The sequence below is a fragment of the Coregonus lavaretus genome (genome assembly GCF_964263955.1).
Source record: "Coregonus lavaretus genome assembly, chromosome: 8".
In the NCBI taxonomy this organism is placed as follows: domain Eukaryota; kingdom Metazoa; phylum Chordata; class Actinopteri; order Salmoniformes; family Salmonidae; genus Coregonus; species Coregonus lavaretus.
The window spans coordinates 37,852,554-37,995,870 of NC_139995.1; the positions used below are offsets into that span (position 1 = coordinate 37,852,554).

The 143,317-nt window shown below is 43.6% G+C and overlaps 7 protein-coding genes across 8 annotated transcripts; 2 read left to right on the plus strand and 5 right to left on the minus strand.

Annotated features, from left to right (window-relative positions):
- Positions 1 to 2,104: 2,104 nt before the first annotated feature.
- Positions 2,105 to 50,525, plus strand: LOC311134385 (lysyl oxidase homolog 2A-like; the record flags this gene model as incomplete). The annotated part of the gene is made up of 13 exons (XM_084168050.1): positions 2,105 to 2,399; positions 4,698 to 4,873; positions 25,847 to 26,055; positions 28,136 to 28,352; positions 34,660 to 34,843; positions 37,750 to 37,901; positions 39,982 to 40,149; positions 43,267 to 43,432; positions 45,337 to 45,577; positions 45,903 to 46,018; positions 46,266 to 46,402; positions 48,876 to 48,987; positions 50,452 to 50,525. 13 exons carry the CDS (start codon positions 2,105 to 2,107, stop codon positions 50,523 to 50,525), a joined length of 2,247 nt encoding a protein of 748 aa, XP_084024176.1.
- Positions 49,156 to 55,637, minus strand: r3hcc1 (R3H domain and coiled-coil containing 1). The gene is made up of 9 exons (XM_084168051.1): positions 55,586 to 55,637; positions 54,867 to 55,010; positions 54,383 to 54,520; positions 53,446 to 54,115; positions 52,860 to 53,032; positions 52,555 to 52,625; positions 52,271 to 52,366; positions 51,956 to 52,080; positions 49,156 to 50,286 (listed from the first exon to the last, which is right to left on the minus strand). The coding sequence occupies exons 4-8, from the start codon at positions 54,043 to 54,045 to the stop codon at positions 51,968 to 51,970; spliced, it is 1,053 nt and encodes a 350-aa protein (XP_084024177.1). The 5' UTR covers positions 54,046 to 54,115; positions 54,383 to 54,520; positions 54,867 to 55,010; positions 55,586 to 55,637; the 3' UTR covers positions 49,156 to 50,286; positions 51,956 to 51,967.
- Positions 55,638 to 56,032: 395 nt separating this feature from the next.
- On the minus strand, positions 56,033 to 59,784 carry golga7 (golgin A7). Its single transcript, XM_084166530.1, has 6 exons — positions 59,670 to 59,784; positions 59,243 to 59,368; positions 58,907 to 59,059; positions 58,575 to 58,676; positions 58,309 to 58,368; positions 56,033 to 58,007 (listed from the first exon to the last, which is right to left on the minus strand). The coding sequence occupies exons 1-5, from the start codon at positions 59,676 to 59,678 to the stop codon at positions 58,321 to 58,323; spliced, it is 438 nt and encodes a 145-aa protein (XP_084022656.1). The 5' UTR covers positions 59,679 to 59,784; the 3' UTR covers positions 56,033 to 58,007; positions 58,309 to 58,320.
- Positions 59,785 to 66,018: 6,234 nt separating this feature from the next.
- On the minus strand, positions 66,019 to 70,013 carry LOC311133614 (large ribosomal subunit protein uL10-like). Of its 2 annotated transcripts, none has more exons than XM_084167134.1 (8): positions 69,990 to 70,013; positions 69,375 to 69,483; positions 68,864 to 69,039; positions 68,484 to 68,571; positions 67,838 to 67,984; positions 67,230 to 67,415; positions 66,601 to 66,741; positions 66,019 to 66,257 (listed from the first exon to the last, which is right to left on the minus strand). In XM_084167134.1, the coding sequence occupies exons 2-8, from the start codon at positions 69,426 to 69,428 to the stop codon at positions 66,102 to 66,104; spliced, it is 948 nt and encodes a 315-aa protein (XP_084023260.1). In that variant the 5' UTR covers positions 69,429 to 69,483; positions 69,990 to 70,013; the 3' UTR covers positions 66,019 to 66,101. The 2 variants fall into 2 exon arrangements, with proteins under 2 accessions (XP_084023260.1, XP_084023259.1); XM_084167133.1 differs by having other exon boundaries at positions 69,985 to 70,010.
- A 7,778-nt stretch (positions 70,014 to 77,791) lies between these two features.
- On the minus strand, positions 77,792 to 128,960 carry LOC311133119 (paxillin-like; the record flags this gene model as incomplete). Its single annotated transcript, XM_084166554.1, has 11 exons — positions 128,804 to 128,960; positions 92,581 to 92,771; positions 92,236 to 92,321; positions 91,998 to 92,128; positions 91,607 to 91,802; positions 91,278 to 91,401; positions 80,679 to 80,837; positions 79,747 to 79,920; positions 78,886 to 78,967; positions 78,317 to 78,465; positions 77,792 to 78,058 (listed from the first exon to the last, which is right to left on the minus strand). Exons 1-11 carry the CDS (start codon positions 128,814 to 128,816, stop codon positions 77,792 to 77,794), a joined length of 1,572 nt encoding a protein of 523 aa, XP_084022680.1. The 5' UTR covers positions 128,817 to 128,960.
- A 1,074-nt stretch (positions 128,961 to 130,034) lies between these two features.
- Positions 130,035 to 134,145, plus strand: LOC311133149 (coiled-coil domain-containing protein 63-like; the record flags this gene model as incomplete). Its single annotated transcript, XM_084166590.1, has 9 exons — positions 130,035 to 130,163; positions 130,425 to 130,547; positions 131,035 to 131,216; positions 131,315 to 131,499; positions 131,647 to 131,864; positions 132,341 to 132,415; positions 132,601 to 132,793; positions 133,131 to 133,326; positions 134,004 to 134,145. 9 exons carry the CDS (start codon positions 130,035 to 130,037, stop codon positions 134,143 to 134,145), a joined length of 1,443 nt encoding a protein of 480 aa, XP_084022716.1.
- Positions 134,146 to 138,073: 3,928 nt separating this feature from the next.
- On the minus strand, positions 138,074 to 139,196 carry LOC311133555 (myosin regulatory light chain 2, ventricular/cardiac muscle isoform; the record flags this gene model as incomplete). The annotated part of the gene is made up of 5 exons (XM_084167060.1): positions 138,074 to 138,178; positions 138,460 to 138,508; positions 138,603 to 138,681; positions 138,903 to 139,007; positions 139,133 to 139,196. The coding sequence occupies 5 exons, from the start codon at positions 139,194 to 139,196 to the stop codon at positions 138,074 to 138,076; spliced, it is 402 nt and encodes a 133-aa protein (XP_084023186.1).
- Between the last annotated feature and the right edge of the window lie 4,121 nt (positions 139,197 to 143,317).

The window sequence follows — 143,317 nt, forward strand, 5'->3', positions numbered from 1 at the left end:
TGTTCTGAATAGCAGTAAATTCGACTAAAGGTATGTTAATTGAAGGAAATGATGTTCCATTTAATCCCGTAGCCACTGTATTTAATATGTATAGTTAACTTGTTTTTCAATTTGCTCCACATTTTTCTTTAAAAGCCACCGTCAATTACTTGTTGTATTAAAGTTTACTGCCCACTTAATAATTAAACGATTAGACACATCAAAAGGGAAGGTAAAGTGACATGGATACTAAATAGCTTACTTGATTAATAAATGGTGCAATTCAAATCAGCAAAAAAAGGACTTAAATAGCCTACTTCACACGCCAATAATTAAAAAAAGTTTGTCCTCTTATGTTGTAATAAGGGCTTTGAGTCTGTTAAACTGTCTCAACGTGATTGATCTTGATTCTGGATTGTGAACGATCAAACCAAGTTATCATATTAAGCCTGTAGGCCTAGCACATTCTACAGTCATTTGCTCCCCAAAATACTTAAAGTTGGAAAAAATATAGCGTTTAATCATACCCATGGCATGTAATAGCTATCCAAATCAACATTAGAACTACTAACCCTGGCCTTAACTTGCTTTGTGTACAGGAGCACATAAATTATGGATGTGGTATTTTGGACTTGTAAATCTACTTGAATATCGACTTTGGCTGCCTGTTTCTGGGAAACTGTTGCTGGGACTTTGATATGTGTTCTTTACTGTTTGAGGTATTTATATTACTTCAATATTTAATGAAATCAAGCTCCTTGTTTTACTGCTGCTGAAGTGATTGCAGCTTTTGAATCTGAATTCAGAGCCACATTGTGGTTGCAGACAGTTAGATTCACCATGGAGTGGAGTTTAGTTTGCTAGGTCAGGGAAAGATTGAAAGCCAGTCAGAAATGTTGAAAAAGTGGGGACAAATCACTTTTAATATGTTTCGATATAAGAAACGTCCGGGTTATATATAATATGAAGGGAAAACAATGATATTCATGAGTACTTGATTAAGGGTGATTATTTTGAACTTTGCCCCCACGCCAAAGTTTGTCATCACCATGACGTCTACAGGGAAAGTGGCCCCTGGCTGGGGCTTACAAGTTGCAGGGCTGTCCCGTCACCCCCCTCAAAGACCACTCTCCATTGACACTTTCATGGCCGGGCTGAAAAGAGAGGTAAAGCAAAAATTCCCTTTATTTGGTTCCACAGCCCTGAGGGGTAGCATGAGCTCTGGCCCAGCGAGAGATGAAAAGATAGGAACATGCGGAACATAGCATGAGCCCACATGTGAAACGCATTAGGCCCACAAAGTTGAGTCCCTGTCTGGGGCATGCCATTCCTTCAGCCCAGCAACAGCAGAAACCTCAATCTGCGCTGCTGACGACCCTAACACAAACCTCTCTCAGTAAATGGTGAAGCAACACAGTTTCATTAGCATAATAATTAGGGCGCAATCATTTTTTGGGGTCTAAAATGTGTTAGGGGAAATTTTCACTTCAACTTTGAACTGGATGGGGACATCTTCCCATCCATCTATCCATCATTCCAATCATCTCTCTCTCTCGCTCTCTCGCTCTCGCTCTCTGAAACTAAAATCTCTCCTTGTTCACCGCAAGATAAATCTGTTTTGCGACCACCATCCCCAATCCTCAGTCCACCCTGGAATTGTGGTGAGGTCTAGGTTGTTGGAGAAGGCTGTGAGGCTGAATGTCTGCCAGATAGCCAGTCTCTAATGACTGCTTGATGACTGACAACTGAGGATGATGTCAAAATACAAGAAGACTCTTATTTCTGGCCGATGAAATGCAACACATGCTGAGCGTGTGACTCAAACCACTCACCACACAAACTGTAGCTGGTCCATTGAATAAGCTTCCGTTTTCTGTTGGTATTAGATATTCAATCATTTCAGAAGTCCCTCAATTGTTAAAAGGTGTAAAAATAAAACTTTTTATACACTCAAGTTTGAATTGAAATATGACCACATTCATTTCAGCAACCCATAGCACAATACAGTCTTCAAGTTGCCTAAATGTAGTTGAATACATTACCTTGCTTATTTCAGTCATTCATTGGTCATTCTCCCTCCTCCAGTTTACGTACAGTGCGGTGAGTTCCCTGCCCTTTCCGAACCATGCCGTCTCGGTGCCCTCTCCTGTGTTGCCTAGCCACGATACTCTGTGTGTGGGCACTATGCCAGGCCCAGTCGGACACTGAGCTTCCCCCTGGCACCCCCATCATCCAGCTGCGTCTGGCAGGGGACAAACGCAAGCACTACGAGGGCCGGGTGGAGGTCTACTACAATGGCGAGTGGGGCACGGTGTGCGATGACGACTTTTCTATCCATGCGGCCAACATAGTGTGCAGAGAGCTGGGCTACGTGGAGGCCGTGTCCTGGTCCCCGTCCTCCAAGTACGGCAAGGGAGAAGGTAATGAACACAGAGGAGTAGGGGCTTAAAGGGATTGTTCAGTAACATGTTGTAATTGGAAATCCACTTTGACCATTAAGACTTAATTAAAGGGATAGTTCAGCGAAATATATAACAAAATATATTTGTTTCCTTTGAGAATCAATGACAGACTGCAACAATAATTGGGTCCAGCATATTTTAGCACGGAGTGGTCCAATATTTGGAATTAGAATGATCATCATTCTTGTAACGTATTCCAGAGAGACTTTTTCTATTACCCTGGAAAGTTAGAAAGATGAGATGCAGTATGTCCCTCTTTGCAGGAACTATGATTAGGATTAAGGAGGAGATGTCTCAATGGGAACACATGAGTCTTTGACGATGGGAGGTTGGGTTAATAACATCTTTCATCTGGCTTTTATAGAGAGCAGCCAGAGCTCCATATATCTCAATACTGTTCCATTTACAACCTTCAATCAGATTTATGGAGTTGGGAAAGTCATTAGACAATACTAGAGATATTCTTACAAGACAAGGGGGATGATGAGATTATGTCTATGTGTCTGGCTTAGTGTGTTTCCATTTTCCAGTCTTTTTCCCCTCGCAGAGTTTGATTGGTGTGTATCAGCTAGCTAGACTTTAATGGGGAAAACAGTGTTTTTTGAGGGATTACGGTCCCAGACAGGGGAAACGTGCTGCATTAGTTACGGGATTTCCATGGAACATATGACTCTGTTCTGAGCTGCTGAGATAGAAGTCATATAATGTCAGTGGTGTCTAGTTCACTGCATGTGCAGCCCAAAGGGTTTCTTGATCTTGAACTATGTAGACTGGAGAGTTGGGAAAGCTGGGAAAGTTAGGCTTTTGTCGCAGCCAGTATACTGTATAGGTATCATAGGAATAAAGTGTGAATATCCACCAGCATAGGCCCAACATTCCCAGAGCAATTCTGAAACTTTTACAATCACAAAACGTTATCAAAATGTTATCTGCTGGGTGTTTCCTGCCAGGCAGCTGTATGTACTGTATAAGGAAGTATAGATAGAACTGAAGTCAGTTGTAAGTATTAGCTAAGAAGTAACATTTATTGTTGTGGCTCATATTCATCTTCTCCAGTGTCTGGGTTATAGACTACAGAAAGAGCCTGAGGCATATTCTGTCTTTACATGATCAATGTGCTGCCTCGGGTTTCCCTCATCCCACACCACTGATTCAGACTATTCTGGAACACATAGCTGGAGAGCAGACTGACTGATGATCCCCACCATGTAGTTGGATTGGATTCCAACAATGTAATGTGGTTGTAGTGGTCTGTTGTGATTGATTAGACCATTTAGATTAGTCTAAAGAGCCATACACATTTTTTTGACAGGTGATGGCAACAGAAATTCTATAACACTTATATCTTGCATGAAATTGTCAAATTTGGTCAGTCTAACCTAAGCGAAAAGGTGAGTTGTCATGAACTGTCATGATAGAAGTTAAAGGTCCAATGCAGCCGTTTTTATCTCAATATCAAATCATTTTTGGGTAACAATTAAGTACCTTACTGTGATTGTTTTCAATTGAAATGGTCAAAATAAACAAAAATAGCTTTTTAGCAAAGAGCAATTTCTCAAGCAATAATTTTGCTAGGATTGTCTGGGAGTGGTCTAAGTAGGGAGGGGAAAACTGAAAACTAGCTATTATTGGCAGGAAGGTTTGGATATCTCTTTCTTATTAGTCAATTAACAAAATTTCAGGCTGCCTTTTCAAACAGCTCTTACATTAAAAGGGCATTATCATCATTTTAACAATATTATTTCAACCTCATAGTGTGGAAATATATATACAACACAGGAACATCACATTGTTTTTGTTTTTTTGTCATTTAGCAGACAATCTTATCCAGAGCGACTTACAGGAGCAATTAGGGTTAAGTGCCTTGCTCAAGGGCACATCGAAAGATTTTTCACCTAGTCGGCTCAGGGATTAGAACCAGCGACCTTTCGGTTACTGGCACAACGCTCTTAACCACTAAGCTACCTGCCGCCCCGACTTTGACTGCACTGGGCCTTTAAAAATCCTTAAAAAATTGATTTGAGAAATCTCATGGCCACTTTATGAAGGTCCTGGACCCAGATTTTGCCTAGTCCTGGACTTAAAATGAATTTCAATGGAGAATATACAGTACATTGAAAGTATGTTTTAGTCCACAATGAGACTGGCCCAAAGGTGTTGTCTGTTGACGCTTCAAATTGATATAGGGCGTTGGTGAGGGTTCCCTTACATTCATGTGTGGTCATCAGAGGTGTCTCCGTCCCCCATTGTTCATAGGTCGGATCTGGCTGGACAACGTCCACTGTTCGGGGCGGGAGAGAACACTGGCCCAGTGTAAGTCCAATGGCTTTGGAGTGTCCGACTGCAAACACTCTGAGGACGTGGGAGTGGTGTGTAACCAGAGACGCATCCCCGGCTTCAAGTTCATAAGTACCTTCACCAACAATGTGGAGGTAAGCCTAAAAACATAAAGACACGTGAGCGTATAGAAATACAGACATGCGCACACACACACACGCGGAAAAGCACGCAGGCACCTTCATACACACACTTTGTAGGTGGAAGGGTAGGGAGGGAGGGAGGTGGAAGGGTAGGGAGGGAGGGAGGTGAAAGGGTAGGGAGGGAGGGAGGTGAAAGGGTAGGGAGGGAGGGAGGTGGAAGGGTAGGAAGGGAGGGAGGTGAAAGGGTAGGGAGGGAGGGAGGTGAAAGGGTAGGGAGGGAGGGAGGTGGAAGGGTACACTCTTAGAAAAAAAGGTGCTATCTAGAACCAATAAGGGTTCTTCGGCTGTCCCCATAAGATAACCCTTTTGGGTTCCATGTAGAACACTTTCCACAGAGGGTTCTACATGGAACCCAAAAGAGTTCTACCTGGAACCAAAAAGGGTTCTACCTGGAACCAAAAATGTTATCCTATGGGGACAGCATAAGAACTGTTTTGTAACCGTTTTTTCAAGAGTATCGGGAGGAAGGGAGGTAGAAGGGTAGAAAACAGGATGATGTCTGTGTAATCTTTTATGAGATATTCATGAGAAATGAATTCACATTCCATCCAGACAAAGGGTTCCCTTTAAAGGTCTGGACTGTGATTGTAACTAAGGATGAATCAACCAAGAGTTCCTGTAGAGAAAGTTCACTTAGCACCAACAGAGACACATATCGTTGGTAATGTTTGTTCATTGAGAGGGGGTCTGTGTACACAACACTAATCCTTGAGTTTAGTTTAATTCAAGATTAACTGTAGCTGTATTGATTTTGACAGTTCGCTGGGAGTTGAAAAACAGCCTTAGCTAAGTTTAGGGATCACACTAAGTTTTGACTTTGACTTTTGACTTCACAGAAAGAAGCAGATTTTGCAATTCTGCAAATACTGTTTATTTCGGTTTCACTTATTTAGAATGACTTTAAACGTCTAGAAAAGGTTAAAAACAAACCAGGGCTTGAACATGTTAAATTAAACCTATCAGGGCAACAGTGACATTGAGAAAGTATTTTAGGTTGAGACTTGCTCAGGAGAGAAAATGTGAATGGAACCAGACGACGAAAGGGGAACCTACCCAGTAGGCCAGGAAACGTGACATCATACAACGCCAACAGACATGACAGAGGTGGGCCACATTTTATAACTTCCACTAGTGCTCTCACATTCGCCTACAACAGGAAACGAGATACATTCTAGCCCACTGCACTATGGTCCGTCTGTGGCCTGAGGACTTTACCACAGTAGGCCCTTCTTTCTTGCATAACCATGGTGACGGCCCAGTTGAGAACCCATCTCTGCCCCTCTCTGGTGTCTGGGAAGCTTACCAGGTGACTCACAGGGACCCAGACCCTGCTGACTGGTGCGGAGGAGATGACGACAGTGTGGATGAAACACACACACACAGGGGGAATACCATCCCATGATGTTGATGAGAGCACCTCTGTGCTGGGATGGAAATTCTGTGTGGGTTTATAAACCTAAAGGAGGGGGGGGGGGGGGGGGGGGGGCATTCCTGCTTTAGCATGGAATACTTCAACACTAATCTAAAACTCCTGCCGTCCACCATACAGACAGCAAGGAATAACATGACTATGGCCATTTATGTGAGCCTAGCTCAACCAGTAGTGTTTGTGTTTCCTTTGAATGTGTTTGAAATTAAATCTGAGTTTAAAGCCATCTAAAACTGAGAGGCCAGTCTGTGGTTAATCATTTTAACAGTTAGCAGTTGAGAGCAGCAGGATAGTGAAATGCCACTGACTGCGCTAGACTAGAGAATTGGCGGTGTTCAAATTCCAGTGGATTCTTCTCCAGTGTCTGTTTTCACTCGACTTCATAAGATAACAAGACCCTGGAGAACGTCTCAGATCCCTGTGTATCTTTCTCATGAAATGAATGATCAGCTCTATGAGAAGGTATGAGGAAAAGGGAGAGTGGAGGAAGAGAGGCATTGGAATAGGACATGTGGTCATGAAATGAACTATGACTTTCAAGGCTTAATGAAGCCTTCATACACCCTTTATAAAACGACATGCTTCATAAATGATTCATAAGCTTCTAGCTTGGAATCTAAATGGGAAAACTTAGTTCAATAGATGAATCCCTATTCTCAAACTTCACACTGTTCTTTTTATACCTAGATGTCTGCTATACATGAACAAACGGCGCCCTCCCACTGTTTATTTGTGCCCTGTTTATATTTAAGTCTCTTTGGGTATTATTACAGCTAACTGTCCCCACTATGTAAATATTTCCCTGGATTGACCAGCATCTTTCAACTAGCAGGGGACTGGACTGGGAAAATGTATCGTTTCGCCCCTTCACCAAGCCTGACCTTGGGTCAGAAACAGGAACAAGCAGCTCCTGTCTTCCATTCATTCCTGGAATGAAGTGGTATTCTATTCAGGGTTTCCAACCAGGTCATGCCCTGAGCCAACTGTGTCAATATGCCTTTATGTAACTAGACCCAACCAGACACAACTGTGCTACATGCTAATGCTAATTCAGTTATTAATATTTCCCAAGAGATATACTCCTACAGTATCTTGTGTGTGTGTGTGTGTGTGTGTACTCTACACTAGTTAGGTGTCAAAAAGGAACACAAGACCACACAGATTGGGCAATTACATTAACCTTTTACCACAAATGATAGGTTGTCCATAATGAAGACATCAGTACTGCAGCTGACTAAAAGTTGTCTTTCCAAAATTTCAGCTAAATCGATGCTCCTTTGGTGGAAAAAGTAGACACTGAATTCTCTCCATCTCTTGATAATCGTTTCACAGACTCGCATACATATTTTTTGTTATTTAAGCAAAACTTAAACGTCATGATATACTTGCCTATGACCATTTCTTCCATCTCACGTTACACTGGGACTTTCAAGTGTCTCCTAGCATTTATCCCTTATAAATCATCTCAGTTGTTCAGCTCTGCTCCAGGCAGATTCTCCTTGTATGTGTTAACCCCCTGCTTTCATCTATCCAAGCAGAGCATCCCAGACCCCCACAGAGCTGTGTATTTACCTTTGACCCCTGTCATCTAGCTACAGTATTTCCTGTAAGTGATGTCAACATTTATTTAGTGCCGCCTCATGGTGACCTTCTTTGGTCAATATTAGCCATGTTTTAACAATGGAACTAGATCAGCTCTGTGTGTCACACCCTGATCGGTTTCACCTGTCTTGTGCTTGTCTCGTCAAGCTTACCCGTGTTTTTCCCGTACTTCAGACCAAAACATTAGGAGGTGGGCAGGAAGCATTGTTTATCATTAGCTAACTAACACCATGATTCAACAAGGTTGGCGGCTCACGTAATGCTGCACATGCAGCTAGGGATAATGGCATGCCACACGTGGAACCAATCGCCAAGGTGCCTGGGGAGTTGGCTCTCAGATGGACAGCTGGGAGGAGCATGCTGCGGTGCCTCGATGAGGGATATTCCATGGGGCCGGGTTACAAGCCGTATCGTATGATGTATAGTTTTATTATGTAATTAGGATGTATGTAATGAGGATGCACATGAGTTATCTCCTGATTTTTCCTTGCAGTTTTTTAAAATGATCCTACCTACAGTATCTATAACATCTTTGATTATGCTTCATGATCGTGAACGTTGAATTTTCAGCATCGATCTAGGCAGAGACACACCAGCACCCGTGCAATATGAACTCTCTGGTGTGTTCAAGCCTTTAGGGCCAGTTTTCTGGACTCAGATTAAGCCTGGTACTGGATTAAAAAGCAAGATCAATGGAGAATCTCAATTGAAAGTGCCTTTTAGTCCAGGTCTAGACTTAATCTGTGAAATCAGCCCAAAGAGTGTAAAGTCATTGCAGGTTTTAATGAGTTATTCTTGCCCCAAGTACTTATGAGTTATGACAAGACATGATGTGAAGTCCTTCCATAAGAAGAGCAAAGCAGCAGCTGCTAACACTTGACAGACACCGAAAACGATTGTGTCTGTTGCTCCCTGTCCAAACATATTTTCAACATACCGCCTAGCGACCAGTTATAATAACCCAACATGATGGAAGTGGGCCTTTGAGGTCCATATACAGCTACAGGGGGAGCAAAGGTTGCATTCCACAGAGCAAACTAAGGTGTCCGTTTCCGATTCTTCACATTCTCCCTGCAGTACAACAAAGGGAAACTCGAGCTTCAGATTTGTATTTGTATGTGTATTTATTACGGATCCCCATTAGCGGCTGCCAAGGCAGCAGCTACTCTTCCTGGGGTCCAACCACAATTTACATACAATAAAACAATACATAACACAACACCTTATTACACACTACTCTACCATAACATATTTACAATACAAAATCAATAATACAGCAAAATAACAATATTAAAATGTGTGTGTTAGCATGTGTTTTTTTTATTTTTTTGTTGGGGGTAGATCAGCTTAATATTGCAGATAGATTGTAACTTCTATCAATGTAATTGTCTGCATCACTTCCAATCCCCCATGTTTTTTTATATATATACTCCCCTTTATTACTTTTCAACCCCGCCATCCTTTCCCTACTTGGGGTAAATTAGTGAACAACAATGCCCAGGTCTCTACTTCCAGCCTATACTTACTATCTACACCTTATGGACACAGTCAATTTTACAATAATTATATTTTATTTGTTTTTGCTCCTGAACTTCTTCTACTCTCAACCTCTCCGATCATTTTCATGATGTCCATCCGGTTTGCTTCTATAAGCCATATCTTTCTAACTGTGCTCTTTCCCAAAAGCTCCCAACATACAACCTATATACTTATTATGGACACAGTAGGCTTACATTATTAGTTATCTTGTTATTATTTGTTGTTATTTGTTATTAGTCCCATCCTTCAACTCCCTTCAATACCTCCCATCTATCTCTTAACACCATCCATATAGGATTTCTATTTGCCGTTCCAAATCAAATTGAATATTTTTTTCTCATATAAATTAAAAAACTGTTCGCTAGACGTAGGCAAGACCATAAGCAAATAGGTAAACTGGGATAATACTAAAGAGTTAATCAGGGTGATTTTTCCACAAATTGACAGGTATTTACCTTTCCATGGTAGTAAGATCTTATCTATTTTTGCTAACTTTCTATTAAAATGTATTGAAGTGATATGTATTCCGAGTATATCCACATCACCATCAGACCATGTTATTGGTAAACTACATGGTAATGTAAAAATTGTATTTTTTTGTGATCCAATACGGAATATAGTACATTTGTCATAATTTGGTTGTAATCCAGATAGGTTAGAAAATGTATCTAGATCCTCTATCAGGCTGTGGAGAGATTCTAGTTGTGGATTTAAAAGAAAACATGAATCATTAGCGTACAATGACACCTTTGTTTTTAAGCCCTGGATTTCTAATCCTCTGATATTATTATTGGATCTGATTTTAATAGCTAACATCTCGATGGCCACAATAAATAGATATGCCAATAGTGGACAACCTTGTTTCACTCCTCTTGACAGTTTAATACTTTCTGAGAAATAGCCATTATTTACTATTTTACTCCTAGGGTTACTATATATGATTACTATACATGATATTTGCATTGCTACTGAGTAACCCTCCAATTGTTCTCCACTAATTCCCCCGCTAAAGCCCCTCCCCATCCCAAGTTGAGCCGTCATCCCAGTGATCGGCATCCCACCCATGTTCCTCCGGATCCCTAAGGCCCCGAGAGGCCAGGACCCATCCATCAAAAACAGCACACAGTGCCACCCACAAAACAGAAGCAGATTAACCGCCAAAAGCATTTCCAATGCTGTCACCTCTCTCTCTCTCTCTATATATATATATATATATATATATAACTATTTAAAAAAAAATATGCATATCCTATTTTCCATCATTATCAATTAATATGCGTAATAATGTCGGCAGTTCATGCGTAGGATTTTAACATATAACCCGGATTGCCATTGTATTACATTTAATTTATTGACAAGCAATTATTATCCTAGCAAATAATTCCCGTGGTCCATCCCATACCCCCCCCCAACATCCCCACCCCCTCACAACAGATGCCGGACAAACACACACGCACATACTCACATACTCCAACACACTCAACCCCCCTCCTCCACAATTCACCATAAAATCAGATACTCAACGGCTGTTATATCCCAGAGTCCAACTCAAGAAAGAACCTGATTTACGAGTGCACATACAGTTAAAGCTGATTGAGAAAGCATGCAGATTGAGCAGAAATTGACAACAATGTGAGATTTGATTAATCTACTTAATCTATGTCAAGTCCTAGTTGATGGAGATCAGATTCACCCTCTTCACCTGAGACACAAACACTCTGATCCCCTGTTGTAACCATTTCCCCAAGCATCTCCGTGCGGTCAGACCTTTGATTATTTTGTGCCACCTGGGCCACAATGATAAACCTCCTCTCTGAATGTCCGAGTGTGACCCCCTCCCCATGGGTTACTGCAGCCAGTGTTGCCAGCACTGCCACTACCTGGGTGGGGGTACCCCACCGGAATCCCCACCGGCTAGGTAAAAGGTCGTCAAGGTTCTCATTAGCAGCTTTGAGAATTTCCTTGTATATAATGCTCTCCCATCAGGGGGCTCTGGCTTTGTAGGACCAACCCTGCCAGGTAGGCTCAGAATCATGAGGGGGCGGTGCTACTCAAGTAGGTCTCTGACCGCATTTATTTCTCTGTTTAGGCTGCATACTCACAGCAGGTCCATAAAAGAGATGGGAACTTCTCTTTGGTGTATGGGTCGCTCAGGTGGGTGTCCAGGTTATAGGGTTAGGGATCTTTCCGTCATGATAGGACAATAAAAAATTAGATTAGATGTATACTATATTTAAAAATGTATATCCCTCATCTACACAAAATTGAAAGCTCTCTCTCACTACCCCTGCTCATAGACCCCCGTCGGCTCTGGGATATGCAACCATTTCCCCTCTCACTCACTTAACGCCGCACCTTTTCAAACACAAAAATGCACACCACATGGTTGACTGCGGAAGAAATGGGCAGAGCGTGCAAACACACCCGCATCCACACCTGCCGCAAGGGGGAAAGGACACCAGAGAGAACACAGGACCAACCACAACAACCATCCGCCAAAACAACAACCACCTGCCAAAAAAGCCATGTTCTAATTATTTGTATTTAAAGATGTATTATTCTGCTTGTTATCTTTTCTTGTTATATCGTTTTATCCTTTTATAAAATACTATACTTACTATAAATGTTCTTTAATATTACAATCCCTATCATTGCTAGTATTGGGTGCTCCATTATTCGACTCCTCTATTACAACTTTTAGAATAGCCATGGAGTAGTCTTTGTGTCTCTGAACATTTGGTTGTCGATATACAGTTTATCCACCACGAGTGCAACACGTTGCCCTTTTAATCTGTTTTCCTTGAGGATTGGATATAGAACTTTGCGCCTTTCTGCAATCTCCCTCGGGAACTGATCATTCATGCCTATTTTCGTGCCAGCAAGTCTTTTCCCTAGGCTTTTAACCATTGCTTTATCTTTAAAAAAAAGCAAATTTGGCAACGATTGGGCGCTCATATTTCTGTCCTCTTTTTCAGAAACGGTGTACACGTTCGAGTTGGATTTTATCGACAGCCTCGAGTGGGATTTGTAGCGCTTTATGCAGGAAGTCCTTCATAATATTCTCTGTTATTTCTCCTTCCTTTTCCTGAATACCCGTAAGTACTAGATTTTCTCTCATCGATCTAGTCTAGTAAGGCTTCTCTCAGAAGGTTGTTCTCCTTTTTAAGTTCCCTAACGTCCGTTTCCATCTTAGAGACTGTCACTTTTAATTTTTTGGTTTCTTTCTCCATTACCAAAGCTTTTTCGTCACTCATTTGAAGACTCGCTTTCAACTCTTTTACGTCCTTACTGACCAATTCTAGTATGCCCAATTTGTCATTTATGGACTGATACAGGTCGCTTTCCACACTTACCAGACCCAGTGGTGAAAAGCATATATCATCTGTATCAGTCGATGAGTCCCGTTTCCTCTTGGGGATCGGCTCTCCACGCTTATCTTCCGCCATGTTTGGGTGTTGCGTGTTGTTGTAATATTTGTCTATATATTTCTCTAGCCTTATGATCTGTTTTGTGTTATTATCCAGATTGAATTATATTAACTGCGAATATATGAAATGCTAATATTTAGTCTAACTTACTGATTTTGAATATTATGTTTTTATCTTGAGGTGGTTTGTACCGCTTTCTATTCAATACGCCATCTTGTCTACGCGCACCCTGCGAATGCTGTGTTTGTGTGCCTGTGTGTGTGTGTGTCTCTTCACAGTCCGCGCTGTTCTATAAAGTGTAGTTTTATCTGTTTTTGAAATCTGATTTTACTACTTGACTGAGTTACATGATGTGGAATAGAGTTCCTTGTAGTCATGGCTCTATGTAGTACTGTGCGTTTCCCGTAGTCTGTTCTGGACTTGGGGACTGTGAAGAGACCTCTGGTGGCATGTCTCGTGGGGTATGCATGGGTGTCCGAGCTGTGTGCCAGCATTCCAAACAGACAGCTCGGTACATTCAGCTTGTCTACACCTCTTAAAAAAACAAGCAGTGATGAAGTCAATCTCTCTTCCACTTCCAGGAGAGACTAACATGCATGCCATTAATGTTAGCTCTCCGTGTACTTTTAAGGGCCAGCTGTGCTGCCCTGTTCTGAGCCAGCTGTAATTTTCCCAAGTCCCACCTTGTGGCACCTGACCACACTACTGAACAGTAGTCTAGGTGCGACAAAACTAGGGCCTGTAGGACCTGCCTTGTTGATAGTGTTGTTAAGGCAGAGCAGCGCTTAATTATGGACATACTTCTCCCCATCTTAGCTACTGTTGTAACTCAAGTTCTGTGGGACAAGATGGTTGGAGGGTTTAAGAGTTTAAGGGTTGAGGGCGGCAGGTAGCCTAGCGTTTAAAGCATTGGGCCAGTAACGAAAGGTTGCTGGTTTGAATCCCCGAGCCGACTAGGTGAAAGGTCTGTCGATGTGCCCTTGAGCAAGACACTTAACCCTAATTGCTCCTTTAAGTTGCTCTGGATAAGAGCGTCTGCTAAATGACTCAAATGTCAATGTAAAAATGAGCGAGGGGAGGAAGGGTTGATGCATGTTTGGCTGGAGAACAAGGAACATGTATTAGGCGGTGATGGGGCCGTCGGACCAGAATGTCCTTCTTTATCGCCTTCCCTAACGCCTCACATGTTCGACAGCTGTACCAAATCGCTCAAGGTTTAGGACTTTTTCAGAATTATGATGCGTAGCTAGCAAGCAATGGTGTTGCTTCTCATGTTTTCATCCATGCTTGGCATGTTGAATTCATAAAAAACCCTGGCCTTATGTGCTGTTGTTATCATAGGAAAAAGTGTAAATGAGATGAAGCAACAACAAGATGTGGAAGTCAATGTAAAGGCTTTCAGACTTTTTTTTATCAGGACTGCCTAGGCCTAGGGGGTAGCGGCTAGGGGACCAATTGGGATTCTTGGAAAGGCTCTGTTGCTAACAAGACTCCCCTTGTTAGTTAGATTCCTCCTGTTTTTAAATAAAAGTGTGTGTCTACTACATACAAATAATGATGATAAGCCTAATATTAGATTTTATAACAGATTTCATATATTTGGCACTACTTTTTTCACTACTACTTCTCAATTCACCATTGACTCATCGAGGCTGTAAGAGCAGTGCCAGACTGGAATGTAGTGACGTGCTGTGTGTGTGGTGCTTTCCACTGACTGGACACATAAGGGTTTAGTCTGCTGGTAGGACTGATGGAACTTGGCCCTGCTTGGCTTGTGTGAGTGGGGGTTATGAGGGTGTTGAGCAGTGGGCCTAGTCTAGGCATGTGTCAAGGGTTTCTACTGTTTTCCTTGTACTTTCTGTCACGCGGGATAGTTACACAAGAGTAGATATTCCAGATGCCAAACACACAAATCCGCACGCACACAGACACACACACTTGTTCCAGTCAGTTAGAGTGAAAGCCTATGAAACGGCAAGGCTAGGGGCAGATGTGAAAGCAATTTCAAATAATTTCTTTTTTTCTGGCTAGGGCTCTTTCGCTACTAAACTGCGGCAGCATGATTAACATACATTTTCCTATGTTTAGTACGAGTTAACCTAACGTAGCAGGCATAAAAATACACCTGAGTGGTGTCCCCACATTTTTCCTGAGAAACGGAAGTTAGGTTGAAAATACTGTATCCCTGAAAACCGGAAACATCTTCTTTCTGCCGACCCCGTGGAGAGTGAGTACGAGTAGACAGGCACGTGTTAGCCCAACGTGAAGCATGGTGAAGCAGGGGGGTGAATAAGAGGAAAGAAATGCACAGTAGTTTCAGGCTGTTTCAATTACTGGAATGACCGTGGCCTGCTTCACATTCACACAGACACCTACAGACGGACGGGGAACCCAGTCAGAAAAACATTCTGCCCTATTCCAGATGGCTGCTGTGGAAATGGTTGAGTAATCACTAGGGTATTGTATTAAAAACTCTAACTTACATGAGGACATTCCACTAGTCCAGTCCACTAGTACTACCATTATCACTTTGAGAAGTCCATTGAACTGGCAATGACAATTTTTTGACATATTTACAGTGCCTTCAGAAACTATTCACACCCCTTGACGTTTTCCACATTTTGTTATCTGTAAGGTCCCTCAGTCGAGCAGTGAATTTCAACCACAGATTCAACCACAAAGAACAGGGAGGTTTTCCAATGCCTCACAAAGAAGGGCACCTATTGGTAGATGGGTCAACAACAAAAAAAGCAATTAGATACTATATTTCTGTATTTTCTTTTCAATAAATTTGCAAAAATGTCTAAAAATATGTTTTCACTTTGTCATTGTGGGGTATTGTGTGTATATGGGTGACAAAAAAATCATATTTAAACCATTTTGAATTCAGGCTGTAACACAACAAGATGTGGAATAAGTCAACGGGTATGAATACTTTCTGAAGGCACTGTAATTGTTGTGAACAGTCTTAGGATAAATCATACAAGCAGTCTTGTTAGGCCCTAGCGGTGAAAGTTCAGGAACTCCCACCCACACACAAACACATACATATGTTTTTAGTTATGGCGAATTACTCTCTTATTTTAAGTATTTAACTACATGATTACTACGTCTCGAATTTGGCTCTGCCAGGGCTCTCACCTCCTCCCTGTAGGCTGTCTCATCATTGTTGGTAATCAGGTCTACGACTGTTGTGTCGTCAGCAAACTTGATGTACATGGCCATACAGTCATGGGTAGGGCTGTGGCGGTCATAAAATTATGTTAGCCGGTTATTGTCATGCAAAAGACTGTCGGTCTCACGGTAATTGACTGTTAATTGACATAAACACATTTAGAATCTCAGGCCTCCACCCATACAAGCCATATACAAGCTACTGATGCGCACCTTTGGAACATCTATATTTAAAAAAAAGTTTAATAAATCAATTTAATATACACCATCACAATAAATCCATTATTCATTTTAGGCAGGTCTAAAGAAACATTATGATATGAAGAAAGTGTATTTCAGAAGAACAGAAGATGAGTTGGCCTGCTGTATGTTCTCTGGCTATGCACCATGCCATAGGCTGTAGGCTTGTTCGTTTAGCTGACAAGATATGCTTATACAGTGAGGGAAAAAAGTATTTGATCCCCTGCTGATATTGTACATTTGCCCACTGACAAAGACATGATCAGTCTATAATTTTAATGGTAGGTTTATTTGAACAGTGAGAGACAGAATAACAACAACAAAATCCAGAAAAACGCATGTCAAAAATGTTATAAATTGATTTGCATTTTAATGAGGGAAATAAGTATTTGACCCCTCTGCAAAACATGACTTAGTACTTGGTGGCAAAACCCTTGTTGGCAATCACAGAGGTCAGACGTTTCTTGTAGTTGGCCACCAGGTTTGCAAACATCTCAGGTGGGATTTTGTTCCACTCCTCTTTGCAGATCTTCTCCAAGTCATTAAGGTTTCAAGGCTGACGTTTGGCAACTCGAACCTTCAGCTCCCTCCACAGATTTTCAATGGGATTAAGGTCTGGAGACTGGCTAGGCCACTCCAGGACCTTAATGTGCTTCTTCTTGAGCCACTCCTTTGTTGCCTTGGCCGTGTGTTTTGGGTCATTGTCATGCTGGAATACCCATCCACGACCCATTTTCAATGCCCTGGCTGAGGGAAGGAGGTTCTCACCCAAGATTTGACGGTACATGGCCCCGTCCATCGTCCCTTTGATGCGGTGAAGTTGTCCTGTCCCCTTAGCAGAAAAACACCCCCGAAGCATAATGTTTCCACCTCCATGTTTGACGGTGGGGAGGGTGTTCTTGGGGTCATAGGCAGCATTCCTCCGCCTCCAAACACGGCGAGTTGAGTTGATGCCAAAGAGCTCCATTTTGGTCTCATCTGACTGATTCGTCAGTGGATCTGTTGGGGCAATATGCAAATTGTAGTGGGTCTAGGGTGTCAGGTAAGGTGGAGGTGATATGGTTCTTAACTAGCCTCTTAAAGCACTTCATGATGACAGAAGTGAGTGCTACCGGGCGATAGTCATTTAGTTCCGTTAACTTCGCTTTCTTGGGTACAGGAACAATGGTGGACATTTTGAAGCAGGTGGGGACAGCAGACTGGGATATGGAGAGATTGAATATGTCCGTAAACACTCCAGCCAGCTGGTCTGCACATCCTCGTGAGCGTCGGGTGTCCGCGTCGGCGGCTCAATGTTGTTTTCCTCTATGTGGGCGAAGAAAGTGTTTAGCTCGTCCGGGAACAAGGAATCGGTGTCCGCGACGTGCCTTGCTTTCCCTTTATAATCCGGGATTGTCTGGAGTCCCTGCCACATACGTCTCGTGTCTGAGCCGTTGAATTGCGACTCCACTTTGTCCCTGTACTGTCGCTTTGCCTCTTTGATTGCCTTATGGATGTCGTAGCTGGTCTGTTTTACACGTTCATGTTCCCAGTCACCATACCATAGTTAAATGCGGTGGTTCACACTTTCAGTTTTGCGCGAATGCTGCCATCTATCCACAGTTTTTGGTTTTGATCAATTCTAATCGCCACAGTGGGAACAACATCCTCTATGCACTTCCTAATGAACCCAGTTACCGAGTCAGTGTATACGTCGATTCTATTCTCAGGGGCGACCCTGAACATTTCCCCGTCCACAAGATCAAAACAATCGATTGGTGAGACCAACGTTGAACAGTCCTTACCACAGGAACGTGCTGTTTAAGTTTCTGCCTATAGGTGGGGAGGAGCAGAATGGAGGTGTGATCTGATTTGCTGAAGGGAGGGCGGGGGAAGGCCTTGTAGCCGCCCCAGAAGGGAGAGTACCAATGATCCAGGGTCTGTGTTGCGCTTGTAGCACAGGAGATGTGTTAATAGAATTTTGGTAGCGTTTTCCTCCTTTATTAAAGTCCTTTATTAACGTCCCCAGCTATAGTAAATATGGCATCAGGATATGCAGTTTCTAGTTTGCACATATTCCAGTGTAGTTCCTTAAGAGCCATCACAGTAATCATGAAACAAACCCCTCCACCTTTCTTTTTCCCGGAGAGTTCTTTCTTCCTGTCCGCGCGATGGACAGAGAACCCCGCTGGGTGAATGAATAGGGATAATATATCCGGAGAGAGCCATGATTCCGTAAAACAGAGTATGTTACTCTGGAAGGAGATCCTCACCCTGAGCTCGTCTACTTTATTGTCCAGGGACTGAACATTAGCAAGTAATATACTCAGAAGCGGTGGCTGGTATGCATGCCGCCTGAGTCTGACTAGGGCCCCACTCCTTCTACCGCTTCTCTGGTGTCTGTGTTTTGGTGCAGCCCCCGTGATAAATAGAGCTGCCTCTGGAAGTTTAAACAAAGGTTCCAGGTCAGGGAAGTTTAATTTCTGCTTGAATTTCTGGTGAATGACCACCAATCTTTCCAGCTGTAGGTAATAATACAAGAAACGTTCTGAGGAAATAACTTAAGAAATAACATAAATAAATAAATAAAAATACTAGAAACAGAGTGACCATGTCTGTCGGCGAAATCATGTAAATCTTGTGATTTATAAAGGTCAATAGTTCTGAGACACTGGTGTCAGAAACTTCCCAAAATAAAGTTACCATGTTTGATAAGCACGATTTCGACATTCGTACCCCTTTCATGCAGTCAAATGATCAAATTGCCCTCTAGTTGTAATGAATACTCGGACAGAGTGGTAAGATCCAATCGCAGAATAGCGATGCTTTATTAAAGTACAGACAAGGGAAAGGCTTAATCGTGGTCGGGCGGGCTGTGGTCAAAACCGGGCCAGGCATAGACAGGCAGGGGTACCAAAGGAGCTGGCTTAGTCGTAGTCGAGGTCACAGGCACAGGATTCGAGAACGGTAATCACTGGGGTAGACAAGTAGAGGATTAAGCAATACGGGGAGTCAAATAACAAGGCACTGGTCGGATACACGGGTAATCAAAACAACAAACTCTCTCTCTCTCACTCGGAACAAAACGCTTAGCAAGTCACAATGGAACAATACCTCGCGCCGACTGAGCTTCTGAGCACACCTTAAATCCTATACTAATTACTGACAGGTGTGCTCAGAACTCAGGTGACCCAGATCGAGTCTGATGACTCCCCCTCTCAGTAGATCGGGGAAGTGTCAGACTCTGTCTAGATCCTGCCAAACCCCGATCCCTTACAGTATCCCCCTCCCCAGGGCCGGCTCCTGACGGCCTTCTACCTCTACCGGGTGGTCTTCCTCTGGGTCGGGGTCCTGGCTGATCTGGGTGCTCAGCGTGGAAAGTGGCCTTGAGAGCGGGATCCAGTATATCCTTAGCCGGAACCCAGGACCGTTCCTCAGGTCCATATCCCTCCCAGTCCACGAGATATTCGATTCCCCCTCGTCTCCGTCTTGACTCCAGTATCTCATGGACTGTATAGATGGTGTCCTGTTCATCCTCCAAAGGTGGTGTAGTAGGTTGTTGAGCGATTGGTGGATACATCGGGCTATAATGGACAGGTTTCAGCAGGGAGACGTGGAACGTAGGGTTTATCCTGTAGTGTCGAGGGAGGAACAGACGGTAGGTGACAGGGTTAATACGCCTCTGTACTTTGAAGGGACCAATGTACCTGGGTTGGAGCTTCTTGCAGCTCCGTCGGAACCGCAGGTCTCGGGTAGACAGCCACACTCGCTGCCCGGGTTGATAAATGGGAGTAGGTCTCCGGCGTCGGTCGGCGTAGGTCTTTTGTTGTTGTGAGGCTTGGCTGAGATGTTGATGGGCCGTCTCCCAGACCTGCGCACTCCGACGGAACCACTCGTCCACCGCCGGTACCATCCCTGATGCGGTATCCCACGGAAACAGGGGAGGTTGATACCCTAGAACACACTGGAAGGGCGTTAAACGTAGGGAGGTGTGAATGAGTGAGTTCTGAGCATACTCTACCCAAGGAAGGAATCGACTCCACTCTTGCGGTTGCCGCGAACATTGTTGCCGTAGATATTTCCCAATTTCCTGGTTGAGCCGTTCTGTCTGCCCATTGGCCTGGGGATGATATCCGGAGGTTAGGCTAACCGAAATGCCCAAGCGTTCGCAGAACGCCTTCCATACCCGGGATACAAACTGGGGTCCCCGGTCGGAAACAATATCCTCCGGGACACCAAACTGCCGGAACACCTGGGTAAACATAGTCTCAGCCATCTGAGTGGCGTTAGGCAAACGGGTCATAGGTACTAACCGACACATCTTGGAGAAACGATCGATGACCACGAGAATTACAGTATGGCCCTCTGATTCAGGTAGGTCGGTAATAAAGTCCATAGCAATGTGCGACCATGGTCGTTGAGGAGTTGGCAATGGCATCAGCTTACCCTCCGGTAGTGCACGAGGTACCTTGGACTGGGCACATACTGGACAGGATAAGACATAGTCTCTGACGTCATCTGCGAGGGAATCCCACCAGTATTTTCGGCTGATGAGTCGTGTAGTTCGAGTGATTCCAGGATGACCAGATCCCAGCGACGTGTGGCACCATTCCATCAGTTGAGGGCGAAGAGAAGCTGGCACAAACACCTTAGACTCCGGGGTTTCTGGAGGGGCTGGTTCCGCTTGTAAACTCTCCTGAATCGTGTCATCAATAGCCCACCTCACCGGTCCAGCACGGTAACTCATGGGGAGAATAGTTTCTGGCTCCACGGGTCTTTCCGTGCGCTCGAACCGTCGGGAAAGCGCATCCGCCTTACCATTCTTGGACCCGGGGATATAAGACACAGTGAATCGGAACCGGTTTAAGAATAAAGACCACCTGGCCTGTCGGGAGTTCAGTCGTTTGGCGCTGTGAAGATACTCCAGGTTGCGGTGGTCCGTGAGCACCTGGAACGGATGCTCTGCTCCCTCCAACCAATGTCTCCACTCCTCCAGGGCTAACTTCACCGCCAGTAATTCCCGATTACCCACGTCATAGTTCTGCTCGGCAGCATTAAATTTCCGGGAAAAGAAAGCACAGGGTCGTGATTTAGGCGGCTCACCTTGGCGTTGGGATAACACGGCTCCAACTCCAACCTCCGAAGCGTCCACTTCCACGATAAACGGTAAGGTAGGGTCCGGCTGACATAGAATAGGAGCGGTGGTAAAACGTTGCTTCAGCGTCTCAAACGCACGCACTGCCCCCTTCGTCCAGTTCAGACCGCGACCCTTGTAGCTGGTCATCGCCGACAGAGGCGCTGCGGTTGTGCTGAAATTACGCACGAACCGTCTATAGTAATTGGCAAACCCTAAGAACCTCTGGAGCTCCTTCACCGTCTTGGGTTGAGGCCAGTCTTGTACCGCTTGCACCTTAGATTCATCCAGTTTAACACCGTCGGGAGTGAGTATGGCCCCAAGGAAGGAAATCGTAGTGACGTGGAATTCGCTTTTTTCTGCCTTCACAAACAGAGAATGTTGTAGGAGCCGATCCAGAACCTGTCGTACATGGGACACATGTTCACTCAGCGAGTTAGAATATATGAGAATGTCATCAATGTATACTATGACAAATCGATCAATCATGTCTCTGAAAATGTCATTCATGAACGCCTGAAATACTGAGGGCGCGTTGGTAAGTCCATAGGGCATGACACAATATTCGTAGTGTCCTCGATGTGTGATGAAGGCGGTCTTCCATTCATCCCCCTCTCTAATACGCACCAGATTGTACGCACTCCTGAGGTCCAGTTTACTGTACATGGAGGCCTGTCCCACCTGTTCAAGGGCGGCTGGAATCAAAGGAAGGGGATAACGATTTTTTATGGTTATATCGTTCAACCCTCGATAGTCGATACAAGGACGCAGTCCGCCATCCTTTTTCTTCACAAAGAAAAAACTGGATGCGGCGGGAGACGTCGATGGGCGAATAGCCCCTTGCTGTAGCGCCTCATCAACATACTGACTCATCGCTTCTCGTTCAGGCTGTGACAACGGGTAGATTCTTCCACGAGGAGGTGTAGCTCCGGATAGTAGATCAATCCCGCAGTCCCAGGCCCGATGAGGTGGTAACACGGTAGCCCTCTCCTTGGAGAACACCTGCGTGTAATCCTGGTATTCTGTAGGGACCACAGTAGACACCGCACCCTGCGCATCCTCCACAGTAGACGTTTTGCACGGTAAATTGAGGCACTCTGCCCTACATACCTCACTCCAAGCTGTGATATCGCCAGATTTCCAGGAGATGACCGGATCATGGAGGACGAGCCAGGGGTGGCCGAGAACTAGTGGCTCCCGTGGAGCGGAGATGACGAAAAAAAAGATGTTCTCCTGGTGTATGGCGCCCACTTGTAACTTGATCTCCCCGGTACGGTGCGTAATGAAACCAGTGCCCATGGGCTCACCGTCTAGCGCGTTGACTCGCAGGGGAGGTTGAATAGGAATAAGTGGAACTCCCAACTCCTCAGCAAGACCCATATCCAGAAAGCTGGCCGCCGCTCCGGAATCAATAAGTCCTTCCAACCTGCGCACTTTCTCTCCGACAGATAAGGTAACAGGTACATACATTTGTTTAGCTGTAATGTTCAAAACGGGAGTCTCACTCACCGGTGTGGCAGTTCCGAGGCGATATCCTGAGGTACGGTTAGGTCGTACCGGACATTGACGCACGAAATGACCCGACTGACCACAATACAGGCATAGTCCGTCTTGCCGACGTTGTTGTCTCACCGACCCTTGGAGAGGTGACCGTCCCAGTTGCATAGGTTCCTCCTCAGATTCTCTCCTCCGCTCTGTCGCTTGCATAGGACCAGTGATCGAGGGCTCCCGAACTGTGGATGCCTTGTGTTGCACTATAAGATTATCAATAGAGATGGCAATTTTGATAAACTCATGTAGCGTAGTGATATCTCCTCGACAAGCCAACTCAGTCTGTACGTCTTTGCGCAGCCCTCTACGGAAAACTGTGAGCAAAGCAGTCTCGCTCCATCCGCTACCGGCTGCTATAGTACGGAACTCTAAAGCGTAGTCGGCTACTGTGCGACGGCCCTGCTGAAGTTCGCATAGCTGATCTCCCACACTACGCCCAGATACTGGGTGGTCGAACACCTCTTGAAACAGTCTCTTGAACTGAACTTCCTCATTCAGCTCGGGGACCTCAGCTGCCCAAAGCGCAGTAGCCCAATCCAGTGCTCTTCCCGTTAGCAGAGAAATCATGAAATCCACCCTGCTACGGTCATCGGAAAACATGGAATGATTATACGACATATACAGGGACATCTGGAGTAGAAACCCCTGACATTTGCCAGGTTCCCCGTCGTACCTTGTCGGTATAGAAATCGGAGGTGCATGACGAGGACTGACCGTACTCGGGGTGGTGCCTTCCGCTGCACCAGCGTTGAGTAGCTGTAGGAGTTCATCCATGCATTTCTCCTGTATCTCCCATCGCCTCTGTAATTCCGCTGGATCCATGGTATTGGCGAGGTATTCTGTAATGAATACTCGGACAGAGTGGTAAGATCCAATCGCAGAATAGCGATGCTTTATTAAAGTACAGACAAGGGAAAGGCTTAATCGTGGTCGGGCGGGCTGTGGTCAAAACCGGGCCAGGCATAGACAGGCAGGGGTACCAAAGGAGCGGGCTTAGTCGTAGTCGAGGTCACAGGCACAGGATTCGAGAACGGTAATCACTGGGGTAGACAAGTAGAGGATTAAGCAATACGGGGAGTCAAATAACAAGGCACTGGTCGGATACACGGGTAATCAAAACAACAAACTCTCTCTCTCTCACTCGGAACAAAACGCTTAGCAAGTCACAATGGAACAATACCTCGCGCCGACTGAGCTTCTGAGCACACCTTAAATCCTATACTAATTACTGACAGATGTGCTCAGAACTCAGGTGACCCAGATCGAGTCTGATGACTCCCCCTCTCAGTAGATCGGGGAAGTGTCAGACTCTGTCTAGATCCTGCCAAACCCCGATCCCTTACACTAGTGGCCTCATGGGTGGAATATTATTAATATTTTTCATAATTTCATTGATGAGACGGTTTTAAGAGCCACCACTTCAAACTGGCCTCCCCTCCTCCTGTCATGTATTTACATTAGAGAGAAACCTTGCCCGTTTTGCGTCTAGAACCTCAGAGTCCTTTCAAGGCCCTCTGCCCATGACCACATGACCACGCTCACCCTGCCTTGCTCTGCTGTTCTGATGGAAACTCGTGATTACATTTATGAAAGACGGTCTTCTCTCTCGCCACTGTGGTCAGTATTCGGGTGACTGGGGTCTCTGCAAAAACAGTCTGATTCAGTCACGTCTTTCCCTCCACTGCTTCATTTTTGGTGTTGAGGGGATCCAAACATTCCCAGAGGCTGACACCATTTCTGGAAATACCCCCATTTTTATTAAAAGCTAATGTTTCTGGATTCTGGATTCACACAGAAATGTTGGACTGGCTTTCTCCAGGGGCGAGATGACTGGGTTGTTGAAGAAAAGGCTGAGCTCAGCATTCATAGCTTAGCAAAGCAGTTTTTAAAGGGTTGGCACTCAGCACTCCGTGTCCCCACAATACACATTACAGCCCAGCCAGGAGTTAGACTGTGGGTCTATGGCTGTATGGGCTTTAATAGGGGGCTGAACAGTCAGAGGTCTATAACATGGATGCGTGAGGGAGCATAGAGCAGTCTTCACACGCAACCTAGAGGTCAAAGGTGAAGACGCCACTCTCCTTTAAGGGTCCTTAGGACAGACAGAGGAGGGTAATTGAGGACCATGACCCCCCTACTGACCAGTTGGGTTTACAGACCCATAGTATAGGGTTAGGATTAAGGTTGACCGGAGGTAGGAGAGGACCACACAGCCTGCCTCAGCCCTCAGGCAACAGCTTTTGTTTTCACTGTTATTGTAGCTTGGTGAAAAGGGCAAGCAATTCTTAATTTTTGTTATGTTTGATCAAGATAGCATAAAAGCGTGACTTTTTACACGTGTTTTTGCAGCACCACCTCTTGGTATTTTACTGATTGATTATGATTGAGAGAAGATCAATGAATTGAATTATTGATTATGCAAATGTCGTTCCCCTAGTCCCAATCACTCATATTCTCAACGTCTTATTTACTTTCTCAAAAGTTGCGTAACATAGGCCTACAGGAACAGAAACATCACCAACATTTTTATAAAATAGATTGATGATGTGTGTGGTTAAAGGTTATCTCCATGTTGAGAAGTTAATCTGTTGATGTATGTTCCTTCACCCTGAACTCACCTCTCTGGTCACGTTGCTGACAGAGCACAACAAATTCCAGACATTCATATAGGGTTAACTAAAGCAGTGCAGTTTTAAGGCAAAAATGCACTCAAAAATGAAAAAGAAGGGGTCCATACCATGTCCTGAAGCAAATCAAATTAGTTTCATTGATAATCTTCATGTGAAATAATAACTGATTGAATTTGACTGTGGCTGATCACGGGTCTCTGTATATCTCTTTATCTGCAGAGTCTGAATGTCCAGGTAGAAGAGGTGCGTATTCGGGCTATCTCCTCCCAGCGTAAGAGGGTCCCCATCACAGAGGGCTACCTGGAGGTGAAGGACGGAGGGAAGTGGAGACAGATCTGTGACGAAGAGTGGACAGAGATGAACAACAGGGTCATCTGTGGGATGTACGGCTTTCCTGGAGAGAAAGGATACAACACTAAAGTCTACAAGTAAGCCTTACTATTACTAGTTCATTACTGTGGACTAACTCCTTCAGCCTTACTATTACCAGTCCATTACTGTGGACTAACTCCTTCAGCCTTACTAGTCCATTAATTGAATATTAATAATTGAATATGCCATTTAGCAGACGCTTTTATCCAAAGCGACTTACAGTCATGTGTGCATACATTTTTTTAAACGTATGGGTGGTCCCGGGGATCGAACCCACTACCCTGGCGTTACAAGCGCCATGCTCTACCAATTGAGCTACAGAGGACCACGGACTATCTCCTTCAGCCTTACTATTACTAGTCCATTACTGTGGACTAACTCCTTCAACCTTAATATTACTAGTCCATTACTGTGGACTAACTCCTTCAGCCTTACTATTACTAGTCCATTACTGTGGACTAACTCCATCAACCTTAATATTACTAGTCCATTACCAGTGGTGTAAAGTACTACTTAAGTAGTGTTTTTTGGTATCTGTACTTTACTATTTATATTTTTGACTACTTTTACTTTTACTTCACTACATTCCTTAAGAAAATAATGTACTTTTTACTCCATACATTTTCCGTGACACTCAAAAGTAGGCCTACTCGTTACATTTTGAATGCTTAGCAGGACAGGACAAGGGTCCAATTCACACACTTATCAAGAGAACATCCCTGGTCATCCCTACTGTCTCTGATCTGGCGGACTCACTAAACACAAATGCTTCATTTGTAAATGATGTCTGAGTGTTGGAGTGTGCCCCTGGCTATCCGTAAATTTAAAAAACAAGAAAATGGTGCCGTCTGGTTTGCTTAATATAAGGAATTTTAAATTATTTATACTTTCACTTTTGATATTTAAGTATATATTAGCAATTACATTTACTTTTGATACTTAAGTGTATTTAAAACCCAATACCTTTAGACTTTTACTCAAGTAGTATTTTACTGGGTGACTTTCAATTTTACTTGAGTCATTTTCTGTTAAGGTATTTTTACTTTTACTCAAGTATGAGGATTGGGTACTTTTTCTACCACTGTTCATTACTGTGGACTAGTTCCTTCAGCCTTACTATTACTAGTCCATTACTGTGGACTAACTCCTTCAGCCTTAATATTACTAGTCCAGTACTGTGGACTAGCTCCTTCAGCCTTAATATTACTAGTCCATTACTGTGGACTAGCTCCTTCAGCCTTAATATTACTAGTCCATTACTGTGGACTATCTCCTTCAGCCTTAATATTACCAGTCCATTACTGTGGACTAACTCCTTCAGCCTTAATATTACTAGTCCATTACTGTGGACTAACTCCTTCAGCCTTACTATTACTAGTCCATTACTGTGGACTAGCTCCTTCAGCCTTAATATTACTAGTCCATTACTGTGGACTAACTCCTTCAGCCTTAATATTACTAGTCCATTACTGTGGACTAACTCCTTCAGCCTTAATATTACTAGTCCATTACTGTGGACTAACTCCTTCAGCCTTAATATTACCAGTCCATTACTGTGGACTAACTCCTTCAGCCTTACTATTACTAGTCCATTACTGTGGACTAACTCCTTCAGCCTTAATATTACTAGTCCATTACTATGGACTCACTCCTTCAGCTGTGGACTCCTGAGTTCCTTAATATTTTACAGGCTATGAGATCAGGAGTCAGGAGGGTCAGCTAGTACATTTTAATATTAGCACTCCTCACCTCCATCAACCCTCCAGACAAGATGATTATACTCATTATCAACACGGTTGAGCTAACCTAAAATGTGCTGTGCAGTGGGGTTAGCCAATTCCAGAAGTCATTGTACTTTTAGCACCAGATGCAGATGGGCACAACCTTGCTCTTAAAACCGTCAATAAATAAAAGTCTAAAACTCCCAAGTTGAACTGGAAAATGTCTTCATTCAGGAAGGGTAGGGTAATATTTCTGTAAGTGTTTTATGTATTAAAAAACAAGGTTGTTTGTATAATGTTTCCTCATCTGGTACTGTAGAGAAGATCATGTTTTCACAGCAGGCTAAAATAAAAAATAACCATTTTAATTCAGTGCAGTTCAACTCAATTCAATCTCTTTGTTCTCCTGTCTCAGGCTGCTGGCCAAGCGGAGGAAGAAGAACTACTGGGACTTCGGGGTGAACTGCACGGGGAACGAGGCCAGCCTGCACGGCTGTAAGCTGGGCCGCAAGGTGGATCTGAAGGAGAACGCCACCTGTGAGAAGGGCATGCCCGTGGTGGTGAGCTGTGTCCCAGGACGGGCTTTTGCTCCCAGCCATGCCCAGGGCTTCAGCAAGGCCTACAGAGTGGAGGTAGGTTGAATCATCTGGAACGAGAGAGAGCTTAGAATTCCATATAGAAGTGATTTATAGGACCTCTGTGTGGGAGGAGGCTTATGATGGAGATGTGATTACTACAGTTTGAGCTGTCTCTGGCCTTGTATCTTGTATTTACATTTAAGTCATTTAGCAGACCCTCTTATCCAGAGCGACTTACAGTTAGTGAGTGCATACATTTTTCATACTGGCCCCCTGTGGGAATCAAACCCACAACCCTGGCGTTGCAAGCGCCATGCTCAACCAACTGAGCTACACGGGGTATTGAAATTGAAATCATTCAGAAGAGGAGAAAATTATGAAAGACAAACCTTAGGAAAGTCCTGAGTTGTTAAAGACATGCTTCGGAACTTTGACGACTACTTTGGGCTGGATGTGTCAATGTGTTGTTCATACGTGCATAATCTATGAGTATAATTACTGTTTTACCTCAATTAGCCACAAAATCCCTAGTTTGAAATAAACTGTTTTTCTGGAAGCTGTGCTGCGCCATTTTCCCTAAATTTTTCCCCACGTGGGCCAGCCCCCTAGCAATTCGAGTTCTAGCCAATGAGCTAGAGGTCTTCATGGATCCACCTGTACCCGAATACCCGAGACCCGAGTGGTTCCGGATCCAGAATTCTAAATAATGTCACAGGTCTTGGTCAGACCTGATATGATTGTCACGGGTCTCGGGTATGTGTAATTTTAACTGACTTGTCCGGAAAGGCCTATACAGATCCAAACACGACTGCTGCAAAAGAGAGTGAAATGTTATCATTTATGCTGCTGCTCTCGCTTTTTACGAGCATGGCGCGTGTAGCTTGTTGTTGTTGTTGGCCAATTATAAGTCATCAAAGCAGCCTCCATGTGTGACAAAAGTTAGGAGATATCTAATCAATGGAAGATGGAATTCAAATGACGGAATTAAAAGTTAAAGGAGAAGGACAGGCTACAACGACCAAGAGCCAACAGGTAGGCTGCTACTTAATATTCTGAATGGAGTTGTTGTTATTTGTAACTGTAGGATGAGAAAGCGCATGCACTGCAGCCTCAATTAGCCTAGCTAGCTAAGGTACTATGTATTCATATTTGATGATAAATAACCTAGCTATGTCAGCTATTAGTCTACTATAGTGCGAGTCGTCTTATTGGTTGGTTGGTGTCTGTCATCTCTCCCTGCCTGCTCCCCGTGCCACTCGCTCACAGTACGGACCCTCCCCCACCTGCTATAGTGGTTCCTCTCTATCCCTCCTTTCTCGCTTTATCAGCTCCGGTTAATAAAGTAGCTTAAAAAATGAATTGTCTGCTGCTTCCATCACTCGGCACGGGGTCTGTATCCAACTAGGTCTATACGGAACGGGTCTAGTTGTCCTCGGGTCCGTTCGGAACGGGTCTCTATATTACATTTGATTTATTTATGCATATCGTGTCCGGGTGGGAAAGCCCCAGGTCCATTTTGTAACGGGTCCAACTTTTTGGACCCGTGGAGACCTCTACAATGAGCTTCAGCCCATTGCCATTTGTGTGATAGCTAGCAAGATGCACACACAGCAGAGAGAGAGAGAGCAATGACGTGGTGCACATATCTGCACATTTTTGGGGACCACTTTTGGCTCGTGAGCGCTACTTTCAGAACTACTGGCTAAAAAGTATACAAAAGTACCGGATAATCTCTTTAATGTTATGTAAAATCGACTCTTCTTAGATTTCTCCAAGCACAGCTACATTGTGAACATTCTGTTTTCATGTGATTAAACTCAGGAGACCCCATCTGTAGAACACTGTGTTGGAACACTTTACTAATGAGTCATGAACTCTGGACTAAAGAGAGAATAGATACACTAAATAGACATACTTTTTTTAATTATTTTTTTATTTAACCTTTATTTAATGAGGTAAGCCAGTTGAGAACAAGTTCTCATTTACAACTGCGACCTGGCCAAGATAGAGCAAAGCAGTGCGATAAAAACAACAACACAGAGTTACATATGGGGTAAAACAAAACATAAAGTCAAAAATACAACAGAAAATATATATACAGTGTGTGCAAATGTAGCAAGTTATGGAGGTAAGGCAATAAATAGGCTATAGTGCAAAATAATTACAATTAGTATTAACACTGGAATGATAGATGTGCAAGAGATGATGTGCAAATAGAGATACTGGGGTGCAAATGAGCAAAATAAATAACAATATGGGGATGAGGTAGTTGGTGGGCTAATTTCAGATGGGCTGTGTACAGGTGCAGTGATCGGTAAGGTGCTCTGACAACTGATGCTTAAAGTTAGTGAGGGAGATAAGAGTCTCCAGCTTCAGAGATTTTTGCAATTCGTTCCAGTCATTGGCAGCAGAGAACTGGAAGGAATGGCGGCCAAAGGAGGTGTTGGCTTTGGGGATGACCAGTGAGATATACCTGCTGGAGCGCATACTACGGGTGGGTGTTGCTATGGTGACCAATGAGCTAAGATAAGGCAGGGATTTTCCTAGCAGTGATTTATAGATGGCCTGGAGCCAGTGGGTTTGGCGACGAATATGTAGTAAGGACCAGCCAACAAGAGCGTACAGGTCACAGTGGTGGGTAGTATATGGGGCTTTGGTGACAAAACGGATGGCACTGTGATAGACTACATCCAATTTGCTGAGTAGAGTGTTGGAGGCTATTTTGTAAATGACATCGCCGAAGTAAAGGATCGGTAGGATAGTCAGTTTTACGAGGGCATGTTTGGCAGCATGAGTGAAGGAGGCTTTGTTGCATAATAGGAAGCCGATTCTAGATTTAACTTTTGATTGGAGATTCTTAATGTGAGTCTGGAAGGAGAGTTTACAGTCTAACCAGACACCTAGGTATTTGTAGTTGTCCACATACTCTAGGTCAGACCCGTCGAGAGTAGGGATTCTAGTCGGGTGGGCGGGTGCCAGCAGCGTTCGATTGAAGAGCATGCATTTAGTTTTACTAGTGTTTAAGAGCAGTTGGAGGCTACTGAAGGAGTGTTGTATGGCATTGAAGCTCGTTTGGAGGTTTGTTAACACAGTGTCCAATGAAGGGCCAGATGTATACAAAATGGTGTCGTCTGCGTAGAGGTGGATCTGAGAGTCACCAGCAGCAAGAGCGACATCATTGATATACACGGAGAAAAGAGTCGGCCCAAGAATTGAACCCTGTGGCACCCCCATAGAGACTGCCATAGGTCCAGACAACAGGCCCTCCGATTTGACACATTGAACTCTATCTGAGAAGTAGTTGGTGAACCAGGCGAGGCAGTCATTTGAGAAACCAAGGCTATTTAGTCTGCCAATAAGAATGCGGTGGTTGACAGAGTCGAAAGCCTTGGCCAGGTCGATGAAGACGGCTGCACAGTACTGCCTATTATCGATCGCGGTTATAATATCGTTTAGGACCTTGAGCGTGGCTGAGGTGCACCCATGACCAGCTCGGAAACCGGATTGCATAGCGGAGAAGGTACGGTGGGATTCGAAATGGTCGGTGATCTGTTTGTTAACTTGGCTTTCAAAAACTTTCGAAAGGCAGGGCAGGATGGATATAGGTCTGTAACAGTTTGGATCTAGAGTGTTACCCCCTTTGAAGAGGGGGATGACCGCGGCAGCTTTCCAATCTCTGGGGATCTCAGACGTTACGAAAGAGAGGTTGAACAGGCTAGTAATAGGGGTTGCGACAATTTCGGCGGCTAGTTTTAGAAAGAAAGGGTCCAGATTGTCTAGCCCAGCTGATTTTGTAGGGGTCCAGATTTTGCAGCTCTTTCAGAACATCAGCTGTCTGAATTTGTGTGAAGGAGAAGTGGGGGGGGGGGGGGGGGCATGGGCAAGTTGCAGCGGAGGGTGCAGAGCTGGTGGCCGGGGTAGTGGTATCCAGGTGGAAAGAATGGCCAGCCGTAGCAAGATGCTTGTTGAAATTCTCGATTATTGTAGATTTATCGGTGGTGATAGTGTTTCCTAGCCTCAGTGCAGTGGGCAGCTGGGAGGAGGTGCTCTTATTCTCCATGGACTTTACAGTGTCCCAAAACTTTTTGGAGTTAGTGCTACAGGATGCAAATTTCTGTTTGAAAAAGTTAGCCTTTGCTTTCCTAACTGCTTGTGTATATTGGTTCCTAACTTCCCTGAAAAGTTGCATATCGCGGGGGCTATTTGATGCTAATGCAGTACGCCACAGGATGTTTTTGTGCTGGTCAAGGGCAGTCAAGTCTGAGGAGAACCAGGGGCTATATCTGTTCTTAGTTCTGTATTTTTTTAATGGGGCATGTTTATTTAAGATTGAGAGGAAATTACTTTTAAAGAACAACCAGGCATCCTCTACTGACGGAATGAGATCTATATCCATCCAGGATACCTGGGCCAGGTCAATTAGGAAGGCCTGCTCGCTAAAGTATTTTAGGGAGCGTTTGACAGTGATTAGGGGTGGTCGTTTGACCGTGGACCCGTTACGGACGCAGGCAATAAGGCAGTGATCGCTGAGATCCTGGTTGAAGACAGCGAAGGTGTATTTAGAGGGTAAGTTAGTCAGGATGATATCTATGAGGGTACCCATGTTTACGGATTTAGGGTTGTACCTGGTAGGTTCGTTGATAATTTGTGTGAGATTGAGGGCATCTAGTTTGGATTGTAGGATGGCCGGGGTGTTAAGCATATCCCAATTTAGGTCACCAAGTAGTACGAACTCTGAGGATAAATGGGGGGCAATCAATTCACATATGGTGTCCAGGGCACAGCTGGGGGCTGAGGGGGGTCTGTAGCAAGCGGCAATAGTGAGAGACTTATTTCTGGAAAGGTGGATTTTTAGAAGTAGAAGCTCAAACTGTTTGGGCACAGACCTGGATAGTATGATAGAGCTCTGCAGGCTATCTCTACAGTAGATTGCAACTCCACCCCCTTTGGCAGTTCTATCTAGACGGGAAATGTTGTAGTTGGGGATGGACATTTCAGAATTTTTGGTGGCCTTCCTAAGCCAGGATTCAGACACTGCTAGAACATCAGGGTTGGTGGAGTGTGCTAACGCAGTGAATAACTCAAACTTAGGAAGTAGACTTCTGATGTTAACGTGCAGAAAACCAAGGCTTTGACGGTTACAGAAGTCAACAAATGATAGCTCCTGGGGAGTAGGAGTGATACTGGGGGCTGCAGGGCCTGGGTTAGCCTCTATATCACCAGAGGAACAGAGGAGGACTAGAATAAGGATATGGCTAAAGGCTTTAAGAACTGGTCTTCTAGTGCGTTGGGTACAGAGAATAAAGGGGGCAGATTTCCGGGCGTTGTAGAAAAGATTCAAGGCATTATGTACAGACAAGGATATGGAAGGATATGAGTACAGTGGAGGTAAACCTAAGCGTTGGGTAACAATGAAAGAGATATCACTAGAGGCACCGATTGAGCCGGTCTCGGCGTGTATGGGGGGTGGAACAAAGGAACTATTTAAGGCAGTTTGAGAGGGACTTGGGGTTCTACAGTGAAATTGTATAATAAGAACTAACTGGAACAGCAATAGGCAAGGCATATTGACATGGGAGAGAGGCATAAAGCAATCACAGGTGTTATTAGAGAGAGCTAAGACAACAACTGGTAATGGCGATAAAGTTTGGGCTGAGGCTAAACAGAATAAACAGGACAGGGTACCGTGTAAAGGAACAGTCCAGCAGGCATCAGCTGTGCAGCTGAGTGATCATAAGGTCCAGTGAACAGCAATATGTGAATCCGAGAGCATTTCAAATTGGTGCTTCAGCACAGCGAGCAGGAAGCACGGTTGTAGTTTGCGTGTGCTAGCGGGCCGGGGCTAGCAGATGGATCTTCGTGGTCGTCGCAACGGGAAGCCTGTTGAAACCACAGACGATTATGTCGGCATACCAGTCGTGATGGATCGGCAGGGCTCCGTGTCGACTCTAGGAGGTCCCGTCCGGTTGACAGAGAGGTAGATAGCCGGGAAATGTGCTTGACTCAAGGCTAGCTCAAGGCTGATTAGCCGTTGCAGCTAGCTAGTTGCGATTATCCAGAGTTAAAGGTCCAGTGAATACTGAATAGATACACTGAATAGATACAGTACACTGATCTCAAACCCCCTCTCTCTCTCATAATAAGTCATAATTAGGCCAAAATGTATGAAAAAATACAATATTGTTTGTCTGTGTGTATGTACTAACAAAATCGATATGGACTGCTACAGTAAAGAATACATACAGATGTCTCAAAGTAAATGTCTCATTGGACCTATTCAAAACAGTATGTCAACTGGATGTGAACTATTGTTTCTCAGTAACAGAAGGCCTAACTGTTGTACCATGAATCGTCTCCGCAGCAACCCCTGGTGCGTCTGAGAGGCGGGGCCAACATAGGAGACGGGCGAGTGGAGGTGCTGAAGAACGGCGAATGGGGCACCGTCTGTGATGACAGCTGGAACCTAAAGGCAGCGTCCGTGGTGTGTCGAGAACTGGGCTTCGGGAGTGCCAAGGAGGCCCTCGCTGGAGGCAGGCTGGGACAAGGTATGTCTTCTCTCTCTCTCTCTCTCTCTCTCTCTCTCTCTCCTCTCCTCTCTCTCTCTCTCTCTCTCTCTCTCTCTCTCTCTCTCTCTCTCTCTCTCTCTCTCTCTCTCTCTCTCTCTCTCTCTCTCTCTCTCTCTCTCTCTCCTCTCTCTCTCTCTCTCTCTCTCCTCTCTCTCTCTCTCCTCTCTCTCTCTCTCTCTCTCTCTCTCTCTCTCTCCTCTCTCTCTCTCTCTCTCTCTCTCTCTCTCTCTGATAAGTCTCAGACCAACCACCTTCTACCAGAGCCTTTTGAATCGCTGCCATCATCCACTATTAAGATACAGTATAACCACACAGTGACTCTGTAACATACTGTCTTTTCTACTGTGTTTCTCTATCTGCTGTCAGACCATCTTGGCTCTACTTTCAGAGAAGACACTGCCAGAGAAATGTTCCTGTCCAGTCACATGCTGGAGACAGACACAGCAGGAAGGGAGTGATCATATGTATTGTTGTGGAAAATCCAATATTTTCACATGGATTATTTAGACTTGCTAAATGTTTTAAAAGGGAGAGAGAGAACCAGAGGTGGGACCAAGACACTATTATTAGAGTCACAAGAAAGTCTTAAGTTACAAGGTCCGAGTCTCAAGTCCAGTCCCAAGTAGAACGGGTCGAGTCTCAAGTCTAGTCCCAAGTAGAACGGGTCGAGTCTCGAGTTAAGTCCCAAGTAGAACGGGTCGAGTCTCGAGTCAAGTCCCAAGTAGAACAGGTCGAGTCTCGAGTCCAGTCCCAAGTAGAACGGGTCGAGTCTCGAGTCAAGTCCCAAGTAGAACGGGCCGAGTCTCGAGTCCAGTCCCAAGTAGAACGGGTCGAGTCTCGAGTCAAGTCCCAAGTAGAACGGGTCGAGTCTCGAGTCCAGTCCCAAGTAGAACGGATCGAGTCTCGAGTCAAGTCCCAAGTAGAACGGGTCGAGTCTCGAGTCAAGTCCCAAGTAGAACGGGTCGAGTCTCGAGTCAAGTCCCAAGTAGAACGGGTCGAGTCTCAAGTCATCTCCCAAGTAGAACGGGTCGAGTCTCGAGTCAAGTCCCAAGTAGAACGGGTCGAGTCTCGAGTCAAGTCCAAGTCGTGCATTCTAAGAGCAAGTCAAGTCAAGTAAAAAAAATATATACATGCAACTACAAATCTTTGTCTATTTATTGAGGGCTACCAGACAGCCCTTTTCATCAATTTGTCTACAACATATTTTGATTATGTAACAATTCATTTTAACAACAAATTCCAAATGCAAGCTTCATAAGTAATTGATGAATTTCAAGCAATTTTGACATACCAAAAGACCAGTAGGCCTATGCTAGAAATTGTTGCTTGATGCCCCAATGCTGGTGAGTTTGCAAAGTAAACCGTTCATATTCTTGATCACCAAACATTCTTTGGAGCTGCATATTTATGGAAATCATATCTCCCTATAATTTGACGTTTGCGCTGCACCCGATCCTATAGCAGTACAGCAAATCACCAATCTGTTCGCTAGCTCAGTAGTTCTCTAACTTTTTGACCCGTGGCCCCCCAAAAGCAGTGGTACAAAACTTGCGACCCCTGCGCACGCACATACACGCACAATGGCTGCGCAAATGTAGCCTGTCATTACAGCCATAAACGGCAATTCATTTTCAAAAGTTAATATACAGAAATAAACTATGTTTTACACCTGCATTTTTAGCTGAAAGTAATTCATGTTAGCAGACAATATCAAGTCACTTCTCTGGAGTCCAGAGCAAGCAGCATCATAAGGCCAACTGGGTAGCCCTTTGCTTCCTCACAAATACTGTCATTAATTTGCTAGAATATGTTACATCTTCATTCCATAATATTGAAGGCAGTGCGATGTTACAGCTACAGTATCTTTAGACATATAGCCAGTAGCCACCCAAACTAGGCCTGTCTGAAATATGAAAATTATTTAATGAAATCGCCAGGTAGCCTATTATCGTTCTGGCAAAGATGCCTCCATAGTCGTTTTCTAAATTGTATTTTATATTTTATAAATGCAAATTAATTACTTAAAAATCATACAATGTGATTTTCTGGATTTTTGTTTTAGATTCCGTCTCTCACAGTTGAAGTGTACCTATGATAAAAATTACAGACCTCTACATGCTTTGTAAGTAGGAAAACCTGCAAAATCGGCAGTGTATCAAATACTTGTTCTCCTCACTGTAAATGTAGGCCTAATCTGTTTTTGTCAGGCAAAACCGGAGAAAATGAAGCAAGTGCTTTCTGGTCTTGGTATGCGCACCCCCATTTGCACACCAATGCTGATGACCGGTCATTGGTCAACAAGCAAGACAAGCAACACATTTCGGAAGACACATTTAGCTTTAAATCATTCAGTTGTGCAACTGACTAGGCATCCCCTTTCCCATGCTGCGGCTACTGTCTCTGGCTGCGTGGAGAGTAATCCATGGAGACTCTGTGCCACAAAATGAGTGACAAAACGTTACAAAACCTAACCACATAATGTCAAAGTCGAGTCCCAAGTCTTGAGGCTCCAAGTCTCAAGTTATTTTATTTTATATCAAGTCATCAAATTTGTCAAGTGATGTGACTCGGTCCACACCTCTGGAGAGAACAGTTCAATGTTCCCAAGTGCCCTACTCGAATGGGTCAGAGTTGTCCTAAAATTGGCAGGAAAGTTAATTTCAACTCTCAGAGTGTGATTCTACTCCTGTTAGACATCATTGCCATGCATTTAAACATAGTGGGCCGGTTTCCCAGACACAGATTAAGCCTAGTCCTGAACTCAAAAGCTCTTTCAATGGAGAATCTCCATTCTGTCTGTCTCCTGGAGTATTGAAAGCATAGTTCTGTGATTGAGAGAGTGGGATGGAGCTGACTCCAGGTGTGTCTTCTTCTCTCCCCTGTAGGAATGGGCCCAGTCCATATGAATGAGGTGGAGTGCTCTGGCTTTGAGAAGTCCCTCACAGAGTGCTATTTCAACAGAGATGCCCTGGGCTGCAGTCACGAGGAGGATGCTGCGGTTAGATGTAATGTTCCTGCCATGGGCTTCCAGAACAGAGTGAGTAGGCCTAGTACATGCCCACCGCTTATGGGTATTACTCATATAGTACTTGTGTATTACTCATACATAACTTGTATTAGTGGGTAAGAGCATTGTGCCATTAACCGAAAGGTCGCTGGTTCTAATCCCCGAGCCGACTAGGTGAAAAATCTGTCGATGTGCTCTTAAGCAAGGCACTTAACCCTAATTGCTCCTGTAAGTCGCTCTGGATAAGAGCGTCTGCTAAATGACTAAAATGTTGTATAGTACTTGTATATAACTTGTATATAAGTCTATTGCCAACTGTTGCCAAATGCAAATGAACAAATCCACTGAATATTTGTTTGATGTCATCTGTGGATGTGCAAACTTTAGAGTTGTTGTGATTCCATCATTAATGCCAACCACACATTTTTGCCAAACTATTTTCATAATAGAAGAAATGCTTTCATGTTTTCTAGCTTCTCAAAATACTTTAGGTAAAGCATTTCACAGCCAAAGATTTGTTTTCTCAGAAGAACAGAATACTCAACACAGATTAGGGAATATACCTCATATTTGAATCAAGTGTCTTTTTTGGCTCATAATAAACATCTAATATGTGGCCTAGTGGGTGGTCTAGCGCAGTTTGTTTTTTTACTGGGGTCCGCGGAGGTACTGCAGGGGGTCCGCAAATGTATTATTATAATTTTTATAAAAATATATTGGGATTTTTTTATGTGAAAAAAGACAATTTTATGAATATTGCTAGCTGCAAGAGATTTTTTTACCTTTATTTAACTAGGCAAGTCAGTTAACAACAAATTCTTATTTACAATGACAGCCTACACCGGCCAAACCCGGACAACTTGTGCACTCCCAATCACATCCGGTTGTGATACAGCCTGGAATTTGAACCAGGGGGTCTGTAGTGATGCTTCAAGCACTGAGATGCAGTGCCTTAGACCGCTGCGCCACTCGGGAGCCCAGAATACCACCGTAAATAGCATTGTTATGTCTCTGCGTCCAGTATAAAGGAAGTTAGAGGTAGTTTCACAAGCCAATGACTGAAAGTCTAAAGGAAGAGTTAGCATGGTAGCGGTTCTTGTTCATCCGACACTGCGGAAGTAGATAAATGGCTTCATTGACAAAATCTCAAACTATCCCTTTAATATGGAGGAAGTTACAGTCATTGGAGCTAATTACAGAGTTTCTTCTGTATAGAAAATTCTTAGGTAGGCCGTCTAAGTGGTACATTTCGGGATGGAAAAACAGTTTCAGTGTCAACTTAAACAACTAAAACCAGATATAAAACGTGCAGAAAAGATATTGAAATATATCTTTTTAGATAATACAATTTTTGAAAACTAATAATCAAATTAAAGCTAGACAGTCAGGGAGAATCAAAAATAAAAATAAAACAGCCATTCAGGGCACATGCCCATTGATTTTATTATATTTGAGCAGAGGAACACAGCATTAGCCATGGAAAAATGCACAGAATTGCAGGAATTTAGCTTTAAAACTTCAAAATTATCTCTCAGCTCCATGCCAAACTGTGTAGAATTGCTAGAAATTAGCTTCAAAACTGCAACATGTTATCTCAGCTCAATGGGAAAATGTGTAGAATTGCAGAAAATGTGCTTTACAACAGCAACATTTTCTCTACGCTGCCAAGATATCTTTCTAGCTAATAGACTATGTTAGAGTTTACACTTCCTCTTCCAATGAACTGTGGGGAGGTCACAATAATGAAACTATCTACCAAATCTATTCATTTTAAAATGTTGATTACTTCTACTTGACATTATCATTCACCTGATGATAAGGCAAGATGTGATTTTAAATTGTTTTGCTAACATATGATAAAGGCCCCTTTGTCACCGGTTTGCCTGGGCGGGGGTCCCTGGGCTAGACCCTTGGTATAATGGTCTAAGCCGCTGCCCCTAGAACACATATACTTCTGCATCATGGGTTCCAAGCCGACCCACTGCTATCTCAGCACACGTTCTCCTCCTGTCTTTCCTCTCTATCTCTGGCGTGTCCAATAAACCCAAAACATATGAGCAGAATGGGACTGCCTTTATAAACATCTAATCTCTCCTTTACTGTGTTGCAGCTGCGTCTGAGTGGAGGGCGGAACCCGTTTGAGGGGCGTGTGGAGGTGCTGGCGGAGAAGAACGGCTCGCTGGTGTGGGGCACGGTGTGCAGTGATAGCTGGGGCACCATGGAGGCCACGGTCGTGTGCAGACAGCTGGGCCTTGGGTTCGCCAGCAACGCCTTCCAGGTGCGTTTACACACATCAAACTCTCATCCCATTGGCTGGTCAGCCAGACGATCAAAAGCCTAACATTCTTTGACAAATGGTCAATTTCATCTCAGAATGTTTTGGGGATTATTTCGATATCCTGTATAGTAAAACTATTACTATTGCATTTCCTGTTTCTGTGTAAGTATCGACAACATGTAATAATATCAAGGGTCAATTATACCTTTTGTGTGATTTTGTGATTGGAACTCACAGATAAGCACAGGTTTTTACCCCAGTGTTATTTGTGTGGATGTTGGGGAAATAGTCACGTCTAACACTGGTGCTATTACTTCATATAAGTACATTATTTGGTCCTCCTGTGTTTCAAGTTGGCCTCATTATATACGTCAGAGCCATATAATCACCACCAGCAAACCTCATATATCCCTATGGGTCTGATATACACCCTTTAGCTGTAAACAGCTGGAGATGCTCACTAAAGGAAACGGGCTCTGACCTTAGAGTTTATAGTCTCCACACTGACTAAGGGGATGGAGTGAGGAGAGGCTACAGGCTAGCCTGGGTACCATAAACATGTACAGGCATGTGGCGTATGTGAACTGTATACACTTGGTGGTGGGGAGTCCGTTCCTGCTCTTTGAAGTTTAATTGGCCCACCACCATCAGCAACCCTATATACAATTAAGTCATTTAGCAGACGCTCTTATCCAGAGCAACTTACAGTTAGTGAGTGCATACATTATTTTGGCCACCTGTGGGAATCGAACCCACAACCCTGGCATTGCAGACACCATGCTCACCAACTGAGCTACATCACTGCCGGCCATTCCCTCCCCTACCCTGGACGACACTGGGCCAATTGTGCACCGCCCCATGGGTCTCCTGGACGCGGCCGGCTACGAACCAGGATCTCTAACGGCACTGCTAGCACTGCAATGCCTTAGACCACTGCGCCACTCAGGAGTATAGGCTAGATACGCTTTTCTGCTGACGTACCAGACCTATTAGTGTTGCTATTTTGATTATTTGCTGTGTTTAAAGGGTTATACAAGAGCTATCTTTAGTCCCACGGTGTGTATATACACCAGCTTTATGTGCATTCTTTATCAATTTCTTTTTTCTTGGGGTTCGGACGAGTCTACTGTTTGAGAGACTGTCATTAACTATTTGCAGTGTACTAACAAGTGCTGAATGCCACTGGCAGTGGTGATATAAGTCTGGAAAGTATTTATGAATCATGGAAGAACTGGGTTGATGGGAGGGAGAGTTTAATGAGTGGAAATTGGACTGGGCTGATAGAGCTCAGAGTAATTGTGTGATTAAGTGTGACTTCGATTATTGTGTACTAATCCACCTCTTAATGGCAGTCTACATCAAATTGTCATGATGTGTTTGGGGATCCTTTAAATGTACTAGAACGCACGCACACACGTGCACAGACAGACAAACAGACAGACACACAGAAAGACACACATTTCTTATTTGTATTTCTCGTGTGTTTTTGTTCTACCTTATGTTATGTTTAGTGTTACATTGATATTGATTATTGCATTGTTGGGTTTGGAACTTGCTAGAAAAGCATTGCACTGTACTTGTGCACGTGACATTAAAACTCGAAACTTTCCTGCAGAGATACAGTCATGTTATGTTAACAGAGAGGTTAGTCTGTTACAAAAGCCTGGTGGTGTGGAGAGCAGAGCAGAGTCCGTCCCGTGGAGAGTAGAGCAGAGACAGAAGAGTCCGTCCCAGATGGTGGAGCAGCAGCAGATTACATTTACGTCATTTAGCAGACGCTCTTATCCAGAGCGACTTACAGTTAGTGAATACATTTATTTTTTTATTTTTATACTGGCCCCCCGTGGGAATCGAACCCCAAACGCCATGCTCTATCAACTGAGCTACATCCCTGCCGGCCATTCCCTCCCCTACCCTGGACAACGCTGGGCCAATTGTGCGCCGCCCATGAGTCTCCCGGTCACAGCCGGCTGCGACAGAGCCTGGATTCGAACCAGGATCTCTAGTGGCACAGTTAGCACTGCGATGCGGCGCCTTAGACCACTGCGCCACTCAGGAGACTGATTAGAGACTGATTAGAGAACAGTCCATCATCAAACACACACAGCCTCCTGGCAGCCTGCTCTGGTGCCTCTTTCCTGACTTACTGCTCTGCGCTCTAAGGATGTGTCCCAAATGGCAACCTATTCCCTATATAGTGCACTACATTTGACCAGAGCCCTATGGGTCCTCCCAAACCACCATCCGCCCTCCCCATCCCACCCACCCGTACTCCTTTTCTGTGGGAGATCTCGGAAATAATGAGTTTTACAGGATTATTCTCTTGGCTTTGGGCTTCGATATAGATGCATACAGATGATACAGTATAAAGAGGCTGAGTCAGATCCATGAGGACAGTTGTAATACATTACTCACTCACTCTCTCTCTTCTCTCTCTCTCTCTCTCTCTCTCTCTCTCTCTCTCTCTCTCTCTCTCTCTCTCTCTCTCTCTCTCTCTCTCTCTCTCTCTCTCTCTCTCTCTCTCTCTCTCTCTCTCTCTCACTCTCTCTTTAAATATGGTTGAGTTTTACAGCAAAAGACATGACATAGCAACATTTAACTTCAGATGGAGTGACTTTGTTTCCTTAAGGATCTTGCTACTTGCTTTAGAAAGCCTCATCACCAGAAACATAAAATCTAGAAAACATCCACCAGGGAAAAAGAGGCCTAACCAATATCCTGCTCTTCACTTCCTCAATTAAATCTTGTCTATCTTCTCAAGGAGTTTTGGACAACAACTATCAGAATGGGTTCTACTAGGTAGATGTTGCCGTATCCGAACAATAGCAAAATTAGGGTTAAGTGCCTTGCTCAAGGGCACATTAACAGATTTTTGCACCTTGTCGGCTTGGGTATTCAAACCAGCGACCATTCGGATACTGGCCCAGTGCTCTAACCGCTAGGCTACCTGCCGCCCTATAGCTATGCAGGTTCATGACCTGCAGGGATGGAAATGTAGATAGGGAAACCTCTTGCTTTAAGATTATGAAATTACAGTTTCCCCTCTTAAGTTTAGAGAATTAAAGCTGGGCCTATGTTTGATCAGTTTGCCTGTGTGGTGTTATTTCTCCCTACCAGGAGACGTGGTACTGGCCGGGAGATGTGAGGGCTGATGACGTGGTGATGAGCGGGGTCAGGTGTTCAGGGACGGAGATGACCTTGGCCCAGTGCCTCCATCACGGGAAACACCTCAACTGCCCTCGAGGGGGAGGGCGCTTCGCTGCTGGAGTCTCCTGCTCCAAGTGTAAGTCACTGATGATAACTACTGTCTGTAATTAAGGTCTAGATTCAATCAGATCAAGAGTTAACCGGCAATAGCAGACACCCGTATTGCGGAAGTTTTGGCGGTTTCGGCGGTTTCGGAGGTGGAACCGCTTTGGAGACGTCAAATCGGTGAGCAGTTGCTCTTGCGATCATTGTCACGAAGCCACACCCATCCCACTCACGTTAGATGTTCAGAACAAGAAAGTGTAGGCTATATAGAAATAATTACACTCAAATTGAAAAATCATTCAACAAAATAAGGATTTCTATCATCCTAATCAAGGTGTAGATTACATCTCACATTCCAGTGTTCAAACTTTTAAATAAGGCTGCATGGGATTTCTGTTAATGCAACTCCATGCAGCCAATGGCAATGTCTGCTTTACAGTGGTGGAAAAAGTACCCAATTGTATAACTTGAGTAAAAGTGAAGATACCTTAATAGAAAGTTACTCAAGTAAAAGTGAAAGTCAGATGGTAAAATACTACTTGAGTAAAAGTCTAAAAGTATTTGGTTTTAAATATACTTAAGTATCAAAAGTAAATGTAATTGCTAAAAGATACTTAAGTATCAAAAGTAAAAGTAAAAGTATAAATAATTTTAAATTCCTTATATTAAGCAAAGCAGATGGCACCATTTTCTTGTTCTTAAAATGTATGGATAACCAGGGGCACACTTCAACACTCAGACACTATTTACAAAAGATGCATGTGTGTTTAGTGAGTCCACCAGGCCAGAGGCAGTAGGGATGACCACGTGTTCTCTTGATAAGTGTGTGAATTTGACCATTTTCCTGTCCTGCTAAGCATTCAAAATGTAAGGAGTACTTTTGGTTGTCAGGGAAAATGTATGGAGTAAAAAGTACAATATTTTCTTTAGGAATGTAGTGAAGTAAAAGTAAAAGTTGTCAAAAAATATAAATAGTAAAGTAAAGTACAGATACCCCAAAAAACTACTTAAGTAGTACTTTAAAGTATTTTTACTTAAGTACTTTACACCACTGCTGCTTTAGGTACAGTATAATGCCAGCAGCCACTTGTGGATTTGGCAGTTCCACCTCCGACACGTCAAAACAACCGCTATGCGGATGTCGACTAAAGCAGATCGGGATTGAATAGAGCCCTAAGACCCTGAAAAACTCTTGACCAACCCTCAACCCTAATACTCAAGGCGCCACTGCAGGCACACAACACATGCAACAACCTCTGCAATCGTTAGATGATTAGTAATAATGAACAATAAAATCACCATTCCATTCCAAATCACTCCGCGTGTCGTGCCTAAGAACAGCCCTTAGCCGTGGTATTGCTTCAATATATTCCACTCATCTGAATTTCATTGATACACTGTAAGCTGATGAATTTCAAGCAGAGACAGGCGATAGTGTATCAGTTGACTAGTCATGTAGAAAATGTGATCTTGTACAATATTGCATGGGCCAGAATGGCATACAACACTGCGCTACGTTTTTACAGTAGCCAACTGCTTGACAATAGCCCTATTTCTGATTATTTATCCTACTTATGTACTGTATAAGGATAATGAAACTTTAAGACTGACATATTTCTCAACATGCTCACAACTTGCCATTGGATACAAATGTGTATTTTTTGCTATTGGATTAAATGGTAGTTAAAATGACTAAATGGTGTATTAGTGACTAAACTAAATGTTCTCATTGTATTTCATGAAAAACTTAGATTTTGCATGAATTTCTCAGGGATGAAAGATGTGTGAAACCCCAATGAATGAACAATTAAATGTTCTAAACATAAGATAAGTGTTATCAGTTTAGAGTTTTGAAAATATACCACTTATATCTGAACAATGTGCCAAAGTGATTGAAAGAAAAACTGTAACAACCTCTCCTGCCCTGGCACGCAGCGGCCCCAGACTTGGTTCTCAACGCTCAGGTGGTGGAACACACCACATACCTGGAGGACCGTCCAATGTACATACTGCAGTGTGCCAACGAGGAGCACTGTCTGTCCAGCAGTGCCGCCACTGCCACACCCTCCTCCTACCGTCGCCTGCTGCGCTTCTCCTCCCAGATCCACAACAACGGACAGTCCGACTTCCGCCCCAGGGCTGCACACAACTCCTGGGTCTGGCACGACTGCCACAGGTAAAGTGGAGGATGAATTCTTTGGTCCTTCAGTTTAGTAATTTAGTTATGTAGTGGAAGCTATGATAAAGGGGGCTGGACAAAGGCATGCAAACAAGCATCATGAGCAGGAACTCTTTGTGAGTATTACATGAGTTGAGAACAATCACAGTGCTGGAATAAAAGTCCTCTGGAGGTTGTTATTGTCGCAGCCTTGTGAGATCATACATTTGTGGTCATCTTGAGGCAGTGCCTGCTGTGGTTGTACAAAGGCTGGTTATGATGATGATGAAGATGAGGAGGGTGGTGATGATGAACATGATTGACTGTCTATCTCCCGGTCCAGGCACTACCACAGCATGGAGGTGTTCACCCACTATGACCTGCTGAGCCTCAATGGCACCAAGGTAGCAGAGGGACACAAGGCCAGCTTCTGTCTGGAGGACACCCAATGTGAAGAGGGTAAAGAGTGTTAATGTGAAAAGGGTAAAAAGGCTTTAATGTGAAAAGCAAATGATTAATATTATCACGACAAACCTCTTGACTACATTCCTGATTCTCTGCTCTAACACTCTTCACTGTTGTCTCTCTGATCTAACACTCTTCACTGTTGTCTCCGACCTAACACTCTTCACTGTTGTCTCCGACCTAACACTCTTCACTGTTGTCTCCGACCTAACACACTTCACTGTTGTCTCTGGCCGGGCAGGTATTGAGAAGAGGTACGAGTGTGCTAACTTCGGGCAGCAGGGCATCACTGTTGGCTGCTGGGATACGTACAGACACGACATCGACTGTCAGTGGATAGACGTGACAGACGTCGTGCCAGGAGACTACATCTTCCAAGTGAGAATCTTATTGAATTTTTATTCTTTCAAAATGTTTGTTTTTCCCCCCAGTTAGAATTTAAAATAACTATTATATTAGAATAGACATGTGATTCTATACATCCAAATATGAAATAGGAGCAAGGTGCTTGTCTTACATGAGAATCTTATAATAAACTGGGAGTAGTGACAGTTCTTCCAATCACTTTTGGTTCCATGGGGATAACAGGAGTCAATTCATTTCAATGGAATCCACATTTAGTCATTCAGCTTGTCACTTTCCCAGCATTTTATAATTGTTACAATTTCACTTAAAGCCATCTGTGTTGGCAGCATCTACAGTGAGGGAAAAAAGTATTTGATCCCCTGCTGATTTTGTACATTTGCCCACTGACAAAGACATGATCAGTCTATACTTTTAATGGTAGGTTTATTTGAACAGTGAGAGACAGAATAACAACAACAAAATCCAGAAAAACGCTTGTCAAAAATGTTATAAATTGATTTGCATTTTAATGAGGGAAATAAGTATTTGACCCCTCTGCAAAACATGACTTAGTACTTGGTGGCAAAACCCTTGTTGGCGATCACAGAGGTCAGACGTTTCTTGTAGTTGGCCACCAGGTTTGCACACATCTCAGGAGGGATTTTGTCCCACTCCTCTTTGCAGATCTTCTCCAAGTCATTAAGGTTTCGAGGCTGACGTTTGGCAACTCGAAACTTCAGCTCCCTCCACAAATGTTCTATGGGATTAAGGCTAGGCCACTCCAGGACCTTAATGTGCTTCTTCTTGAGACACTCCTTTGTTGCCTTGGCCGTGTGTTTTGGGTCATTGTCATGCTGGAATACCCATCCACTACCCATTTTCAATGCCCTGGCTGAGGGAAGGAGGTTCTCACCCAAGATTTGACGGTACATGGCCCCGTCCATCGTCCCTTTGATGCGGTGAAGTTGTCCTGTCCCCTTAGCAGAAAAACACCCCCAAAGCATAATGTTTCCACCTCCATGTTTGACGGTGGGGATGGTGTTCTTGGGGTCATAGGCAGCATTCCTCCTCCTCCAAACACGGCGAGTTGAGTTGATGCCAAAGAGCTCGATTTTGGTCTCATCTGACCACAACACTTTCACCCAGTTCTCCTCTGAATCATTCAGATGTTCATTGGCAAACTTCAGACGGGCCTGTATATGTGCTTTCTTGAGCAGGGGGACCTTGCTGGCGCTGCAGGATTTCAGTCCTTCACGGCATAGTGTGTTACCAATTGTTTTCTTGGTGACTATGGTCCCAGCTGCCTTGAGATCATTGACAAGATCCTCCCGTGTAGTTCTGGGCAGATTCCTCACCGTTCTCATGATCATTGCAACTCCACGAGGTGAGATCTTGCATGGGGCCCCAGGCCGAGGGAGATTGACAGTTCTTTTGTGTTTCTTCCATTTGCGAATAATCGCACCAACTGTTGTCACCTTCTCACCAAGCTGCTTGGCGATGGTCTTGTAGCCCATTCCAGCCTTGTGTAGGTCTACAATCTTGTCCCTGACATCCTTGAAGAGCTCTTTGGTCTTGGCCATGGTGGAGAGTTTGGAATCTGATAGATTGATTGCCTCTGTGGACAGGTGTCTTTTATACAGGTAACAAACTGAGATTAGGAGCACTCCCTTTAATAGTGTGCTCCTAATCTCAGCTCGTTACCTGTATAAAAGACACCTGGGAGCCAGAAATCTTTCTGATTGAGAGGGGGTCAAATACTTATTTCCCTCATTAAAATGCAAATCAATTTATAACATTTTTGACATGCGTTTTTCTGTTGTTATTCTGTCTCTCACTGTTCAAATAAACCTACCATTAAAATTATAGACTGATCATTTATTTGTCAGTGGGCAAACGTACAAAATCAGCAGGGGATCAAATACTTTTTTCCCTCACTGTATATGGGTGTATATATGGATGTATTGAAGAATGCATAGATGGATGTATAGATGGATGTATAGATGCATCCTTTCCATTGTCTTCTTTACGTATAGGGATACAGAAACCTTAACTGAAACTGTAGTCTTCTTTGTATATGGCATCATGCCTGTACCTATAATCTCTCGTGGACAGAGCTACGTAAACATAACTGGTACCATAGAATCTGTTGGGAAGGAATGGGATGTGTGGGATAACGAGCAGCAGTAGTTCCGGAGTTTGGGTTTTTTGTCACAGGTTATTTGAACAAATCACAATTTTGCAGGTGTTAGCATCTTTCGAATTTCGGAAGGGGAGGGGAAAACTCCACATTTGACATGTGTTTTTCTGGATTTTTTTGTTGTTATTCTGTCTCTCACTGTTCAAATAAACCTACCATTAAAATTATAGACTGATCATGTCTTTGTCAGTGGGCAAACGTACAAAATCAGCAGGGGATCAAATACTTTTTTCCCTCACTGTATTTTGGTAATAGCAAGAGTATCTGGGTTCTCTGATGACATCATCAATACGTTGTTTCTCTCCCCAGGTTGTAATCAACCCCAACTATGAGGTGGCAGAGTCCGACTACACCAACAACATTATGAAGTGCAGGTGTCGATACGATGGCCACCGGATATGGACGTACAACTGTCATATAGGTGAGAGACTGGATGACAACAGTGGCGATTACTGGCTACAACAGTATTGAATGTGATGGACACAATGAACTTTTCATGTTCAAATACATTTTTTCTATGGATAACAAATGACCACATTCCAAAGAGGCTTACATTCATTTAGTAAATAAATGGGTGAAAAGGCAATCGCAAAATTCAAAAACATTTTAATGAGATAATGTACTGACATAATACTAACATATTCACAAGGGATTGTCCCCAAACACGTGTGCTTTAAGGTTTGTCTTACAAACTGGAGAGCCAGACATCAACCAATTTCCTCTGCTGGATCATAATGTTGGCCATTACAATATATATATATATCATAAAACACCAAAAGACAATGGCATATAACAGAACCCTATATAATAATTGCATTCTATTTTTTTAAATCCCCCTGGAAATGCTCGTAAACATAAATATCAACTTGAAATAAACTTTTAAAAAAGTTATCAAGTTTATCGTTCAGCTTGAATGTTTCAGAAAATGTTTGAGTGAGTTTTTAGCATTAGAAATCAACCATTTTATTAATTGCGTAAAATGGCAATCCTGAATAGTTGCATCGAGTTGTAATTGCATCTGCGGACGTTTTTTTATTTCAAAAACAAAATCAAACTTTATTTACATAGATGACTTAAAAGATAATTAATCACATGTTTATCTGAAACCTACAACATGAACGATCCAGATTTGCTTTCCTAACAGAGTTGTCCATATCCTGTATTTTTATTCCATCTCCTGACAGAACATCTGTCTTCATTTTTATTCTTTCCATTTTATTTTTGCTACGCAAGTACACAATGTAGAAATTAGGCTTAATAGGAATTATACAACCGGTGTATCACCAACTTTATCCATCTACGTATGGACGCAACCAGCGTAAGTTAAATTATCTGTTAAATGTTTGGCAAATTACGAAGTTAAAATACAGTAAGAACTGTGGACACCCCCCCACCCCACAGTGTAACACAATGCCCCATTCCCTTCATAACTGATGCCTGATTCACACTATAGGACCAAAAGGAGCCAAGCCAAGCTGTACTGGGCCAGCCTGGTTACACATCCACAATAGTTGTTGGAACCGTGATAGGAAAGACAATGTGAAAAGAAAATATCCAAGTCAGCATTGTATGGTTTGGGTCGGCCCTATAGTGTGAATGGCATCAACAATGAACAATGGGAACTTGAGAAAAGGAACAATACATTGGACAGCAATGGTCTGCCAGTTATTTATTAGCAAGGACATCTGTAGTTGTGTAGTCCAGTTGTAGCCTGACATTCCTGCAAAAGATCATGAAAACAATCAGTTCAAAGAGAGAGAAGGCTTGTGAAGACATTTTTTTACCATTGTAATTATATGGACTAATTTCTATTGACAACCAGTGTAGCCGGTGCTATCAAACTGTGGCCACTATTGAATGAGTGCAGTTCTTCTCTCCTCTTCAGGTGGCTCGATGAGTTCTGAGTCAGAGGAATCCTCTTTCCCTGGCCTCATGAATAACCAGCTGGGACACAGGTAGTGTGGATGGACTCAATAGAAAGACCGGGAATGACCAGCAAGACTGTTGTGACATTACCAACCACTAGAGGGAGCGCTGTACTGTGTGTTCCCTCCCTATTGGTGCTGGATGAAAATTGAAAAGCCTATCACACCTCAATGCCAACGTTTGATATAAGGATGTTGCAGACGAAGAAGCACCGCTGTCTTTACTGATTTCACTCATTTCTGTAACATGTACTGCGGAGTGCTGGTGCTATCAAATCCGTCATATTTATATGTATCTAACTCTTCTGGTCCACCATAAGGACAAAAAATAAAATAAAATAAAAACATTTGACATGACACCTGCTGCACCTTGAGACAGTTTCTTACTGTTTTTTTTTTTTTTAAGTATATTGTGTTGAGCAGGAAATTATGCAACTATGAAGTGGGTGGGAAAGTAGCAGAAGAGTCTTACTTCCATTGAGAATATACTTTAACTGATTAAATAAATTATTTGTCAATTTAGTGCAGTTTCATGCCAGTCTATGATGTGACAATTTGGTAGGAAGCCATTGTAAATATAAATAGGAAGAACCCATTTTTGTCTTGCTGTACGGTATTCACTAAGGATAAGGCAATATTATTACAACCATACAGCTACCACTTAACAGCAACTTTGTTTTTCATGAATGCATGATTTAGGTAAAGGTGTGAGTTATTCATGCAATTTGTGTTCTGATTCTGCCCAAGTTAACATATCTTGCATCACTTAATATATAACCTCTGGGAACATATTTAAAACCTTTCATCTTAGGATCCTAAGATAAATATACATTTTAGTCTTATCAGCATATTTCGCTCAGTTTAGTACATTTTTCAAAGATCCATTTTATTACATTATTACCATCATGGACTCTAAAATCGGTTTGTTTTCTCGATTGTATACGTCACGAATGATCTGTGAAAATGAATGTTTGCATCATTTTGTCCTATGTTTGTGATACAGCAACTACAGGGCCCTTCATTTGACAAGGGTGCTCTTTACATTTACATTTTAGTCATTTAGCAGACGCTCTTATCCAGAGCGACTTACAGTTAGTGAGTGCATACATTTTCATACTGGCCCCCCGTGGGAATCGAACCCACAACCCTGGCGTTAAAAAACACCATGCTCTACCAACTGAGCTACACGGGACTTTACTAGATGGGTGATTGTCCTGTACTGTATACAGTTGAATGTGGAAAATAATTTTGTGCTTGCATGTTTTCTGTAATAAAAAAGAATAAAACAAGCAAACCATGACATGTTCTTGTATTGATTTCTTAAACTGAGACTCAGCACTATGCAGTGATCACAAGCAGCAACATGAACCAAAGACATTTCAGAGTGAGGCCCGGTAGTTTCGTCATCCCAATACTGTGGTTTACTTTGTGTATTTCTGAGTCTACGTTAAACGGCCATCTCACCTGCTGTAGCGGTCAGAAACGTTGTGAGGGCGCTCCACCTCTCTGCAGTCCCAGGGCTCTGGATACCATTCTGCGGGCCACCGCAGAGTCTGTCCGTGGCCTCTCCTTCACCGGCTGGATAAACTCTGGGAAATACAGAAGCATTTTATATTAGAGTATGGAATAAAGAGATAAGAACACGCTAATAGTATGGTACCAACAAGTTATAGTTACTTACAATGAAAACATTATTTACCCAGATAGCAGATACCACTTCATTTAAATTCTTGTTTCTTAGTGCTACTGTATAGAGAGGTAACAAGACAAGGACAATACCGGCACGTCTTATGGCTTTCCCTTTTGCCTGCTTGCTCCCGTCAGACAGAGTGCGTGTCTTCAGGAGAGGGTGCTGAATGGAAAGCGCATGGAGGGCTAAACACAAACACAGGGTTGATTCAAAGACTCATCTCTGATGTCATTAGAAAGAACACCAACTTCCCCTCACCTAAGGCCAGTAGGCCACACAACCAACTCCAATGTGCCAAAAGAAACTCGTGACTCATCTTGGGACTTAAATATCCCTCAAAATATGAAAAAATAGATATACTCAAAAACCATACCTGCAGATTGACTGGAGAACACGCCCAGGGCGTGAGTGTTGTCCACCCACTTAATCTTCATGCCTTCGTCGCTGGAAGACAGACAGAGACAAGACTGGGCGAGTTAGACAGCCCTTATGAGTGTGCTGTGGGCTTTAATGAGAGGCATTGGGAGGCTTTCACCTGTGCTGCAAGGCAAAGTTTTCCCTATGTACAGATCTAGGATCAGCTTCCCCTCCCCCAATCCTAACCATCAGTGGGAAAAAAGTTAAACTGATCCAAGATCAGCGTCTAGGGGAAACATCACCCTACTCGGAGGCGTTTACCTGTGGTCTGCAAAGGCATCCAGCAGGTCGCCTGTTTTGAACATGGCCGGGAAGTCGTAGATCTCGATGACGTGGGCAAATTCGTCCTGGTTGATCCACACGTTCTCAAAACAAGCGTAGTCGTTGTGGGCGTGTTCGATGGCCACGTCAGTCTCTGTCAAGTGGGCCTTGATCTGACGAGAAATTAAACCAGTTATTGACAGATATAACAACCTATCCCAATTAAGTGTTTCTCAGTAATCCCTTTACATATACAAATGTGAAATATAGCCTATACAGTAAGAACTGTGGACACCCCCCACACCACAGAGTAACACAATGCCCCATTCCCTTTAAAACTGATGCCTGATTCACACTATAGGACCGAAAGGCTAGCTTATACCTGAAAATATATAGTCTATTTAACTTGAGGACAATCCAAAATGTCATGGTCATTTGTTCCATTTTCAAATGGATTTACAAAAACAAAAATATTAGTCTCATAATTGAAGTAATTTGAAGAAATGAACAGAAATTATATAATCCCCATAGATCAACCCCCCCACTCCATTGTTATGGAATTAGTCTGAACTTCACCACACTGTACCTCTTGGCTAAAATCAGCAGCATTGCTAGCAGCATCCTTGGCTGGTGTTGTATGAGAGGCATGGTGTTGGTGGGATGTCACATTGCTACTGCCCACAGACTCCTCCATCAGCACCTCCTCTGCTACATGTTCCTCCTCCTCCTGGTCTTCCTTAGTCTGGTCCTCCAGGGTCATGGCCATGAAGTAGGACACAGTCTGGTCCCAGGCGGGGGGCCAGGGGCAGGGCTCCTCTACAGAGAAGCGAATGAAGTCGTCCTCCTGCCCAGCGCTAGAGGTGGTGGTGCTAGAAGGCAAACTGTCCTGGTTGGTGTTGGCCTGTGTTTCTGACGGCGTTCCCTCCGGGGTGTCTGAGGAGCAGCAGGAGCAGGACTCTGAGGTGGAGGTGCAGCCCGAAGTGGTGAAGCTGAGAGTGGGCAGGGGCAGGTCGAGGTCCACCCCTGCTGGTGGTCCGTGGAGGGAACTGCCGCTGTCCCGTTGCCTGTCCCTAGCCGCCCTGGGGACGTAAATGGCCTTGTCAGGACGTTTGGTGTTACCCCCGCTCCGCCGGGTCAGGGGGTTGGGTCTGGGCTGGGGGTCCGTTCTGCTGCTCTGCATCCCCATAACTCTCCTGGGAGCCTCATCGTAGAAACTGGTGTTACTGTCTGTGTCGCTTTCTTCCCCCAGATCCAGCCTGGCACAGACAACACACCATACTAAAGTCACCATGTAACGCTGTGAAATAATGGGCAATAATTCACATTAAGATGCCCCTATACCATGTAGTTACTTTAGAACTACTTTGGCAGCCAGACTTGATCAATTTAATGTACACTGTGACCTTATAATATGGCATATGAATTTGTATTTACCAGTTGTTTATCCAGGAAGTCCCATTGAGGTCAGAATACTTATTGTACAAGGCAGACCTGAATGTAAGACCTTGTTGTGTGTGCTCTACCTGAGGTGAGAGTAGCAGACAACTACCCTACGTCTCCAGCCCTCCCCCACGGAGAAGGTGGCGAGGTTACGGTGGTTCTCAGTGGTTTTGTGAATCAGGTAGCGAAGTCTGCTTGATAGAGGGGGGAAGAGTAGGGCACTGGGGAGGGAGGGGACAACACTCAAGCCAAAGCTTATTACATTTACATTTTAGTCATTTAGCAGACGCTCTTATCCAGAGCGACTTACAGTTATTGAGTGCCTCCATTTTTTTTCATTTTTTTTTTAGGGGGACATCCAATAAGTGTCTTTGATGACATCAACTCACAGATAGACTTTGATCACCTGTAGGTACATTATGATCTGTAGGTACATTATGTCTGTGACACATTGCTAAATGCCATTGGCAATTAACGTGAAATGGCATGGACAGGGAATGTGTCCCACAAAAAAAGTACAAGCCCTCAATTTATGATTGTGTCAGAATGCAGGAAATGGCAGCTTACCTTTTCTGTTTTCCTCTCTGTTGGTAAGCATCCAGTTCGTGCAGGACTGTGTGAACAAATTCATTTTCTTGCTTGGGAAGATAACAGCCATCAAAACAAGGAAACGCCAGGGTGGCCAAAGGGGGTGATGTTGGCACTTTGTAGCTGTAAAAATAATAGTATATTTCATGATCAACGGTGGGGATGCAGTTGACTCAGTGTGACAACCGTTCATATATACATCAGTGTGGTGACAACAACCCAATGCTACGGCTAGCAAGCACTTTGTTCAGAAATAAAACATTTCCAGGCTTGCGTTAAGTTCCCCATCAGCTAAATCCCACATTTACAAGGGGCGGTAGCTTTGTCCAATATTATGTATCCACTGCACTGCCCATACCAGGGTTCTCCAACCCTGTTGCTGGAGAGCTACCCTCCTGTAGGTTTTCCAGTTGTTACTAACCTGCTTAATTTGATCAACCAGCAAATTCTTAGAATCACGTGCGCTAGATTAAGGTTGGAGCGAAACCTTACAGGACAGCTCTCCAGGAATAGGGTTGGAGATCCCTCCGTTGCTAAGTTTAGCTAGCTAGCTAGCTAGCTAGCTAGCTAACTCTGTTGCTATAGCTAGCTAGCAAATGCTGAACAGAAGCTATTCAATCAAATTATGCAATTATAATAAGAGATTTTGTTTTAACCTTTAGTTAATCAGTTGAAAAGATGCCCAAGTAATAAATTACCAAGCAAAAAAAGTAGAGAAATAATTCCAAACGCACACACACAACGCTTGAAGAAAAGAAAAAGCAGCCAGCCCCCAACCAAATAATTGTAATTGTGCCCCTTGCGAACTGGCGCAGAATGCATTCATAAACTGTTTAGTTATTGCTAACGATGACTAACTCCATTTTTTAGTTGTCATTTTTAGCAGACGCTCTTATCCAGAGCGACTTACATTTTTTTTTCTTCATACTGGCCCCCCGTGGGAAACGAACCCTCAACCCTGGCGTTGCAAGCGCCATGCTCTACCAACTGAGCTACACGCAGAATATTGTTGACTGCCATTAAAAATGGTATTCACTCATTTGCAGTTGTCTAGCTATGATCACTGGTTATCTTGTAAAAATAAAAAAAATAAAATGCAATGTGATGTGTGCTATATTTAACTGAGTATGTCTTTACAGATTATTCAAGAAAATAGTTTATTTACAGATACACATTACACTACATATAATAACAAGAACAATACAATAGATAGGAAATAAAAGCCAGGCTTGGGATTCAAAGCATGCTTAAGGTTTCTGTGGTGGTTTTGTGGTCAATAATTATTTACACATATTGGACAATATCAAGGATAGGGGTAGTCTAGAAACTCCATAATTATGTTGAACCACAGTCAGGGTTGGAGTCACAATTCCTGTCAATTCACATTCAGTCAAGCTAAGCAGTGAGAACATTGATGTCATATCCCAGTATGTGATTAACAATTTCATCAAGATTCATAAATTAAACTAGCAAATGTGAAAACCTGATTCATATTAGCAATAACAGGCAACCTGTGTGCTTAAACACTGTGGTGAACGGTCACTATAAAACAGACACCATAATACAGACCCCAACAACATGTTGCATACAAAACAATTTCATATTGAATAGCCTGTGTCTACAAGGTGACCAAAAGTACACACACACCAAATCAATAAGTTATCTTCTGACAATTATACTGAACAAAAATATAAACGCAACATGTAAAGTGTTGGTGCCATGTTTCATGAGCTGAAATAAAAGATCCCAGAAATGTTCCATACACACAAAAAGCTTATTTCTCTCAAATTTTGTGCACAAATTTGTTCACATCCCTGTTAGTGAGCATTTCTCCTTTGCCAAGATAATCCAGCCACCTGACACGTGTGGCATATCAAGAAGCTGATTAAACTGCATGATCATTACACAGGTGCACCTTGTGCTGGAGACAATAAAAGGCCAATCTAAAATGTGCAGTTGTCACAACACAATGCCAGACAACTCAATTGGCATGCTGACTGCAGGAATGTTGACCAGAGCTGTCGCCAGAGAATTTCATGTTCATTTCTCTACCATAAGCCGCCTCCAACGTCATTTGAGTGAATTTGGCAGTACGTCCAATCTGCCTCACAACCGCAGACCATGTGTAACCACGCCAGCCCAGGACCTCCACATCTGGCTTGGGATCGTCTGAGACCAGCCACCCGGACAGCTGATGAAACTGAGGAGTATTTTTGTCTGTAATAAAGCCCCTTTGTGGGGAAAAACTCATTCTGATTGGCTGGGCCTGGCTCCCCAATGGGTGGCCTATGCCCTCCCAAGCCCAACCATTGCTGCGCCCCTGCCCAGTGATGTTAAATCCATAGATTAGGGCCTAATTAATTTATTTCAGTAACATATACATACAAAAGGTGCAGTAACATTTTAGCAAAAGTTCTAGTTGGTTTTTGAGAAGTACAACTTAGAAGTATCTGAAGTAACACATTATAACCCAGAAACTTTGCAATGTTACTGTACATCGTTTACGTTTGTAACTTCCAGGAACAAGAATCCATGAGTCCGGAACATGCTAGCACCGCCCCAGTACCACTCATTGTTTTTGTTTAAGTAAACAAATCTGAATTGTGGTGGTTTAAAGTTTCTCCTGGCCCATAGACTACTGTCAAGGTAAGGAACCATCTTACTAATGATGTACTTTTAGTGAAGCAGAGGATATATTAAAATACAGGTTTAAAAACTGTGGCTGAACTATACCTTTAAAGGCTATTTGCATGGAGCTATTACACAATGCACCTTTAATTACGAGTAAGGGTTTAGAAATGGCAATATAAAACAAAATGGCACCATTCATACTAAAGGTGTGGTCTTGCTTCACTAGAATAAGACTTTTCACATGTTCAAATTAATCATCTCAATAAACATGTAAAAATAGGGAGTGTTGGTCTCTGTGGGAGTATGAAAAATGTATGTACGCACTACTGTAAGTCGCTCTGGATAAGAGCGTCTGCTAAATAACTAAAATGTAAAAATGTAGATATAGGCTACTAGCACACATAGCCCATACCTTACGTGAAATAAATAAAAACAATCATTGATGGGTGTGGTGAGACAATTGGGAAGCACCAGGTGAAATAGGCCATCCTGCATAAGAGCAAAAACAAAAACACCTCAAATTAACAATCCTGTGAAAGTAGTCCTGACAGCTGGAGGCTGGGAGCAGTGGATTTGTGAAATAACATTGTTTATCTGATCATTGCTGCTCATTAACCAGAGGGAATGTAAGTCAAGACATGTCATTTGACAGTATCTACAAGTCAATATTATTCTATTATTTCTAGTTATTTAGACACTAAGCTCTTGTGAGGTCGCTGTGAAACTTATTTCCATTGGTATCCCCTGTTAGGGTTAACAGGATGAGAGAAACTAATCTGACAACACTCACCTTTGGTGTGGTTTATCTTCCGGAGCCAATGCTTCGATCCTCAAAGATGGTGATTTCAACCTGGGGAGGGGTTAGTTAAAGAAGCTGGGATCCAGCAAATGCAAGACAGTTACACAAGAAAGGTCTAGTTGTGCGTCCCAAATAGCATCCTATTCCCTTTATAGTGCACTACTTTTAACCAGAGCCCAAGGAAAATATATGGGGATTATGGTGGCATTTGGGATGCAGCCTCTGTTAGTGTGAGCCTCTGGGACAGTAAAGGATACAACCCTGAGACCTCTCTCTATTGGGTCCGTCAGCAGCAGTCCCAGAGGAGCGTAGATCTTCTCATTCTGCTCCTTGATGAACCTAGCGATCTTCTTCAATACCTAGAGACAAAGAAAGTAAGCCCTTTCACCCATTCATTGCTTGGCCTCATAAAATGACTACACCTAATACGGCCACTGGTCCACGACATAAAACATTGTTTCAACATATTCCCAATATAGTAAGTGCACTACTTTAGACCAGGGCCCACAGGGACACGGATTGTTTTTATTTGGAATGTTCTAACAACCCTTGGCCTACATACTTCTATGGAGAAGACTGAAGGACCTACTTTCTCATAATGGGTCTCCATACAGAGGAAGATAGTGTAAGCTGTCATGCAGGCCAAGCAGCCCTCCAGGTAAGACTTGCCACCTATTTTCTCAGCCTCAGCATAGAGGTTGTTCAGCGTCTGTATTGTCTCCTCGAACTGCTGCCTGTCAACCTGAAAAAAATTATGCCCATCGACCCCTCAGTAAGAGGTATGCACGACCAAAGTCACTGAGAAATAATTATCCTTTCTTGGGGGTCTGGAGAAGTACACTGACTACACGAACTGAAAGAATGTATGACAATTGTATTTGAACCATGGTCTGCTTAGTAGCTGTGTGTGTGTGTGGTCTCATACCCTAGACTCCAGCTCAGAGGGGAACTTGGTCTGGAACCTGCAGATTGTACCCGAGTTGTAGTCCCGCTGGACATACACTTTGGAGGCGACAGCTGCTTGATGTTGCAGGTCCTGCAAGTTGTGCGTCTGAAAGCATGAATTGAATAAACATCATGGGATCATTTGCCTCCATCATTAGTCTAGTTATTAAGCTAACCCAAAAAGCTATCTAGCTAACTACACGGACAGACTGACAGAAGGCTCAGTCTGGACAGAGGGCTAGCTAACGTTAGCCATACTTGTTGACAGCATCTTGATTGGCTAGTGAACCAAGCACCACAGTACAGGCAGCCACCAAATGGTGGAATGTATATCCACAAGTTCAGTTGGTTAGACACGGCTTAGTTGTCAATGCCTAAATACAGTTAAAACAATCAATGTAATTTACCTCAGCCATAGTGGATGTTTAACTTTCAGCTAGCTTCTTCGGGTAGTACTTCCGGACAGGCTGAAAGCTTCAATGAGTATGCTGCCGCTTTTCTTTTCTTTTCTTCTTCTGCTTCTTCTTCGATGAGGTTTAACGGCGGTTGGCATCCAATAAATATAGCATTACTGCCACCTACTAGACTGGAGTCCAACTCCCTTATAGTTTGCTTGAAAAAATAAAAAGATAAATAAACAAATACCCTACCATCTAACACAGGGGTGTCAAACTCATTTTAGCTCAGGGGCCACATGGAGGAAAATCTATTCCCAAGTGGGCCGGACCGGAGAAATCATGGTATATATAACTTAAAAACAACAACTTCAGATTGTTTTCTTTGTTTTAATACGATCAACATACAACATAAAGCTGGAGCCTGAGGACAGTGTGTCCAAAATAGTACAAGCACAACATCACTATTAATCATAAAACACGTCAAGTTTATTTGAAAATTCTAAAGAAAAAGAACACACAAACACACAATGCCTCAGTGATTAACAGAACTGTTTCACAGATCACAGAACTATATCAGGGTGTCATTTCTCAGGCAGAAATGTAGATAAAAATAATGAAATCCTGTTCCCCAAACAAGTGCAAGAACCACAGAGTCAAGAATAGGTTAAATATACAAATAAAATAAAAACAATTAAAAACAATAGCACATCAACATAAAAACATATAAACATAAAGCTGGAGCCTGAGGACAGTGTCCAAAAGCACAACATCACTATTAATCATAAAACACCTCAAGTTATTTGAAAGTTCTGAGGACAAAGAACACACAAACACACAATGCCTCAGTGATTCACAGAAGTATATCACAGATCACATAACTATATCAGGGTGTCATTTCTCAGGCAGAAATGTAGATAAAAAATAATGAAATCCTGTTCCCCAAACAAGTGCAAGAACCACAGAGTCAAGAATAGGTTAAATATACAAATAAAATAAAATCAATTAAAAACAATAGCACATCAACATAAAAACATATAAACATAAATCTGAAAGCGTTGCTCAAACTCCCGTAACAGTCCCGTTATTTTATCTTTGAACCGCTTCATGTCTGCCACATGTTGTGTCGCGCACACATTTTTCAGATAGGGGAAGTGAGCTGCATCACCACCGGCAAGTTGCGTCTCCCACAATGACAGCTTCAACTTGAAAGAACGTATGCCGTCATAATACTGCGTGACAACTTTGTTGCGCCCTTGCAGCTGTTTGTTCAAGTTATTCAGGTGCTCTGTAACATCCACCATAAATGCAAGGTCCTGCATCCATTCTGCGGAATGAAATTCTAACACTGGTTTGCCCTTTTCTTCCATGAACTGTTCAATTTCTTCTCGTAAATCAAAGAAACGCCTCAGCACAGCACCTCGGCTTAACCATCTTACCTCAGTGTGGTATGGCAGGCCATAGATGTGGTCTTTCTCTCTGAGAAGGCTGTCAAACTGACGGTGATTCAGGCTTCTGGATCGGATGAAATTAACAGTTTGGATGACCACCTTCATGACGTTATCCATCTTTAATGACTTGCAACACAAAGCCTCCTGGTGCAAAATACAGTGAAAAGTCAAAAAATCACGTCCTCCATTTGCAGATTGCACTTTCTCTCTGAACTTTGTCACAGCGCCTGCTTTTTTTCCCGATCATTGAGGGCGCATCATCTGTAGCCAGGCTGACAGCGCGGGACCAGTCCACTCCGACCCTGTCCAGCGTGCCGACGAGTGCGATAAAAATATCAGCTGCTGTCGTTGTATCTGTCATCGGCACCAACTCCACAAACTCCTCGGTGACGGTCAATGTGTCATCAACTCCCCGGATGAAAATGGCCAGTTGTGCAACATCTGTAATGTCCGTGCTTTCATCAATTGCAACCGAAAACGCAATAAATGACTTTACTTTTTGCTTCAACTGGCTGTCCATATCCACTGAAAGATCGGAAATCCTGTCTGCAACTGTGTTTCTTGTCAGGCTGATATTTGCAAAAGCCTGCCGCTTTTCAGGGCACACAATCTCCGCTGCCTTCATCATGCATGTTTTTTCAAATTCACCCTCACTAAATGGTTTTGAAGCCACTGCGATTTCATTAGCAATGAGGTAGCTAGCTTTCACTGCAGCGTCACTGATGTCTCGGCTGTGAGTAAACACAGACTGCTGTTTCTTCAGATCCCCCAACAGTTCATTCACCTTCTCTCATCTCCGCTGTCCTTGAAAGTTGTCATATTTGTCGGCATGAAGACTCACATAGTGGCGACGAAGGTTATATTCTTTCAGCACTGCAACATGCTCTGAACACACCAAACATACAGCTTTCCCATTCAATTCCGTGAATAAATAGGATGACCATTTTTCTTGGAACACTCTGCACTCTGCGTCCACTTTTCTCTTTTTTGACAGAGACATATTGGGGCAATGAGGGTGCCAAAGCACATAATGTTAAAAGTCGTAATAAATATCGCGGGCAAAACAAAGTAGCTCATTGGCTGCACGTGCTTGACCTACTTGCTCTGCCCCGGTATAAACAGTTTGCTTGCTTAACACAATTGCTATTGCGCCATCCAGTGGACGCAATTGGAACAGCAGTTTATTTTATTGAAAAATTGCAGCGCATTTTACTTTACAACAAAAAAAAAACACACCCAAATACCTCTCTGCAGCTGCCACCACAACCTCAATTTTCTGCGACTTAGGTTCCATCCCTGCAGTACAGTTGATAACCATTGCTATGAATGCTAAAAATCCAATCTTACTGAAACATATATCACTTGTTGGCCTGTCCCTCTGTACTGGTACAGATCTACTACTCACACCACTCCTCTCAGGATCCCTCCCCCTTGACCCATCTTCCTCTACTTTCTTCCCTGCCTCAGCATATGACAACTTCTGCACTACTCTAATCCTGGAAACCTCAACCTGCCTCTCTCGCACGGGACATTTCTGATCCCCAGCCCCATGGGCACCCCTACAATTAACACATACCACTACTTTCCCCAATGCTACACATGCTTTTGTCTAATGCCCTTCTGCATACTTCTCACACCTAGGAACCTACCTCCTACACACTGCTGCCACATGCCCATAAGCTTGACACCTGTAACAATGTAATGTATTCGGCACAAAAGCTCGTACAGGATAACTTATATATCCTAACATCACTTTGTCGGGCAAAGACTCAACATCAAAACTCAAAAGAACAGACAATGACTGTTTCACCACTCACGCCATCCTGTCTGCGTCGCACCAAATGATGAGTCAACTTTTACATTTACTGCCAGTAATCACTCCTTTCAATGGCACCCTTTTTGTGAGAGCAAAACAATTCACATCTCTTGCCCCCATTAGTTTAACACGGAGTGCCTGCTCCCTCTGACCAGCAGAAACACAAACAATTATCACAAGACCACTTCTGGTTACCCTTACCGATTCCACAGCACCCAACTCTGTTTTCACCCACCCTGAAACCACAAATGGATCAGCCAAAAGGCAAGGGTCCACTTTTTCCAAAAACTTCACTCCTACTGTCACAGACTCATCTTTATCCTCCTGATAATGATCACACCTCCCAGTTGGATGTTTCCCAACCAATTTCAATGTACTATTGAACCTTGTGTGCCCCAGTCTCAGCCTTGTGACTACACTGTCCTCCCTTCTCTCTCGGTCTGAGGACGTCCCTCCCTCCCTTTTCCTGGATCTTATACAGGTGTCTTCCCTTACTCTCGCTGTTCCACAACTCTTGCTATTTGTTTTTAACCACTGTTCTTATTAAACCCTTGGCTTCTGTTTTACAATTCCAGAGCCTGCTTGGCAATAACATCCACCTCCTCTTCCACTCTACTCCCACATGAGCTGGTACCCAGAGGAACATCACAAATATCCCCATCTGTTTCACCCTCCACAAGCACTGCAAAACCGCATACTATATGATACATCCTGTCTGCTCTGAGACGCAAATTAATTTAAGCTCATCAGTGCTGCACAGGTGTCAAAGCAGATTACTACCCCGTCTGGCCACACCTCCTCCACCCACTCTGCAGCCAATAGTATGGCCAACAACTCCATTGTGTAAACAGATCAATGATCTGTTGCTCTTTGTCACTGCCACCTTAAACTCAGGAACACTAAAAGCTGCACCTGTCCTCCCTGTTTTAGGGTCCTTATATACATCTGTGAATATATTAAAGAAAGCATATTATTGTGTTCTCTTACAACTGAATCTACTCCTTCCTCAACATCTCTAACCCTCTCTAGCAACCCTAGATCTATCACTGGCTGAGGGAGAAACCAAGGGGCTAGGAGAACAACCGAGGGGTTCAAATAAGTGCATTATACACACCTCCACACGTGCAGGACAGAGGTAATCTAGTCTAGTTTCTGAACTTGATTAATCCTCTGCCACAAATGTATAATCTATGCAATCGCAAGTCTACCAAAGGGCATTTGTTTATTTCTTTACTCATTGACATCTACAGTGCCTTCGGAAAGTATTCAGACCCCTTCACTTTTTCCACATTTTGTTAAGTTACAGCCTTATACTAAAATTGATTAAATGAAACAATTTCCTTAGCAATCTACACACAATACCCCATAATGACAAAGCGAAAACAGGTTTTTAGAAATGTTTGCTAATTTATTGAAAACAAAAAACTGAAATACCATATTTACAAAAAGTATTCAGACCCTTTGCTATGAGACTCGAAATTGAGCTCAGGTGCATCCTGTTTCCATTGATCATCCTTGAGATGTTTCTACAACTTGATTGGAGTCCACCTGTGGTAAATTGAATTGATTGGACATGATTTGGAAAGGCACACGCCTGTCTATATAAGGTCCCACAGTTGACAGTGCATGTTAGAGCAAAAACCAAGACATGAGGTTGAAGGAATTGTCCGTAGAGCTCCGAGACCGGATTGTGTCAAGGCACAGATCTGGGGAAGGGTACCAAAACATTTCTGCAGCATTGAAGGTCCCCAAGAACATAGTGGCCTCCATCAATCTTAAATGGAAGAACTTTGGAACCACCAAGACTCTTCCTAGAGCTGTCCGCCCAGCCAAACTGAGAAATCGGGGGAGAAGGGCCTTGATCAGAGAGGTGCCCAAGAACCCGATGGTCACTGACAGAGCTCTAGAGTTCCTCTGTGGAGATGGGAGAACCTTCCAGGACAACCATCTCTGCACCACTCCACCAATTAGGCATTTATGGTAGAGTGGACAAACGGAAGCCACTCCTCAGTAAAAGGCACGACAGCCCGCTTGGAGTTTGCCAAAAGGAACCTAAAGGACTCTCAGACCATGAGAAACAAGATTCTCTGGTCTGATGAAACCAAGATGGAACTCTTTCACCTGAATACCAAGCGTCACGTCTGGAGAAAACCTGGCACCATCCCTACGGTGAACCATGGTGGTGACAGCATCATGCTGTTGGAATGTTTTTCAGTGGCAGGGACTGGGAGACTAGTCAGGATCGAGGCAAAGAACAGAGATCCTTAATGAAAACCTTCTCCAGAGCGCTCAGGACCGCAGACTGGGGCAACGGTTTACCTTCCAATAGGACAACGACCCTAAGCACACAGCCAAGACAACGCAGAAGTGGCTTCGGGACAAGTCTCTGAATGTCCTTGAGTGGCCCAGCCAGAGGCCAGACTTGAACCCGAGCGAACATCTCTGGAGACCTGAAAATAGCTGTGCAGCAACGCTCCCCATCCAACCTAACAGTTTGAGAGGATCTGCAGAGAATGGGAGAAACTCCCCAAATACAGTTGCGCCACGCTCGTAGTGTCATACCCAAGAAGACAAGGCTATAATCGCTGCTTCAACAAAGCAAAGGGTCTGAATACTTTATGTAAATGTGAGTTTGTTAATAAATTAGCAAAAATGTCAAACCAGTTTTTGCTTTGTCATTATGGGGTAGTGTGTAAATTGATGAAAAACGCAATTTTCTCCATTTTAGAATAAGGCTGAAACGTAACAAAATGTGGAAAAAGTCAAGGGGTCTGAATACTTTCCAAAAGCACTGTATATTCTTGGTAGTTTCCATATTGTCAAGCATTTTGTCCTCCATGGCCAAAGGAAAATTTAAGTAGCGAACAGTCGCAAACTCATCTTTGCTTTGTCACAGGTTGCAAACTTGCCTGCCTTTCGTGTCAGGATACTCAGAAGAGGTATGGTCTCCACAAAAAGTTTTTATTTTACTGCATATTGAATAGTCTGACCTGACAAGAACCTCATTCACATGTTCCATACCAATTAGGTTGTGGCCCAAAACCTGACTTTAAATACACTCAGCCAACTGGCTAAAATATGAACACAAAGGTGGTTTGATTTTTCTGGAGGTTTTTATTACATTCAATGATATTCTTGAATTTGGTCAGCAACCATAAGAGCAGAGTTGGTTGCCTTCTAGTCGAATAGGCCGAAGCCCATGTCGTCGTCAGAGCCCTCCTCAGACTCCTCCTTGGCCTCCACCTTAGCGGCGGCCGGGGCAGCAGCAGTCTCGGCCACAGCCACAGGAGCAGCAACAGCGAAGGCAGTGGGGTCAGCCAGGTAAGCTTTCACCTGGGAAAAGAGGGGGTAGAGAAGCAATGTTAACTAAAATGTAGAACTCTATGGATATAACGTGCCAATGGATGACCTGGTGTCAGACATTGTGGCCCATTCCAGAATCAAACTGTGGCCCCTTTTCCCTATGTAGATGTTACAACCAAGGATTTGACAGGCATAAGTGATGTGGTGAACATTCCTCAACTAGAGGGCAAGGTGGCGCTACAACCATATTACTTATACAATTCTTTGACTTACAGCAACATCCTGGGGGCTAGGTTGTGTGTGGACTGGGCCAGCACTTGGTCAGTCATCCATTTCAATACTATGTGGTCCAAATGGGGGTGGGACGACATACCTTTTCTGCCAAGGGGAAGGAGTAGTCAGTCTCCACGGCAACAGCCAGGACTCTCTTGTATCCGTTGATGATGGTGTGGGGGATGGAGGCCAGAGTGGGGTATCCGATCTCAAGACACACACTGGCGATGTTCCTCACACCCTGAAAGACAACAAGTTGTGGTCAGGACAGGCATGACAGCAACTTTCAGCTTTTCACTCAAGTGTGAATGTTCCAATACATATTTAATAAATTTGTGTCTGAAACCAAGCGTCCCTGTCAGCTGTGGGATGCAGACAGACAGGGATAGTAGGAAACTAGTTGATGTGTGCAGGGGGAACGACAGAGCAGCACCGAACAAGCTGCACTGTAACTTATCCTGCTTCCTCAAAAGCTAAAAGAGAATAAGTTCCTGAACTTGACAGCTAGACTGTTGTAGTCCTCTTCAATGGATCATTTTCACTTGTTTTTAGAACATTACATATGGAGACAAGACTAAGGAAGAAGGGGAAACGAATTAAGACTTAATAGGACAGTACTACATTTTAGTCCGTTTCATTTACTATTCAAGGCTTCAATAATAATAATAATAAACTGGTTTTGAGTCATGGACTCAAAGTATCTTTACAAGGCAGTGTGCGCTTCCTCACCTCCAGGAACCTGGCGTGCAGAGCATCCTCGGTAATGTCGAGCACCTCAGGGCTATAGACACTACCGTTATCATACACCTGCTGGATGAGCAGACCGAAGGAGAAGGGCGAGATGTTCAACATGTTGAGCAGCGTGGCCTCACTGGCTCCCACCTTGTCTCCAGGCTTGATGAGCATCACATCGCTCTGTAGGGAGAAATTAAGGGTTCAGACCATTAGTCTACAGTTTTTCATTTTCAGAAAAGCCCCATTGTTTTCTAGAGAAGAAAACATTACAATACTAATCCTACACAAATCAGAACTTGTGTATTATACGCAACATAGCCTAGCAACATCAATCGGGAAACCCTTCTCAGACAAATGCCTCGATGTCTTCAACTGTAAAGACACACTGCTCCGGGGAGCTGAACCCAGAGACACAGAACGTGACACTGACCCAGCTACCCCAGAGACAGACTATGTCCCGTTCCGACTCGTCATCGTCTCATCACTGAAGAACCTCTTATTTAGAGGGTGACTGAATGTAATTCCACCATCTCATTAGTCTAAAGTAGAGCTCACTAAGCATAGACTGGCTGAGGACTTAAAACTGCAGTCACCACACTCACCAGGATTTCAATGGTTCCTCTGGAGATCTTGGTGGTGATGCCCAGGGCCTGGAAGAAGGAGGTCTTCTCAGGACCAAGCCCAGTGTTCTGGGCTGGCACAGTCACGTCACAGGGGGCAATAGCGCCGGCACGGGCAGCAGCTGGCACCTGAGAGTTAGAGGTTTGAGGTTAGGGGGCAATCCAGCTATGGCTCCCATTCAAACAAAAGAGCAGAGTCCATGGATACATCCCAAATGATGCAGCCCATGAGACTGAGCAAAATCAACAGGAAATTGTGTCTGAGACCAAGCGTCCCTGTCAGCCGTGGGATGCAGACAGACAGGAATAGTAGGAAACTAGTTTATGTGTGCAGGGGGAACGACAGAGCAGTACTGAACAAGCCGCACTGTAACTTATCCTGCATCGTTATTTCATATTTTTAAGCAAACTCCAAAAACAGGATTCTACATCAAGGGCTATACCGTCTATTACAAAATAATAACATTGTATGTGTTCCAAATGGCACCCTATCCCCTATATAGTGCCCTGGTCAAAAGTAGTGCTCTATAAAGCAAATAGGGTGATATTTGGGACCCCACCCCAAGTTGACAATTCAACCATAAGACCAGAGGTTCCAACAAAGGGCCTGGTTAGAAAGAACATCCACCTTGTTGGCCAGCAGCATATCCCGGATCTCAGCCAGGTCCTCCTTGGTGAAGACGAAGCCCACATTTCCTTTGATGTGGGGCAGCAACCTGTGAAGACAGTAACAATGTCAACATTGCACATAAAACCGCAAATGATACACAAATAGCAAAACTGAGAAAAAGAGTGTCTGAGACCAAGTGTCCTTGTAAGCCATGGGATGCAGACAGACAGGAATAGTAGGAAACAAGTTGGTGTGCAGGGGGAACGACAGAACAGAACTGAACAAGCTACACTGTAAATTATTCTGCTTTGCAAATAGCCAAATCAGTGGTCATTAGATGTAGATTTTTACATTTTCACCAAGAAATTCAGGCCAAAATGTGTTTGTTCGAAACGTACTTCTCCAGGGCAGGATTGTTCTCCAGGTGGCCACGGATGGCTTTGCGCATCATGGTGTTTTTACCCATGAGCACCACAGCCTTCCCACGCAGAGAGAGACGAATGGCCTGCATCTGCTTTGAGCCCACATTGTCTGCGCCCACAATGAAGCATTTGGGGTAATCATCCAGCAGTTGCTGCAAAGAAAAGCAAAAGTTAGTCAAACAACCAGCTCTAAATTCACTGTTTGAGGAAATGTAAACCCTCTACCATCGGATAAGCAAGACTATGCAACATATTTTCAGTTAGTTACTGTGCAAAAGTGTCTGAGACCAAGCGTCCCTGTCAGCTGTGGGATGCAGACAGGCAGGGATAGTAGGAAACTAGTTGATGTGTGCAGGGGGAACGACAGAGCAGTACTGCACAAGCTGCACTGTAACTTATCCTGCTTTGTAAGTAGCCAATCATAAGATGGGGTTCTATACTTCCAAGCATCATTGTTTTCAAATTCAAAAGTGGTATGTCAACCTACGATGATCTTCATGAAATAGTTGGACTTCCACGTGGTCCTGTCTTCCCTCGGCATCTTTGCAGTGCTTCGAAGGATCGCTTAAACAGCTGGTTTAAAGACAGTATATTATCTAAGGAAAATTAAATGTGATTTTAGACATGCAGCAGGTTCAAATCAATAACACCGATCAGTAACTAGCAACATAGTAACTATAGCCATCTAACTGGCACAGTCACTGACCCGGCACTAGCTTCCAAGCAATAGCGGTTACACGGCAAAAAAATATCTTTAGCAACTAGCTGACATTATAGCAAAGTGTATACCGTTTCTCTATAGCTAGTTCCGACTTATATACGTAAGTGGCTTTATGATTAACCGGTATATTGGTAACAAGTTAGATAAAATGTTATAGAAATAATGGTCGCACGTGGCGGTAATCACAGGCAGTGCCGAATAGGCCGCACAGACAAAATACAATACAAACTAAGAATAAGTAATCATAATTATATTTTTATATTAGCATAGTACTGTAGTTTATTGTAATATACAAATAATTTTTCAACCAATCCAGCAAAACACATTTTAACGCGTAATCCTACAAGGAAAACTCAAGCCCATGAAAATCCCTTACCTCACCGTCAGGACGTGTGAAAGAAAGAGAACGACACAGGAAGCGAAGAAGTCATATACAGCGCAAACATTTCTTCTTCTTCTGCTGTGGATTTTATATGGTGGTTGGCATCCAACTTTAAGGTGCATTACCGCCACCAACTGGACTGGAGTGTGGACCAGAGACAGTGAAGGTCTAAATCCTACCCAATAATCTCGTCTCCCTAAGGAAACGAAATACATAATGAAATACTACATCCCCTGAAGATTTCTGCAGCAGTTAACTTAATCCTGGCTCTTCAACCCCATTACTCCTCAAATCTAATAACAATCGCTCCCTTTCTCTCACATATTTCTGGCACTGAAATAGAACATGGTCCACTGTCTCCATCTCCTCCTGACAATGATCACACCTCCCAGTCGGTTGTTTCCCCACCACTTTCAATGCCTTGTGTGTCCCAGTCTCAGCCTTTCCAGACTACACTTTCCTCCCTTCTCTCTCAGCCTGAGGACTACCTGCCCACACCTTTTCCTGGATCTTATGCAGGTGTCTTCCCTTACTCTCCCTGTTTTTCTTTACTGATTGACAATTCCATCTCAACATTAGGATGTTTAAGAGTCTGCTTGGCAGTAATATCCACTTCCTCATTCCCCTCTACTCCCACATGAGCTGGTACCCAGAGGAACATCACAAATACCCCCATCTGTTTCACCCTATACAAACACTGCAAAACCTCATACAATACATCCTGTCTGCTCTGAGACACACATTAATTTAAACTCATCAGTGCTGCACAGGACTCAGAGCAGATTACCTCGACTAACCGGTGCCCCCACACATTGACTCGGTACAGGTACCCTCTGTATATAGCCCCGCTATTGTTATTTTTACTGCTGTTCTTTAATTATTTGTAACTTTTATTTTGTATTATTTTATATTGTATATTTTTTTGATTTTTTTTTTGTATTCGTTCTTAAAACTGCATTGTTGGTTAAGGGCTTGTAAGTAAGCATTTCACTGTAAGGTCTACACCTGTTGTATTCGGTGCATGTGACAAATAACATTTGATTTGAGATGACTACCCTGTCTGGCCACACCTCCTCCACCCACTCTGCAGCCAATAGTATGGCCAACAACTCCATTGTGTAAACAGATCAATGATCGGTTTCTCTTTTGGTCACTGCCACCTTAAACTCAGGAACACTAAAAGCTGCTCCTGTCCTCCCTGTTTTAGGGTCCTTAGATCCATCTGTGAATATATTCAAGAAAGCATAGTATTGTGTTCTTAAATGTTCACTTACAACTGAATCTACTCCTTCCTCAACACCTTCCTTCCTTATCCTCTCAAGCAACCCTAGATCTATCATTGGTTGAGGGAGAACACAAGGTGGGATAGCAGGAAGGGGCTAAACTCCCTCCCAAACAACCCCATCTCTCTTGCCATGCAATTGCCTATCCACCCAAAGCTTGTATTCAGAGTTTGTTCATGTTCCCAGCACTCTAGGATCACCTTTTTTGTAGGATGTGTAACCTTATGTCCTTGTAGGTTGACCCAATATGTCATGGCTAGCTGTTGTCTTAACTTTAACGGCATCTCTCTCAACCACCGGGGAGGTCCTGAGTGCTCCACAACATATTCTTAGGGCTTGGGCCTGGATAACATCTAGCTTTTTTAAAGATGTCAGAGCTGCTGATCCATATGCTATACTTCCATAATCCATTGATGACCTTAACAGCGCTATACATCTCATTTTCAACGCCATTCTATCTGCCCCCCACTCCATTCCTGACAAGCAACGCATCACATTCAATATTTTCTTTCCTTTGACAACTACTCTGTTGCCATTCGAGTGTCAAACCAGACCCCCAGAAACCTAAACCCTCCCAACCTATCCAGAGTCCTTCCATACAACTTCAAGTAGATTTCCTCCCCAACCTTCCCTCTAGAAAAAACACTGTCTGTTTTCTCAACTGAAAACTTGAAGCCCCACCCGAGGGACCACTGCTCTACTTCACTAATCTCTTCTTTAACCCTTCTGGCTGTTGGGTAATATTTCTCCCCCTCTTCCACAGCGCTCCATCATCCGCAAACAACGACCTCCCAATATCAGGTTACAGCACAAACAGCCAATCACAATCTATTACGACTACTCTTGTCCACAGACATTATTGGCCACCATCTGAGTCAATCATTTGTCGGTTGCAGTCTCTGGGTGCGTTCGTTTTATGCCCCTGTCCACACCAGCAGTGCACTACCGGAGCGGAGCCAGCAGGGAATGCAGATTAATGGTGACGGGAGTTTGTCAAGATCAAAAGAAAAATAGATGGCGCAAATTATAAAATAAAACTAAAAGACCCATCCATACCCATCTGCTTATAGTCTAAGCTCTGAGCATTCATTGTGTGTGTCTTGTGTAGTTGAGGCAAAAACAATGACAGTGTCAGAAATAAAATATGTATTTATTGGCATCAATCACATTTAATTAAAACGTATCAGCAATCAGGTAACATGTAGCCAGCCCAGAAAACATGACAACAAAGGTACATGGGGAAATAAAAAATTTGAGAGGAAAAGGAAAATAGTTCCCGTCAGATAAATTAAGGAGATCAAATGATTAAAACAAAAAAAGGCTAACTTTCCAAAAAAAGGCAGAGAGTAGACTCCCTAACCAGACAGGTTGCCTCCCACATAGGTCTGGGATTTCCGAGACTACAGAGAGCAGAGAACTAAAGCAAATACATGTATGCAATAGCATAAATTAAATGTAGATAAAAAAACAATTACAATCCCTGATAACTTACATAGGGTGTAAATAGTTTTTGAAGGGCCTAGAGATACGCCAAAGCAAACATGCCCTCAAGCCTCTCTTTAAAGGGGCCCAGTTCCATTCCAACATTTAGGCTGGTGCCTAAACCTGAGGCCATAGCCACCATCAAGGAATCTACTCTTTCCAGTAATTTGAGGAACTCGTTCAATGTTGAAGTGTAACTGTCCAGGACTAGATTCAGGCACTCTGGCAGCACATACACCGGTTTTCATGGTCTATGCTTCCGGTCTCCAAAGCACGGCTATAAAGGCTACCAGAGTGATATTTCACTGAGCTTATTTCACAGAGCTTGATACATTATTTGGCACACTAACTTGATCATTCACTGAAAAATTTAGGATTTACTGTCTTAGAAAGAGAGCCCGTCAATAAGAAGTACTATTCACCCTACTTCTGTTACACCTCAATCTATACATTGCAAAATCCAAAATTAATTTAGAATATTACATTAGCAGCATTTCCTCAACCAGGCTAGGTGAAATGCCTCTGTGGATTCATCACGTTCATGTCAACACAGTTGCACTACTAGAGAAGCTCAAGGAATCTATGGCACAGCAAGGCTGAAAGTGCTTAAAACCCTACGTCTCAGGGGGTTGAAGAAACCAAACCTTTCCAAACACATCAGAAATGGCATCCCAGCCTGAGGGCAGACCCAAAATGTCAGTCACCCAATAGCAACATGTAGTAATTTTACAGCAACGAGTACACACTTTAAATCTGCCGACTATACTGTGCTGCGAGGCCATCCTCATTGTTTGCCCCTCTAAGTTATTTGCACCTCTTTTGCTGACCCCCAAAACTCAGAGGTGCATCTCAAGTCTAAAATGGCTTCTTCATTTACACTTCACTGTAAGCTATTGGCTGGGTGACAGCAATATTAAGGTTGTATTCCAGGTGTTTGCTTTCGCCTGTCCAGTACTTTCACATCAGTGCATATGGAGGAAAATAGATGAGGAGAGGAAGCCACTTTAATTGTTTGAGATGCAACCCAGGACACTGGCTGGTGCAGCCATTGTTGTTCAGCGACATAATGGCTTCACCAATCCGATCGCAGCAAGGACTTGGAAGTCCACCATATACAGAGAGCTCCAAAAATATTGGGACAGTGAAACATTTTTGGTTGTTTTGGCTCTGTACTCCAGCACTCTATTTGAATTGATATGATGACTGAGGCTAAAGTGAAGACTGTCAGCTTTAATTTTAGGATATTCCTAGCATGCAATGATTACATCAAGCATGTGACTCCACAAACTTGTTGGATGCATTTGCTGTTTGTTTAGGTTGTGTTATTTACCATCAATTTCAATTGGGCACAAAATAATGTATTGTGTCATTTTGGAGGTACTTTTATTGTAAATAAGGATTGAATGATTCTAAACACTACTACATTAATGTGGATGCTAACATGATTACGTTTAATCCTGAATGAATCGTGAATAATGAGTGAGAAAGTTAGACGCACAAATATCATACCTCCAATACATGCTAACCCCTCTGTTATTATATATATATATATATATATATATATATATATATATATATATATATTTTTTTTGTTGTCATTTAGCAGACGCTCTTATCCAGAGCGACTTACAGGAGCAATTAGGGTTAAGTGCCTTGCTCAAGGGCACATCGACAGATTTTTCACCCAGTCGGCTTGGGGATTAGAACAGGCGACCTTTCGGTTACTGGCACAACGCTCTTAACCACTAAGCTACCTTCCGCCCCTAATAATGGTGAGAAGTTATCATTTTTTGGGGGTATGATATTTATGGTTCTAACTTTCTCACTCATCATTATTAACAATTCATTCAGGATTATCCATAATCATGTTAGCATCCACATTAATGTAGATGTGTTTAGAAACATATTCTATTTACAATAAAAGTGACTCCAAAATGACACTGTAATTGATGACATTTTTGCATGCTAGGAAAATGGGACCAAATATTAAACTTTTGACTGCTTTAATACACAAGTGAATTTGTCCCAATACTTTCGGACTATGAACAAAAAAAAGTGCTGTAATTTCTAAACGGTTCACCCGATATGGATTAAAATGCCCTCAATTTAAAGTCTGTACTTTAACATCATAGTGATTGTAGCATTTCAAATCCAAAGAGCTGGAGTACAGAGCTAAAACAACAAATGTGTCACTGTCCCAATACTTTTGGAGCTCACTGTAACTCAGTGTTAAATACATTGCATTGAAAATTTGGCATTAGCACAAATATCTTAATTCTTTCAAAGTGTTTAGAAATGAAAATGAAATATATATATATATACACATACACACCACACCCAATGTGCCAAGGGATGACAACTGGTGTGGAAACCATTTAAAATGAATTAGCAAAAAAATTTGTAAAGTTAAAATCCCTTCTTCACAATGACTCAAATATGAAACATTACAAGGTCACTTGAATTTTTCTTTACAGTGGATGATTAAATAAGTAAATCAATTACAAACATAAAAAACAAAACGCTCAAACCTGCCCCATTGCAGTGATTTGAGATCAGTTAACAAAGAGATCTAGGTGCCATTATTGACTGGGGGTCAGGGTTGGGTAGGTTACTTTCTAAATGTAATCCATTACATGTCCAAAATTGTAATCAGTAATGTAATTTTTGGATTACCCAAACTGCGTAACGTAATCTGATTAGGCCTCCTTTCACCTATTTTTGGATTACATTCCCCTTAAAAAAGGTCCAATGCAGCAGCTGTTATCTCAATATCAAATAATTTTAGGGTAACGATTAAATACCTTATTGTGATTGTTTTCAATTCAAATGATCAAAAAGAAACCAAAATAGCTTCTTAGCAAAGAGCAATTTCTCAAGCAAGAATTTTCCTAGGACTGTTAGGGAGTGGTCTGAGTAGGGAGGGGAAAACTGAAAACTAGCTGGTATTGGCAGAGATGTTTTGTACCCTAAAAAGGTATCACAGTATTATTCCAACCTCAGTGTGGAAAAATATATAAAACAGAAGAAAATCACGTTTTTGACTGCACTAGGCCTTTAAGAGGCATTAGAAGTAGACAAAAAGGATCCATCAGATGCATTTGGTGTATCATCATAGTAGTCTCAGACCTGTGCTCAGACTCGCTCAGGTGAAACAAGCTTAAACTTGTGGCTTTTTACAATAGTTTTACTGGTAATGCAACTGATCAGTTACTCTCCTACCCTGATAGGTGTGCGTCCCAAATGGTCCCCATATACCTATATAGTGCACTTATTTTGACCAGAGCCCTATGGGCCCTGGTCAAAAGCAGTACACTTTATAGGGAATAGGGTGCCATTTGGTAATCAGTTCAGGTACTGATTCCAGATCAGTGTGTGTCCAGATTACCATGTGACTGAGGACATCACAGGAACCCAGGGTTGTTCACAAAAGGTTTTGGGGATGACATGGCTCTCAAGTCCATTAGAAATGGCCCTGTTGCCTGAAACCCAACTACGCGTGCGCGCGTGTATATATATATATATATATATATATATATTTATTAGGGTCCATATCTATGCCCATAGAGCCAGCTCTTTGCATATCAGTGTGAGCTAAAGAGTGACAACACTACGCCATGTCACTAAACCAAATTTTGCTCAAATTTTGTGATTGTATTAGCAATTGGCAGCAAATACATTAAAAGGACCAAGCCTATCTGTATTACTTTGTCTTTAAGTAACTGTGGGAAAACACACACATTGTCAGTAGCTAAATTTACAGCAAAACATTGCCCCAAGAAATGCACTCCCCATTCACTCTGAATTAATTCATTTTAAGACTTGGATAAATGTGTGTGCTGTTTCAAATCAACATGCTCCAGTATTTTCCTCATAGAAAGAGAGAAGCCTTGCCTGGTTACACCAGACTGAAGAACACTGTGCTCTGTTTGGTTGCCAGGCTAAGTAAGAGATGCCTCCCTACCCAAAGCTAATGGAAAGAGAGGGATGAGCAGAGTTCCTACGAGATCAAAAGAGGTGCGGTACCCACAACTCACCCAAACACCCCCACCCTCTGTCCACATAAAGGGCAAGACAATATTCAAATGTACGTTCTTTTGAAATCAGATTCACATGAATGAGAATTCATATGAGAATCGGTGAAGCAAAGACTGATGTACTAAAAATAGAAATGGAGAGTCCATAGCACAAAAAGAGCAGTAGTCTGGAGTGTGTGTGTGCCTCTAAAACAATGTGTGTATTATTTTGGACAAACTAATTTGAGAGTTAAACAAATTAGGAAAAGGAATATGGATCTACTAAATCTGTGTTGCTGAGCCGTCCTCGTAAGTATATGAAAGTTTCCATAGGAAAAGTGTACAAAAATAGGACCCTGATATCTTGGCCATACCAGGCTGTAAAATGCCCCCATGAGGGTCGTAGAGAGGGATCTATGATTGAGTTGAGAGTGAGCACCAAGTGTTTGAATTGGTCTTAGAGAAGAGAAAGGAAGGAGGGAGAGGCGAAAGCTTTTCCTCTTCTCCGAGTTTAAAATCTGTCGGTGCGTTTTAGATCGAGAGACAGTTTATAGGTATGTATTTGCAATTGCACCGACAGTGTTTTACAACTACAAAAATAAATGTTGGACTGATTACTCCAACTCCTCCAAATAGGCACCTGTAGGGAGAGCTGTGGTTTTTCTAATGGCCAGGCTCATCTCAGCTACATGCACAGTAAGGAACAACTCTGCTTCCTCTTCATCATCATAGCCACTGACAGCCTTCTATTCCAGCCTACACCTTTTGAGAAACACACTCACCTGTTGTCCTGATTCTCTTCTTTGTCTTTGAAGTGTGCACCTGTGTACTCCTTCCCACACATTTAAAAAGCATTGGATAGGATTGGCCTGGAGTTTCCACCATATTTCTTACAACTGTTATTTCCTTTTAAATTCATTAAGGGAAGTGAGCAAGTGCACACTTAGGGCAGAACGGTAGAGAATTGGAACACAGCACGCACACACGGATACGCACACACACAGGCTGGGGGAGGCTAGCTCCCTAGCTGAAGAGCTTGATGAAGCAGCCCTGGCAGTAGGGCTTGTCATTCTGCTCCTTGAAGGTGCCCTTATTGAGCTGCTTGAGGCAGAAGGCACAGACAAAGTGCTCGGGGTGGAACTTCTTGGCCATGGCCGTGATGCAGCGGCCTGTGATGGGCTTCTGGCAGCCCGAGCAGAGGGATCCGCGGCGCTCATGGTAGTGGCCCTCACAGTAGGGCTGACCCTCGTGCTCAAAGAAGCTCCCGTTCACAAAGGGGGTGAAGCACTCCTGTAATGCACAGAGAGGTGGGAAGAGAAGAGAAGGAGGTTTTCACAAAATGGCTGAGGCAATCAAGGCTTTCTATACTGTTTTTGGAAATACCTAAAGAACTGATTAGAATAGGTAGAATCTATTGCACCCAAAACCGATTTGGTGAAGGTGCTGGAGGCAACAACAAAAATAATCTGTTTCAAGAACTGTATGTCTCACCATATGTAAATGAGGGATAATAAGCTTAGAATAGCACCACAGCACACACCCACTTACCCTGCAGACAAAGCACTCGGGGTGCCAGAGGGAGTTGAGGGCTGATATGTAGTTCTCCAGGATGGCGCGGGTACAGCCTCCACACTTGGGCGCAAACATGTCAAAGTAGTCCTTCCGACAATATGCCTTCCCATCCTTCTCATGGAAGCCTGTAGGGAGGAGCAGAGGACACTGCCTTTAGCTCTCTCTCTCGTCTTGAGGAGAGGACAGAGACAGAAGAGGAGAGGACAGAGAGAGAAGAGGACAGAGAGAGAGAGAGAGAAGAGGACAGAGAAGAGGACAGAGAGAGAAGGGAAAGAGAGAGAGAGAGAGAGAGAGAGATAGAGAGAGAGAGAGAAGAGGACAGAGAGAGAAGGGAAAGAAAGAGAGAGAGAGAGAGAGAGAGAGAGAGAGAGAGAGAGAGAGAGAGAGAGAGAGAGAGAGAGAGAGAGAGAGAGAGAGAGAAGAGGACAGATAGAGAGAGAAGAGGACAGATAGAGAGAGAAGAGGACAGAGAGAGAAGGGATAGACAAGAATAGAGAAGAGATAAAGGGAGAGAGAAAGGAGAGCGATAAAGGGGGGTAGCTTACCCTCTGGGCCAAAGAAAGCTCCACACTGAGCACAGAAGAAGTGTTCTGGATGCCAGTTCCTGTCCAGCGCCGTCACCACTTTCTGTAGGGGACAAATGCAGTTAGCATATGGAATTCATAATATCATATTTTTAGGTATTTTGCCCATTTTGTCTATAGCCAGCAGATGGCAGCACTGCAGAGGACAGAGTAGCATAGAGCCGTGTGTCTAGTGAGGACAGAGTAGCATAGAGCCGTGTGTCTAGTGAGGACAGAGTAGCATAGAGCCGTGTGTCTAGTGAGGACAGAGTAGCATAGAGCCGTGTGTCTAGTGAGGACAGAGTAGCATAGAGCCGTGTGTCTAGTGAGGACAGAGTAGCATAGAGCCGTGTGTCTAGTGAGGACAGTAGCATAGAGCCGTGTGTCTAGTGAGGACAGAGTAGCATAGAGCCGTGTGTCTAGTGAGGACAGAGTAGCATGTCAGAAGAGAGAGAGTAATAGAAAGAAAGGGAGTGATATGAATACACCACACAGGACCAATGAGGAAGCTTGTTGCCACTGAGACTCATCTGGCCTATCCTGAGGCTAAAGTTCAGTCGCTCTCCTCTTCCCTCCTTTCTGCTGTGGTGCCTCAGCCTAGGCAGTGTGTGTGTGAGCACGCTCGTTCGCTCGCATGCGTGTTCATGTGTGCAGCGTGTCAGTGCAAGGATATGAGTGAGTGTTGACGTGTGGAGTGAGACAGGACACACTAATGAAAAACAGAGATGGTGTGTGGAGAAGATGGCTCAAAGCTTGGTCTGTGGCATAGTGTGTGTGTGTGTGTGTGTGTGTGTGTGTGTGTGTGTGTGTGTGTGTGTGTGTGTGTGTGTGTGTAATACTAACGTCCAGGATAGGTCCGTTACAGTAGTGGCAGCGTGGGGAGAAGAGGTCGTGGTAGTCCTTCTCACAGTAGGGCGCTCCGTCCCGCTCAAAGAAGTTTCTGGAGCCGATCTCCTCTTGACAGTGGGTACACACAAAGTGCTCTGGGTGCCATGTGCGCCCCATGGCGGTCACCACCTGGGCACAGGGAGGAGAGGGCACAAGACAGACACTTACAATCTAATCTAGCGGCCCAACCTGAACTGAAATACAGGATTTTGTGAATCTGGGCTTGTATTAATAAACCGTCTCGGAGTAGGAGTGTTGATCTAGGATCAGGTCCCCCTGTCCATGTAATCTTAATCATTATGTTCTAAAAGGAAACACTGATCCTAGATCAGCACTCCTACTATGAGAGTTTTTACGAGTATGGGCCCAGGGGTGAATCCTAACCCGAGATGTACGTATGACCTGAACTCAGTTTCCCATGCCAATGTCCCATTGACATCAATGCATGATTGATTTACACCGGCTAACAGTGCATTTCTCCAGTTCAGATTCAGCCCTCAGTGTGGACATTGACCTTTCTATGGTGGTTGTACTTCACTTCATTTCCATTAGGAGCTCAAATGGATTATATGGGAGAATGCAAACCATGCAAGCAGCTCAGGACAACAGGGTGAGTTAACCAATCTAACCATGACCACATTATTCACACCTACATGGACTTAGGATATCCAAAAGGAAAGAAACAACCCCAGATACATGGAATTCATTAAATAGGGACCAGAAAATGTATTTAATAAGCTCAGTAAAGTTGAATGTGAGTGTGTGTGTCTGTGTGCGTGTGAGTGTGAGTGAGTGTGTGCATGCAGCCTGTATGTGTTCTGCATGAATGTGGCCTCTCTGTATTTGTGTGTGTGTTTATGTGCGTCTTCCTGTGTGTATAAAGTTACCTGTCCAACGATGGGCTTGTTGCAGGCCCCACACACTCCCTTGGCCACAGTCTGCACACCCAGTTTATGGAGGTCTGACTGGAGGCTGCCCAGCATGTTGTCCAGCTTGTTGGCCTGTTTGGGGGGAGCCGTGGGTGTGCTCTTCCCCTGGGCCAGGATCTGTGGATGGGTCACACACAGAAAGACATGTCAAATAAAGAAACAGATGCACAGAAACTCACATAGACAATAACCACACACGCATACAGAATCACACACGCACACAATACAGTTCCCCAAATAGAGCTCCCTTCCAATTCATGTTATGCTCAATTTATCACATAAAACCTAATTAATACGTAGAAGAGTCTCTCTTCAACAACTACCCTGATTACATCTGAACGTAATTGCCCCTATGAAGTAATTTCCCCTCAGGGTTATTATTATTTTATATTGAATTGAATGTGTGTCTCCATAGACATGGCAGTAATTATTCTTGGCGAAACAGATCACCCCCCCCCCACCGGGTTTACGTGACATCCCACAGAAATCAGTGTTTTTAATGACTGAAATGGAAAATGCCACTGGCATTGCATTCCAGACTAGAATGAACATGTAAGATTCATCACATAAAGCCTTCATAACATAGAGCACGGCAGTCCAACTCTGAGACACTTCAATCTGACTACTGTCTCCAAGAGTAACTCTGCTTATCGGCTACCTATAGAGCCCATTGATAGTATGTGTGTGACAATGTGTGCTGTTGATGGGCAGAAGCAAGGTGGGAGGGAACTACACTTCTCGAATGGTGTGGTCATTGGAGATTTCTTACCCAGTCTCATTCCACAGAGGGAAAAAATAGCCTGTCCGTTACAAACGCAAACACCAGGGAAAATGGTCACACATAGGCAGACTTCACTCTAACAAAAGGCAACCCTCAGTAATCAACAGACCTTTGTTAAATCAAATACCAACTTTGCTTCTGGCCTTGCTGTGTTTGTTAAAGGGGAACGGGGATGGAACGAATTGGGACCGACTAGAAAATATATCAAGAGTCGTAGTGGCATATCATAGCAGTATCTTAACAGAAGACTATGCAGTCACCTAATTCAACAGATCTGTTTGGCCTTGATTAAAAAGGCTTGTTAAGTTAAATAGTCAAAAGTCAGGTTTGCAATGCTTATGGTGGAGCACCATTGAGGGAAGTCCTCTTGGAGGTGGGAACTGTGCTGTCATGCTCCAGATTAGGTTTTGGTGGCATTGCAAGCCAACCATTCCAGCGCCATGACTGGAGCCAAGACAGTGTGTCAAACACCGATGAGAGGGCCATGAAGTCCCCGATGCTGCTCTCAAAGCATGGCATGGACCAAGTTGGCGCCACCAGAAGTCATTCTCCAAAAACCGAGACGGTTCAGTCGCCAGCCTGGTGTCATGCTCGTAATCTCTACAGAATGGATTTCACACATCCTTAAAGAGTTCCTACATCATCACAACCCCACTCCTAGACTCTTGGTGCAGCAGTGGCTAGAGATAGGGCCCAAAATACATCTGTTTTCTAGACACACACACACACACACACACACACACACACACACGAGAGATTTGGTTTTTACAACACATGTCCACTGACACAAACGACTGAAATATAAACCAGGAGATAGAGAAAAGAAAAATGAGAGGCAGAATAGGACAAAGAGAAAGGGAGAAATAGAAAAGAGAAAACAGAGAAGGAAAGACGAACAATGTGGATTGAGTGTCCCATGCCTCCATTGGTAGGAAGATGGGATCATATTCGGTGTGGCAGCCAACAGACACAAAGACCTTGGGGGGAGGGAGCGGGGTGACAAGCTTGAGCGGGGGGCTGGGGGTTTTGGGTGGGGCAGGGGTACGTTTCCTAGGTGGAGGGGTGGGCTCTCTGTGGATTGACGTCTAGGGAGGGGTGGGCTGACACTCCACAGGTGGGGGGATAGGGGTGCGTGGTGGGGGAGGGGTGGGCTCCCTGGGAGGAGGCGGGGGAGGAGGCAGGGTCGGAGGGGTCTGCTTGACAGGGGGTGTCTTTTTGTGCACCGGAGAGGACTGCGGAGGGGGGATGACTGCGGAGGGAGTCAGGCGGAATGATGATCTGGGTGTGGGAAGAGACAGAGAGCAGGAAGAGAGAGACGTCAAAGATGAGTCAAATGAAACCACAGGAAATAGAAAGCCTCAGGTGGTGCAAAGAAAACATGATTTCTCAACAGGTGGTTATAGAAGAATACGGTTGAGAAACTGTTTGCTAGTCATTGTCCATATGTGTGGAATAGAAAATGGCCTTGGTAACGTTAGTCTAGAATAACAGCACTAATCAAGAAACAAACTACTGGAAGGTGCTGTATTTCTCTAGCAGGTCCAAATGTAGCCCATGAGATGACTTATCACTGGCTCCGGCCACCTCTCTGTACCTTGTCCACCACCGGTGAGGCCCCGGGTGCTGGGTGTTGCTTCCCCATACCCCCATGATGACAGACATGTCCGGGGTGCTGTGGAGCCAGAAACGAAAAACACCAGGAAGCACAGTCCTTCAAGCAAGGTCCCTTTGCATCAATAGGCAGATCGTGAAAGTCAAAGGGCACTCCACTCGACTCCATTCCACTCTTTTCCGAGGCAGTCCATTTCACACCTGCTAGGCTGCAGTATGTGAGCATGCTGGCTGATTGAACATGTAGCAAATGGCCATTCTTCTGAACGCAAAAACCTACACAATGTGCAAAACATAAACTAGAAAATCTAATGCAATACACAGGCGGACGTAAAATGCAAGCAGCAAAACCGACAGTCTTTGACTCTTGCAGTAATGTCACTGTAGAGAAGCAGCTCAAGTCCTGCTAATGTCCATAAAAGTAGCTCCTGAAACATGGTTCCACAGGCCTAGATAAACCCTCTCTACTCTCTCTACTCCACTTGCATGTTTTAGGTTTTCCCCCCTTCCACCCAAACATGTGCACAGAGAATGTGTGTTTGTGTGTGTACAAGGGAACCAAGAGAGGACCAACTACCTAGCCCTGGGGGACACCAGTAGTGAGACCACATCGTGCAGATACAGACCTTCTCCACATCACCTGGAAGAAGCGGTACTAGGTCCTCTCTTATTCTCCATTTACACCAAGTGTGTTTGTGTACATGTATGGTGATTCATTACCCCAAATAAGATTGATTTCTAGATTGAGTCTTCAGAAAATCACCTACTTGAGGAGGTCCTCTGTAGCAGGACCTTCTCTGCTAAATGGCATATATTATATACTAGGAGAGATACACTACATCACCAAAAGTATGTGGACACCTGCTTGGTGAACATCTAATTTCAAAATCATGGGCATTAATATGGAGTTGGTCCCCCCTTTGCTGCTATAACAGCCTCCACTCTTCTGGGTTTTCCACTAGATGTTGGAACATTGCTGCAGGGACTTGCTTCCATTCAGCCACAATAGCATTAGTGAGGTCGGGCACTGACGTGGGCGATTAGGCCTGGCTCGCAGTCGGCGTTCCAATTCAACCCAAAGGTGTTCGATGGGGTTGGGGCGGCAGGTAGCTTAGTGGTTAAGAGCGTTGTGCCAGTAACCGAAAGGTTGCTGGTTCTAATCCCCGAGCCTACTAGGTGAAAAATCTGTCGATGTGCCCTTGAGCAAGGCACTTAACCCTAATTGCTCCTGTAATTGCTCTGCTAAATGACTAAAATGTAAAATGTAAATGTCAGGGCTCTGTTCAGGCCAGTCAAGTTCTTCCACACCGAACTCGACAAACCATTTCTGTATGGACCTTGCTTTGTGCACAGGGAAATTGTCATGCTGAAACAGGAAAGGGCCTTCCACAAACTGATGCCACAAAGTTGGAAGCACAGAATAGTATGCTGTAGCATTAAGATTTCCCTTCACTGGAACTAAGGGGCCTAGCCCAAACCACGACAAACAGCCCCAGACCATTATTCCTCCTCCACCAAACTTTACAGTTGGCACTATGTAATCGGGCAGGTGGGGTTCTCCTGGCATCTGCCAAACCCAGATTCGTCCGTCGGACTGCCAGATGGTGAAGCGTGATTCATCACTCCAGAGAACGCGTTTCCACTACTCCAGAGTCCAATAGCGGCAAGATTTACACCACTCTAGCTGACGTTTGGCATTGCGCATGGTGATCTTAGGCTTGTGTGCGGCTGTTCGGCCATGGAAACCCATTTCATGAAGTTCCCGACGAACAGTTCTTGTGTTGACGTTGCTTCCAGAGCAGTTTGGAACTCGGTAGTGAGTGTTGCAACCGAGGACAGACCATTTTTACTCATACACGCTTCTGTGGTTCCGTTCAGTGAGCTTGTGTGGTTCCGTTCAGTGAGCTTGTGTGGCCTACCACTTCGTGGCTGAGCCGTTGTTGCGCCTAGACGTTTCCACTTCACAATAACAGCACTTACAGTTGACCGGGGCAGCTCTAGCAGGGCAGAAAGCTGACGAACTGACGTGTTGGAAAGGTGGCATCCTATGACTATGCCATGTTGAAAGTCACTAAGCTCTTCAGTAACGTCATTCTACTGCCAATGTTTGTCTATGTAGATACCTCCGTACCTTCAGGCTCTCATCAGTCCCTACACCCAAACGAGGGCATTGCGTTCATCCACCTCTGGCCTGCTGGCCCCCCTACCTCTGCGGAAGCACAGTTCCCGCTCAGCCCAGTCAAAACTGTTCGCTGCTCTGGCACCCCAATGGTGGAACAAGCTCCCACACGACACCAGGACAGCGGAGTCACTCACCACCTTCCGGATACACTTGAAACCCCACCTCTTTAAGGAATACCTGGCATAGGATAAAGTAATCCTTCTACCCCCCCTTACCCCACCACAAAGAAAAAAAAAATATATATATTGTAAAGTGGTTATCCCACTGGCTATAAGGTGAATGCACCAATTTGTAAGTCGCTCTGGATAAGAGCGTCTGCTAAATGACGTAAATGTAAATGTAATGTAATGTAGATTGCACGGCCGTATGCTCGATTTTATACACCTGTCAGCAACTGGTGTGGCTGAAATAGCCGAATCCACAAATTTGAAGGGGTGTCCACATACTTTTCTATATATAGTGTATAATCTAGCATATTTACACAGGAGGTGGCAAGCTACACACAGCTGTGCAGTGAAGGTTTGCATCACACTTGATTGTGCAAGTGACAAGCTCAAACGAATCCTCACAAAGCTATGCACACAGTCATAAATGCAAGTTGAGACATGCAATATAGCCGTAAACAAAGCACAGTTGAAATTTCAACATGGACCATGGAAGGCAGTCAACCCTCTTGACTTTTGCGCTGACTTTTATCCTTGTGCAGTTCACAATAGTCAACATTCTCCACAAGGCGTAAAACAAACACTCCATGCATCACATCTCAGGTAAAGCAAGACGGTAAAACTTTGATCAGATGCCCAATATATTCCTATATTATGTCCTTATGTGTCCTCCAGTGGAGGCTCGTGGTAGGAGCTATAGCAGGACGAGCTCATTGTAATGGCTGGAATGAAATAAATAAAACGGAGTCAAACATGTGGTTTCCATTTGTTTGATACCCTTCCATAAATTCCATTCCAGCCATTACAATGAGCCCATCCTCCTATAACTCCTCCCACCAGCCTCTTCTGGTGTCCTCATGTTGTGTTCACGTGAGCTGCTCTCCCAAAATAAGAGCCCATCTCAATCACTTCAACATGAAAATAGCACAGTGACATACTGTTAAAGAGCTAGATGGAACTTGAATGATGGTGGAACAAGCCTGATCACAGCTTTCACCATTCTATTTCACTTCACTTATCAGTCTGGCTAAATCCAATAGATGGGTGTTTTGAATAAGAAGTGGGTGGGTTTAGGACAAAATAAGGCCGTCCTCTGATTGATTGAAGGTGATCCAATCGCTGACAAGTTCATTTTGAATAATGCTCCTCATTACAGACTCAAACAGTTTCAATGATGAGAAATCCCATACTGATAAGTGAAGTGAAAAAAGAATGGCGAATGCAGCGATCAGACCGATTCCACCAGGCTAGAATGAGCAATCATCTGATAGAAAAGCCAATGGCACCATATCACAAATATACCACCACAATGGTATATTTGTGATAATTTAAGGATACACGGGGAAGAATATGTCACAGTGGGGATTTGGTCTCAAAACTTGGCCTAATAAAATAAAAAAACATTTGGTGCCTTAGAGCCCTCAGACTCTTGTGCGTGCCAGCTTATTTTGGAGAACGTTGTTGCGGATGGGTGGCCTGCTGGAAGAGAGCGTCGTACTTGGCCCGACACGGACAACTTCTCCACGGCCGAAGGCTGGTTCAGGGGCAGGTCCAGGTTGGTGTCTGGGGTACCTGGGCAAGTTGATGGGGTCAAACAGATGTCTATCCAGCTGGCCTCGGAAAGGGGAGTCATCGTCCCCTCGCGCCTGTCCAGAGGCGTGATGTGTCCTGGGTAAATCCCTTCCTCCCTAGTTCTTTACTCGTCTCCTGCAATGGCATAAAGCTCCTCTTTGTCCTGATGGGTCTCCTTGGCATGCTCCACTTCTCCCTCTGGTTGAGTCAACTCGAAGTACAGCAATCTGTTGAGGGAGTCCTCCAGCAAGGACTCCCGACATTTACACATTATCCCCAACTCAGTACATGCAGTAGTGTGCTCTGGGGGCTGAGCAGCAGGTGTGTTTGACTGGTTCTCCTTCGGTGGGGAAGATGGAGCAACGGGGGCTAAGGGAGGAAGGGTGTTCATTTTAGGAGTGGGACTCTTGGCAACCGGAAGAGGACTGGGGCTCTTGGCAACCGGAACAGGACTAGGCGTCTTGGCAACAGTTACAGGACTAGGCATCTTGGCAACAGTTACAGGACCAGGCGTCTTGGCAACAGTTACAGGACCAGGCGTCTTGGCAACAGTTACAGGACCAGGCGTCTTGGCAACAGTTACAGGACCAGGCGTCTTGGCAACAGTTACAGGACCAGGCATCTTGGCAACAGTTACAGGACCAGGCGTCTTGCCAACAGTTACAGGACCAGGCGTCTTGGCAACAGTTACAGGACTAGGCGTCTTGGCAACAGTTACAGGACTAGGCGTCTTGGCAACAGTTACAGGACTAGGCGTCTTGACAACAGTTACAGGACTAGGCGTCTTGGCAACAGTTACAGGACTAGGCGTCTTGGCAACAGTTACAGGACTAGGCGTCTTGGCAACAGTTACAGGACTAGGCGTCTTGGCAACAGTAACGGGACTAGGGGTCTTGGCAAAAGTTACTGGATTACGCGTCTTGGTGGTTTTTGCATCCACTGCAGGACTGGGGGACTTTTCAACTGGAGCAACAGTAGGATTGAGGTTATTTGGCAAAGTATGGCTTGTGGTGCTATAGACCACAGTGAAGGACTATGTGGGAGGTCAGTGTAGTTCTCACGCTGGGATCAGTTTCTCCTCCCAGCTGTGTGTGGATCTGGGTGTACTGGAGGCTCTGGGACAAGGCCAACAGAACGGAGGCTGAAGCTGCTGAGAAGGGGGGTGGAGAGGGTAGGGGCAGAGCAGGCATCTTCATCTATGTGGAGTTCTAAAGGAACAGGGTTACAGGAGGGGAACGTGTCACTGGGGGGCTCCAGCTGCAGATCCACAGGCCCAGTTGGGTCTCTGGTTACAACTACTGGGGCAGCAGACTGTCTCTAAGGAGGAGGGTTCTGATCCTTGACTGAGCAGTAGAGGTTCTATATTGACAGACAACTGAGAACCAGACTGGAGATGGAAGACAGTAATAATAGGAGACAAAAAAAATAAAAAATAAAAGGAGAAATGGTTTGAGGAGAGGTAGGAATGGGAAGTTACCACAGTGGCAGACATGCATCATGGCAAGTCAATCATGACCATTTCCACAAAGCCTTGTTAAAAGTGGCATAATATATCATAGTGATGAATATAGAAATAATTCACATTCCTCACTTACAAACCTCACAGTAGCTATGTTTCCATCCAAATTGGAGACATACTTTCATGCAAATATTCTAAAATCTGCATAAAGACAATATACGCATTTTCCCACCAGTGGTGTTTCGACCAAACTGACTTGTTGTGGATAAAAAGCAGCGTGTGATGACGTAGTGCTAATAAAATAATTAAAATAATCAAAAGGTACCTTTCCGCTTAAGCTTTCATGTACCGAATAAAAATCTAATGTGTGTTTCTATCACATTTTCAACTCATTGGTTAGTCACAAAAACTGTTGCGTTAAATAGCAAATGTGCCCACTCTGGTCTTGGCAGTGTGGGTAGGCTAGCCTACATGATGAGATTATTATTATAGAAAAGAGAGATATTTTTTTTGTCAAACAGCAGCCAAGGGTCAAATCATCATGTCACCAGAATAAGACCCTCAATATTTATTATAAAGGAGCATCAAGCTCATCACTGTGCACTTTTCACCAACCTGTGAAGTTCATCATAATTCATCTGTAGCCCAATAAACTGCCTGATTTCCTGAGTCGTAGTGGGAGGACTACACAAATATCATCACGTGACTCCAAATGTACAGTGCATTCAGAAAGTATTCAGACCTCGACTTTCCCACATTTTGTAACGTTACGTATTAAATAAATGTTTTTCCTCAGTCTACACACAATACCCCATAATGAAGTGAAAATAGGTTTAGACATTTTTGCAACTGAAATACCTTATTTACATAGATATTCAGACCTTTTTGCTATGAGACTCAATATTGAGCTAAGGTGCATCCTTTTTCCATTGATCATCCTTGACATGTTTCCACAACTTGATTGGAGTCCATCTGTGGTAAATTCAATTGATTGGACATGATTTAGAAAAGGCACACACCTGTCTATATAAAGGTCCCACAGTTGACAGTGCATGTCAGAGCAAAAACCAAGCCATGAGGTCGAAGGAATTGTCCATAGAGCTCCGAGACAGGATTGTGTCGAAGCACAGATCTGGGGAAGGGTACCGAAAAATTTCTGCAGCATTGAAGGTCCCCAAGAACACAGTGGCCTCCATTATTCTTAACTTGAGGAAGTTTTTAACCAAGACTCTTCCTAGAGCTGGCAGCCCGGCCAAACTGAGCAATTGGGGGAGAAGGGCCTTGGTCAGGGAGGTGACCAAGAACCCGATTGTCACTCTGACAGAGCTCTAGAGTTCCTCTGTGGAGATGGGAGAACCTTCCAGAAGGACAAGCATCTCTGCAGAAATCCACCAATCAGGCCTTTATGGTAGAGTGGCCAGACAGAAGCCACTCCTCAGTAAAAAGCACGACAGCCCGCTTGGAGTTTGCCAAAAGGCACCTAACGGACTCTCAGACCATGAGAAACAAGATTATGTGGTCTGATGAAACCAAGATTGAACTCTTTGGCCTGAATGCCAAGCGTCACGTCTGGAGGAAACCTGGCACCATCCTTACGGTGAAGCATGGTGTTGGCAGCAACATCCTGTGGGGATGTTTTTCAGTGGAAGGGACTGGGAGACTAGTCAGGATCGAGGGAAAGATGAACGGAGCAAAGTACAGAGAGATCCTTGATGAAAACCTGCTCCAGAGCGCTCAGGACCTCAGACTGGGGTGAAGGTTCACCTTCCAATAGGACAACGACCCTAAGCACACAGCGACGCTCCCCATCCAACCTGAATACATTTGCAAAAAATAAATAAAAATAAAAATGTTTTTGCTTTGTCATTATGGGGTACTATGTGTAGATTGATGAGGGTAAAAAACTATTAAATCCATTTTAGAATAAGGCTGTAACGTTACAAAATGTGGAAAAGTCAAGGGGTCTGAATACTTTCCGAATGCACTTTACTTCGGTATGATGCTATTCTATCAATATTTGCGCATAAAGGTGTTTCCACCACCATTTCTCGCATAATACATTTTACAGACACAAAAAGATCCCACTTTGTGAAGCGTATTTTGTTTTGTCGACATTTGGAAAGTTTACAGACAAAATTAGCAGTTTCCATCACGCCTGTCATTTAAAAAAAATATCCGACATGTACTTCACTCACATAAAAAGGTTGGAAACCTGGTTAGAGTAAATAACTTGTTGTATTGTGGGATCGATAAGGTAAATGATAGTAACTGCCCGACCCAATGTACATTACATTCTAGACCACAGGATTCTACCTGTGTGAAGAACCCCCACATCAATGCCAAAAATAAATATACATTTACAACCTACCTTTTTAAAGCAACCTCAGTTGACTTTCCACCACCCGGTTTCTAATCAATATATTTATTTGAATGCACATTTCACCCTAAGTTACTTCACCCAATCTGTACCTGCATAGTACTCTTTCTCATCTTTCACCCCACCCACCCTGACACCCACCCCCCATCCATCCATCCTAGATATTTTGTGTGCATGTATTGATATGTAGGCTGTGTGTGCCGTTTGAACATTTATGTAGTTCTGTCCTTGAGCTGTTCTTGTCTATTGATGTTCTGAATAATGCATGTTTTATGTTTTCTGTGGACCACAGGAAGAGTAGCTGCTGCTTTCGCAACAGCTAATGGGGATCCTAAAAAAATACCAAATACCACACTCACCGGTCTCTTTCTCATCCACCCACCCTCGTAACAATCTTTCTGTAAAACTCACGTTGCTCTGGACTTTGAAGTCGGACAGCGAGGCCATGAGCTCGTCAAGCTCCCGCGTGGCGGAGGAGGCTGAGATTCTGGCCTGCAGCTGGGAGGGCGTCTCCTCCTCCACCAATGGGGTAGGGCTAGAGATCAAATAAACAAACATTAGGTCATAATAATGAGCGTAAAATGACCAAAGTCAAACATGAAAAACACAAAAGGACATAGCACGATCTGTGAGTAAGATTAAACGGTCTTCCGGAACTTGAGGTGCAGTGCCATTGCTTTGCGGTCAATTGTCCCCCATTTATGGTGATGGCAACGTTTTTGACCAGCTCTAATCCTTACATGGGAGAGGGCACAGAACTTTCTAGCTTGTCCAGGAGGCTCTTGGCGCTGGGGCGCACGTCTTCGATGACCCTGGTGGCCACACTGCGTTTGGGCTTCTCCATGGTGGGGCGAGGCACCTTGCCGGCCCCCAAAACCCCGTTCGCCTGCACATAATGGGTGGTGCTGCTGGAGGGGAGGGGCGGGGCTGACTCTTCTGCAACACAGGAGGATAAAAATAAACATTTACATATTGCCAGGTTTCAACAACTGCAACGGTCAAAAGACAGTGACTGTTAAATGCTTTTATGTACCAAATAGGGTTTTCTACGTGTGGGCCCTGGTCAAAAGCAGTGCACTATAATAGGGAATAGGGTGCCATTTGGGATGCACACATAATGGTGTAGCGTACCCTCAGTGGGAAAGGAGGGCGTGTTGTGCTGCACGGCGTTGAGCTCTAAAAGCAGCCGGTCCAGCTCCGACAGGTTGCAGCCCAGGGAGGAGCTCATGGCAGCCTCCGTACTCTTCTGCTTGTTGGGGAAGCTGCAAGAACCAACAGAGAGAGACACACATCAGTAACAGACATATGATGTTAATTTTGTCCTGTGTAGCTACATACAAAGTGTATTGTTAATGATGATCATTATTACCTGTAGACGTGGTCCTCTTCGCTTCGGGGTAAGGGGGGGCTACTGCTGTCCCTGGACCACAAGCTTTTCTGTGCAGGGCTGTAGGACTAAGAAAGGATAGGTCCATCTTTAGAAGTGTAGTAGGAGTGTTCTAGATGGGTAATGTGGTAAATGGGTGTATGTCAGGGGTGTACAACTTTATTCTCAATGTGTCATGTGGGCACAGGCTTTTGCTCAACCAATCATAGTCTTCACCAAGCCTTTATTAGTTGAATCAGATCTGTTACAAACTTGAGCAAAAGCCTGAACCCACACCAGCCTTGTGCGTGTGTATGGGAACACAAATATGTATATATGTGTATGTACCTGTGTGGACAAGGGGGTGGAATCTAGGGGGTCAAGCAAGGTTCCGTTCAGGGCCTCAGCAGAGGGAGGTGGTGGTACAGGGGGAGGGGCCTGTCCTCCCGTGGGGAAAGAGTAGGGCGACTCGTCCGGCGGAAACACTGGCCGCTTGGAGATGTGGGAGGTCGTCGACTCCAAGTCCGCCAGCAAAGCATCTAGGAATATAAGAGTAAGACCCTTTTAATATTTATTCCTATCCTGGTAGACTGATGTATCTGGCCTGGTAGACTGATGTATCTGGCCTGGTAGACTGATGTATCTGGCCTGGTAGACTGATGTATCTGGCCTGGTAGACTGATGTATCTGGCCTGGTAGACTGATGTATCTGGCCTGGTAGACTGATGTATCTGGCCTGGTAGACTGATGTATCTGGCCTGGTAGACTGATGTATCTGGCCTTATAAATCAAAAGCAGAGCTGTCAAAAGTTGACCTGGTGTAAACAGAAAATCACTGACAAGATTGACAACCTGAACATAGGGCAATCACCTTGCTTATTTGATTGCATCTCTCAAGGAGAAGTTTTAATTTTAAAAAGTAGGTTATTCCTAGACTTCTCATCATCTCATGTATTACAATGACGGACAACACAAGCCCGCCACTAGTCTACTGTAATTTCAAACAAATTTGTTGTGCAGGTTTATTTTATATTATCATGGTATGACCTGTGATCCCATCATCATCCTTGTCAACATCCTCCTCCTAGTCATCAATAAGTACCCTTGACAGCTTGATGTTCAGGCACTTTCCCAACATGTCCAAACACAGCCAGATGTAACATTTTGACATTTTAGGAGGTGCAGCAGGGTAGTAATTCACTTCACTGAATCATCTGCACTGTCACCACACCTTTGGTTACTCGTTTACCCTGCTGTACACTGCTCCCAGAGTTTCACTGTTAATTGGTGTGAAGTAGACCGCAGCGAGACATAAAAGCTTTGGTAACACTTTACAGTAAAATGTATACTTTTTAAACTATGTATATACACTATTAGTAAGCGGTTTATAAAATGTGCCTAATTAGAAACCCTTAAAAATCATTTTAAGTACGTATACTTTAATCTATGGAGTTAGTCTACTAAAGCTTTCTCTGGCCAGGTTGTAATCACTCACTGCCAACCAATTGTTGCTTTCCACCTTTGATACAAGTGGTAAAGCTAGATCATGTTCTTCCCATAAGAAACACCCAACCCCAATTTCCCACTCTAAATGCAGCCATTCTATCTGGGTAAACAAAACGGCTAGCCAGTTAGCCACCCAGTTGGTGGGCAAGAAGAGAACGAGGAAGGTGACATCATCTACACCTAAATCTATATGAACCACCATTTCTGTTACACACCCATGTTCCTTATACTGAGATGACTTCTCTTAAGCTCTTAAGTAGTTGCCTCTGATTTCACAAGTGTGTGAAACTGTGTTCAATAAAGACCCTCTCCTGCACTACGAATACATTCCCTACTCTACTCTCCAATGGACTTGACTTCAGTCATCAATATTAAACAGAAAAACAAACAAGCACAATCCATAAATGAACTGTGAACGACGTATGTACGCACCTACACTTCAAGAAGTCAAGAATACAGTCACACTAAACATAACTGATGATGACAAAAGGTGAGAAATACAGGAAACATTAGTGGAAACAACATACCCGAGGCGATAAAGAAGACTAGTACATACACACCCCGGGAGGACGAAGAGAGGAATGAAAAGGAAGACTGTGGAAGAGAGCAACCCAAACACACTGGCTGACAGGCAGGAACTGCCAACCTTAACACCAGAGACTAGTAATGAGAGACTGAGATGGGAGGAAGGAGGAGGAAAGGGCAGGAGGGGAGGCGTCACTTTTGGTGGCAGCGGGAGGATTAGGTTTACCCCTAGCTATGCCAATTTGAAGTTTCAGTCTTCTTGGCTCTCTGAAGGCTGAGGTAAGAGTTTGTTCACACTCACACGACTGCTGCAAAGAACGGTTTACAAACTAGGCAAGTAGAGCCAACACATTACAAGAAAGCCTGAGAAAAACATGAAAAAGTTGTGTCAGTGAGAGGGAAAGTTGTGAAAGAGGGAGGGTGGAGGGGAGGGTAGAAAAGAAAGAGACCATATCAGAGTGCCATGCACATAGAGGGAGTGGTGTGAGAGTGGTAATTAAATTAACCCTTCCTTCACCTGGGCTGCTGTTCTGTCGGTCTCAAGGTTCATTCCAAGTGTGCTTGAGTTCAGTGACCAAGTTTTTTAATGACATAACACACTCCCTCATCGGTATGGAGTGGCTGAGATGGAGTATCCCATGGCCCAAGGAATCATGGATACCAAAAGACAGACAATGGTGACAGCTGGGCTGGGCACTGGATCCACTTTGGCTGGAGTTGGCGTTAGCATCATTAGCATGCTGGATAACGACAGGGCTACCGAAGCAGAGGGGTTTGCTGACTGACTCCGAGACACTGTAAACATTCCAGTGGATTTGATTCTGGATACAGCAGAGCCAGGTGTTTATTCAACTACAGCTAGATACTCCCTTTTAGGGGAAATATATAGCAGCCTAACAACCAACCAACTGCCCAAAGGTTGAGGGAAAAGTAAAAAACCTCAGCATCCAAAGTCAGTCTTCATGCCGGACAACAGCAATGCTCAAAATATCAATTTCCGTTTGATTTCCAGCAGAAGGCGTTTCAACAATGTTTTTGTGGGGAAGGTTCTGTACTAGTACACCTACCAGCAAAGACGCAGAATAGAGTCTCTTTAGGTTAAGGCCAGCCTCCAGTTATTATTTCTGGTAGTTCTGAGGCCTCAGAACATGAAGGAAACAGATTGCAACGGGTTGTGCAATAAGGAGGCTGGGGTTTTGACATTTCTTGTTGTAGACCTAAGCATTCGTGTGGAGGCCTATAAAAGTGTCAGTCCTCTGTGCCAAAGGGGTGAGGAGAACATTTTACATTTGAGTCATTTAGCAGACGCTCTTATCTAGAGCGACTTACAGTAGTGAGTGCATACATTTTCATACTTTTTTTCCATACTGGTCCCCTATGGGAATCAAATCAGTTGCAAGCGCCATGCTCTATCAACTGAGCCACACAGGAACATGCAATGACACATCAGCTCATAGCCAGCCATTCACATGCTCTGCTCCAATATCCAAACTCAAATACCATTCAGAATGAAGCAACATATTGGGAATGCATTCGAAGGGGTGTGCTAGTGTGCATATTGGAACTTGACTGTGCACTCTTGCCTGTTACTAGGCCATCCAGTGGTCGGGAGGGAACTGCAGTAGGAGTTAAAAGTACCCTGAATGAGGGAGAGGCAGTGTCCGAATACCCATACTAGCGTACTACATACTTAAACTGCACACTAAGTACTCTTCGTCGCATACTATTTAGCACGTACAGTTTAGTAAAAAGTATGCAGTATGCCACAGCCGCAACACAGTAGCAGCTCCTGACTGGCTCAGTAGGTAGGGCAGGGCCGAGTGCCGGTGGATTTCTCAAAATTCAACAGACATGAATCGCATTAACCAGCCTGATAATAGCTCATTTCTAATTCAATTAATTTCTCTAAACTGAATAGAATAGGCCTACTCAGGCTGGCTAGAGGCAGATATTACATATACCCTAGCCCATCTATCCTATTTAAAAAGGACCGAAGACAGAAACAGATCATTTGGTTCCAGTTAAACATATTTATTAGTGAAACCAAAGTGCTGTAACATATACAAACTAATTCACATAGACTAGTAGGCTACACACAAACCTTTCAAATGTTCAATTAAAACGCTATTGCACAGAAAAACGTGGACAGTCGGGTGCATCGCAAATTCTGCTGGACAGCAACATAATAAACTAAAGCACTGATCATTGGGAAGGAGATCAGAATGACTCCTAAGGCTTGATCCATAAATTAAATAGGTAGCCTAGCCTACAAACCTAAAATAATCCATACATATGCGCCTGGTGGGTGAAGAGATATTTGCACAACAATGTTTGTTTGTGCTGCCTGCTAGCTGTGATCAAAACCACCATTTGTGAATGTGTTGAGTAAATTAAATTGTGAAATTTGCCCACCAAAGGATATAAAATCAGCTGTAACACACATAACATTGTAAATTATACACTAAGCATGCATTTTCCATGTATTATGCTACCAATTGGATTATGGTATCTTAACATTATGATTCTCATATACACTGCTCAAACAAATAAAAGGGAACACTAAAATAACACATCCTAGATCTGAATGGATGAAATAATCTTATTAAATACTTTTTTCTTTACATAGTTGAATGTGCTGACAACAAAATCACACAAAAATTATCAATGGAAATCAAATGTATCAACCCATGGAGGTCTGGATTTGGAGTCACCCTCAAAATTAAAGTGGAAAACCACACTACAGGCTGATCCAACTTTGATGTAATGTCCTTAAAACAAGTCAAAATGAGGCTCAGTAGTGTGTGTGGCCTCCACGTGCCTGTATGACCTCCCTACAACGCCTGGGCATGCTCCTGATGAGGTGGCAGATGGTCTCCTGAGGGATCTCCTCCCAGACCTGGACTAAAGCATCCGCCAACTCCTGGACAGTCTGTGGTGCAACGTGGCGTTGGTGGATGGAGCGAGACATGATGTCCCAGATGTGCTCAATTGGATTCAGGTCTGGGGGACGGGCGGGCCAGTCCATAGCATCAATGCCTTCCTCTTGCAGGAACTGCTGACACACTCCAGCCACATGAGGTCTAGCATTGTCTTGCATTAGGAGGAACCCAGGGCCAACCGCACCAGCATATGGTCTCACAAGGGGTCTGAGGATCTCATCTCGGTACCTAATGGCAGTCAGGCTACCTCTGGCGAGCACATGGAGGGCTGTGCGGCCCCCCAAAGAAATGCCACCCCACACCATGACTGACCCACCGCCAAACCGGTCATGCTGGAGGATGTTGCAGGCAGCAGAACGTTCTCCACGGCGTCTCCAGACTCTGTCACGTCTGTCACGTGCTCAGTGTGAACCTGCTTTCATCTGTGAAGAGCACAGGGTGCCAGTGGCGAATTTGCCAATCTTGGTGTTCTCTGGCAAATGCCAAACGTCCTGCACGGTGTTGGGCTGTAAGCACAACCCCCACCTGTGGACGTCGGGCCCTCATACCACCCTCATGGAGTCTGTTTCTGACCGTTTGAGCAGACACATGCACATTTGTGGCCTGCTGGAGGTCATTTTGCAGGGCTCTGGCAGTGCTCCTCCTGCTCCTCCTTGCACAAAGGCAGAGGTAGCAGTCCTGCTGCTGGGTTGTTGCCCTCCTACGGCCTCCTCCACGTCTCCTGATGTACTGGCCTGTCTCCTGGTGGCGCCTCCATGCTCTGGACACTACGCTGACAGACACAGCAAACTTTCTAGCCACAGATCGCATTCATGTGGCATCCTGGATGAGCTGCACTACCTGAGCCACTTGTGTGGGTTGTAGACTCCGTCTCATGCTACCACTAGAGTGAAAGCACCGCCAGCATTCAAAAGTAACCAAAACATCAGCCAGGAAGCATAGGAACTGAGAAGTGGTCTGTGGTCACCACCTGCAAAACCAGTCCTTTATTGGGGGTGTCTTGCTAATTGCCTATAATTTCCACCTGTTGTCTATTCCATTTTCACAACAGCATGTGAAATGTATTGTCAATCAGTGTTGCTTCCTAAGTGGACAGTTTGATTTCACAGAAGTGTGATTGACTTGGAGTTACATTGTGTTGTTTAAGTGTTCCCTTAATTTTTTTGAGCAGTGTATTATAGCTTATGGCTTTTTCATTTTACTTACGTCATGACAGATGATTATAGCTCACTTCCTGTAAAATACATAGGCCTACATGGACATGAATGGGTACTTGGGGTAAAGGAAATTGTGGCTTTGACTTGCAAACATTGTTGTGCAAAGTCTCTTTACCCACCATCAACATCTCTGCAATCCTCCTCCATGCCATTGACCTTCTGATTTTCTCTCTATTCTAAAATCATTCTCAGCAAATAAACGAGGTAGAATTACAACTCCCCACGCCACGCTTTCCTTTTTGACATTTTTAAATTAGCCTACAAATTGCCAGCTCCTTATTTTCATGTACAGTATCTAGAATACAAGGGTTGGATTTGCACTAAACAATTAAATGTCACAAAAATCATGTAGAAAATCTGGTTTATGGTTAGCCTCATATACATTATTTTACATGTACATTTTAGTCATTTAGCAGACGCTCTTATCCAGAGCGACTTACAGTTAGTGAGTGCATACATTTTTCATACTGGCCCCCTGTGGGAAACGAACCCACAACCCTGCCGTTGCAAGCACCATGCTCTACCAACTGAGCTACAGGAGGCCATTATCTACTGGTATCATTTTAAATCGAGAACATATACCTAGCTCATCGGTATGCAAATTATGTGTGTGTTTAGCTATTCTCTGCTTCAGATGTACAATGACAAGGGGCATATTGATTGCGCATGCCCATATGGCCAGTAATGCCATCATACTGTAGGCCTATGGCTGCATTGGTGATGCATGCCATTATGATAAGCTAGAAAATGGGTTCACATGGCTGATATCCTGAGACAAAGTGACCAATTGGATAGCTCACAACTGGACAAAAAGGTCATGTTCATTTGAGAAAGCAACACAGAAACAGACAGAGACAGATCCCCTTCACACCTTTTTATTGCAGAATTGTGATCTGTGATGAATGAACACTGACACTAATTAATCTTGAAAAATGCTTTTTAAGTTAACAATTAAACAGTTCAATGAACAACATTGAATTAATCAAAATATAATTTCAAAATGTACAAATAATCTAACTTGTTTGTAAACGTTAGACATCTTAGTAAAGTAGGCTATTATTACTAAAGCATCATTTCAGGTATACAAAAAAGTCCACAGCAGAGGTGACCAACCTTGCTCCACTCCCTGATCTACTGAGTGAGCAGACTTCTATTCCAGGCCAGAAATAATACACATTATCAACTAATTAGGTTTGATAAGTTGAATCACGTGTTAGTGCTGGGCTGGAACAGAAGCCTGCACACCCAGCATACCTCCAGCAGAAGGATTGGCCTGCTGCAGTTGTAATACGTTTGTAGCCTACATTGTGTGTGACTTAACTGTATTGTTGTATATAACATTTGCTAACACAAGTACACATACAACCCATGGCATAAAAGGACGTGCAAGCAGTCTTTTGGACATTCACTGGGACCTCTTCATCTGCAGATAGGCTTTCGCAGCTCTCCATATCGGAGGACAGACATCAAAGAAACATAATAATAATAATAATAATATGCCATTTAGCAGACGCTTTTATCCAAAGCGACTTACAGTCATGCGTGCATACATTTTTGTGTATGGGTGGTCCCGGGGATCGAACCCACTACCTTGGCGTTACAAGCGCCGTGCTCTACCAGCTGAGCTACAGAGGACCACCAACATGCTTCACTTTATTACAATTAGACAGCCCTGACCATAATCTCTGTCTGTCTTCATAGTTTTCCCTCTCTAGTGTCTAAAACTGGAGAACATTTTCATGTCATCCCAAAACCCTATCTAACTAGTACACCTACTCCCTTTTCTGACAGCTGGAGCAGAACATCGTTTCGCCCTCTTCCATTGCTGTTATCTTCAAATGCAATTGGAGCATGAGTTTTTAATTTACAATGATAAACAGGCCTATATTAAAATAACAAGCTATTATGAAGTTAACTAGCTAGAGTATGTAAAGTTGGCTAGCTAGCTAACAAGCAGCTCATTAGCCTACACACAGTGGCCTGCTGTAGCTAGCTAGCTAATAACAAACATTTTCAAAATGTATTTACAGTGAGGGAAAAAAGTATTTGATCCCCTGCTGAATGATCAGTCTATAATTTTAATGGTATGTTTATTTGAACAGTGAGACAGAATACCAACCAAAAAATCCAGAAAAACGCATGTCAAAAATGTTATAAATTGATTTGCACTTTAATTAAGGAAATATGTATTTGACCCCTCTGCAAAACATGACTTAGTACTTGTTGGCAAAACACTGCAATCACAGAGGTCAGACGTTTCTTGTAGTTGGCCACCAGGTTTGCACACATCTCAGGAGGGATTTTGTCCCACTCCTCATTGCAGATCTTCTCCAAGTCATTAAGGTTTCGAGGCTGACGTTTGGCAACTCGAACCTTCAGCTCCCTCCACAGATTCTCTATGGGATTAAGGTCTGGAGACTGGCTAGGCCACTCCAGGACCTTAATGTGCTTCTTCTTGAGGCACTCCTTTGTTGCCTTGGCCGTGTGTTTTGGGTCATTGTCATGCTGGAATACCCATCCACAACCCATTTTCAATGCCCTGGCTGAGGGAAGGAGGTTCTCACCCAAGATTTGACGGTACATGGCCCCGTCCATCGTCCCTTTGATGCGGTGAAGTTGTCCTGTCCCCTTAGCAGAAAAACACCCCCAAAGCATTATGTTTCCACCTCCATGTTTGACAGTGGGGATGGTGTTCTTGGGGTCATAGGCAGCATTCCTCCTCCTCCAAACACAGCGAATTGAATTGATGCCAAAGACCTCGATTTTGGTCTCATCTGACCACAACACTTTCACCCAGTTCTCCTCTGAATCATTCAGATGTTCATTGGCAAATTTCAGACGGCCCTGTATATGTGCTTTCTTGAGCAGGGGGACCTTGCGGGCGCTGCAGGATTTCAGTCCTTCACGGCGTAGTGTGTTACCAATTGTTTTCTTGGTGACTATGGACCCAGCTGCCTTGAGATAATTGACAAGATCCTCCCGTGTAGTTCTGGGCTGATTCCTCACCGTTCTCATGATCATTGCAACTCCACGAGGTGAGATCTTGCATGGAGCCCCAGGCTGAGGGAGATTGACAGTTATTTTGTGTTTCTTCCATTTGCGAATAATCGCACCAACTGTTGTCACCTTCTCACCAAGCTGCTTGGCGATGGTCTTGTATCCCATTCCAGCCTTGTGTAGGTCTACAATCTTGTCCCTGACATCCTTGGAGAGCTCTTTGGTTTTGGCCATGGTGGAGAGTTTGGAATCTGATTGATTGATTGCTTCTGTGGACAGGTGTCTATTATACAGGTAACAATCTGAGATTAGGAGCTCCCTTTAAGAGTGTGCTCCTAATCTCAGCTCGTTACCTGTATAAAAGACACCTGGGAGACAGAAATCTTTCTGATTGAGAGGGGGTCAAATACTTATTTCCCTCATTAAAATGCAAATCAATTTATAACATTTTTGACATGCGTTTTTCTGGATTTTGTTGTTGTTATTCTGTCTCTCACTGTTCAAATAAACCTACCATTAAAATTATAGACGTATAATTTCTTTGTCAGTGGGCAAACGTACAAAATCAGCAGGGGATCAAACACTTTTTTTCCCTCACTGTACATACATACATACATAAGTGGAAATTATGACCTGTAGATGAACATGCACACGCCTGATCCACTTATAAGGAGAGATGGACCAATCCAGACCCAATGTCCAGTTGGCTCCTCTGACAACGCTGATTACAGATTAGGATTATAGCCCACTGCTGCAGGAGATAGCACTTTTACGGAAACAGGTTTCCAGGCCAACTAGTGCTTAATAGAAGCCTCCTGTCGCATCCCCTTTCCTCGGACTGAACCCTTTCCCTCCCCCACTCTCCTTCTCGCTCTCTCTCTCTCTGTCACTTAAACAGACTGATTGTTTTCCAGACGATGATGTGGCCCAGCAGAATGTTTGTTGGAGCTTCATGGCGTTCCAGGGGCTTCTATTCTATTCATGGCGTTCCATTTTTGACATGCGTTTTTCTGGATTTTTTTGTTGTTATTCTGTCTCTCACTGTTCAAATAAACCTACCATTAAAATTATAGACTGATCATGTCTTTGTCAGTGGGCAAACGTACAAAATCAGCAGGGGATCAAATACTTTTTTCCCTCACTGTACGCCTACGCCCACGAAGCGGCCAATCTTTTGGAGCGAAGATTTGTCAAGAGGAGGTGCCGCTTTTGGTCGAAACGAGCGGCTTCGCTGTATCACTGCCTCTGGGAGAATCTCAATCTCTCGTGTCCCCCCTTCTCGCCTCCTTCTCAAAACCCATTGGAGGAAAGGTCAGAGGGGAGGGACCTCTGGCTTTTTTTATCCAATGGGTTATGAAAAGGAGAGAGGACACGAGGGGTATGCAACCGAGATTCTCCCACAGACTCTGAGTAGCCTTCCATCAGGCTACCAAAGGTTGCACCTTTGCAGAAAACATAATGTCCGGTAGATCGCAGGCTGTCAATGAGTAGCTCGCAAGTAGATACTAAGAAATAACCAATAGGCCTAATTTTACATGATAAAATCTGTGAAACAATTTCTCCCCATGCTGTTTCAAATCAAATCAAATTTAATTTGCAACATGCGCTGAATACAACAGGTGTAGATATTACAGTGAAATGCTTACTTACAAGCCCTTAACCAACAATGCAGTTTAAGATTTTTTTTAAAATGGCAAATAATTAAAGAGCAGCAGTAAAATAAAATAACAGTAGGGAGGTTATGGATGACGGATCACCACCTCAAGCTGAACCCTGGCAAGACGGAGCTGCTCTTCCTCCCGGGGAAGGACTGCCCGTTCCATGATCTCGCCATCACGGTTGACAACTCCGCTGTGTCCTCCTCCCAGAGTGCGAAGAGCCTAGGCGTGACCCTGGACAACACCCTGTCGTTCTCCGCCAACATCAAGGCGGTGACCCGCTCCTGCAGGTTCATGCTCTACAACATTCGGAGAGTGCGACCCTGCCTTACACAGGAAGCGGCGCAGGTCCTGGTCCAGGCTCTTGTCATCTCCCGTCTGGACTACTGCAACTCGCTGTTGGCTGGGCTCCCTGCCTGTGCCATTAAACCCCTACAACTCATCCAGAATGCCGCAGCCCGTCTGGTGTTCAACCTTCCCAAGTTCTCTCACGTCACCCCCCTCCTCCGCACACTCCACTGGCTTCCAGTTGAAGCTCGCATCCGCTACAAGACCATGGTGCTTGCCTATGGAGCAGTGAGGGGAACGGCACCTCTGTACCTTCAGGCTCTGATCAGTCCCTACACCCAAACGAGGACATTGCGTTCATCCACCTCTGGCCTGCTGGCTCCCCTTCCTCTGCGGAAGCACAGCTCCCGCTCAGCCCAGTCAAAACTGTTCGCTGCTCTGGCACCCCAATGGTGGAACAAGCTCCCTCACGACGCCAGGACAGCGGAGTCACTCACCACCTTCCGGAGACATTTGAAACCCCACCTCTTTAAGGAATACCTGGGATAGGATAAAGTATTCCTTCTAACCCCCCCCCCAAATTGTAAAGTGGTTATCCCACTGGCTATAGGGTGAACGCACCAATTTGTGAGTCGCTCTGGCTAAGAGCGTCTGCTAAATGACGTTAATGTGCCCTTGAGCAAGGCACTTAACCCTAATTGCTCCTGTAAGTCGCTCTGGTTAAGAGCGTCTGCTAAATGACTAAAATGTAAATGTAATGTAAATGTTATATACAGGGGGTCCCGGTACAGAGTCAATGTGCGGGGGAACCGGTTAATCGAGGTAATTGAGGTAATATGTACATGTGGGTAGAGTTAAAGTGACTATGCATGAATAATAAACAGAGTAGCAGCAGCGTAAAAGAGGGGGTTGGGGTGGGGGGGGGGGGCAATGCAAATAATCCGGGTAGCCATGATTAGCTGTTCAGGAGTCTTATGGCTTGGGGGTAGAAGCTCTTAAGAAGCCTTTTGGACCTAGACTTGGCGCTCCGGTACCGCTTGCTGTGCGGTAGCAGAGAGAAAAGTCTATGACTAGCTGGCTGAAGTCTTTGATAATTTTTAGGGCCTTCCTCTGACACCACCTGGTATAGAGATCCTGGATGGCAGGAAGCTTGGCCCCAGTGATGTACTGGGCCGTACGCAATACCCTCTGTAGTGCCTTGCGGTCGGAGGCCGAGCAGTTGCCATACCAGGCGGTGATGCATCCAGTCAGGATGCTCTCGATGGTGCAGCTGTAGAACTTTGAGGACCCATGCCAAATCTTTTCAGTCTCCTGAGGGGGAATAGGCTTTGTCGTGCCCTCTTCACGACTGTCTTGGTGTGTTTGGACCATGATAGTTTGTTGGTGATGTGGAAACCAAGGAACTTGAAGCTCTCAACCTGTTCCACTACAGCCCCGTCGATGAGAATGGGGGCGTGCTCAGTCCTCTTTTTTATGCTGTAGTCCACAATCATCTCATTTGTCTTGATCACGTTGAGGGAGAAGTTGTTATCCTGGCACCACACGACCAGGTCTCTGACCTCCTCCCTATAGGCTGTCTCAACATTGTCAGTGATCAGGCCTACCACTGTTGTGTCGTCGGCAAACTTGATGATTGAGTTGGAGTCGTGTCTTGCCATGCAGTCATGGGTGAACAGGGAGTACAGGAGGGGACTGAGCACGGACCCCTGAGGGGCCCCCGTGTTGAGGATCAGCCTGGCAGATGTGTTGTTACCTACCCTTACCACCTGGGGGCAGCCCGTCAGGAAGTCCAGGATCCAGTTGCAGAGGGAGGTGTTTAGTCCCAGGGTCCTTGGTGTTGAACGCTGAGCTGTAGTCAATGAATAGCATTCTCACGTAGGTGTTCCCCTTGTTCAGGTGAGAAAGGGCAGTGTGGAGTGCATTAGAGATCGCATCATCTGTGGATCTTTTGGGGCGGTTGAACATTGGCTAATAGGATTGATGGAAGAGGCAGTTTACTCGCTCGCCGTCGGATCCTTACAAGGCACCCCGACCTACGTCCACGATTTCTCCATCTCTTTCTCATGCGAATGACGGGGAGTTGGGCCTTGTCGGGTGTCTGTAGGATATCCTTCGCGTCCGACTCGTTGAAGAAAAAAATCTTTGTCCAATACGAGGTGAGTAATAGATGTCCTGATATCCACGATATTTACAGGCATTTAACACCATTCTGCATTTTGCCATCTATTTTCCCAAAATCAAATCGGTTAAATCACATTGTTAAAATGTTTTCATTCAGTTACAAAAGTAACAGTCCTGCTTGAGGCACATATGCGTGCGCACCGTGGCCGCTTGCGGTTACAATGTAGCCAAGCTGTGTCTGTATGCGCCTATGCACAAAATGAAAAAGCACAGGGTATTTGTACCTCGATAAAACAGCTCTGCTTTGCTTGGTAAGTAATATCGACCAAATAAGCCATTTCTACCCTCGTTGCATCAAATATGTATGCTGCTGAGAAGTTTTAAACATTGTCATGGTGACACTGACTGCGCTTCAAACTAAAAAAAGCCCATGTCAAAAGGTTGGGATGGGCATGAGTAAAAAAATACATCAAATACTGTTAAACTATTTGGTGGAATGTGCTTTGTGGCTGCCCAAACGTCAAGTGTTATTTTTGTATTTTTTTTGTATTTAACCCCCTTTTTCCTCCACAATTTCATGATATCCAATTGCGATCGTCTCATAGCTGCAACTCCCCAACGGGCTCGGGAGAGGTCGAGACATGATCCTCCGAAACATGACCTGCCAAACTGCACTCAACACCCGCCCGCTTAACCCGGAAGCCAGCCGCACCAAATGTGTCGGAGGAAAAACCGTTCAACTGATGACCGAAGTCAGGTGCCTGGCCCGCCACAAGGAGTCGCTTGAGAGCGATGAGCCAAGTAAAGCCCTCCCGGCCAACCCCTCCCCTAACCTGGACGACGCTGGGCCAACTGTGTGCCGCCCTATGGGACTCCCGGTCACGGCTGGTTGTGACACAGCCTGGGATCGAACCCGGGTCTGTAGTGACGCCTCAAGCACTGCGATGCAGTGCCTTAGACCGCTGCACCACTCGGGAGGCCCTGCAAGTGAAATTGTCTCAAAAGACAACGTAAATTTGCTTTGACTCTAGTGTTCCATTTGTAGGCCTACATGTGCATTTGCGGGGCACAACAAAAAATGCAGTCCTCCCTAAATTCCCTTTCCCCTCTGTGTGGCACTCACTCAATTGCATTTTGACTGTTCCCTCTACACACGCGTCCTGAGTGCGCACACACACACACACACACACACACACACACACACACACACACACACACACACACACGCTCCCGTTAGGCCTACAGAAATAAATGCCTATAAAAACGTACCTAACTGATGGGATACACAAGCTACATTCCTTGCCAAATGACAACCGTTTTATCACAAATGCAAAATGGACTGGTTGATTGAAGTAGGGAAATATGTGTTCCAACAATGAGCTGCAGTTTTGGAATAATTGTGTTCCATCTATTTTCCGCTTAGGCTACTTTGCGAACTGCTAGTGGCATTTAGATTTGCTTAGCCTAGGGCTAGGGCTAGGCTATAACCCCCCTAAACATAGACAGGTTTCACACTGAAAATATGCCAAAAACAGTTTGATAAAGACAAAGAGCGTATTTTCATCAGAATCATTAAGTTCAATGTAGAATTGTCCATTTAGAAATCTCCAAACAGGCAGAATAAACTAAATCAAATGTCTATATATTGAAAAGACAGATTTTCTTCAAATAGCCACCCTTTGCCTTGATGACAGCTTTGTACACTTGGCATTCTCTCAACCAGCTTCATGAGGTAGTCACCTGGAATGCATTTCAATTAACAGGTGTGCCTTCTTAAAAGTTAATTTGTGTAATTTCTTTCCTTCTTAATGTGTTTGAGCCAATCAGTTGTATTGTGACAAGGTAGGGGTGTAATACAGAAGATAGCCTTATTTGGTAAAAGACCAAGTCCATATTATGGCAAGAACAGCTCAAATAAGCAAAGAGAAAGGACAGTCCATCACTACTTTAAGACATGAAGGTCAGTCAATACGGAAAAGTGCAGTCGCAAAAACCATCAAGCGCTATGATGAAACTGGCTCTCATGAGGACCGCCACAGGAATGGAAGACCCAGAGTTACCTCTGCTGCTGAGGATAAGTTCATTAGAGTTACCAGCCTCAGAAATTGCAGCCCAAATAAATGCTTCACAGAGTTCAAGTAACAGACAAATCTCAACATCAACTGTTCAGAGGAGACTGTGTGAAATCAGGCCTTCATGGTCGAATTGCTACAAAGAAACCACTACTAAAGGACACCAATAAGAAGAAGAGACTTGCTTGGGCCAAGAAACACGAGCAATGGACCTGTTGAAATGTGTCCTTTTGTCTGGAGTCCAAATTGGAGATTTTTGGTTCCAACCGCCGTGGCTTTATGAGACGCGGTGTGGGCGAACGGATTATCTCTCTCCGCATGTGTATTTCCCATCGTAAAGCATGGAGGAGGTGTTATGGTGTGGGGGTGCTTTGCTGGTGACACTGATTTATTTAGAATTCAAGGCACACTTAACCAGCATGGCTACCACAGCATTCTGCAGTGATAAGCCATCCCATCTGGTTTGGGTTTAGTGGGACTATCATTTGTTTTTCAACAGGACAATGACCCAACACACCTCCAGGCTGTGTAAGGGCTATTTGACCAAGAAAGAGAGTGATGGAGTGCTGCATCAGATGACCTGGCCTCCACAACCCCCGACCTCAACCCAATTGAGATGGTTTGGGATGAGTCAAACCGCAGAGCGAAGGAAAAGCAGCCAACAAGTGCTCAGCATGTGGAAACTCCTTCAAGACTGTTGGAAAAGCATTCCAGGTGAAGCTGGTTGAGAGAATGCCAAGAGTGTGCAAAGCTGTCATCAAGGCAAAGGGTGGCTACTTTGAAGAATCTCAAATATATGTTGATTTGTTTAACACTTTTTTGGTTACTACATGATTCCATGTGTTATTTCATAGTTTTGATGTCTTCACTATTATTCTACAATGTAGAAAATAGTAAAAAATTAAGAAAAACCCTTGAATGAGTAGGTGTGTCCAAACTTTTGACTGGTACTGGTACTGTCTGTCTGTGTATATATATATATATATATATATATATATATATATATATATATATATATATATATATATATATATATATATATATATATATATATATATATATATATATATATATATATATATATATATATATATATATATATATATATATATATATATATATATATCTCTATCTATCCAGGATCCATTTTCTGCCCATTCATCTAAAAAGTCAGGCTTTTGCCAAGACACTTCTGCATATCTTCAATTATCGTGTCTTGAATGGTCATGTCTTCAAAAATCTCTTGCTTTTAGGTTACGATTAGCGAACTAAATCGATTTGACACACTAACGCAGACAAAATGCTCCATTGGAGCATGTCGTCAATTATTCACCTATGTAAGCCATAACTGTTTTATTTACTGCACATGGATGATATATGTGTAGCTGCTCAGTATATAAAATAGATAGCTGCCATCAGCTAACGGGTTTCAGTATTGCATATTTCTCACCACTCCGCTTCATTCTAATCTAGATCAACCGGTGTCCGTTGCAGACAGAAGAGGGCGACATTGAATTGAGCACACACAGACACACGAGAGTGTTCAAAAATAAAGGCACACAAAACAATACTAGACTGACCACAGTATCGGATAGAGGACACTGCTCTGGACAAGACAGAGTACAGACCACCCAAACGGCAAACCTGGACTGGTCACTAAGAGCCGGGAAACTGGGACAAGTCAGCCAAATACATAATGGATGTCAGAAAATAATTTTGTTAAAGGGGCAATCTGGGATTCAAACAACAAAGCGGTCACCACACCACTTTTTGGTATACAGAGGAGGGTGATGGGCTAGCTAGAGAATCTTAAAACACTCAAAAACAATCAGAGAATTGCCCCTTCAAATACTAAAATTGTTCAGTCAGGCTAGCCTATTAGAGACTATTTAGGAGCATTAGGATATTTCTGAATGGAGTGTGGCATGCATGGCTACACCTACTGCTTTCAAAATAATGACGTAACATGACAACAAATGCACACACCATGCACACAAACACACACAGTCACACACCATGCACACAAACACACACACAGTCAAGATTAAAATGATCCAGAGTACTTTACTCCTCAGATGAGACAATCCAAACACATACAACCTCATCCTTTATTTTAGGTCACATTGAGATGGGCATCTCTTTTTCAAGTGAGCCCTTGAGCACAAGAATAACTTAAAAAGGCATGCTCAAGCATCAATGCAGCCCTTGTAACACAGCCCATTAACACTTCCTGTCCAAGGCCCTGTGCACATCCATGTTGCAATCCAGAACATAAGCAATAAAAACATCTCAATAAATGATGCACCAGAAAAGCCCTGGGTCGTAATCATAAGGGCACACCGTAGAAAAACATTCTACAACGGAAAAGGAAAACAAGTAATGAGTATTTCTCATTGAATGGTAGTTCCGGTAGTCCCTCCCTGTTTAAGTTAGTTTTCTTCCGTTTGGTGCCTAATGAATACCACCCAGGTCAAAGATTCTCTGAGATATTGTACCAACTCTAAAGTGATCAAATATTGCTGCACAGGGGCACATTCTCTCTACCCTACTCTCAATTTCACACTCCACTCCTCTAGTTCTGCTTCTCTCTCCAACACTAAACAAGCCAGTAGGGGGTTGTGGGGACCCTGTAGACCGACAAAAACAAAATGACCAACCCAAATGCATTATTTTCAAACGATTTCTGTGATGACTACAACCCATGTCTTATTTCACAAAATGTGCAGATGCATAAGAATCCACAAATCTACAATGTTCACGACGAGCAAGAGGCTTTACTGTTTCAGTGAGCACTTGACTAGGCCTAGACAGATACTGGTTAATGGGGAGTGCTGCTGACCAGACCACTGACCAACCAGAGGCGGATGTTTGTCTCTGCCTGGGCTCTGAGCGGTTCTGTCTCTGTTCTGGAGGCCAATATGGGTCACAGGGTCCAGGACAGGCCTGTCTTTGTCCCCCTCCGCTTGGACACAATGAGAGGGGGAGGAGGGGGACGGCCCCTGGAACGCCATGAAGCTCCAACAAACATTCTGCTGGGCCACATCATCGTCTGGAAAACAATCAGTCTGTTTAAGTGACAGAGAGAGAGAGAGAGAGAAGGAGAGTGGGGGAGGGAAAGGGTTCAGTCCGAGGAAAGGGGATGCGACAGGAGGCTTCTATTAAGCACTAGTTGGCCTGGAAACCTGTTTCCGTAAAAGTGCTATCTCCTGCAGCAGTGGGCTATAATCCTAATCTGTAATCAGCGTTGTCAGAGGAGCCAACTGGACATTGGGTCTGGATTGGTCCATCTCTCCTTATAAGTGGATCAGGCGTGTGCATGTTCATCTACAGGTCATAATTTCCACTTATGTATGTATGTACAGTGAGGGAAAAAAGTATTTGATCCCCTGCTGATTTTGTACGTTTGCCCACTGACAAAGAAATTATCCGTCTATAATTTTAATGGTAGGTTTATTTGAACAGTGAGAGACAGAATAACAACAACAAAATCCAGAACACATGTCAAAAATGTTATAAATTGATTTGCATTTTAATGAGGGAAATAAGTATTTGACCCCCTCTCAATCAGAAAGATTTCTGTCTCCCAGGTGTCTTTTATACAGGTAATGAGCTGAGATTAGGAGCACACTCTTAAAGGGAGTGCTCCTAATCTCAGTTTGTTACCTGTATAAAAAGACACCTGTCCACAGAAGCAATCAATCAATCAGATTCCAAACTCTCCACCATGGCCAAGACCAAAGAGCTCTCCAAGGATGTCAGGGACAAGATTGTAGACCTACACAAGGCTGGAATGGGCTACAAGACCATCGCCAAGCAGCTTGGTGAGAAGGTGACAACAGTTGGTGCAATTATTCGCAAATGGAAGAAACACAAAATAACTGTCAATCTCCCTCAGCCTGGGGCTCCATGCAAGATCTCACCTCGTGGAGTTGCAATGATCATGAGAACGGTGAGGAATCAGCCCAGAACTACACGGGAGGATCTTGTCAATTATCTCAAGGCAGCTGGGTCCATAGTCACCAAGAAAACAATTGGTAACACACTACGCCGTGAAGGACTGAAATCCTGCAGCGCCCGCAAGGTCCCCCTGCTCAAGAAAGCACATACAGTGGAGAGAACAAGTATTTGATACACTGCCGATTTTGCAGGTTTTCCTACTTACAAAGCATGTAGAGGTCTGTGATTTTTATCATAGGTACACTTCAACTGTGAGAGACGGAATCTAAAACAAAAATCCAGAAAATCACATTGTATGATTTTTAAGTAATTAATTTGCATTTTATTGCATGACATAAGTATTTGATCGCTTACCAACCAGTAAAAATTCTGGATCTTACAGACCTGTTAGTTTTTCTTTAAGAAGCCCTCCTGTTCTCCACGCATTACCTGTATTAACTGCACCTGTTTAAAATTCGTTACCTGTATAAAAGACACCTGTCCACACACTCAATCAAACAGACTCCAACCTCTCCACAATGGCCAAGACCAGAGAGCTGTGTAAGGTCATCAGGGATAAAATTGTAGACCTGCACAAGGCTGGGATGGGCTACAGGACAATAGGCAAGCAGCTTGGTGAGAAGGCAACAACTGTTGGCGCAATTATTAGAAAATGGAAGAAGTTCAAGATGACGGTCAATCACCCTCGGTCTGGGGCTCCATGCAAGATCTCACCTCGTGGGGCATCAATGATCATGAGGAAGGTGAGGGATCAGCCCAGGGATCAGCCCAGAACTACACGGCAGGACCTGGTCAACGACCTGAAGAGAGCTGGGACCACAGTCTCAAAGAAAACCATTAGTAACACACTACGCCGTCATGGATTAAAATCCTGCAGCGCACGCAAGGTCCCCCTGCTCAAGCCAGCGCATGTCCCGTCTGAAGTTTGCCAATGACCATCTGGATGATCCAGAGGAGGAATGGGAGAAGGTCATGTGGTCTGATGAGACAAAAATAGAGCTTTTTGGTCTAAACTCCACTCGCCGTGTTTGGAGGAAGAAGAAGGATGAGTACAACCCCAAGAACACCATCCCAACCGTGAAGCATGGAGGTGGAAACATCATTCTTTGGGGATGCTTTTCTGCAAAGGGGACAGGACGACTGCACCGTATTGAGGGGAGAATGGATGGGGCCATGTATCGCAAGATCTTGGCCAACAACCTCCTTCCCTCCGTAAGAGCATTGAAGATGGGTCGTCCAGCATGACAATGACCCGAAACACACAGCCAGGGCAACTAAGGAGTGGCTCTGTAAGAAGCATCTCAAGGTCCTGGAGTGGCCTAGCCAGTCTCCAGACCTGAACCCAATAGAAAATCTTTGGAGGGAGTTGAAAGTCCGTATTGCCCAGCGACAGCCCCGAAACCTGAAGGTCTGTATGGAGGAGTGGGCCAAAATCCCTGCTGCAGTGTGTGCAAACCTGGTCAAGACCTACAGGAAACGTATGATCTCTATAATTGCAAACAAAGGTTTCTGTACCAAATATTAAGTTGTTCTTTTCTGATGTATCAAATACTTATGTCATGCAATACAATGCAAATTAATTACTATCATACAATGTGATTTTCTGGATTTTTGTTTTAGATTCCGTCTCTCACAGTTGAAGTGTACCTATGATAAAAATTACAGACCTCTACATGCTTTGTAAGTAGGAAAACCTGCAGTGTATCAAATACTTGTTCTCCCCACTGTATGTAAGTATGTATGTATGTATGTATGTATACTGAACAAAATATAAATGCAACAATTTCAACAATTTTACTGAGTTATATGAAATTTAAGGAAATCAGTCAATTGAAATAAATTCATTAGGCCCCAATCTATGTATTTCACATGACTGGGCAGAGGCCCACCCTCTGGGGAGCCAGGCCCAGCCAATCAGAATGAGTTTTCCCCAAAAAAGTGCTTTATTACAGACAGAAATACTCAATTTCATCAACTGTCCGGGTGGCAGATGAAGAAGCCTGAAGTGGAGGTCCTGACTCCTGGCCTAGCGTGGTTACACGTGGTCTGCGGTTGTAAGACCAGTTGGACGTACTGCCAAATTCTCTAAAACTACGTTGGAGGCGGCTTATGGTAGAGAAATGAACATTAAATTCTCTGGCAACAGCTCTGGTGGACATTCCTGCAGTCAGCATGCCAATTGCACGCTTCCTCAACTTGAGACATCTGTGGCATTGTGTTGTGACACAAAACTGCACTTTTTAGAGTGGCCTTTTGTACCCAGCACAAGGTGCACCTGTGTAATGATCATGCTGTTTAAATCAGCTTCTTGATATGCCACACATCAGGAGGATGGATTATTTTGGCAAAGGAGAAATGCTCACTAACAGGAAAGTAAACACATTTGTGCACAAAATTAGAGAAAAATAAGCTTTTTGTGTTTGGAATTTTTCTGGGACCTTTTGTTTCAGCTTATGAACACTTTACATGTTGCGTTTACAATTTTGTTCATATTTTTATATATATATACAAAAATTAAACATACAAATAATTGTATATACATATATTTAAAATGTTATACAAATATTTGTTTGTTTTGTTTTTTTCAAAATCAACAGTTTTCTACTTTTTGGGGGACCAGTCACAAGTGGGGCGCCGCCCCTAACATCATGTCACTCCCTGTTCACAGGCACTTTCCTCACTGCACTAAAAACTGCTATGGTGAAAACCCTTCTGAAGAAAAGTAATCTAGATTCTTCAACTCTTAACAATTTTCAGCCAATCTCCAACCTTTCATTCTTAAGCAAAATTCTGGAGAAATTGGTTTTCAAACAGGTAAATGATTTTAAGTGTCAACTGTATTTAAAAAAAACTTCCAGATCTGGTTTTCATGCCCACCACAGCACAGAGAGAGCCTTAAAGTGGAAAATGATCTTAGAGCCAACACAGATGCCAAACAGTCCTTTTACGCTTAGATTTAAGTGCTGCAATCGACACGGTTGACCATGATGTCCTTCTGGACAGACTGGAGAGGTGGGAAGGCTTTATCCGTTCTAGAGTTTTTTTATGTCACCATTGGTGAACATAATTCAGAGAAAATACATATCACATGTGGCATTCCACAAGGTTTGATTTTGGGTCTGGTACTGTTCAGTTTATATATTCTACCCCTTGGCAGTGTTATCAGAAAGCACAGCATTGATTTTCACTGCTACGCAGACGATACACAACTTTACATTTGTGTCACCAGAGGATTTTAGCTCCATGGACAAACTATTTGACTGTATTAGTGATTTAAATACTTTGATGGCTCACAATTTCCTACAGCTAAATCATGACAAGACTGAGGTACTTACTGTTGGAGCCAAAGCACAGAGAGAGAATCTAGCTGCACATTTTAATTCACGGGCAATAAAGATAAAACACCAGGTAAAAAATCTAGGTGTTATTTTAGATTCTGAACTAAATTTCTAATCACACATTAGGAATGTGACCAAAATAGCTTTTTAACCACCTGAGGAACATTGCCAAGGTGTGGCCGGTTCTCTCTCAGGCTGACAAAAGCATGGATGAGTCTCTTTGTATTACAAGCAGGCTTGACTACTGTAATGCTCTCGTCTGGTTTACCCAAGAAATCCATTGGTCAACTGCAAAACATACAGAATGCTGCAGCACGGGTACTGACTAAGACCAGACGGAGAGCACACATTACACCGTTTTTAAAAGGTCTCCGCACTGGCTGCCTGTGAGTTTTATAATTAATTTAAAATATGTTTCTATTGGTTTTTAAATCAATTCACGATTGTGCACCCAAATACATGTCAGACATGCTTTTAAGTTATGTACCCAGTAGGTCCCTCAGGTCCTCTGGCACTGGCCTTAACTATCCCAAAGCCTAGGACCAAGAGGCAACCTTTAGTTATTATGCCCCCAGCCTCTGGAAAAGCCTGGCAGAGAACCTGAGGGGGGCCGAAACTGTGGACATATTTAAAAGAGATCCTAAAACACATTTTTAGCTTTGCTTTCCTTAGGGTGTAGAGCACATGTCTGAAAGGTGCTGTATAAATAAAGCTTGATTTGATTCTGGCAATTAATTTCCAGCGATATTGCCCATCTGTCTGTTTGGTGCACGAGTTTGTCTATCACTCCATATGTAGCTAGTTAGCAATGCTAATGATAACCGTCTTGTGGGTAGACGGAAAGACTTTCCACAAAAACCTTCTAAATTAAAATGTTAACTGCAAAGTAGGCTTACCTGACAGAACTATATCATGATTATTTGTATCAATTGGGTGGCCATTGTTTTGCTAACTTTGCTGCAGCAGTAGGCGTAACAGCAGAAACATCACTAGACAGAAACATTCTGCTCTTGCTAGATGTGCAATTAAGGTGAATTACACTCAAATCAAAATGTGTAGGATTTTTCTTTCTTTTTTTTTTGTGGGGGGTGGGTCTGTAAAAAAAACTATTTTAATGTGATTTAAAGAGGGACTGCCTTTAAAAACAAACAAATCCCTCTGAAAAACGGACTTTGTGGCATCGATATAAGTCCAAATTGACTACAAAGTGTAAATGGGATAATTTGTCATGAAGTCAGTCTCGTCTAAAACGGAGTTTGGAACATCCGTGAGTCACGGGTAAATGAAGGTTGGGTTTTGATTTGACGATGTCGATTTGCCAACTAACATGGGGTGAACAGCTGCGGTGATGGCTCTCTATCCAATTGCGTAGACCAGGGGTGTCAAACGTCCGGCCTGCGGGCCGGATCAGGCCCGCAAACGGGTTTAATCCGGCCCGCGAGATGATTTTGAAAAATATATATAATAATAATAATAATAATAAATAATAATTTTGTAAAGTATAAAAATGCACTGCAATTTTTCTATAAAATAAACTGCTGTTCCAATTGCGTCCACTGGATGGCGCAATAGCAATTGTGTTAAGCAAGCAAACTGTTTATACCGGGGCAGAGCAAGTAGGTCAAGCACGTGCAGCCAATGAGCTACTTTGTTTTGCCCGCGATATTTATTACGGCTTCTACTTTTAACATTATGTGCTTTGGCACCCTCATTGCCCCAATATGTCTCTGTCAAAAAAGAGAAAAGTGGACGCAGAGTGCAGAGTGTTCCAAGAAAAATGGTCATCCTATTTTTTCACGGAATTGAATGGGAAAGCTGTATGTTTGGTGTGTTCAGAGCATGTTGCAGTGCTGAAAGAATATAACCTTCGTCGCCACTATGTGAGTCTTCATGCCGACAAATATGACAACTTTCAAGGACAGCGGAGATGAGAGAAGGTGAATGAACTGTTGGCGGGTCTGAAGAAACAGCAGTCTGTGTTTACTCACAGCCGAGACATCAGTGACGCTGCAGTGAAAGCTAGCTACCTCATTGCTAATGAAATCGCAGTGGCTTCAAAACCATTTAGTGAGGGTGAATTTGTAAAAACATGCATGATGAAGGCAGCGGAGATTGTGTGCCCTGAAAAGCGGCAGGCTTTTGCAAATATCAGCCTGACAAGAAACACAGTTGCAGACAGGATTTCCGATCTTTCAGTGGATTTGGACAGCCAGTTGAAGCAAAAAGTAAAGTCATTTATTGCATTTTCGGTTGCAATTGATGAAAGCACGGACATTACAGATGTTGCACAACTGGCCATTTTCATCCGCGGAGTTGATGACACATTGACCGTCACCGAGGAGTTCGTGGAGTTGGTGCCGATGACAGATACAACGACAGCAGCTGATATTTTTACCGCACTCGTCGGCGCGCTGGACAGGGTCGGAGTGGACTGGTCCCGCGCTGTCAGCCTGGCTACAGATGGTGCGCCCTCAATGATCGGGAAAAAAGCAGGCGTTGTGACAAAGTTCAGAGAGAAAGTGCAATCTGCAAATGGAGGACGTGATTTTTGGACTTTTCACTGTATTTTGCACCAGGAGGCTTTGTGTTGCAAGTCATTAAAGATGGATAACGTCATGAAGGTGGTCATCCAAACTGTTAATTTCATCCGATCCAGAAGCCTGAATCACCGTCAGTTTGACAGCCTTCTCAGAGAGAAAGACCACATCTATGGCCTGCCATACCACACCGAGGTAAGATGGTTAAGCCGAGGTGCTGTGCTGAGGCGTTTCTTTGATTTACGAGAAGAAATTGAACAGTTCATGGAAGAAAAGGGCAAACCAGTGTTAGAATTTCATTCCGCAGAATGGATGCAGGACCTTGCATTTATGGTGGATGTTACAGAGCACCTGAATAACTTGAACAAACAGCTGCAAGGGCGCAACAAAGTTGTCACGCAGTATTATGACAGCATACGTTCTTTCAAGTTGAAGCTGTCATTGTGGGAGACGCAACTTGCCGGTGGTGATGCAGCTCACTTCCCCTGTCTGAAAAATGTGTGCGCGACCCAACATGTGGCAGACATGAAGCGGTTCAAAGATAAAATAACGGGACTGTTACGGGAGTTTGAGCAACGCTTTCAGATTTATGTTTATATGTTTTTATGTTGATGTGCTATTGTTTTTAATTGATTTTATTTTATTTGTATATTTAACCTATTCTTGACTGTGGTTCTTGCACTTGTTTGGGGAACAGGATTTCATTATTTTTATCTACATTTCTGCCTGAGAAATGACACCCTGATATAGTTCTGTGATCTGTGAAACAGTTCTGTTAATCACTGAGGCATTGTGTGTTTGTGTGTTCTTTTTCTTTAGAATTTTCAAATAAACTTGACGTGTTTTATGATTAATAGTGATGTTGTGCTTGTACTATTTTGGACACACTGTCCTCAGGCTCCAGCTTTATGTTGTATGTTGATCGTATTAAAACAAAGAAAACAATCTGAAGTTGTTGTTTTTAAGTTATATATATACCATGATTTTTCCGGTCCGGCCCACTTGGGAATAGATTTTCCTCCATGTGGCCCCTGAGCTAAAATGAGTTTGACACCCCTGGCGTAGACAGTGAAACAGACCTGTCCAGCTGCTCCGACTTTGTTTAGGTAAGCCAACATGTCGGCATTTCTTTACTTGAGAAATACTGCACCAAACACCTTAGATGTAAAATTGCGCAACTAAAACATCCTCGTCAAAAATAATTACAGATTTCTTGAGTTCTTAGATTCATTCTGTGGATTTTGAGGAAGTGAAATAGGCTTCCGCATCTACAGTGTCTCATGGGGAACAAACATCATTAACCAAACACGGAATCAGTCAGGAAACACACCTCCAAGATTGAAATCTCGTTTTTCTCATAAGTAACAGAAAAACAACACGTGCCAATCGGCATGTTCAGTGGCTCTTTAAGCATTGACATGGACTCTGAATAACAATTTTCATTGTTTCTTTATGAATAAACAGAGAAAACATATTTTGGGAGAATACAGAAGATAATTTTATGGGGTGTGTCATGACAAATCTTGTGCAATAACCATTATTTTACCAGGTATATATTGGACAGAAAACACATTCTGTACACCAAGGACCCGGGGAAGAGTTGCAGGGTAAATGAGAACAATATGCCTTTTTGAAAGCTATTACAAATATATATTTTTTTAAAATAGTAGCTTGCGACACATATCTTTTTTTTGTTAGTAGCTCTCATGCTAGAAAACATTGCAGACCTCTGCCCTAGTCACGTACGCTTCACCACAGACGCACACATACAAGCAAGCACTGTCACATGCAGCCTCCCAGACATACAGTAGGCACCCAGTCACTCAGAGATAGGACTGCTGTGCTTTGCATTGAGAGTTAATTGCACATGGGCCCTCAGGCAATCTCCCTCTGCCCCACACACCAAGACTGACAGACAGTGACAACTAAGATATTTCACTGATCCCAATCACTCGCCCACTCACTCAGACAGACAGGCCCTTTAAATACAATAAAGCGCACTGTCCCCGTCTGGTATATTCCCATAACCTTAGGCCTATATTTGATCTTACACTGGGCTATACGTGCACAGGCACAGCATCTTTAGCTACATTCTATATTATCAACACTTACACACACACACACATAGTGGTCCCCTATGCAGTGTGATGGTGAGTATTAGAACCAGATGACAAGAGGAGTCTATGCATGTCAGTTCTTCTTTGGGGGTAACTTACCTCACCCAGCCCACTCCTTCCTGTGCACCAACAGCACTCCAAACTCTAACTGGCATGTTTTTGTTTTTGATATAAAGGCCTACAGAGCGTCACGAAGACATCATCCAACACTAATGAGCTGAGCGGACATGAGTATACTGACACTTCAGAGCAAACAGATTTCACACTCTCACACACACTACATACATTTCTAGCAACCAAGCAGAAACAGATTGCTCTCTGGTACATTTTACCCTCCTTTTTCTGCACACAAACATGCACGTACACACACACATACATTTAGCAGGAGACTATTTCACATTCATGTCTTGTTGGTGCATGCCTAGCCAATGGGAGCTGGGCTAGCTGTCTCTGATGTAGGCTGTACCTTGGAAGTGAAGGAGAGGGAGACTTGTTGGGCCCTCTGTAACATCACACAGAGCATCAACAGCATACCACATATGATAATGCAATGATGACATCACACATGGTGACCTGCATGATCTGATTCTGCAGTGAATCCACAGAGGATGTGTCCCAATGGCACCTTATCCCCTATATAGTGCACTACTTCTGACCAGAGCCCTGGTCAAAAATGGTATACTATAAAGGGAAGAGGGTGCCATTTGGGATGCAGCTACAGATACAGCCCTGGTCATTGGGATTGGCATCTCCAGGACAGAAGAGTCAGAAGAGAAAGGAACCAGCAACAGGCATTGGTCTGGTCTTCAGCTGTCAATGGGACTGAGCCCACAGCTTCCTGTGAGGTGTACCACAGGAATCCTGCAGAAGTTGAGGGTGGGTGTGCAGCTGTAGAGATAGGCTATAGTCCTAGCAGGGCATAGTGCATGAAAGAGCATGTATGTGCTTTCTTAAAAGTTTCATTTCTGCTAAAAGGTATTGATTGGCAAGGCAGAATGGAGGGGGGGGGGGGTCTTTGAGTGTATTGTGTGCACTCAGTAAGGCTCTGCGTGTGAGAGAGAGAGAAGTGTGTGCATTGGTTGTTTGTATATTTTATCCCGTGGTCACAGGGGCATAGACCTAGATATTTGAGATTGCACCTGTAAGTGTAGGTCACAGTGCACTCACTGCTCTGGTGGTCCCAATGCTGTGGTATGTGGAGAAAGTGGTTTGGAACACATGTATAACACACAACAGAGGAAACTAGTCGAGAATAAGTTGAAGTGGTCTGGTGTGTTTTTGCCTTTCACATCCACTCACTAACAAGTCAAACACATTTAAGAGGAGTAGGATGTAGGGTGTGTTCGAATGTGTTAGTGTACTCTTCTCATCCTCCTCCTGTGTGTGTGTGTTTATGCGTAGGAGCCAGGCATGGGTCAGGGCTGTGTGGGGTGAGTGAGTGCCAGAAATAGACAGAGTCCATAAAGCATGTGAGAGAGGCTATCTGAGCACTACCTCAGCACTTCAGAGAGAGACGAGGACGAACTTGCTGGGTAAAAATTAAAAAGTAGTTTCTCCTATAGGAGACAGAGCTACCCTCTGTCCCTCTTTCCATCAAATACCTCTACCTACCTAGGCTAAACCTTCCCGGTAAACACTTTACCAGTCCTTTTTCAATGAAATAACTGAGTAATTACTAAACTCTAACTCGGTCATGAGATGAACTAGGACTCAGTAAAAAAGTATGAGTAAAAAAATATGTGAATTAAGTGCTTATTTTATGAAAGGGACAGTACAAAATATAGTTTAACTTCCTCCCTTCCTTGCTCTGAGATGTGTTGTGCCTCGCCTCCCACACCCTCCAAGAATCTATATGACAACATTTACAACCCCTCACTGCACGGTTATAAGGCCACACTGGATTGTGCAACTCTCCTTTTTGAGGGAAGACTTTAAGGGGAAGCCCTTCAACTCTAAGGGGAGAAGGTGTGTGTATCCGATTCCCTATATAGTGCACTACTTTTGACCAGGGCCAATAGAGCTCTGGTCAAAGGTAGTGCTATACAGTGGGGGAAAAAAGTATTTAGTCGGCCACCAATTGTGCAAGTTCTCCCACTTAAAAAGATGAGAGAGGCCTGTAATTTTCATCATAGGTACACGTCAACTATGACAGACAAATTGAGAAAAAAAATCCAGAAAATCACATTGTAGGATTTTTTATGAATTTATTTGCAAATTATGGTGGAAAATAAGTATTTGGTCACCTACAAACAAGCAAGATTTCTGGCTCTCACAGACCTGTAACTTCTTCTTTAAGAGGCTCCTCTGTCTTCCACTCGTTACCTGTATTAATGGCACCTGTTTGAACTTGTTATCAGTATAAAAGACACCTGTCCACAACCTCAAACAGTCACACTCCAAACTCCACTATGGCCAAGACCAAAGAGCTGTCAAAGGACACCAGAAACAAAATTGTAGACCTGCACCAGGCTGGGAAGACTGAATCTGCAATAGGTAAGCAGCTTGGTTTGAAGAAATCAACTGTGGGAGCAATTATTAGGAAATGGAAGACATACAAGACCACTGATAATCTCCCTCGATCTGGGGCTCCACGCAAGATCTCACCCTGTGGGGTCAAAATGATCACAAGAACGGTGAGCAAAAATCCCTGAACCACACGGGGGGACCTAGTGAATGACCTGCAGAGAGCTGGGACCAAAGTAACAAAGCCTACCATCAGTAACACACTACGCCGCCAGGGACTCAAATCCTGCAGTGTCAGACGTGTCCCCCTGCTTCTGTCCAGGCCCGTCTGAAGTTTGCTAGAGTTCATTTGGATGATCCAGAAGAGGATTGGGAGAATGTCATATGGTCAGATGAAACCAAAATAGAACTTTTTGGTAAAAACTCAACTCGTCGTGTTTGGAGGACAAAGAATGCTGAGTTGCATCCAAAGAACACCATACCTACTGTGAAGCATGGGGGTGGAAACATCATGCTTTGGGGCTGTTTTTCTGCAAAGGGACCAGGACGACTGACCCGTGTAAAGGAAAGAATGAGGCCATGTATCGTGAGATTTTGAGTGAAAACCTCCTTCCATCAGCAAGGGCATTGAAGATGAAACGTGGCTGGGTCTTTCAGCATGACAATGATCCCAAACACACCGCCCGGGCAACGAAGGAGTGGCTTCGTAAGAAGCATTTCAAGGTCCTGGAGTGGCCTAGCCAGTCTCCAGATCTCAACCCCATAGAAAATCTTTGGAGGGAGTTGAAAGTCCGTGTTGCCCAGCGACAGCCCCAAAACATCACTGCTCTAGAGGAGATCTGCATGGAGGAATGGGCCAAAATACCAGCAACAGTGTGTGAAAACCTTGTGAAGACTTACAGAAAACGTTTGACCTGTGCCATTGCCAATAAAGGGTATAAAACAAAGTATTGAGAAACTTTTGTTATTGACCAAATACTTATTTTCCACCATAATTTGCAAATAAATTCATTAAAAATCCTACAATGTGATTTTCTGGATTTTTTTTCTTCTCATTTTGTCTGTCATAGTTGACGTGTACCTATGATGAAAATTACAGGCCTCTCTCATCTTTTTAAGTGGGAGAACTTGCACAATTGGTGGCTGACTAAATACTTGTTTCCCCCACTGTATGTAGGGAATAGGGTGCCATTTGGGACGTATCCAGTGTATCCATAAATATTGATGGGGTGTAGTGTGATAAACATTCATGGCATGATTCTTTGGACACTAAGGACATTTTGAAGGAAGGGAGATTTCCCTTTGGTCATTTAGAAGGTTGTATGATTGCAACTACACCACTTAGGTGGGTGCAGTCGCTTAGGCAAGGAGCCACTTTCTCCTCCATTGGAAAACAAACCACTACCCTTCTCATACTACTGAGCCAAGTCAAACAGAGCCGAGCCAAGCTATACCGGGCTGGCCTGGCTATGCATCCACCATAGTTGCTGGAAGCGTTCTAAAGGACAATGTGAAAAGAACAGCTGGGCCAGTACAGTACGGTTCAGATTGTCCCCTATAGTGTGAATCAGGCATAAGAGTCAGTAGGCACCATGCTGCTCTTGCGTGTGTCATGCGAACCCGCTTCGCTCAGTCCTCCAAGTGTCAGGGCAGCACTTTTTTTAACATCCAAAATCAGATTATACATTTTTAAAAAGGACCTCACACATCACATGGTACCTTATATCAATATCATGAGGCATACTTGTACAGGACATGTATTACCCTAAGTTAAGATGTTATTGTGGTGCATTTTTTGCATCCAATTAAATGCATGTTTAGCATCCAATTATGTGTTTTTCGGATGACTGAGTAAATTTAACCTCATGGTTGCCATGTATAACAGACAGACCAAGACACACCATCCCACGCACCCACAAATATGATTTGCCTCCTACATTATTGCATTGTTGAGTGAGTGTGAATTGGGTGTGCAACACCTGTAAAGACAATACTGTAGATAGGTGCCTCGGACTGTCACAAATACCTTAACTTGTATAGCCTAGTCGGTTTTGAGACTCTGCAATACAATGAACTGGGAGTGCTTTCTCTAATCACTTGTTATGGGTACCTTATGATGATCGAAGCTACATGTTCTCCACCTACAGTACTACAGCCATTCCATGTTGTTTGCAGCAAACCATAGCATGTAGGCTAGCTATTTTGGGAAGCATGTTTATTCAGGTTTACACCACTATTCATTACTAAGCCCATAAGGTTGCTAGCTGACACAGATCTGCCCACATAAACGTTGGTCGGTTTGTGTGGAGCAAGGACATTCATTGTAAAAGCAGATTAATTAATTTTGTAAGACAACAGATGGTGTCTCATTGTGGACAGCACGCACAATTAACCCCAGTAGTCAAACTGTGGCTGGGGGTGGGGGTGTTGTGTTTCAGCATGACTGACCAGATAGCAAAATGAATGAACTCCCTACTCATCCTCTGTACATGGACAACATAATTGGCTTAGATCAAATATGTCAGGACAGAAGTGGTAAACCTGTAGGAAACCTTGTGGTCCTCTGTAGCTCAGCTGGTAGAGCATGGCGCTTGTAACGCCAAGGTAGTGGGTTCGATCCCCAGGACTACCCATACACAAAAAAAAAAGAATGTATGCACGCATGACTGTAAGTCGCTTTGGATAAAAGCGTCTGCTAAATGGCCTATTATATTAATATTATTAACCCAGATGCACACACAGTAACAGGTGCACTTGGCAAGAACTCCCCAGCTTGCTGCTGTCTTCACTCAACTTACCTTGGTAAAACATGAAGTTATATATTCGAGAATAAAAAAAGAAAGTCAACATTTAGAGATTATCATGAGAAAAATAAAACACATAGCAGCAAAAAGGGCAGTGGAAGGAAGAGATGTTTTCAAACCTCAGGCTATAGTCTATGGATCAAATCAATGACTGTATATACGCCCCAACTTGTGAAGTAGCAGAGGTGTGCGCCTGTGGCTACAGATTCTTCAACACTGCAACAGTGTTGAAAGATGAGTGTGCATGGAGCGATTTCAGTGCCAACAGAAACTGTATTTGAATTCAATATTTATGAATTTTAATATCATTTAAAAAAAAAAATATTTGTAATGCACAAATTCAAATAACTGAATTCATAAATGTAACTTGTATTTCATGATTTGAAACTGAATTGAATGAATATTGCATTCAGTTTTAATACTGCATTAATTGTCTGTGTATCAAGTTTCCAAACTATAATTTCAAGTTTACCAAAGTTTTAAATATTCAACTTCTCAGATACATTCAGATTCAGTTTTCAAATTGAATTCTCTAAATCCAGATTCAAAATTAGAGACGGCATCCTGGTACTTTGCCAGCAAGGAATGGTAGAAGAAGAGAACAGATTGAATCAAACACTGTTAAAACAGGTTTCTGGTGGTTTCTGAAGCCAATGTGGCATGTTTTACATTTTTACATTTTTGGTCATTTAGCAGACGCTCTTATCCAGAGCGACTTACAGGAGCAATTAGGGTTAAGTGCCTTGCTCAAGGGCACATCGACAGATTTTTCACCTAGTCGGCTCGGGGATTAGAACCAGCGACCTTTCGGTTACTGGCACAACGCTCTTAACCACTAAGCTACCTGCCCCCCATGTTGAATATATGTTCTTCCTAATAATAATAATAATAATAATAATAATAATAATTATTATTATTATTATTATTATGACCCCATTCCTGAAAGCTAAGGACTCTCTGGAACATGGTCATGCCTTCTGTTCCCCTCTATGATGCTCACAGGATGTGCAGAAGGGAGTGTGACAAAAACAGCAATTTAGCCCTCTTAGCAATATACAGTAGTTGAATAGCCCTGTCATAGTTATTCTCTTGTGACTGACTTGGTTTCGAACCGGGTCTCCTGCATGTCACAAGAATGTGTTAGTTCACTTAGCTAAAGCCCATAGGGATGAGATCAGGAAGTCATTGTAAAAGATGATACGCTGCTTGCTTAGCGAGTACCACTTCCCCCTGATTCAGCTCATATCGAGCCTCAAACTCAGGACCTCTGCCTCGAAAACCCACGTGACCGCCCTCCTGAAGTGTTCCAACCCACCGTACTATTGAAAAATGCCTTCTTCAATTGAAAAGGGGTGGCACTTCAGGCTGATGAGTGAGTTTCACAGATCCCCATCTGCTAGATTTACCCCTCAGTGACCCCAGCGGTTGAGCTGAGCGAGTAACTTGTCCGAGACCTGAAAATTACATTGTCCCGCACACAGGAGACATCAGTCAAACTAACACGTCTTCAGGTCTCAGGCAATAAGGTTGCTCATCACATGCATGGATCATCAAACCACCTCATGGTCCCGTATAGCTCAGTTGGTAGAGCATGGCGCTTGCAACACCAGGGTTGTGGGTTTGATTCCCATGGGGGACTAGTACGAAAAAAGTATGAAAATGTATGCACTCACTACTGTAAGTCGCTCTGGATAAGAGCATCTGCTAAATGATGTAAATGTAAAATGTTGCACTCATTAAATGGGGTGCACGGATCCTTCTGTTTGTCATAGAAAGTGTTGTTGTTGTGCAGGAGGGCTGAGTTGGAACCGTGATCTCTAAGTATGAGGTTAAAGGGGGGTGAAATGTAACCGAGGTCCACGCGCTTTTGATGAGTAACCTTGCTGGAGACTTGTTAGCGTCCTGGACCATCCCTATGGGCTTTAGCTAAGGGGAGTATCACAGTCTTGTGACATTGAGAGCATCCTGTCGGGCTGTATCACTGCCTGGTACGTCAACTGCACCACCCACAACCGCAGGGCTCTCCAGAGGGTGGTGCGGTCTGCACAACGCATCACCGGGGGCAAACTACCTGCCCTCCAGGACACCTACAGCACCCGATGTCACAGGAAGGCCAAAAAGATCATCAAGGACAACTACCACCCGAGCCACTGCCTGTTCACCCCGCTATCATCCAGAAGGCGAGGTCAGTACAGGTGCATCAAAGCTGGGACCGAGAGACTGAAAAACAGCTTCTATCTCAAGGCCATCAGACTGTTAAACAGCCATCACTAGCACAGAGAGGCTGCTGCCTACATACAGACTTGAAAATCACTGGCCACTTTAATAAATGGAACACTAGTCACTTTAATAATGTTTACATATCTTGCATTACTCGTCTCATATGTATATACTGTATTTATACTATCGTAATAATGTTTACATATCTTTCATTACCCATCTCATATGTATATACTGTATTCTATACTATCTATTGCATCTTAGCCTATGCCGCTCTGACAATGACATTGCTCATCCATATATTGATATATTATTATTCCATTCCTTTACTTAGATTTGTGTGTATTAGATATTTGTTGCGGAACTGTTAGATATTACTTGCTAGACATTATTGCACTGTCGGAACTAGAAGCACAAGCATTTAGCTACATTCGCAATAACATCTGCTAACCATGTGTATGTGACCAATACATTTGATTTGATTTGCAGGAGACCTGGTTCACACCAAGTCAGTCACAAGAGCAAGATTAATTAGGGAGTGGAAAAGCTTTTCCTTAGAAGGGCTATTCATCTATTTCATAATGGGGGCCAAATAGCTGTTTTTGTCAAACGCCCTTCTAATATGTCCATAGAGGGGAACTGAAGCTTTCAGTAATGGGATCATATTAGCTTGTAGCCAACAGTTCAAGCACTTGAGCCAAATTTATAGGAAGAAAATACATTCAACATGCCACATTGGCTTCAGAAACCTGTTTAACACAGAGCGGGTTTCATTCTCTGTTCTCTTCTACCATTCCTTGCTGGCAAAGTACCAGGATGTTGTCTCTGGTTTTGAATCTGAATTTAGAGAACTGAATTTGAAAACAATCTGAACGAATCTGAGAAGCTTAATATATGAAACTTTGGTCAACTTTAAATTATAGTTTGAAAACTTGATACAGACAATGAATGCAATATATACCATATTGAAACTGAATATATCAATATTGAATACCAGTATTTAATTTAATTTTAAAACAATGAAATATGCATTCAATTCAGTTTCAAATCATGAAATACAAGTTCAATTTATGAATTCAATGATTCAATTTGTGCATTACAAATTCAAAAATATTACATTAAAATTCAATATCTAAATACAAATTGAAAAATATTGAATTCAAATACAGTTTCTGTTGGCACTGAAATCGCTCCATAAGTGTGCATGCATGGTCGCTGTCATCAATTTAGTAGCATTTTCCATAAGCAATGTACGCGGCAAAACTGCATACAGGCTCGATACAAATTGTCAATCTGTCATGTAGCAGCTAATTAAAAAGTTGAGATACAAGTCAACAGATCTGGGACGACTACAATCGAGCGGTTAAAAACGAGAGGCGGCATCGATTGAATCCCTGCCGGATTCATTTAGCTGGATGTGCACACATTGCTAACACAGAGCAAATGTGTTATTGAAAACCAATGTTGGTGTATTGCAAAGTATCCATGCTTATTGGGTAGCAACAGATTTAACAATAATCACGGGAACTAGCTGTCTATATTCCTCCCTCTCGACGCCAAGGCAAAGATCCCGTTTTCAGAACCTCCAACCTGCCGATTCCCACGCTGTGTAGCAGGCTAGCTGGATAATAACTGGCTCTATAACGTTAGCGACATTTGTGGTCCTGTGCTATAGTTAGCAACAGCTAGCACAACATACCTGATGTTGTGCGCTGAGGAACGAGCGCTATGCAGGTAATTTGGCAGTACGAAAGAGTGGGAACAATTCGGACGCTCTACTGTTAGCTAGGAAATAACACCACGCGAACTTACCTAAATCATCCATAGTGGTAGCAGAAGGAGTCGGTTCTACACTACGAACCGGGCCGGTTGTCCTTAGATTCGATTGTTGGTAGCTCTACCTACACTGTGGCTTCTACAGAGAAACGCCAGTAATCTGAATGCAGTACAGAAGTTTTCAGTTAGCTGCTTGCCTGCTACACTCAACAATAAAATGCAGTCATGGGGACAAGCAGCTCGCCCCCACCTGGAGCCTCCAAATTTACCAGTAGGAAAAGTCTGGCTGCTACATTTTAACTTTTAGCTATAGGCTGCCATCTAGCGGCAGTGGGCCAATTAAGGATGTTTTGATTAAAGCGACAACGTGGGATTTGTTTTTCAGCGAAATGGCAGCCCCACCACTTGTTTTGGGCTGAGGGAAGCTCTTTATTTGGCAAGCTAAATGGCACGCACACAATTCCAATTTACACAACCAATGTTTCTTTATTGGATATGTATAACCTATCTATAAACTGAAATCAATTGTAGTCCTTTGCATCTAGTCCATGTACAGGTTCCCGATCTTGTTTCACCATTCCCGCCAACCTATGATAGAACAATTGACATTGCGTCAGAGGTGATCATCATGGAATTATTTAAGAATTCTAAAATGTGTTCTAAAAATCACGGTACTCTTTATAGCGACAATAGTAAGTGAGATCCACATAATTTATTTGTCTTTCATTCTATTTTATAAAGTCAATAACGTATCATTAGCCTTGTCAATATAATTGAAAAAACCGTGGAGACATTGGTGAAATACCAATCATCAGCGAGATAAGTTTAAAAATAATAATTCACCAACTAAGATATCGAAGACTACACGGCCTAGGCCGAAACTGGTAAGTGGTGCTATCTGGAAAATTATTTGTTGTAGCCTGGTAGGCCTATTGGAAACGAATAATTGATTTACGCATGTGTGAAACTATTACCCTTACAAAAAATATTGCAGTTTTAACTAGAGACCACTGTGGTATTTTTGACGCAGTAATTGCAGAATAACTGCAGTGTACTGCAGTTACACTGCAAAATTAGTGCAGTAAAATAAACGTATTATTTTGGACGCAATATTTCCAGCATGCTGCAGTTATACTGCACTCTGACTGCAATCTGTTTTTGTAAGGGTAATTATTGACCAAGTAAAATCAAGAACGAAGTCGGTCCTTTGAATCTGACTGCATAACCATTTGATGCATTTTCCAATAATGTCACACAGGCCAAAATAATGCCCGAAAGAAATCCGAAAAAGACTGACGACCTTCACGAGCAACACCAGCGACTCCTTGTGGACAACGACAGTTACCTGGTTGCCATCCGAAAAAAGAAGGAACACCTTGCCAGTCTGGACACCAAGGTACGGTATGGCCAATTAGAATGACTGTTGCTAAATGACTGGCTAACTGACTGTTGCTAAAATTGCAAAGTATTGACTTGTGAATAATAATAATATATTTAGTTATTTATATACTTTTCATTATACAGATAATCTCAAAGACGTTTAAAAACTAAAAACATAAGTACATGTAGGCCTAATTCTTGGGCTGGACAATTAATATAATTAATAGAGTTAAACTCAACACAACTCAACTTTATTGATCCCCTCTTCCCCATGCAGATGAAGGCGATGCAGACCAAGCTGTTGCAGAGAAAGAAGGAGATGGGTGGTAGGATCTGCACCCTCAAGAGACCTCTTCATCAGAGGAAGCACATCCGCATCATGGAGGACCGCGTAAACCAGGTACTGCTATCATCACCACACAACCCTAGATCTACACTCACACTGTTGACTGTTTGGTTTGTTTGGCAGTCATCACAGAATCCAACATCCATTCAACAATCTTACATTTATACAGTCACACACAAATCAATCACACATCACAAAACCGTGGCGGCATACATTCAACACTCACAAAATCACACAAACCTACATCCATTCCTCACTTACTCTCGATTTTTGTTGTGTGTTTGCTATGAATCAGTTATGACCAACATAAAAGGATTCTATATATGTAAGATGTACCCAGAATGTAATTTCCATTATACAATGGTTGTTCCTGGACACGCAATCTGATTGGCAGAGAGCGAGGCGTACAAAGCCATGCTAAGACTATGTTCAGTTCAGTGTAATGTATTAAATTCCTAATTGATTTGGTTCAAACTAGTTTGCAATGTGTGAGGTGATTTGAGCATCATCTTTATATTGTTCTTATCCTGTGGTTTTGCAGGCTACTAAAAGCTTTGACAAGTTGCTGTGCAAGAACCAGGCATTGCGTGATGAGATTGACCACCTGCGGCGCCAGAGGTGCTCCTTCGCCCTTATGTACCAGCGTCTGAGCAGAGAGCTACAGTCCCAGCACAACGTCATGGAAGACCTTGTGGAGAAGTCTGTCCTCGCCTACGACCAGAGGTCAGAGCTACAAACACTGTGTCTGTTTGGTGGTGTGCAGAAGCCTGTTCTTGCGCTTGCCCAGCTTAGAAAATGTGGGCTGTATTTGTGTGTTCTAGGTCCGAGGCCCTGGCCCGCATGCTAGCTGTGAGGGAGCGTAGAAAGAAGGACAGATCTTTCTGCCACACTGAGATGACTGAGCTGAAGAGGGTCATCGACCACGAGTTCAAACTCCGCAGTTTCATGGTCAAAAAGTCCAAGGAAAGTGTCCCCATGGGCGAGGACGAAGATGCCAAAAAGAGAAGTACGTTTTAGAATCATGCTTAACATTATACATCTTACAGTTGTTAATTGAATGGTTGCTTGTTTAGCCTAGAGGCTAGAGGCCTTTCTCGAGCTACATCAACCTTATTGATCGATGCTTCATGGCAGTGTTTTGTCCTTGGTGCAGGGACCGAGCAGGCTCAGTGTGAGCGAATGGGAGGAGAGAGTCTGGAGACGTACCAGGCTGTGCACCGGCTGCTCGTGGAGGTGAGCGGCGACAGCGACCTGCGTCAGATCGGCAGGACGTTTGTGGAGAACGAGGAGAAGAGCTTTGCTTACTTCAACTACATCAACGAGCTGAACAACAATAGCACCATGCTGAAGGACCGCATCAACAAGCTCAGGGTCAGGGTCCACACACATACACGCTCGCTCGCACACACGCCATGCACGCACACGCACGTACACACACAAACACAGGATGGGAGTTCATGTGTTGTAAGCTTGTAAAACTAGACAACTGCATCGCAGTGCTAACTGTGCCACTAGAGATCCTGGTTCGAATCCAGGCTCTGTCGCAGCCGGCCGCGACCGGGAGACTCATGGGCGGCGCACAATTGGCCCAGCGTCGTCCAGGGTAGGGGAGGGAATGGCCGGCAGGGATGTAGCTCTGTTGATAGAGCATGGCGTTTGCAACGCCAGGGTTGTGGGTTCGTTTCCCACGGGGGGCCAGTATAAAAACAATTATTAAAAAAACACACAAAAAAAATTCACTAACTGTAACGCTCTGGATAAGAGCGTCTGCTAAATGACGTAAATGTAAATGTAAATAAAACTAGACAAGGTTATATGACCGTGTTCTGCTGCTCTCTCCCTCACAGACTGAGATCCTGCGCTTTGAGCTGGAGAACAAGCAGTATGATCAACAGTGGCAGGGCCAGCTCAAGGAACTGGAGGTAAGGTTTTTGTTTTTAGGAAGTTTTAGTTTGACTTTGCACAACTTTTCCCTGCTCTAATGGGTCTGCTGGTGCTTCCTTGTGTATTTCTCTGTCTGACCATGCCAATCAGTTTCTCTCCCCTATATCAATCTGTTTTCCCCTTCATCTTTTGACTTTGCCTTTTTGTCTCTGGTCCCTCTCAGAGAGAGCTGGAGCAGCGTCGTGGCCTGGCCAATAATTTGGAGAGCCAGTACACTGTGGTTCTGAAGTTCTTGGACCAGCATAAGACGGCCATCGCCCACCTGTTTGACAAGATGAAGTGTAACTCTGCTCCTATCACTGGCAAGCTGGGCTGCAGCGCTCAGGTCACTGATGACAACGTCACCCAGTTTATTGGTAGGTGGACATTGTTGGACAACCCCTCTCTCTCAGGCTGTTGGCAATGCTAAAGCACTCATAAGAACAAAGATTTTAATGAATCCCAAAGAAAAACTCACAAACAAGATATTCAAGTTATTACCATTTTACCATGCCATTTCTAAATAAATACCTGGTAATGTCTGTACCATCAAATAAAGTGTAACCAAATTGGCAGTACAGTATATGTAACACTCACACAGTATCTCACACAGGCAAAGCAAAAATGGAACAAATGGAACTCAGACTTCTAGAATGAGGGACACATACTCACCAATAGACACTCACTCATCCCGTCCTGTCTGCACCACCACAGGTATCCTGGAGGAGGAGATTCACCGGCTGTTGATTATCCTGTCCCAGTGCAGCTACAAGGAGGCTGAGGAGATGGAGCTGCCCCCTCAGAACCCCCTGCTGGTCAGCTACAGCCTGCTGCCCGCCGTGACCCCCTCTGCCACAGAGGCCCCCTCCTTCGACGACAGCACCACCGAAACACTGTTGGGCCTGGGTCAGTACTGGTACAGTAGAGCCTTCCAACCCAAATGGCACCCTTTTCCCTATATTGTACCATGTTGTGCTGCTGCTATGTTATGTTGCTACCGTGTTGTTGTCATGTTGTGTTGCTACCATGCTGTGTTGTCATGTGCTGCTGCCATTCTGTGTTGTTGTCTTAGGTCTCTCTTTATGTAGTGTTGTGTTTTGTCCTACATTTTTAATTTTAATCCCAGCCCCCGTACCCGCAGGAGGCCTTTTGCCTTTTGGAAGGGCCGTCATTGTAAATAAGAATTTGTTCTTAATTGACTTGCCTAGTTAAATAAATAAACAATACACTATAGTGTAAAGAGGAGGAAGGGAAGCGCTACTAAGGTACACAATAGTAAATGTTGGTAGACAGAAGGTGCTCTTTGGTCAAGGGGGTGAATTGGTCATCAAAAAGAAAGGAGGACCAAGGCACTCTTCATATAATTAATTAAAATGCCTTTATTAGTATGGCATGTTCAATAGAAACAAGATTTTTAAAAAATCTGACGCGTTTCGGCTGCATGGCCTTCGTCAGGGAGTACAAAGAAATAATACAATGTCCTTAAAGTCAACACTAATCGCAAGTTACTTTTAATACTTCAAGTGGAGTGTGTCGGTGTTGTGCTCCCTTAACTTTGTGTGTTTGTGTGGTGTGTCTTACAGGCAGCGAGCAGCCTCTGGACTTCCAGACCCTACGTGAGCGGGTGCTGCCCTGGGTGATGCATACTGAGCAGGGTAAGGTGCCCAAGGCCCCGTCCGCCCCCTTGAGAGGAAAGAAGAAGGTGGGCTTCAACCCCAAGTCTGCCTGAGCAGGAGCCTCTGACTCTCACATGACATGGTGCTCACATACTGTGTTGTTTTAATCTCAATTAAACCATTACAGCATTTAGCTTTAGTCCCTGGTCTCAGTAATCTGTTCATTGTTCTATGTGTCCTTTGACCCTGGTTGCCCCCCCCCCCCCCCACACACACACACACACACACACCACTGCTTTTGAACAGGTTTGTTCCCATTGTCGGAGGAAATACCACAGCTCATCTAGGCCCTTATCTCTAGTCCCCCACCCCAGGAAAGATGCTTCATTTTGGGCAATGAAATAACAAACGGTGGGTGGCTCAGGGCTTTGCACCTCTGCGTCAAGGTCTCCCAGCATGGCCAGGCACCAGCTCAGTGGAGTAACAACAGGTTTTACGGGGATCACTGGCTGACAGCTTAGTGTCTGCCCTGCCTTTGGGATGCATCATGCAGTGTAACGTTACCCCGTAACCTCATCACATGCACTAAAATAAACACTGGGGCTTTGTCTTTCCAAACCAAACCCCATGTTTGGATGGAGAGTGTTAGGCCCCTCTGTACCTTGAAGACCAGTGTGATGCCAGAAGACGGCCATCTCTGCTACCTCACTGGCTCACATTGCTCCTCTCTAAATACAGAACTTAGTCTTAGGGGATCCATGATGCTTTCAGCTGCTGGGCAGGACTGCTGCCAAAACCAAACTAAAACCCTGAATCAGTTTATAAACCAGTTGAAAAGCTCTCCCTCACTGAACAGATCAATTGAACCTCACAAACTCTGCTCGTGGGCTGTTTGTGAGCAAGCAGCATTCTCCTAATACTATTTTCAACCCATACTAATGTCATTAACCCCTGATGTAAACTCTCTTGCTTGTGATGAAACCATACAGATTAAAGGTATGGATTTTGTGTATTACTTATTTACAACACAGTTTGGCTGCAGCAGTTATGTGATCAACTTGGGCAAAATAATTGAATAATTAAGGGAAGCATACATCCATTGATACATAGACTTGGTTTGTTGAGTTGATACAGAATGTCACTTTTAGCAGATCACATTCATTCCAATATGTCATCAGAGGTGGAAAAAGTACTCAATTGTCATACTTGAGTAAAAGTAAAGATACCTTAATAGAAAATGACTCAAGTAAAAGTGAAAGTCACCCAGTAAAATACTACTTGAGTAAAAGTCTAAAAGTATTTGGTTTTAAATATACTTAAATATCAAAAGTAAATGGAATTGCTAAAATGTACTTTACTATCAAAAGTATAAGTATAAATCATTTCAACTTCCTTATATTAAGCAAACCAGACGGCACAATGGTCTTAAAAATAAATAAAAATAACAATAGCCAGGGGCACACTCCAACACTCAGACATCATTTACAAACTAAGCATTTATATTTAGTGAGTCGGCCAGATCAGAGGCAGTAGGATGACCAGGGATGTTCTCTTGATAAGTGTGTGAATTGGACCATTTTCCTGTCAAAATGTAACGAGTACTTTTGGGTGTCAGGGAAAATGTATGGAGTAAAAAGTACATTATTTTCTTTAGGAATGTAGTGAAGTAAAAGTAAAAGTTGCCAAAAATATAAATTGTAAAGCAAAGTGCAGATACCCCAAAAATCTACTTAAGTAGTAGTTTAAGGTATTTTTACTTAAGTACTTTACACCACTGTATGTCATCAGTCAATCAAGTAAACAAAGGACATTGAATATACAGTACCAGTCAAACGTTTGGACACACCTACTCATTCAAGGGTTTTTCTTTATTTTTACTATTTTCTACATTGTAGAATAATAGTGAAGACATCAAAACTATGAAATAACACATATGGAATCATGTAGTAACCAAAAAAGTGTTAAACAAATCAAAATATATTTTATATTTGAGATTCTTCAAATAGCCACCCTTTGCCTTGATGACAGCTTTGCACACTCTTGGCATTCTCTCAACCAGCTTCATGAGGTAGTCACCTGGAATTCATTTCAATTAACAGGTGTGCCTTGTTAAAAGTTAATTTGTGGAATTTCTTTCCTTCTTAATGCATTTGAGCCAATCAGTAGGGGTGGTATACAGAAGATGGCCCTATTTGGTAAAATACCAAGTCCATATTATGGCAAGAACAGCTCAAATAAGCAAAGAGAAACAACAGTACATCATTACTTTAAGACATGAAGGTCAGTCAATCCGGAAAATGTCAAGAACTTTGAAAGTTTCTTCAAGTGCAGTCGCAAAAACCATCAAGCGCTATAATGAAACTGGCTCTCATGAGGACCGCCACAGGAAAGGAAGACCCAGAGTTACCTCTGCTGCAGAGGATAAGTTCATTAGAGTTAACTGCACCTCAGATTGCAGCCCAAATAAATGCTTCACAGAGTTCAAGTAACAGACACATCTCAACATCAACTGTTCAGAGGAGACTGCTTGAATCAGGCCTTCATGGTCGATTTGCTGCAAAGAAACCACTACTAAAGGACACCAATAAGAAGAAGAGACTTGCTTCGGCCAAGAAACACATGCAATGGACATTAGAGCGGTGGAAATCTGTCCTTTGGTCTGATGAGTCCAATTTTTAGATTTTTGGTTCCAACCGCCGTGTCTTTGTGAGACGCAGAGTAGGTGAACGGATGATCTCCGCATGTGTGGTTCCCACCATGAAGCATGGAGGAGATGGTGTGATGGTGTGGGGATGCTTTGCTGGTGACACTGTCAGTGATTTATTTAGAATTCAAGGCACACTTAACCAGCATGGCTACCACAGCATTCTGCAGCGATACGCCATCCCATCTGGTAAGGCGCTTAGTGGGACTATCATTTGTTTTTCAACAGGACAATGACCCAAAACACACCTCCAGGCTGTGTAAGGGCTATTTGACCAAGAAGGAGAGTGATGGAGTGCTGCATCAGATGACCTGGCCTCCACAATCACCCGACCTCAACCCAATTGAGATGGTTTGGGATGAGTTGGACCGCAGAGTGAAGGAAAAACAGCCAACAAGTGCTCAGCATATGTAGGAACTCCTTCAAGACTGTTGAAAAAGCATTCTTCATGAAGCTGGTTGAGAGAATGTCAAGAGTGTGCAAAGCTGTCATCAAGGCAAAGGGTGGCTACTTTGAAGAATCTAAAATCTAAAATATATTTTGATTTGTTTAAAACTTTTTTGTTTACTACATGATTCCATGTGTCATTTCATAGTTTTGATGTCTTCACTATTATTCTACAATGTAGAAAATAGTAAAAATAAAGAAAAACCCTTGAAGGAGTAGGTGTGTCTAAACTTTTGACTGGTACTGTATATTATGCTCTCTAAGGGGATGCTTCAAAATAAACATTTATTATCAGAGGTGCAAGAAGTAACAAACTGAGGATCTCTTGACAAAAGACACGAGTTACAATTATTTATTGAAAAGTGATCAGATTGTATAATAGCTATTGAATATGGATTCAACCATTTGTCTGAGCAGACCATTTACACACATTTGGCTTGACAGTTTGCTTAACCACTGTCGATGAGGGGAAAACACAAGCAGATGCATCACAGGTGGCCAGTTTAGAAGGTGGCCAGTTTAAAAGTGTCTTGAGCCTTTTGTAGAAGGTAGAGGCCAGTGAGTTTCCCTCTGGTCCTTTCCCTCCTCTTCCACGGTGGGGCTGCAGGTGGTGGGGGCTCTAGCTATGGTCTCTTGGTATAGGCGACCTGGGTGGGGAAGTGTGACTGACAGACAAAGGAGCCAGTGAATTATTCCGGGGTGGTCCACATCACCTGATCTGAGGATGTAAGTGGGCGGGGAAAGCACACAGGACCGTGGGTGGAGCCTGGAGATGATAGATGACAGCCGACAGCTGTTTTGAGGATTGAAATAGAAGCTCTAGAGTCTCTCGGGTCGAGAGCTTCTATTTCTATCACTTTGACAGACACGCTAAAGGAGCAGTGAGTTAGTTACTCTTGGTCCTTCTCTTCTCCGTGTGTGATGATGTGCACAAGGTTTTTGTAGTCTACATTTCCTGCCACGTCTGGTGGGAAGGCTCCAAACATTTGCTCCATCTAAGAAAACCATCAAGATGATTTAGTGACTCAATCAGTGACACATCATACACATCACAACAGATTCTAAGCAACACGCAACATATTTATATATGAACTGTGTTGTTACTGATTGAGTGGCTATGAGTTTAATGAAAATAGTTTGTCTGCTGTTGATAGATAGTTGTATGTACAAGGGGTCCAGGGCTTGTGTGTGTGTGTTTGTGTGTGTGTGTGTGTTTGTATACAGTATACAGATTATAGCTTATAGTGTGTTTAGGGTATGTTGGTTGGGCTCTAACCTCTTCAGGAGAGAATCTGTCCGCCTGTGTCGTCAGCATCTCGGTCACACTGAAGAGGAGCAAGAACAAGGTGTTTAGGACATTAACCTATAATCTATAGACCCGTTTACACACACACAGGGACACACACACTGGGTACTCACAAGTCCTTCCTCAGGACTCCTTTTCCTTCAGGGTCAAATACTTTAAATGCGTTGAGGATAGTCTCCTCTGGATCAGCACCTACACAGAGAACACCTCTAATTAGAATGAAATTGATGGGTAGGCAGACATTTGGATTACATAGACAGGAGTTACAATACGGAAATAAGGAGGGACAATGTCAAATTACGATTCAGGCACATCATCTGGTAAACCTTTGGGAGAAAGTGACATTCAGTACTGTTGCAAAATGTAGCAGGACGTTTAACCAACTGAACGCATCCCTTGTTTGCACACCTCACCTTTTAGCTTCTCTCCAAACATGGTGAGGAAGACGGTGAAGTTGACTGGGCCCGACGCTTCTTTCAGCATCTCATCTATCTCCTCCTGCTTCACGTTGAGACGGCCTGTTACATGGACATGGGTCAGTACCATTGCTTTCATTAGGCCAGGTCGTTATTGTAAATGAGAATAAGTTCTCACTGACCTACCTGATCAAATAGATAAATAATAGAATAGATCTTCAACCCACCCAGTGCAGCAAAGGTGTCCCTCAAGTCGTTTTTGTCAATGAATCCATCTCGGTTTTGGTCCATGATGGTGAAGGCCTGTCAACATGGTGGGTTAACATTTAATGGGAGACTTGTGAGAAGACTCATACCAGTAACTAGAGTTTGTCTGTGTGTGTATGTGTTGGGAGGAGAGTGACAGTAAATCCCATGGGCTACAGATGGCGCCACTCTGCATATCAAATCAGTCTATGTGCCAGAGTTCAGTAAAGTGGTAACACCGGCATCTTCAGCCCACACGTTATCCCCATTCCAGAATACGGGGTTCTCCTCCCTTACTTTTCTCCCTTTGTCTTTCCAACTATCTAAATAAATATCAAATATGAGAAAGAGAGGAGGGATTCGTATATAAATCTTTGTCAAAACAATCCCATCGATGCTCTCTGGAACATGGATCCCTGAACATTTTTCCTAAGCCTTTATTCGTAGTTGCTGTATTTATATGATGTTACTCCCCAGGGTTTAAGAGTGACATCCAGGCCAGGGCATGCTTCCCATTCTATCCCCAGCCCTGGCTAATCACTGATGACAGGGCCTGAATGCCTGGCTGTGATTGAAAGAGCGACACCGCTCATACCACACGCCTGGTTCATGGCTGGGGCAGAGAGACAGGTGGACAATGGACAGAGGGACATGTAAACCTACAGGCTTACAGAGATGCTGGATTCACACTACTATAGGGCCAAGCTGTGCTGGCCTGGTTACAAATCCACCATAGTTGCTGGAACTGTGCTGGAAAGGACAATATTAAAATAAAATGTCTGCGCTAGCAGAGTACAGGTCGGGTTGGCCCTATAGTGTAAATCAAGCAGTACAGTAGAGGTAGAATGGGTTATGCACTAGGACCCAGACAGAAAGGGGTGCAGGGGGACTGATGGACTGTCATCATGGTAATAAGGGGAGAGGCAGATCCTTACCTCCTTGAACTCCTGGATCTGAGACTGCTCAAAGATAGAAAATACATTAGAGTTGGCTCCCTCCGCTGACTTCTTCTTTGCCTTCTTGGGTGCCTTTGGCGGGAGGTGGAAAAGGAGTAGATCCATGAAGCCTGGTGGGTTGGTCTACCCTGAGCTGATTTATGCTAGCGCCACTCAGAGCCATATATTAAGAGAGTTAGGCCAATGTGGTTTCTGCATTAGGAAGCATTTACATTTTGACACTACAACATTCTATGGCAGCCATGTTAGCTCCCTATTAACATTACAATGGATAATATTTAAACAAAGCTGTGGAACTGAATGTCTAGAATTAGAACAATATTCCAAAAGTTGACCTAACTGTCTAAATATATGTCTCTGGCGCCAGTGTTACTATGGACACAATACAACTATTGGGATATAACAGTTTTTGCCAGGACCACCCCTGAACTAACTCAACTAAATGCTATGAATTAAGGAGTTATCCTGCCCAACTTAAAATACATTACATTTTAGCATTGTATGAAGTAAACATACAGGATGGAATACTAAACATACAGTATGTACTCTACCAGTCAAAAGTTTGGACACACCTACTCATTCAAAGGTTTTTCTTTATTTGTACTATTTTTTACATTGTAGAATAATACAATGAGATTTTGTATTTGAGATTTTTCAAATAGCCACCCTTTGCCTTGATGACAGCTTTGCACACTCTTGGCATTCTCTCAACCAGTTCCCACATATGCTGAGCACTTGTTGGCTGCTTTTCCTTCACTCTGCGGTCCGACTCATCCCAAACCATCTCAATTTGGTTAAGGTCGGTGATTGTGGAGGGCAGGTCATCTGATGCAGCACTCCATCACTCTCCTTCTTGGTCAAATAGCCCTTACACAGCCTGGAGGTGTGTTGGGTCATTGTCTTGTTGAAAAACAAATGATTGTCCCACTAAGCCCAAACCAGATGGGATGGCGTATCGCTGCAGAATGCTGTGGTAGCCATACTGGTTAAGTGTGCCTAGAATTCTAAATAAATCACAGACAGTGTCACCAGCAAAGCACCCCCACACCATAACGCCTCCTACTGCAAGCTTTACGTGGGAAATACACATGCGGAGATCATCCGTTCACCCACAACGTGTCTCACAAAGACACAGCGGTTGGAACCAAAAATCTCCAATTTGGACTCCAGACAAAAGGACACATTTCCACCGGTCTAATGTCCATTGCATGTGTTTCTTGGACCAAGCAAGTCTCTTCTTATTATTGGTGTCCTTTAGTAGTGGTTTCTTTGCAGCAATTCGACCATGAAGGCTCCTCTGAACAGTTGATGTTGAGATGTGTCTGTTACTTGAACTCTGTGAAGCATTTATTTGGGTTGCAATTTCTGAGGCTGGTAACTCTAATGAACTTATTCTCTGCAGCAGAGGTAACTCTGGGTCTTCCGTTCCTGTGGTGGTCCTCATGAGAGCCAGTTTCATCATAGCACTTGATGGTCTTTGCGACTGCACTCAAAGTTCCGTATTGACTGACCTTCATGTCTTAAATTAACGATGGACTGTCATTTCTCTTTGCTTATTTGAGCTGTTCTTGCCATAATATGGACTTGGTCTTTTACCAAATAGGGCTATCTTCTGTATACCACCCCTACCTTGTCACATTCCACAAATTAACTTTTACCAAGGCACACCTGTTAATTGAAATGCATTCCAGGTGACCTCCTCATGAAGCTGGTTGAGAGAATGCCAATAGTGTGCAAAGGGTGGCTATTTGAAGAATCTCAAATATAAGATATATTTTGATTTGTTTAACACTTTTTTGGTTACTACATGATTCCATATGTGTTATTTCATAGTTTTGATGTCTTCACTATTATTCTATAATGTAGAAAATAGTAAAAATAAAGAAAAACCCTTGAATGAGTAGGTGTTCTAAAACTTTTGACCGGTAGTGTATGTGTTAATCATGTTCCAACTGTTAGAATGTAACATACTATAAACAAAGAAGATTAGAATAATGTCAAAACTGAAATATCTTCATGGAAATCTCCAGATGGACAGACAAATGTTGTTCTTTGCAATGTAGTTCGTTAATTTCTTCCAGTTTCATATTCATTATTCATCCTCAGCAGAACATGACATCGGACATCAAATATCTCTATCGAATCAAATAATCTATCGAGCTGTTCTTCAAGCTAAGCATATACTGTCTATCTCTCTATATAATACATTTGTCTACTCTAAGGATGCAGCGGAGTATCACATTCCCTTGCCTCTACCCCCACCCCTTTGACATAGTTGAGCGTGACAGAGATCAAAAAGTGGAACAGCACAGCACGGGGCAGGCACTTACCATGGCTGGAGCTGGAGGAGGGAGGATGGGTGTGATGCGCAGAACAATGGGACTCCCAAAGTGCCACTGAACAATGGAGCGTGCTTTGTCTGGTCTTATGTAGCCTACATGTACTCCATTCTACTGGCCGATATAAATAAACCATGCCTTCTTTAGGAAGTGACAGGTAAAAGACAACCCCGAAACATACACACACACACAGAGAGAATAATCCCTTGTGCCCCCTTCCCCAAGGTTCATTCTCAACTCTCAGAGTGGAATAACAGTGGTTCAGAATAACAGGACCTTGCATTCTGAAAGGTTAACAGAACCCAATACTCAATCTCTCTTTCCTACTCCTAGAGAGCATGGCCTATCCCCCTCGCTCTCTTACTTTGCTTTAAAAGTGCAGCTGACTGCCCAAGTGTGAGTGATGATGCCTCAAACTCAAAGCAGAGGTGATGCCCATTCAACCCACACCCCATATTGTGGTGGTAGACAAAACTAGAGGAACTAAGAGCCAGCTGTTAAGTCGGCATGGTTTTAACGGAGGCATAGCCCCAATTACCCAGCCGGCTACACCCTTTTCACACTATCGTGCAGACCTGAACCGTACCGGACTGGATCTTCTTCACATTGTCCTTTCCAGTATAGTTCCAGCAAAAATGGTGGATGCGAAACCAGGCCAGCGCAGTCCAGCTCGGCTTGGTTCGGCTCTGTGAAAAAGGTTTTTAGCAGCTAGTATGCCATCTGCCTCTAGTAGGCTACTACCGCTACCTCTATCCTCCTGAATTTGTTGGATGTGTGCCTATGCCCTGCCATTACATGTTGATATTTGTGTTCATCTAAGGCCAATGAAACAATCATTTAAAAGATGAAAGGGAGTGTGGGCATATGATAG

What these genes read in the sequence shown, in the direction of transcription:
- r3hcc1 (XM_084168051.1), bottom strand. Translation starts at nt 54,045, where the DNA reads ATGGGGATGCAGAGCAGCAGAACGGACCCCCAGCCCAGACCCAACCCC. An exon ending in GTTCTCCAGTCAATCTGCAG is followed by an intron (nt 52,367 to 52,554) that starts GTATGGTTTTTG and finishes GTTTGTGTTTAG; the next exon opens with CCCTCCATGCGCTTTCCATT. An exon ending in GAAAGCCATAAGACGTGCCG is followed by an intron (nt 52,081 to 52,270) that starts GTATTGTCCTTG and finishes TGTATTTCCCAG; the next exon opens with AGTTTATCCAGCCGGTGAAG.
- golga7 (XM_084166530.1), bottom strand. An exon ending in TGGAGACCCATTATGAGAAA is followed by an intron (nt 58,677 to 58,906) that starts GTAGGTCCTTCA and finishes CTTTGTCTCTAG; the next exon opens with GTATTGAAGAAGATCGCTAG. An exon ending in TAGAGAGAGGTCTCAGGGTT is followed by an intron (nt 58,369 to 58,574) that starts GTATCCTTTACT and finishes ACCCCTCCCCAG; the next exon opens with GTTGAAATCACCATCTTTGA.
- LOC311133614 (XM_084167134.1), bottom strand. Translation starts at nt 69,428, where the DNA reads ATGCCGAGGGAAGACAGGACCACGTGGAAGTCCAACTATTTCATGAAG. An exon ending in ATATGCTGCTGGCCAACAAG is followed by an intron (nt 67,985 to 68,483) that starts GTGGATGTTCTT and finishes TCTAACTCTCAG; the next exon opens with GTGCCAGCTGCTGCCCGTGC. An exon ending in TGCACGCCAGGTTCCTGGAG is followed by an intron (nt 66,742 to 67,229) that starts GTGAGGAAGCGC and finishes GTTGTCTTTCAG; the next exon opens with GGTGTGAGGAACATCGCCAG.